Consider the following 144,179-nt stretch of genomic DNA (forward strand, 5'->3'; position numbering starts at 1 on the left):
ATAAATAAGTCAAGATTGGCAATCCTTAAAAGACTCACAATCTGGTACAGGAAATAAGGTAGCAACTAAGCAAGCAAACATGTTCAGGTAGTGACCAATGTTTTTGAAAAGACAAAACAGGATTATGAGATGGGCAGTGGCTGGGCACATGGAAGCTTTTACAGGTAAGGCCAGTAAGAAAGAGTTTCCCAAGAACGTGATGTCTTTCCTGAGACTCAAATAATGAGACAAAGGCAGATGAGTAAAGAGGTAGGAACATCCCTGATATGTCCAATAACTGCCCCCAAAGCCAGTGTGCCTAGAAAAGTGAGTGATTCAGTACATGATTGGAGAGAAGTTGGGATAAGCCAGACCAAGTGATGAAACCCCTACATGTCACGTATTGGTTGTAGCAAGACATGTTGGAACGGCATGGAGGCGGCCAAGCTGCGGTTAGACAGGAAAGATGGCAATATGTTGGCATAGCAGGTTCTCAGTTCAACAGCTATGCCAGCATCTTGCCTCCTCTCCGGTTCCAAGTCAGAGGAGCAGGTACCACACCTCTGGGTTGTTCTACTTTTCCATGATCTCTCCTTCGACCTGGGGGAGGGAAAACACACTCATTAGTTGAAAATAACAGTGCAGTCTTCCTTAGACTGTCCAACTTTGAAGGCAGTTATGCAGAGGGAGGTCATGGTTCATTCCCCTTTTAAATGTTCCTTGAATAGAAATGAATCCCAGAATATTAGCTGCTTGTGAGATGACAAGGCAATTCTGAACACCAAGTCATAAATGTTGACAGTGATGATGACAGTCATATTCACAGCCCATAGCACATAGTGACCTCAGTCCAGTATTTCCTGGAGTGCAATATTCTGTTGGTCAAGGTCAGCCATCTGGATGCTGTCACCCCACAGTGCGTGGTTACTTCATTGCGTCATGAGCTCTTAAATATGAAGCTTTTTGAGCCAACAATCCTCAGGGTGAAACATTTTTCACAAACACAGTGGAAAAAGTTCTGTGTTCAAAGATGTTCTCTACAATATTGGTCTTAATGGTGAAAGACTAGAAAGATTGTCAATGTCCACTAATATGACAGACACCTCCTAAATGAATTATGATATGTTTATAAAATAGTGTTTCCTGGTCCTTATAGATGATTAAGGCAGAATAATGAGATTATGTATGGTAATTTCTGTATAAAATGTATACATATATTGGAGAGTATGCTTATCATATTTTTCTTGAAGGGAATGGAAGTGATTATTTTTAAATAATGATTTATTATTTTAAAATAATTAGAATTACAAATTACTTTTGTTTTCTGCTTTAATGGATTTCTGTTAAGATATCATTTACAAGCAATACATAAGTGTGAGATAGATCTACAGTCTACAGAGATGAAACCTTTTACCCATTTGGATATTGCTAACATCAACTGTGTTTTCTAGAAACAAAGTTTTCAGCATTACACAGTCATACAGTGACACATGGGAAGTGCATGCATGTGTTTCTCCTGGTCAGTTAGGAGCTTGGGAAGGCTCTATTGCACAAGCCCCCTGACAGTCTTGCCCCAGGACCAGGTACCTAGTGAAAAAGATACTAATTAATATAAGAATAGTTAAAAGATGATACTAATTACTGTATGGATATTTATTAGATCTTCGTTTGTCCAGTACAGCACATGGTTGAAATAATGAATGCCAAAAAAAATACAGATCAGATAACAAAATACACCATAATATGAACATTTCGTGGAGTAAAGTTTCTCAAAAAAACAAAACAAAACAAAACAAAAAAACCAACCTCATTTTTTCTTCATTGTCCTAATCTCTCATGCTTGCAATTGAGAGGCAAACACAGGTTACATCATCTTAAGAAGGCGCATTTAAAAACACTCGCTGGCTGTGACCTTTTCAGATTCATTTTATAACATGAAAATTTCAGACTCATTTTAAAAAGAAGCATGAATGCTGGTGATTATTTGATTTACCAGAAACAATAATTATCTGAGAATTCACGGGCTAATGATGAGGCTCACTTAGGTTCTGGAAAGATAGAGTAATACAGTAATTCATAGCCTCCTTCCACTTCCCATTTCCCACCATATTTTAAAAGGAGTAGTGGCTTACTTTATGCCTCAATTTCTAGTTCAAGCCCCCGGAAGAAGACAGTTTGAACTGTCTTTTCTGTTGCTGTGACAAACTCACAGAACTCAAGGGAATAGCGTTTACTTTAGCTCTTAGTTCAAAGAGCAGTTCACTGTGGCAGGGAGGTCAGGGCCGAGGGGGCCTGAGGCAGCTGCTCATGTTCTGTCCATAATCAGAAGACTTCCGAGAATGCATACTGTTCCTCAGCTCTCCTCCTCTTATATGTGCAGGGAATTCTCCTCCCGGTGATTAAGATGGGTCTTCCCAGATCAATCAACAGAAACAAGATAATCCCCAGAGACATCACCCAGGTGACTGCATATTCTGTTAAGCTGGTAATTCATTGCAACCATTCCACTACTCCTCTGTAAGGAAGCTGTTACCATTGTTATACATTGCTTTTGTTTGTTTGTTTGAATATTTCTCCGATACCCAGGGGACCAAGGATTCCAAGTGTCTACTGGTAATATATACCCCTTATGACATAAACTTCGAGCATAACCATAATTATGTTACAACTAGAAAACAAAACAAAAAATGGATTATGAATACCTGATTATAAGCCCTTGGCAGTTACAGCTGAATTATGAAAAATGCTGGCAGTGAAATGCCCTGAAGATGTGTGGAACATTTATAATCTTCTTATCCTAAAAGAATTTTTTCTTTTGTGTCTCAAACTTCTTTTAGTGTAAATGTCAAAATAAAAATCAAACTAATTTTAACTTCGAAACTAGCAATCTGATTTCCTTTGTAGGCCATTGATTTGAAACTATCCTAGGAGCAATTCTAGCATGTCCTAGACACCTGGGAGCCAGGAGAGAGCCCACACAGGCTCTATCTTCTATGCAGAGATAAGGAAGGAGTCAGGTCAACCACAGTACCACGAAACTGGCATTGTGACACTCCCTGTCTCTTTCCAGACTGGGATACAATTTACTTCATGTGTCATATTGAAAATATTTTTCCTAAAGAAGGCTGGCATGGGGGTTACTGATGATTATGAATAAAGAGTAGAATGTACTATTTTTTAAGTATAGCATTATGGAAAACTTTGTGGTCCAATCAAGAACATAACTGTGGGGGGAAGTAACATTTACTAAATATGTTGGGATAGCTTTTGGGAACAGACAATTTAACAGGATGTGCTTAAAGCTACTCCCTAACTGATAGAAGCCAGATGTGTGTCTGCTTTGCATCTGGTGAGCTGCAAAAAGGAGTAAAATAGAAATGTACACATTTAATATACACATTGTATATACACATAGGCACACACACACAGACACACACATATCTATATATGTGTGTGAGTGTGTGTGTTACATTGAAAAAATATTATTTCTTAGATATGGGCAATGATAATAAGAAGGTCGCTGGAAGAGCTCAAAATCTACCAGAGAACCCACATAGTAATGTCATACATTGTGTAGTCACTGCTCATTTACATGTAAAATGTCCCAATGAGAGGAAAAACCACAAGGTGGCAGGGGTATGTTGACACCTGAGAGTGTGTGCTTGCACACACACACACACACACACACACACCCATGCATGCACTTGTGCAGGCACACAGCAGATAAAAATAAACACATAAAAACAACAAAAAGTTTTAAGTTGCTGTACTAGAGCACTCAGGCACAGGATTATTGAGGAAAAAAACTTGAAATGTGAGATCTTTTAGAAGTGTTTAAAAAAAAAGACAATTTATAGAAAAGAAAATGAAGTACTATCACTTAGGTTTCTCAAAGTGCCTTTTCAGTAGGAGGACTGTATGCTGTTGCTTGTATATGTACACAGACACACATAATTTTAATTTTTATAAAGTTCTTTCTATGGAAGAAAACTACTAAAAACAGAGTTGTTTAATTTAGGAATAGTTATGAGATTCAAGTGAATATTTGTAAAGCTGCTACAAGTGCTAATATACAGAGGAACTTCCCTAAACAAGTTTTATCCTCTGCCTGCCCTATGGAGCCCCGTCTTGTCTGCAGAATGACCACAGGCTCTTCCCTTAGCCCATCCAAAATTTGTTCTTCTCCCAGTACACATCTATAATACTCTCAGGTTTGTTTCCTCTCAGGGAGTCCCATTTGCCAGTGTTACACCTGCTACTCATCCTTCACTTCTTTCCTTTTTTTGTATAAGTTCTTTACAGAGGCGAGAAAGAAGAAATACATCTAGAATTACAAGAATTCAGGACAAAGCATAAATGATATACTTAATCCTTCAAAGTCTTAATTTTTAAGCAAATTCTATACAGAATTAGTTTTTGACCAGAAGAAAACATGGAAGACATTTTAATAGGAGGATCTCTAGTAAAGAAGGTCCAAAGTAAACAATTTTTTTGCTCAAATTCATATAAACTCAGTGGGAAATAGGGGAGGAAATGCAATTAGCTTTTTAAAGTGAACAGCATGAATGTTTCCCTTACATAATCCTCAGGAAAAGAGCAATGGCAGTATTAGCCCCTGTTTGCAGGAATTAGGATGGTGCTGACAGGGTCTATCTAGTGACCTCAAGAAGGTTAGCAATTCCATCATTTGAACACTTGCTGGACATCTGCTACACGTGAAACACTGCTTGGGTATCTATCTGGTCACGATGAGTTCCCAAGTGGGAGCTGGGTCAAGGTGAATCTTTAACACAGCACAGGCTGGATAGTCTGGCAACAATTTTCACAAAGAATAAGAACAAAGACAACATTATGATGGATCCCAGACCCTGTCCTGTGACTCTGCAGTAGTCATCCTGGCCTGGAGTGAGCTGGAGGACTTGTTTTTGGTTGACCTGTGACATGAAACATTACAATGGCACAAGTGTCATAATCAGCGTGTGATACAGCTCACAGGACAAGACTGCAATCTCCTCCCAGCCTGTAAGTGTACTGGCGATGTCATAATTAGTAAGTTAGCTAATTGATCTAAGCCTTGTGTCGCTGCTTACCAGCGACACATGATATCTACCTTCTAGGGTCATGGAAACACTCAAAAGAGATAGTATTATAATAACTAAACATGATGATGTATACACAAGTTTTCAACAACATCTGGCAAATGAAAGTTCTTTACTACAGCCTAACATACAGCCCTTTATCATTTTCTACTCTTTTGGATAAATAAATATTAACAAATAAGTGATGATTGTGGACTGAGTATTTGTGTCCTCCGTTACATCAAAATTGAAATCCTTCCTAACTCTGGTGTGGCAGCACTTAAAAAGATGGGGCTCCTAAGATAACTATATTTAAAGAAATTAAGATCGTGATTCAACAGGATTTGTGACCTGGTAAGAAGTATTTGTGCTCTCCCTCCCACCCCACCCCCAGATTGGAAGTAAGGGAAAGTCTGTGAAGACAGCAGGAAATGGCCGTTTGCAAGTGGGGAGAGCCATCAGAACCTGGGTCAGCTGGAGACTTGATGTTGGGATTCTAGACTTGAGAGCAGAGAGAAAGTAAGCAGTCTATGCCATTTTCCTAAATGGCAGTTCAAACAGACCAATGCCATGATGACAGTGATCGGTTCCTTCTGAAAAGACCAAGGAGTGCTACATTACACCCTGGGTGTTTTCTGCGAGGCATTTTGGTGCCACTGATGAAGGCACATGGGCAACTTGGGCCCAATTGCCATTTTGTTCATGGAAGCTTTTGGTCTACTAAAATCTAGCACTGTCTAAGACTCCCAAAGTGCCCAGATAAGCTGATTCTAGATGGGGTTTCAAGAAGGAGTGAAACCTGGCCTCTCTCTGTAAGGGGGCTGCTGGAAGGAAAATCAAAGGGAACAAGCTCAAGTGACTTATGGTGAGTCACCATATGGACCAATCAGCACTCTGCAGGAGAGAACAGAAGTGCTTTTAGCCACAACAACTGCCATCCTTAGTGTCCGCACTATGCAGGCACTGCGCCATTATTCAATTATTTCCAAGCCTCCTAAAGCCCCGACAAGGTTAAGCAATATTTTATTCTCTTCATAAAACTGTACAGAGTTGCACGTGGTAGCTTACGCTTTTGGGAGACTGAAGCAGGAAGTCTGCTTTGAGTTCAAGCCCACACTGATGCACACACAGAGCAAGACCCTGTCTACAAAGCAGATGAACAACAAAAGCATGCTACTTCCCCCTCTGTCCTTCTCCTTACGTGTCCTTCATTAGTTGTATCTCCAGGGTCTCACACTGAGCTAAACTTTGAAAACTCTGATTCCCACCAAGGAAAGACAAACACTAATGCACGTGGGAGAGGAAGCTGGAATCTGAGTATATGTGTGTATTTAGATACTCACACCAAATCTCTCAGGTACTCTGGAAAAACTCAGAATACATAAATCATTTCCCCAGTAAATACTCAACACAAATAATGAAGAAACAAGGAAAACCAAAGAAAACCCGGACAACCAAAGCCATGAGCTCAACTTCAGAGAAGACATGTGTCAGTAAGAGGATCTGCCAGGGAGCCGAAGGGACGGACGGCCCTGTGGGCCATGATGGCAATACTGGAATGCCATCAGTACCCTCCAACACACATCTCTCCACCAGCATCTAGCAATGTTCTAAGCCCAGGAAGAAGTGCTTGTCCCTGCAGATGGCAAGGAAGCCTCTGTCTTCAACATGTGTTATTTGCAGTATTAGGTATATTACTACAAATTTGTTATTTATTGTTTTTAATCAGTGAGAAAAGCCATTCTTATACTCTTAGTTTTTGTTTTTATTTATTTCTTGTCTTTGGGGTTTTTTTTTTTTTTTAGTTTTAGTTTAGTTTAGTTTTGTTTGTTTGTTGCTGGTATTGAGAAGGACTGTTTCTTTCTGAAGCATTACATCTTGATTATGATGTCAGTCTAGTAAATGTTTGCTTGCTCTGGAAGGGCAGCATGGAAACAAAGCAATTTCATTTCCTGACAATGGCCACTAATAGATTTCATAAACATACTGCCTTCTTTACAACAGAAGCATGGGAAGAACATTTTTAATTAATTTACACTCATTTTCTCTTGTGGAGCTCCAATTGGGAATTTTGGCAAGAAGGATGAAGGGTGTCTTCGTTGGGTAATTTCAATTCAGGTTTAACATTCCAGAGGAAGATGCACAGGCCTGGGTATACTGCACTGCAATGCATTTATTAGGAAGTCACTGACACTGCAGCAAAGAATCAGTCAACTGTGCTGAGCAGAGAACATGGGATAAGGCCCCTTCCCAGTCCGCTGAGATGCCCAGCCTAGAACTAGCAATGCACAGGCTTTATAATAATGGAAAATAGAAAGTGCAATCAAAAGATGTATGGCTTACTACTTATTTAGACAGGCTATAAAAGTGTCTTTATATAATAAACTTAGGGACACTTATTATATGAGAGAAATGGGTACTTTTAGAAATGCCATTCTCTTGAAATTATATCTAGAAATACTATTAAAATTTACAGCCTAATTTAGAATAATTCACCTGAGCCACATTGGAAACATTAAAAATGATTACCCATGGTTAAAATATACATATTTCCCAATAAACATAAATATTATGAATATTTATTTTTGTGCCTCCAAAACACAGAGTAATCACTTAACGTGTACAGTAAGATGTCCATAGGTGAATCATGGGAAACATAACTCTGTACATCCAATCATGTATGCATACAAGTATTTGTGTCTCACTAGAGTTTTATTACTCAATTTATTTCTAATTTACAAAATATCTTAAGAACAACATAATTATAAGCAGCTTACCCAATTTCCAAATCACAAAACCAGAGTCTCTCTTCAAGATAGAGTGTGCTTTCATTTCCCCCAGATTTTACAATCTGGTAGAGCTGAGACTATCTGCCACTGCCTGGGATCAGAATTTCTCAGCCTTTGCTATTCACTAGAATCTCCGGGTGTTTAAACACTGCTTTATTCTGTGCACATACAGCACAGGGAACAATTCAGACTCTGTAGAAAGCACCAATATATTTACAAAAGTTCGGAGATCACATGTGTATTTGTGGTAGATTATCACAGGTAGTAGGATCTCAGATAGCTGGATGTTTAGATCACCACTAATTTATTATTAACTAGCTAATAAAATAAGTATAGAGTAGAGAAAACATGAGAAGCCTCCATAATCTGGGAACTACCAGGAGAAGGCTCCATCTACCAACATGGAAGACAGAGTCTATAATCACGGGACTGTACAACCTGGCATGACCTCATTACATCATCTAAGTGCCCAAGGTACACATCAGAAAATGAGCGGCACTACCCCAAACACAGAAGTTTTATTTTTGTGTTTTATGTTGGGTTTCTTCATGAAACTTCATTTCATGAAAGGATTCAGTGGCTATCTAGCTGAGTTACACAGTGGAGGATTCTTCAATGTCTCTATTGAGGTGGTTTTGGCACATGCATGAATATAGGCATTGGCTCACAGGTCCTATGGAGAAAGAACTAAGGATAATCAGGGTGATGCTTGTTGTCTGTGGTTATACCCCCACTCCTGTCACTGCTGACCTCTGTGGCCAGGGAGTGTTTATTCTAGGTGCCCCCACATCCGCAGTGGTTTTCTCTCTCTCTCTGCATCTCTCGGGTACTTCAAGCCCCTGTGGTTTCTGCCTCCACTCCTGCACCAGGCTACATTCGTTTCCAGTCAATTCAGGTTACCTGTCAAGTAAATATAATCAACTTATTTCCCAATTACAGCCTACATTTGCGTCTCCAAAATACATTTCTAGATACAAACTTTCATTGTGGAATAAAAAAGCTGAATGTGTGCCAACACTCTTCTAGGCTTACCCTCCAAATTAATGCTCTACCATGGAGGCTAGCCTAAAAAAACTGTAGAGGCAAGTCTCTGACTACTTGTTGGGACCAGCCAGGAGAATCTTTGGTAAAAGACTAGAGGGAGGAAGCTGGAGTATCCCAGTCCCTAAGCTTTCCCCTAGGGGGTCCAATGGCTGCTGCCTGTGGCTCTCAACTGCAAGTCTATCCACTTCTCAAAAGGGCCTTTCAGAGTGTGAGACTGGTGACAAGGCTTGAACTAACGTTTGCTTACTGAGACCAGACGACAAAAGTGAAACCCAAGGATCCCATAGGAGGGAGCCACCTCAGCACTCCTGGAATCACACTCTTCCTTTCCTTCGTTTACTACAGATTATTTCTCTACAGAGCTGTAATCTCTCTCTCTTTATTATATTATAGCAGTTTCCTGGCCACACAGAAGGAACTGAGAAGAGTTACTTATATAATTGATATTTATCTACTTCCACATTGCCACAGCGTTGAATATTAACTCACTCTTGGTATCAGTCCATGGTGTGGGAGGGGGTTGTAAGTGTTAGCAGAGAGAGGAGCAATCAGGAAAAAATGTGCCTCCTTAGGAGAACCTCCTGAAAAGGAAACCCGTCAATGAAATCAAGTTTCCGAAGTCCATGGAAATTATTTTAAATATTAAAAGCTATTCTGAACTTTTAACATATACTTATATTTTTGTTTTGAAAACATGTTTTAATGCTAACTATTTTAGGCCAATTATTACTTTTAGCTATTTCCCACGTTAAGTGTGGAAAAAGTAATGGTCCCAAGTCTAAAAGTACTTACTGTACAAATCAGGTCAAGGATCACCACAGTCTCAATAATGCAGGGACCAAATTAAACCCTGTCTATTTTACTTACCACTAAAGGATTTTATTTGGCCAGGCCAATATAGTCAGTTTTCTTCAGCATGAGCCAAATTATTTTCTTAGAAGCACATTACTTTACCCCACTTAGACTGTTCCTCTTTGAAGCCCAGGCATCTTATTAATACAGATATTTTAATAGTTCTATTTTAGCTCAATTATAGCTCAATTTTACACCACCTGCCTTCACTGAGATATTCACTACAAAAAGGCAAAGCTGGCTGGAGTTCCTTTAAAGTTTCAAAAAGTTAATTAATATTCAGCAAGCACTTTGAAGATAAAATGTAAGTGTCTATAATAATTATGTTTTTTTTTCTTCTCTTTGCTTCTCTTTGCTGGGCATTGAAGCCAAGGCCTTATGCATGCTGGGTAGGCTCTCGACCATTAAGTAATATCCCCAGATCTACTTTCTAAGGTAAAATAAAATCACAGGAGCTGCCATTCTATACTCTTTCATGACTACACTTTTGTTCTCACATCCATGGTTCAGTCACCTCAAAATCACAGGGCACCATACATATAAAAAACTAAATCTGTATTTTCTTACCAGTAAATGTAAGGTCAAGCCAAAGACCCGAGAAAGCCAAATGTACTCGAGACACTGTATTACCCCCCAGCCCACATGACTGTGGGGTCCTAATCACATATGTTCTGAGCATGGAGAGGATATGGCATCGCAAAGCAACAAAATGGAAACCTACCAGGTGTGGTTTGAAGTCTGACTTCTGAACCTCCAGGTCCTGTTATCCCAACCACACTTCCCAAAACTGTAAGTAAAGGAGGTAGACTGCATACCCTATCCCAGCTCCCTTTACTTGGTCAGCGCTCTCTGTGCTCCTCAAATGACAAGCTCCACTTACCGTCCAGGTCGGCTAACCAAGAACCATGATTCAGACTGGCGGTGGAAGCTGACAGTGACGTAAGTCAATTTAAACCTTTTGACACAGGTCTTACTCTACAGGCTTGTCTGGAACTCACTCTATAGCCAGGCTGGCTTTGAACTTACAGTAATCCTTCTGTCTCAGTAAGCGCTAGACTTATAGGGAAGAGCCACCACACCTGGATTTTTAAAGACTTTTTTTTTTTTTTTTTTTTGAGACGGTTTCTCTGTATAGCTTTGCGCCTTTCCTGGAACTCACTCTGTGGCCCAAGATGGCCTCGAACTCACAGAGATCTGCCTGGCTCTGCCTCCCGAGTGCTGGGATTAAAGGCGTGCGCCACCACTGCCCAGATTTAAAGACTTTTAAAAGATGGTATTTCAAAAGAAAAATTGCCAAAGGATCCAACAGTGGAAACTACACATAAGACTAGAGTTACTACATTCTAGTAAACTATAGCAATTTCCTTGCAGGAAAATTAAAATTGTGCTGAGGGGAAATAGCCATCCACTCTCCAGGACTTCTGTTTATGTATAAGCCTTTGAGCGGAGTGATGTTCCAGAGTTAGTTTGTTTTGTTTATTTATTCGTGCACTTATTTAATGTATCAAGTCACTATAAGTATTTCTAAATTATGACACTGTTTCCAAATATTTCTGAATGACTCTAAACAAACTTCTGCTTTATGGGAACTCTGTATGTATGTGAAGAGGGATATAAACTAACGATTATAAAATTAAAATATGGATCAACTCTGAAAAGTGCTTAATATGCTCTTTTTTCAGTATCAAATATCCAGCCAAGATTTGTGTACGTAAAGGTAAATAAACACATCCATCTTATTAGTATGAAAATTTACTATGTATGTACTAAATGGCAAAATTACGTGGTTTTAAAATAAGTTTCTCTGTAATTTATTATCAGCTAGTGTTATTTGAATACATATTTTACATATGTATAAATTTCTCAGGTGAAAAGGACTCATGAGTAATAAAAATAAAAGTAAATTGAGCACACTCTAGAAAATCACTTGGAGTCTTGGCTTTTGTGAGAAATGATGTTCAGTTAACTATATCCATGACAGTCTTTCAGCTTAGTATTTAAAAAAAAAAGCTTGCTATCACAGCAGACACTTAATTCTTCTAAGTTCCCCCAGCTTTGTTGATGTATCGAGACTGGAAGAGCCAGAGAACCAGGATGCCTGTTTTTAGACAGTGTCTTCTAGACAGGACAGGGATGCTGTACCCATGACATCTCAACAAGACCTGCATAATGACAACACGCCAAGATTTCACAGGGTCCCACCCCTAGATGGAGAACTACTGGTGGCTGTAGAGAGATGGAGAATCGTTCTTCACCAGGGAGAAGCTCCATGATAGGCCATCCAGTCACAAGTGGTCGGCCCTAGGCTCTTGTACATCTGAGCAGCTCTGAATGGATTCAGCAGGTCATGTATGTATGTATGTATGTATGTATGTATGTATGTATGTATGTATGTATATATATAACAATTACAGAAGAGGTCATGAATTTGAGAGGGAGTGTGGGGAAGGACACAGGAAGAGCTAGGGAGAGAAAGGGGTGGAGATGATGCAAATATAGTACTCATGCATGAAATTATGAAAAATTAAAGAAAATCCTTTAATTTTAAAGAGCAGCCAATATAGCTTTAAGACATTTCATAATTTCATTTGGATCTTTTAAAAATAATTTTGACTTTTTATGTTATTTACCTGTTTTCTTTGTATTTGGTGGTAGTCCCTAAAATTACAAATTTACTGTACAGAGACTCATTGAACTTCGAAATACACATCACATAGAGAAAATAGTAACAGCACAAAAGTAGCCAGAGTGGGCTAGGACAACAAAACATCAAAGAAAAAAATTTATTCCTTAAGGGCTCAGAATTGCAATATTTTGCCAATAAATATATAAAATTTCATATATATATATATACATATATTAAATATCAGCTTCTAAAATTCAGTAGCTCATAAAGGGCAAAGTATTCACTCTTAAATTTTAATTATTTAAATTACGCATTCCAAATTGGAAATTAATAGATTAAAGAATTCCAAAGTCAGGGAAAACATCAAAACAGCTGTTGCTATGTGACTCGGCCACCAACACCTTCCTTCTTCTTCAGCAGCATTCTCTTGGTGACTGAGGAGCAATATAAAATCTGTAACTCGAAGGTCTTCCTTAAGTACCCTGCATTTTAGACTCTTAACTGAGGAAGCAGAAAATTTTCATGTAAAAAGCATAGTGCCGCTATGGACTGCTGGACATGTTAATGTCATTCTCCAAAGAGCAGAAGAGAAAACACACACCAAAGCCACCAGTAGATAGAGGTATGACACAGGGTTAGCAACTGACATATAATGGAGTGGGACAAGTGTGGTCAGCTCTGGTTTGACCCTTCCCTTTAAGACAAGTGAACATTTTCTTTTTTCCCGAGGCAGGGTTTCTCTGTGTAGCTTTGCGCCTTTCCTAGCCTCGAACTCACAGAGATCCTCCTGCCTCTGCCTCCCGAGTGCTGGGATTAAAGGCATGTGCCACCACCACCTGGCTGAATAATTTTTTTAAGGGACCCCTTCTCCAAGGTGAATTTCTCCAAGACTTAAGAAACTGCATGCCGGAACAGGGACCTTCTTGGACAAAGGAAACACCGGTTTTTGTTCACATGCCAATGGCTTGCTATGCCTCACTTGTGGATTATTTCCTGAAAGTGGAGTCCTGCTTTAAGAAATTCTAGGAAACAATGAGAGTTTGCAGCCACTGATTTTGGGAGATGGAGACTGAGAATGCTGGGAAAGAACATCTATTTTGGGGTGGTACCCAGTTATTTGACCAGACTGGATAAGAGAACTGCTTTACTAAACTCAGAGAAGTAAAACCTAGTCACCACAAACACCCCTAATGTACAAGAAAGGCCAGATCTCCACTAAACGTGTGTGCATGGCACATCACAGTAGAGGGGCTGTGGTACAAATGGAGTGAGTGGTCAGCAGACCTGGGAGGGCACGCTCGGTGAACTCCTTCTCTTTGTGCCTCAAACCGAGAGCCACAAGTGCATGGCCAGGGTGTGGCAAACGAAATGACATTGCAGTTACAGTTTACTTGTTAAACTTTCATCTTGTCCATTGGTTTCCAAGGATGTGTATATGGAAACTGGTTTTGAAAAATGCAAATCTGACTGTGGTGGTTTGAATGAGAAATGTTTTCCAGAAGCTTATATATTTGAATATTCAGTCCCTAGTTTGTGAAACTGTTTGGGAGGGATTAGGAGGCGTGGCCTTAATGGAGGAAGTGTGTCACTGGGGCAGGCTTTGAGGTTTCAAAAGATGCAGTGACACCATTCCCAGTACCCTCTTTGCCTCCTGCTTGTGGATGAAGATGTAGCCCTCAGCTGTTCCTATCCCCATGCCTTCACTCCACCATTGTGGACTCTACCCTCTGAAATGGTAATCCCAATCAAATGCTTCATTTTCTAAGCTGCTTTGGACATGATGTTTTATCACAACTACAGAAAAGTAACTAAGACAGTGGCTTTCTCTAACTAGGTTAGCGTTCAGGGACAATTAAGCATCGGGCCATTCATGATGCAATGGATACATTACACATAAACTTTCTGTTTATCTTAGTTATCTAGATAATCACCCTGTGAAGTGTATTGCCACGTACATTTCACATGTGAGACAAGGATCTAAGAGTACAGTGTTCAGCCAAGGGCCAAAGAGCCTGGGAATGTAGAACCAGTTTTAGACCCAGTTCTGTTACAGGGCGGCCTTTCTTACCTAGTTTCTAAGCCTCCTATTCTCAGCCTGTAGTCTTCAAGGTTTCCAGACACTTTCCCTTTCCACGAGCACCTTTCTTATCCCCCTTGTAGGGTTTCACTTCTCTCTACAACTTCTGGAATAAAGAGAACCAACAACTGGGCCAATAGTAAAATGGCATTTGTGGTTCCTCATCCCTCCCAGTAGACATGTTCCTAGCTTATGATCCATGGCACTGCTTCTGCTTTCAGTGGTCAACTCTGATGCTGTCTCTATAAATTCCCACTGTGTGACGGGACAATCAGGCCTGGTGGCCGTAAATCAGAGCGCATCACTCTGGTGCCTAGGTGTCTAAATACATGACTATTTGTCTCCTCAAAGAACTTACTGAATTGCACATCCTCTACACAACTGTGTTCACAAAAGCAGACTTGAAGTGCTGAAGGAAGACAGCTAGGATAAACATTTGTTCAACCTTTCTATTAATAGGACTTAAACTATTAAATGTATGTGCAATTCCAAAAAACAAAGGGGTGGGGAGTGGTTACATTTTTCATGGGAGTCATTGTAAGAGAGGCATTCTACACTGTGACCTGGGACCTAGTGTGTACACGACTAAAACAATGTTTCACAAAGCAATAGCCACTATGAACAATTCACTTTAACATTTCTCTGTTTCCCCCTTTCAATTCTTGAATAACACTCAGTGCCACCCATAAAGCTGATTCCATAATATCCTAATGGCTCAGACCCTCATGCTGAAAGGCTTCAGCAGAGGACTATCAAATCCTGTGCCGTCTCTGCCTTTATCTCTTTCCCACAGCAGATAGCATTACTGCATCCCAAAATTCTTTCTGAGTTCAGCCAAATGAGTATTCCAAGCAGCAAGTATCACTTGGACAGAGCTTGTACAAAGACATCACATGGCCACTAATAACTAAGGAGCCAGGGAACAAGGACAGAATAGCTAACTTCTGTTGTTTGCCCTCTCTATATCTCCAGGGTTTGCAGTGTCCAGCATATAGCAGGCTTTCAAGGGTCTGCTAAAAGTGGAACCAGAGGGTGCTTTTGGCTCCAGATCCTCTGTCCCTATGTGACCCTACTGACTTTAAATGTAAATCTTTCAACATTCAGTGATCTTGAGCACTGCATATTCCCCCTGCTCTCCATGCCATGCCTTCTAATAGTTATCTTTACAAAGCTACTTGATGGTATCTATTTCTCTCCAAAATAGCTGGTCTAGACCTAAAGATCATGAAGATAAAGTCATCAGATAAGCTGGGCCAGGAAGGAAAAGGGGAAACTTACAGGCAAGGACCTGAGCTGGATACTGAAGCACATTCTCTCATTTCAACTCTTCAATCAAGTGATCAGTTTCACATCATTACCTCATTTTACTCGTGGGGAAACAAACCCCTAGGGGGGAAAAAGACACCGGTCATATGGTTAGCGTGTTTGGCAAGGCTAGGATTTAAATCAATCAATCTCAATCCCTGGCCCCGCCACCACCACCTCTGCCTTCTCTCTGTCTCTCACCCCTCCAGCTGCTCCTGAACATAGAATCTAAGATTACAAAGAAACAATGACCCAAAGCCTCAAACTAGTTTCACTTGTGTGAATTTAACAGGTTATCACACTGAATAAACAAAACTCAATATCTTAGTAATAAACTTCATCCTATAACTTTCCTTTTTCTTCACCAAATCTTTGTGAGTTATTCATTGCTGGGTATGTTTTTCTTGGCAGCTGCTAGTCTTGGCTGAGACATAAATTCTTACTGTGAAGCAATTCAGCTATATTAAGTTCTCTATTACACAGAGAAAATTAGGATTGCCTGTGTGTTTGTGTGTGTATGATGGGTCAAGTCCAAGGGGAAGTATATAAAAAAAAAAAAAGTGAACTGGGGATGTGTACACAGGGCAATTAAAAGAAGTTAAAAGCGGAATAAAGAATTGTAGCCTTTGGCTCTCCTTAGAAACAATATGAAGAAAAGGCTGCAGAATTGAGCAGTATGGGTCAAGTTTAACTCATATCCACCCCACACAAGTGCATTCTGCCTAGTGTAGATGCGGGGTCTGCAGTGTGTAATTTGCCCAGTCATGACCATGAGTCATGGTAAATGTCACTAAGAAGGTCTTTCAAGAGAGTGTATTTCTGTTACAAGTTGACAACAGTAATTCTCAACCAGGAGCAATTCAAGTATTTTTGGTTGACATAGCTGAGTGAAGGACAGGAACGGTGCCAGACATGTACAATACATGGAGGTCCTTCCCTTCTTACAACAAATTCCATGGCCCGAATGTGATGCGTACCAAGGTGGCGAGCCTGTGCTGTGGAGTTTTCCCTCTCGTGAACATAGTGCCTGCTTGGATGGATGGGTGGTTGTGAGCCCTGGTCTGCTTTATGTGAAGTGTTTAGAAAACCCTTTGGTGTTATAACTAATAAATGAAAAGCTCTTACATCTGCGTCTCCATCACATAAGCGCTGAACATTGCAGAGATGTATTTTTTGCTATGACCTACTTATTAGGTGGACTGGAGGGGGGCACTCTGTGGCCAAATGAAATTTGAAACTGGTGGGCAAAAACAAACAAACAAACAAACAAACAAACAAATATAACACAGAAATTATCAAAATATTTATCTGTATTTTATGTTTATTAGTGTTTGCCTGCACATCCCATGAGTACCCAGTGCCCACAAAGGCCAGAAGACAGCATCAGATCCCCTTTTTTACACTGGAGGTAAAAAAAAGATGGTTATGAGCACCTATGTGGGTGCAGGGAACTAAACTCAGGTCCCTGCAAGGGCATCAAGTGCTTCTAAATGCTGAATTTCAATTAAAATCTTTAATAAGTAAAATATATTGTATTCAGTTTTTACAAGGGACCAGTAACCCCTATGTAGAACTTTGTAGAAAACACTCCAAAGAAAAGCTGATAAGTTAAAAAAGTAAAATTACAAGGTTATAGACCCTTGAGTCTACCATACCCTTTCAGGATCTTTGGAAAATAGCTTACGTTCCTTTACCTCGATAATCATTAACCCAAAGAGAATCTGGGCCCCTCCATTTTTGAAAGTTTCTGTGTGTGTGTGTGTGTGTGTGTGTGTGTGTGTGTGTGTGTGTGTGTGTGATGCACATGTATGTGCAGGTGCATGTGTCCATGACCACATATGCGCAGGGCAAAGGAGTATGTTAAGTATCTTCCTCTATTATTCTAATATTTTTTAAAGACAGGGTTTCCCATTAAACATATAACCAGCCTTTAGACTAGCCTGGCTGGCCAGAATCCTACCCAGATTCTCTCCCCCACCCCGTCCCCAACACTGGGGTTACAGGCATGCACAGCCATGCTAGGCTTCTTAAGTGGGTGCCAATGATTTGAACGCATGTCCTCCTGCTTTCATATTAAGTGTGCTTGCTGAAGCAGCCATCTCCTTAGCCGCAGAAAAAGTCTTTGGTGCACATGATTGTTGGATGTTACTAAAACTTTAAACACATGCTTTCTCAGTGGCAATGACATTGTGATCAGATGAAATGAATAACCACGTCAAATTCCCAGGATAACCATTCCTCTAAATGTCTACTATTGAGGAACCTCAAATAACCAACACTGGAAATTGAGATGAAGACCATGTAGAACTTCAATGCTTGTTCATGTGCTGTGCTTTTGTAAGTGAATCTCAATTCTTTAAAGCACAAAGGAGAACTAGAAGAGAAGACTCAAACGATTCTCTGGCATAACCTTCTCAACTGTCTCTTGTTAGGTGCCAAGTAAAGTTAGCAGAGAGCATGGCACAAGAGTGAGAACCAAAGGAACCAAGACAGTTAAGGGCGCACGAGCACACACGTATTGGGCATCAGTAAGTGCTCTGAGGAGGACTCAGCAAAATCCCAGTGGGTAGAGCAGTCTCAGTCACTGTCATTTTTATGGTAGAAATGCATTATGGCAAATACATGAAATTTAAAAGTAAAATGCAAACATCTGCCTTTTTGTTTTTATGTGTTTCCAGATGATCTCTTTGATGGCCCTTGCTCCGGCATTGTCTAGGTGTCCAGCAGGTATTCAGAGAGGCTGTATGTATCGATTACCACTCACTATGATCATCACCCCTGGAAGTAGGCTGGCAGAGTTTCACCTGCATCTTCCAGGACAGACAGAAACGGCACTTTCCTGGACTACAGAATGGAAGACTGTGCTTTGCATCACACAAGGCACTGTTTTCATCATAGTATAACACTAAGGGATTTTATTTATTTATTTTTAAATTTTATTTTGAGACAAGGTCTCACTATGCAGCCCATGTGGGCCTTGAAATTATGATCATCTTGCCTCTGCCTCCCAAGTGCTAAGATTACATGGCTGGCTTTTTTTTTTTTTTTTTTTAATGTAGGTCCTGGGGTTTGAACTCAGGTCCTCACGCTTAAAAAGCAAGCACTTTCTACTGAGCAATCTCCCAAGTCTCTATATGTGATTCTTTATTAATAGATTAAAAACAGGTCTAATAGTAGTTCTAATGATTACCATAATGTCAAAGATATGCCATACATAAATCATTTCAAATATCAGGAACAACTATAATGTGCTATTAAAGTATCCCAGTCCATCCAAGATAAAGTTACAGTTATGGTAAAACTGACTACAGTACTGATAAATGCTAAATTTCAATTCCAGATTAGTAAAAGTCAACACAATTTTTATAGTTTTACCAACCTCATACCACCTTGAATTCTATCCACAGAATGCCCCATAATCTATGGACTTTGAATCCAGATGATTTCATGAAGGCTCGGGAACTTTGAACAATTGAAAAGAATAAAAATACAGATTCATAATCTTGTCTAATTTCTTTTCATTGGAACCAAACTCTGCATGTATATGGTTTTTGCATATAAAGAGCTCTTTTGGTATTCTCTGTGAGGAAAACATTAATCTGATTTCACAAACAATGAAGGTGAGGCAGGGAGTTTTAAGTCTTTCCCACATTAACACACATGAGAGCTAAGTGCTGAGCTGGGACTGGAATCCAAGGGTAAGTCTGATGTCTGTATGTACAGTCCCTACCTTCTGCTTGGAACCTCTGAGGGGTGGTGTGGAGCAACATTAGGCATATGCTAAGACTGCTCCATCCCCAGCAACCTTCTTAAGTCCATTGCTGCTCACACCAAGCGGTCCTCATAGCTAATGAACAGAATTTGCTGACTTCCTTGTTCATTCTCATGCATGACTGTGCATAACCTACTGTCAGTTTGTAGAATGCCACGTATTCTGGGAACTCCATTTCTGATAATAGTATTGTCTATTCAAGTATTTTCTTTCAGAGCTATAAACTACTATGTAGCCCCTAATTTCCATAGGCAAACACAGAAAGAAATAATGGCTTCCCATTTGCAAACCACTTTAAAATAGTCTTTTGTGTTTGGTTTGGTTGTCCTTGGGATGATGAGGCATTGCTTTCCTGAAATATATCCATTACCATTCAGTGAGTATCAAGGAGGTACTCAAACAAAAAACTCTAAAGCTCTAAGTATTTTTGCTGTCTAAAGGTCACTTATACATTATGAGACTTACAGTTCATGTTTTTATTTTTTAATTTAAATTCTCTAATCTTTTCTTTAGCTTTTGTTTTGACCTCGAATTTATTTTAATCTCTCCCTCCATGCAAATATGATCAATATTCATATATATTAAAGTTTTCCTCTGCACTGTAATCACTATTTTATTTATCCTGAAGCTCTGTCTACCCTTTAGTCAGAAGTTTCTGTTGTTTTATTAAGTCCCCCACACTGAGTTTCAGACACAACACAACACTAGCCTTGAAAGGGGTCTTTGCATGTGTACAAGGTCTTAAACCACCACAAAATACAAACTAACTAGTATAACCATTGTTCTGTCTCAGCTAGTTACCAGTGGGAAGAAAAGACAAGAACCTTAAGTCCAACTATTGCAGGACCTGAAAGTTGTGTGTGTGTGTGTGTGTGTGTGTGTGTGTGTGTATGTGTGTATGTGTGTGTTTATGTGTGTGTGTATGTGTATGTGTGTGTATGTGTGTGTATGTGTGTGTGTATGTGTGTGTATGTGTGTGTGTATGTGTATATATGTGTATGTATATGTGTGTGTATGTGTATATGTGTGTATGTGTACGTGTGTGTGTGTATGTGTGTATGTGTATATGTGTGTATGTGTGTGTGTGTGTATGTGTGTGTGTATATGTGTGTGTGTGTGTGTGTGTGTGTGTGTGTGTGTGTGTGTGTGTGTATGTGTGTTGACACACATATGCCATGAGGACAGTTTGTGGAAGTCAGTTCTCTCCTTCCCTATGTGAGTTCTGGGCTAGCATTGAGAACAGTAGGTTTGGCAGCAGCAGGCACCTTTACATACTGAGGCATCTCACCAGACCTGCTATTACACTATGACCCACATACACATTAGAACTTTCAGAGTCAAAGAAAGTTGTCCTTTTAGTCATTTGTTCAGGGGGAAATTTTTCCATATGTTTTTCATGGAATAATCTCCAGAGAAAATTATAGTCCATCTAAAACAGTAGACTTGGTTCCCTTCACCTTTTTTTTTTTTTTTTTTTGGTCATAAAAACAATTTCCTATGGCTATCTCCTGCATTTTGATAGATGTGGACGTGAGCTTGAACCAATTCTTATAGTCAAGGAAGAAAAGAATATGCACACTGAGATATAATGATTCTCAAACCATTTTTAAAAAAGTTTCACAAATAATCCGCTTAAATATCACGATATACAGCAAATCTAAAACAGATACGAGATAGGAAACACACAGGTTAAAAAGATGAGGCTGCGCCATTTAGGAGACTTCTGGCATCTTTAATCTTGCCGGGCCAGTTTTCTAGTCAGTAAAACAGTCATGGCAGTTAAATCATGAGTGCTGTGGAGATGGTCTCCCACAGCACAGACAAGCACAGCGCACAGAAAACCACCCCCAGATGCTTTGTACTGCTCTGGCATCTAAGGCAGGTGAGACACATATTTTATTTGATGCCGACAGAAAGTTTTGGATGAAGTTGATTCCCTGGCCAGTCAAGAAGGCAATTCTGTGTAAGCGTTAGTTAATATTTGGAGATAGGTTCTGAATTACAAGTGAATAATAATGACATACTGTATTTACATTTTCATATTTCCAGCATGAATTATTTTTAGTTTAGCTAATTAGTGTTGAAGCCTGTCATCTTAACAGTTATTTCTAAATACACAGTTTTCTTATCACTTCTAATTTAGAAAATTTTGCAAAAATTCTACTAACACTTGTGCTTGATAAAATGGATTCTTCAAAACAAAGACTGGCTTTTAAACAAATGTGTTTTTTTACCGAGACTTGATTTTCCAGTTTTATTTATTGTTTTGATCAAGTGTTTAAACGAAACAGGAAATTCTGGACATCAGCTTTGAACAATCAAATACATTCATTTTTAAAGGAAAGTGGATCTTTCAAACTCATCCTTTGGTATTATTTCAGATATATGGTTGTTTCTTCAGAACGTGAAGACACACAAACAGGAAAAGTTACATGAAAGATTTAGTTCTTTAAAAATTAATCCAATTGGTCTTTATTTTACATTTTTTCTCATTTTATTTTCATGTATTTCTATTTTTTTATCAAAATATTTTCAGTTACTGCTGGCTGGAAATGATAAATTGCTGAAAGAAAACATTTTGGAACTAATTTGACTTAATATTTAATAAGATCAAGAGGACTTAAGTAAAATTTTCCTTTTATATAAAACTACAAATTTGTCTCCAGAAGTTAAAATGTTATAAAATTTTAACTACTTAATTATTAGAACCAATTAGAAGCTAGTCATCATACACCAATCTAGGTATAATTTAACTTTGGAATACAATCCAAACTTTTTCTTCACATACACATGTTGCGCCTAAAACATTACCCTAGTCCCAACTCCAAAGACAAAAAATAACAACAGAGCTAATGGCTTTAATCTGTCACAGGGAGCTTGGTATAGAGTGTTGTTTCACAATTATTGGCCAGGTTGAAAACTGGGATTGACTTCTTTTTCTTTGTTAAGTTCCACACTCTATCCATAAAGAAAGGAAAACCATTTTGAGTTACAGCACAGGACAGGATGGGAACACCAGGCAATAGAATGACCAGCAGGAATGTGAAAGTTCTGGTCTCAGGCTGCAGGAATTAAAAGGCTCCCCTCACAGTGTAGACCGGAAGAGCCCAGACTTCAATCCACCCACTACTACTAGGTCTTACTTTTAATCTGGCTTTGTTTTATTTCAGTTCTGGGGATTGGAACCAGGGCTTTGTGGTGCAAAGCAAGTTCACTGTTTTTATTTAAGACCCACAAAAAAATTAAGTTAATGGAGTTGAGATAATCACTAAATGGCCAGGCTTAAGTCAGGAAAAAGTTAACAAAATCCAAAGGTGATTCAATAGTGACTTTATGAAAGGGAGTGTGCACTATAATTTAACAATCCCAGATTTTGTTAGGTAGGAGATCTCATTAGTTCGATTTTTGGGCTATTAGTCCCTTGCCTGCACTAAAACCCTAGATTCTAAACGGTTTTCAACATGGATGTATAACAATATTGGTCTTAACTAGATATTGCATGTCACATTTAAATTAGAAAACAAAGTCACTCAGCCCACAAGTTCTGGAGCATGACTTTCAGGCCTGAACTCTCTAAGTTACTCAATACACGTTCAATTTACTAACAAGGCCAACGTCTATATGAAATTGGCAGAGATGATTAAAGATATCAATTATTAGGTTAGACTGGCTTTTAGACAGTGGGGATTTTCCCCCTTTACTGCCCAGTTCAGAATGAGAATTACTTCAAAAGAACATCAACTTAAAACATAATGAAGAGAATCCACTATAGAATTACCTCAATAGAAGAAAAATTATACCAATTTGAAAACTAAAATTTACGACTTTATTATAATTTTCCCATCTTCCAAATTGTATAATATGAAGCAAATCCCCCCCCCTCTTACACACATGCGCGCACACACACACAGGAACTACAATTCAAACTATAAACAATTCAAAATAAGTGAAAAAACTAAATGTATTCTTGAGCCACAGACTCCTACACACTACCCACCCTGGGGGACTTATAATTAAATCATACTGTCTTGATTTTTTTTCCCAATTAGTTTGAAAGCACTTTGAATAAGGCTACTGCCTATACACAAATGGCACTAATTTTCCCATTTGGGTCTAAGTCTTTAAACTACAGTTGTTATGCCCAGGGCAAGGAAGTGAAGCTGAGTTGGACAGGGCTAAGAGACTCCATGGGCTTGATTTGCTATAGATCGTTAAGTCCGCTGTGCAGATGGCAGCATGGATTCCTGTCTCCACCGTCTGCTCTCCGAATCAGTAGAGCCATGGGGTTAAACTCTAAGACTTGTGGATCTGAAATCATGCCGACACAGCCTGGCGGAAGAAAGAGGATCAACGTGCACTGCTTGTTTTACTAATTTTCCCCAGGGTCTCCAGCACTTGACTGATCTGTCAGAGGCAGTGCAAGTACAGAAACGTAAAGTGAGTGAAAAATACTCTTACTAAGAGCATTGACAGTCCATATAAACTGTATTTCCCCTGCTAAAAGCTTATTTTTAAATTACCAGAGCTATTGTTTTGCTCAAAAGAGTGGTGCTATTTGTGATACTGAAATAATGGTGTCTCAAAAGAGTATTTCTCTTAAGACGGAAATCACTTGGTTAATTCTGTGTAATGTGTAAGTTGGCCTCAAGTGCTTAGTCGCTAGGAAGGGCTACAGAAAACACAAAAGAGAGCATATTTGATAAAGCAGCCATCCAGGTTTCAAGGATTTTGGATGAGCTCCCCCACTCCCGCCCAGGATCTGATGTCATGCATGCAAGAACTATTGGCTAAAGTGTTGATTATAATAAAACAGAAAATGCTAGAGAATCTACAAGTAAATCTTGACCTGAAACTCCACCTTTCAACCTCCTTACTGCTGAAGCCAACACACATTTTCCCCATAGCCATGCCTAGATTTAGCCCTCTCACCTCAAACCTCCTCCTGATTTTTTTTTTATTTTATTTTTTTATAACTTCCTAGGGTCTCCCTCAGAGAAAAACATGGAATGAAAGCATGTTAGGGTGCTTACACGTACAAATTAAATAACTGATCTTTCTACACAGTGCCATTGTTTAAAAGCCCCCAATAGAAATGTAGCTCACAATTCAAAGATCAGATTTCACCATTTCTTCCTGAAGCTGAATCCACTCTAGATTCAACAAAAGCTTCCCGCCCCCCCCCCCTGCATTACAGAATTATGTTGTAACAAAATTTCTCTCTCATTAAAACTTTTAAAACCTTTGGGGCTTACTTTTAAGCAAAGTCGTTAAATACACAAAGAAGATGTTAAAGATTTATTTTTAGTTCTTTCTTATTTAAAATACATTAAGATGTTAAAGATTTATTTATTATTTATTAAGTCCTTTCTTATTTATGATTAGAGAATTATCTATCCTAAAATGTCTTCAAATTCTATATTATCTTTTAATACTATACTGTATTCCAAATTTTAATAATCAGGGACTACATTTTAGTCTTTTTACAGTTTAGAGCCCCTCAATGTTCAGATGCTAAAAACACTTAGACACAAGTCATGAAGAGAGATTGTGACAAGTATGGAAATTTAATGGTGTCTAATCCAAGATGTCAATATCTCCAGCAAAACACATCCCACGGAAACCTATCACTGAAGAAAAGTACCACTAGAGTAAATCAATTAATACTCTGTAATTACCCTAAATAGTTAACAACTGTCTTTAACTAGTTTCAATTCTGAGGCAAATTAAGAAAGCTAATTTCAAACGGAAGGAAAAATGATACACAGGAAAACTGTTTTTTTTCTTTCCTTTTTCCCCCACTTCCACTTTTTATAAAGATGTGCAAATATTAAACATTTCATAGCTTTCTTCTTATAATAACCTATTCTTATAATTAACCTATTTAACAACCCAACTCCACGCTGTCAGTCAAGTATTTTGTCGCTACTTCGTACTCTTCAGAACCTATAAAACTTCACCCAGAGTCTACTAGATACTTTTCAAGTTTCTTGCTTTCTCTCACATCTACCATGAAGCCAATAGCTACATATATAAGAAAGACCTAATATGATGTAAAGAAAAAATTCCCATAAAGCCCACCCCCCAACATCTATTTAACACAAACCAAAAGAGACTCTGTACAAGGTACAAAGGAAAAAAGAGGCTAACTATATTACTTCTTTGGCGGGGGACGACTAAACGCTATCATTTTGATCCTTTTTGATGATAAAATTAAGATAAAGGCCTTGTCTAAGGAATTACCTCTGGAGACACTGAAAAACAGCCACAATTAACAGTGGAAAACAACTTTAAAAGTTAGCATCCACTCCAACCAAACACTAACTCACTACACCTAAAGTTGAGCGTCACTTTTCAATCACTTAAAACAAAAATCACGTCAACCAAAACTTTCTCAAAACAAATTATAAAATTGGGCCTTGTCGAAACTTCTGCCCACCAAGCATTTTAATCCACAGGTAATAAACTCAACACGATAATCTTGGCTTTTTTTTTCTCCTTCCCTAATTCCACTTCAAAGGTGCTGAAAGGCCGGATTCGGATTCCAAAAGATGTCCCCAGGCAGGAAGGTGTCTGGCCTGAGCCACAGACATTTGCGCCGCCGACACTGGGTGCAGGTTCTGAGCCTTCATTCCTAGCCCAATTGCCTTCAGGGCAGGGACAAAGCTGTCCCCAGAGAAGCTTCTTAGGAGGCTACTTGTGCCTGTCTAGCTGCCTCCTGCGCTGCCACTGCCTAAGGGAACCCTGCAACAGCTGTCCCTAGGGAACGGGCTTTCCAGGTGGGGTCGCCGAGCGAAGAGGCAGGGGCTTGCGACCATCCCCACCGCACGCACTGCAAGCAAACCAATCGTCCTGGTCTGGGTTTTCCTCGCGCGCCTGATGTCTGTTCCCTCTCCTGGGGCAGCCCGGGAAGTTTCCAAGCACCGCGAGTTTGGAGTGGTGCGTGGGCCGCGCGGGGACTCCCCAGCGGAGAGCCCGAGCGGCCACCGCGCTCCGGTTCCCTGCGCGCTCGAGGATCGCGCGCGGCCCGGGCGTGTGGCCGAGCGCGAGCGGCTGTGCGGGATCGCGCTCCGCTCCCCACGCGCCCTGCGGAGCCACTTCGTCCCTGGTGCCCCGGGTGCTCGCCGCGCGCCCATCCCCACGCCCGCTTACCTGCTGCGGCCTCCCCGGGCCCCGCGCGCGCGGCTCCGTCCCGCGTTGTGCGCAGGTCGAAGGCGCAGCGGGCTGTGCCACCTCCGCTCGCCCACACCTGCCGCGCGGCCCGACGCCCCGCCCCGGTCCCGCCCCGAGGGGGCACCGGGCCGCGCCTCCGCCAGGGCTAGCATTAGCGCAGCTCCCCAGCGCCACGGCACGGCGAGGGACGCGACGGCCACCGCCCGTGCTGCAGCCAACACGCCGCCACCTGCGGGAGCCAGGGCGCTCCGGATGTGCTGGCGGCTCTGCTGGCAGGGTCCTCTGAAACACTGTTGGGTGGCGACCCTCCCGGGGAGGGGGTGGGGAGAGGGGACGGTGCCTAAATGGCCTTCAAGCCTGAGAGGAGTTCTCCCATCTCCAGTATTTCGGAACCTGGCTGCCTAGAGGCCTTCCTGGACGCTTTTATCCAGGTACCCACCCACACCCAGTATCTTGCTCTTTTAGAGCAGCTTGGGCGCTCTGAATCTCTCTACTGGCTTTCTCTTTGGATGAGTGTTCCCTTTGCACTACCATGGTTTTTGGTTTTGTTTTGTTTTTTGTTTTCCCATGATTTTTACTGCCCAAGAGATTCATGTTTCATACAATAGCATACAAGCAGAGATGTGTGCTTCCCTACCCTTTTCCAACTGAATTTCAATGACCTTCAATGAAGGCAGAGGCTAAGTTGCCCATCTTGATATTTTCCAAGTAAATACAAATTATATACACAGCAACGAGTTTTTTGTCTATGGTCTCTGAAAGCACAGCATGAGGCCTTTTATCCTGATGTAAGAGGGTGGAAATAGTCTTTGTGCAACTAAATGCAATTACATTTTACCAAAGGAGCCAAGACACCCAAGAAAAATTCTACAGGTGGGATGCAGAAAGGAGGTGAGCAACAGTCATAGAGACGTTTTATTAATTGTGTGATAACATCTCACTGTAAAAATTATTTATTCAACCCAGGTGAAAATTATTCACCAGATGTTCACTAATGGAACGGTACTCATTGCTTAGCCAACTATAGAAAAGGCAAGTCAAGTAGGGTTGGTTTATTACACAAATTGCACTAACATGGGCATATATTTGAGCCCAAGACTTATGTGTGAGACTGAAGTTTAATTTTTCCTTATAAAGCAGGTGCATAAAATGTTTCTACACTCTCTCTTATGCTGAAGGTATGTATCAGGAGGTCAGTGGCACTCAATGGTTATGGTTAATAGTGTCCAATACACAATAGTATGAATCATTACACTTCACTTAAGATGGTTGTGAAGTTTTGAAGAACAGAAAACTCTTTCTTTCTTTCTTTTTTCTTTCTTTTTCTTTTTTCTTTTTTTTTAATGGAGCTGAGGACTGAACCCAGGGCCTTGCGCTTGCTAGGCAAGCACCCTACTACTGAGCTAAATCCCCAACCCTGAACAGAAAACTCTTAAGCTATCTTGACTACCTTGATCAAGAAATAAGAATCAACAATTAAACATGTTGCCACAATTAAAATAGTCCTGAAATTTTTTGAAAGAAAATTAGCTTTCAAGTTTGTAGTCATTGGGCAGAGGAAAAATCAAATACTCCCAAATCGTGAAGAGCATGCCTTGAAATGTGAACTCAGCAAAGCGTTTGTTTTGGGGGAGAAACACATAGTTAAATCTATTCACAGAACACCCAAAAGCATTCTTTGAAGTGCAAAAGTATTACTCTAAATTTATTTATTGAATCATAATAGCACCAAATGCAGGTACCCATTTTAACACAGTTCTTTTGGTGAAATAGGGGAGAATCCTCTTATATGAATTCCCCCAGGGACGACTGTCAGAATCCAGCAGAACACTCAATAGATGAGTAAATGCAAGGACTTTTTTTTTTTTTAAAGATTTTAGGCAGAAGCCTAAAATAATATTATAGGTAAGATTTTCTAATCACTTATCCAAAATTATGTATCATGATACTTTGCGTAGAAAATGGTCAAAGCAGAGATAGAACATCTCAAATAATAAATACCAACATTAAAAAAATCCCATAATTTGTCTTTCAGACTTTGATCCAGGTAAACAAGTTGTTTGTCCCCAAACAAATACAAATGATGGCATCATAATTTTGAACCCCGAAATGTTGCACAAAGTGTAGGAAAGAGGCCTCATCTCATCCATTAAAGTTCCTTTGAGCTTCTGAGTGGAACTTGCCAGATGATTTCAGTGTTGGTCATTCACCCAACCAAATGGTAATGTTGCCAGTTTCTTAGATGTCAAACATGAATTTTAAGAAATATTTCTCTTTAGTGAAAAAAAACTAAAAGACATCATAATAGATATCTATGGATAGTGTTAACTAGGTGGTGGTGTGTGACTAACTGAAAGTATTTTCAAATGTCTTAGCGTTAAAGATGAGATTGAAGCAAATGAAATCATATAACAGTGATGAATAAAACACCGAAATCTCAAAAAAAAAAAAAAAAAAAAACAACCACAAAAACCCAACAACCGTGGTTCCTTGTTTGTCCTTATAAGACCTACAAAATTGTCAGACACTTAAAGGAATTATCTTCCAGTATTAGATAAAAAAAGAAGGGGTATGTTTTGGGTCATGTGTGCCATGAAAATGAAAAACCCTAATGGAGACAATGTCATGCCTTTCACATTAAATATCATAGGTAAATAGAAACATGCTGAGGGTGTTATCTGACATTATGTCTTTTATTCCATACTGGGTTTTAGAATGTTACTTTACACAATTAGTGTTACTTTCTCTAAACAGTAACTCAAAATCACATTTTTGTTTCATCTAATTTCCATACAGAAGAATAGTAAAGAAAGAAAGAAATTATTGAAATCAACTGAGTGAGGAAGAAAAAGAACCATATCCAATTTTGTTCCTTAAGTGAATTTGTTATAGAAACATGTTCAAAAAGTGTTTGTTTCATTCCATTAAAAATGAAGTGGGTAAGGAAGGGGTCTTGCCTCATGCCCTAAGCTTGATTCCTTACATCCGCATCGGGGAAGAAGAGACCAAGTTCTACAAGTTGTACTTTGACCTTCATGTGCGTGTCATGGCACACACACACACACACACACACACACACACACACACACACACACCTCACAGGCCAAGTCAATAAACAATATAATAATAATTTTAAAAACTGAAATGACATCTTTGGATTACCTGTAGATGTGCAAAATGTATTAAATGCTAAATTGGTTTCCAAACTTTTTCAGCATTGCTCACTCAGCTCCAATTTTAGAAACTGCCATGAAATTTCTCTTTATTGAAAACATAATGAACAACACAAGCTGCTAACATGTAGAAACCTCTGAATCTTTCTCACAAACACATCTTTCTGATCCATGGTCTTATTCATCTTTGAGTCATCCATATTTTGGGGTCCACAAAGGATAACAGTGAGAAGGAAGTAGTTCTCAACTCCAAACACACAAGGAAGCCAAGAGTAGGTCTACACAGGCTCAACATCAATTATTAACTGGGCTGTGGCAGTGTAATTTTCGGTACTAACTCTGATCTAACTATCATCTCTTGAAAGCAATATTGTAATACCTTTAGCCAGGCTCTGGGCTGCAGATGCGAGTCATCCATATTCATTACTTGTAATCCACTTCACAACTTATAGACTTCAAATGTTAAGTATTACAAAAGCAGAGGAACATTGAAATAAACTGTAATAAACTGAAGATCATTTCCAAGAAAAAAGTCATTCTTCTTACCCAAAACCTGGTAATGGCTTCCAGTCTGTTAGATTTAGGTTTAGGCGAGTGGTGGAGTGGTGACATGGAGTGGCATATGGATATATATATATATATGAGAGAGAAAATGGGAGGGGCTGCTGGGAGGGGCTTCGTGCAATAGATGTATAGAATTGGCTCCACAGCTAGAGACTTCCTGCTCACTAGGAGTGTGCCACAGACCAGCAGCATTGGCATCACCTGGGAATTTGCCTGAAATGCCTGCTGAGCCAGAATCAGTCTTTCAAGAAGATGCTCAGTCTGAGAGCACATTTGGTTGAGAAGTGCTGACTGTGGAGATCAGAGAATTGAGATAAATGTTGCCTGTCTGGTGTTTTGGCTGCTGGTATCTCTAACTGGAAAAACAGAGAAATTCTCATGCCATTAAAAATCCTGTTTTGTTTTGTTTTTAAATTGAGATCCTCAAATACAGTAAAAAGTTTCTCAAGGTAAGGATTTTAGAAGAGTCTTCTGAAAGCGGATCATTAGGACCACAGGCTAGATAGAGATAGTTGATGGGAGGATGCATGGGATCTTTGCTCCTTGTTCTGGACAGTTTTCTATTTTGCTTCAAGTTCTTCAGAATCACATGAAAAACTCTGGGTTGATTTTCTTTTCAGGTTTTAGAGACCGAGAAGACCAACTGAATGTATAGTGTGACTCTGAATGCTTCCTATCCTAAAAAGGAACACAGTGCCAGCTTCTCAAATGCTCTGTTGCTAGCTGTTGAAGAGCCCTGTATCTCCTCCCTTTAACTCTCCATCAACTCCACCCTCAGACCACCGCTTCCCTTATTTATTTCCAATCAAAACCCTGCCTGTTTAAATAGAGCTTTTGCTCGGGTTATTTGCAGCATGACATTTAGAACCACCCCCAAATTCAAATGAACAAAAATATTTTCTGTCAAGAATGTTTTTCTTAAGAACTAGAAATACGGAATGATCTAGCTAAACCCACAAAAAGTTGGGATGCCCAACTCTTAATGTATGCACGAGAACATAGTAAGCCAAGACAAAAGCAAAGAATACCTGGGCTTCTTCCAATACTGTAAGGGAAGTCATTCAAGATTTCTAAATATCACCCTGAATTCGACTCACCCATTTCTTATTGTAAAGAAATGGGTCAGGTGCTTAAAGAATGTAGTTATTTGCAAAACGAAAAATACAGAATCGATACATTGTGCTTTGAACCATTTTAAACAGGATAATGGTCAGCTGCTTCCATTGTGAAAAAAAAGTCCTAGAAATCTTGTTTGAAGGAATTAATGCTTTTGCATTTATAAACTAAACCAGGAATATACCAATGAGGCTTAGGCACCTTCTTATACAGGCATTATAGGGTATAAGGGAAAATACAATCAGGCCTCATAATGAGCAGATGTCATGGATTAATTCCCAAGATCCTTGTCCCTTGGTTTGTTAAGCAGGAAAAAAAATGGTGAAAATACTAAAATTCTGACATTCTAATCATTGCAATAATTAAACAAAATGCTGTGTATGAATTGAATTGTTTAGCAGAGTTTAAATCACATTATTGAAGGAGAGAGAGAGAGAGAGAGAGAGAGAGAGAGAGAGAGAGAGAGAGAAAGAGGAGACTCTAAAATGGTGTTGATGTTGTACCGTATGGAGCACATCAAAGCCTTCAGATGTCTTTGAGCTGTTGGTTTTAAGGCTAAAAAGCCAGCAACATTTGGAACCACATCAAGGATTCCATTCCATTCCCACTCCCCATCCAGTGAATGACTAGTTAAAAGGCCACGCCAATATGCATGTTGGATACAAGAAAAAACAAGTTCATAGCCAAAGAAACCTGGCACATTCCTTAAATCCTTGTCCAGCCATGGAAAGAGAGCAAGAACCTAAGCAGATGTCCAATTAAGACACAAATTTATGTGTGTGCCTCCCCCCACCCGCCCCAAGTTTTTTTTTTTTTTTTTTTGTGTGTGTGTGTGTGTGTGTGTGTTAAAGAAATGCCAGATTATCTTTCTTTATGGCCACTATCCACACACATTCCAAGGAATGATCTAAAATGGAAGCTGGTTGTCTTTAGGGATGATGAGAGGCAGGAGGCATTCTTTTTACTTCAATGTGCTAGGGGGGGACAGCGGGTGCTTCCAGCACTCAGGAGGCAGAGGCAGCTGAATTTCTGTGCATTCAAGGCCAACCTGGTCTACATAAAGAGTTACAGGTCAACTAGGGATCCATAGTGAGGCCCTGCCTCAAACAAACAAACAAACCAAACCAACCAACAAACAAACACATGGGGTCTTTTTCTCAATGCGGTCTGTTTAATCTGTCTCTCTTACCTGACACACACATTGATGTATTCTTGAAGCTGGACTTTTCCCCAAGTGGTCCTCACCGGCTTCTGGATCTCTGCTCCGTTGTTTGTTCTGTCTCCTGTTATCTTACATTTGCAAAACAGACCAAACCAACTCTTCCAGCTGCTGTCCCTGTCTTCCTGCTCACCTTTCACTGAGAAGCACTCCTCCTTACTGTGTGCTTTGCCACATGAGTTTGTCCCGTTTTCAATAAGTTCAGAAGTAAATCCTGTCCAGCACTTCAATTTTCAAACTTGATATTTTATATAGGTGTTCTGTGAAGATGAAGAGAAAGACAGAGGTTCAAGATTTATCTTGTGTGTTTCTAAGGTATTTAATATTGTATGAGTCCCTAGGTTTTTTTTTTTTTTTTTCATATCCTAACAAGCATTAGAGTCCATGCCTTTCCCTATTGGATGCTCTCCCACATTTTCTTCTGTTTAGTAATGGATAGTTCCCAAAACTCAGTCATAATAAAAACAAAAGGAATTCACATACTAGATAGTTGTTTTTGTTTTGTTTTGTTTAATGAAAGATTTTTTTTTTTCTAAATTAGAAGGAGTAACTGTGAAGTATTCAGCTCTGAATGGATCATTTATGTCACACCTCCCCCATGCATGGTCCAGGGAACATTGTGGAGGAGGGGCTGAAGAAGAGTCAGAGGTTGGGGAGGGCAGTTATGAGACTGTCTCCTGGAGATGGTGTTGCTATTGCATGCATGAACTCCCAGCACCTATGGGTACCTGCACAAGGCCTGCAGAAGATCAAGCCAGTCTGCTTAAGATCAAGTCAGTCCAAATATCTGCATGGATTGGAGAGAGGTTCATAAAGCCCCATCGCTAGCTAAGTATTTTTGGCAGGAAGGATACTGGGGGAGGGAGAGTCAGTTTTCTTCAGGGAAGTGGCCCCTGGTAGGTTGCTCTTGCTCCAGCATGTGGCCTATACCCATGCACATATGGACAGCACTGGAGGGATCCAGTTGGGCTATGGCAAGAGGACATGAGGTTGTGAGGGGAAATGAGAGGGGGGTGTCCAGGAGGAGTTGTGATGGGGTTGATATGATCAAAATGCATCATATAATTTCATAACATTGTCAAAAATGTGTACTTTTTTTTTAAAAAAGGAAGATCTATTTCTATCATCTAAAATACACTTCGAAACCATGAGGATAGTGGATTCTATCTTCATGGCAGCTATGAAGAGAAAAACCTCAATACTTCTAGGTGGAATTCAAGATCTATTCATATATAACCTCAGGAAAATGCTATATATTTATATCAAAATCCCTGTTGTTGTGGAGAATTCAAAGCTAAAGTAGTAGCCTGGGTACCTACCGAGATGATAGCCAGTGGCAAAGCAGATATTGGAATCCTGGTCATTCAATGCTCAGAGGACTCCAAGTGAAGGAATTACTGATAAATGGACTTTGCCAACAAATTCTTGACTTTTACCTAAAAATGTTTACAGTAAATACTCAGATCTATTTTATATCACTGTTATCTAAATAAATCACCCTGGGAAAAACTGAGGTGCAATACAATGTTAGTAATTTACTGTACAACTGTTACAAGTCACCATTTACCTGAGGCAAGTTTTAAAGTTGAAATGGGCCCTGATACATACAAGAGTCAAAGCTTATTTAAAATTTAATTCATTATATATTGTATATATAATAACAGTGAACTTTGATTATCTTATGTGAATTGAAAGCAACTTAAGCCTTTTCAACACCAACAATATAATACACAAATTCCCCCCCCCCCCCCCCCCCCCCCCCCCCCCGGTTTGCCTGCTCTAGTTTTCTCTTAGCAAGCAGCGCTAAGTCTACAGAGATTTTAGAGTGGATATTGTTAGCTGTTGGTGGGCTATCTTAGAGCAGGCTTAGACTCATGTCACAGATGATTATTTTATTAGATGTAGGAATACACATGTCCTACAAAAATAGAAGGTATACACTTTTTGAGGAATAAAAAAGATAAAGATAAAACTATTTGTGAGCTGAGCCAGCATAGAGTTAGTGCTTAGTATAAAAGATAAACCTAAGGAGATAATTGATGATCTTGCTTTTGGATGTTGTTGTTATTAAAGTAATAGAGCTTAGACATAATCTATGACTCTCAGAATCCATGAAACCTGAGAAAGAATGACAACAAAAAAGGTATTTTTAGATAAAATGAAGAATGATACACAAACAAGATAAAAGTTGTAAACCTTTCAGTTTTTGGAGAGTTATTCATTTATATTAACCATCAGTCTGTTCCTATAAATGCTAAATGCCATAGAAATATAATTCTGATAATTGACTATTTTGGTACCACAGGAGGTCATAAAAATGTATTAGTAAGTTATAGCTGACAGAATGCTACAATATGGAGACACTTTCCTAAAATAATCAAGTAAAACAGATTTATCAAGGTTTTTTAAACAGAGATAGAGAATTTTTTTATTTTATTTATTTATTTATTTATCTATTTATCTATTTATTTATTTATTTATTTTTGTGGAGCTGAGGATTGAACCCAGGGCCTTGCGCTTGCTAGGCAAGTGCTCTACCACAGAGCTAAATCCCCAATTGAGAATATTTTTCTTTATACATTTGTATAAAGAACTTCTGTATAAAAGAGAAAATACTTCAGCAGGTGCATCCTGGAAACAGCGGCAGGTTGGATTTAGTTGGATCCATGTATTTAATGAGCTATAATGGAATCTAGAAGTTTTGGGAGAGGGCATTCCTAGCTTTTCAAGCAACAGAGAACCACGTAGAGAGCCAAAGTTCCAGGGTGATAGTTATCTATTTGCTTGTCACATTTCTTTCTGTAAGCTCCCAAATTTGCTGTACACAAACACTATTTTGTATAAACACTCATCATGTTTTCAAACTAATTAAAGTAGAAAATTGGATATAAATTGATAAAGTGTGTGTATATATATATATATATATATATATATATATATATATATATATGTATATACATACATTGGAGCTGAGGATTGAACCCAGGGCCTTGCACTTGCTAGGCAAGTGCTTTACCACTGAGCTAAATCCCCAACCCCGAGTATATATATTTTTTGAAGGAATGTTTTTTCTGCCTTGATCCTTGTTAAATTTGTGAAGAGGAGAAAAAAGTACAGGTTCTGAAATGAAAATAGCTCTATATTCTCACCATTTTATTTAAGTGCATTTGAGCAACCAAAATCTAATTGTTGGAACATTAATACTAGTGATTTTTGGCCCTTTTTCTACATGTTGTAATTCATATGTTAAAGATTTGCTCAAACCAGATTGAGTTACTGATTTTGTACTAGCCAACAAACTCTGCTAAATGCATTCTTACTAAGAGATCTCTTTCTCTGTCACTTAAGAAAAGTAGGGTGTGCTGAACTAATATGACATCATTCTTTTTCTCCACTGGTATACAAATCTGGTTTTTAAGTGCTTTCTTGGAAATGTGTTCTCCTTACACTGCCTTGTCAGTGCTTATTTTCAACAAAATCTTTTAAGGTGCATTTACAGTGCAAGGTCATTGTTAAAGACTTCTAATTAGAGAATGGCATAAAATGGAGACGGGACAGCCCAGCTTTCTTAAGACCAAACCCTTGCCAAATGGAATTTCCTCTGTGTAGAACTCAGTGTCATTTGAGTTTATTTCCTTGTATATTTAAGGATTTTAGAAATTACCCTAAGCCCTAGCAGTTCTAGTGATATTTTTCCATTTCCTTTTCTGCTGTCCAACATAATGCACAAATGTAATTAACTAGAACTTCCTTTTTGTACTGTGTGCACGTTCCTCCTTGCTATTGCTGTTGGAGAAAGAAATTCTTGCTGATATAAAATGAAGAAATGAGGAAATTGACTGTTTTTGCAATGACAGGTGACAAAATGGAACAGAATCCCATAGAGATAGAAAGATGGAACTTAGAGGGATGTATTTAAATTTCAATATATGTTGTTCAGGATTTTATCTTTACTGCCAACAGTGGAGCTTCCCTTTTCCCCATCAAGAAAATCGGAAACAAAGTATATTTTTCTTTAGAAAAATCAGAAGTAAAAAGCTAAAGCAAGAATGGTGCTACTACCATCAACAAGTGGTCGACTATCCCCTGGAAGGGAAGGGGACCTTGAGAGGGAGTGGGGAATGGGAGAGGAGCAGACTTTCTTCAGAACCGTCCATAGGCAAAGGCAAAAGAGAAGATAACTGAATGGAATACCAGACAAGGAGAGTGGAGGAAAGTGTCACCAAAATGATACCCATATAGACACATGGCATAAGAGTAATTCACTTGTGATTGCTTACCCGCTAGACGCCCAATACATATTCTGAGTATAGATGTATAAAATAATACCCTTCAATCACTTTGCATCTGGTCAGTGGACTTAACTAGTCAGGGCACTTAGTTAGGTAAACAGCGATGCACAGTGTTCTTTGTTTAGCATTGCAGTCTGGAATTTAAGTCAGAAAATTCAAATAGAGAGAACTGCAAGCAGACTGGTGACTTGAGAGCGGGCTAGCTCTCCGGTCCCTGCTGCCAATTCTCCCATACATTGGCCACTGGGACCCTTATAATACCCAGATAGATGAAGAGTGACTAGAATAACTTAGATTTGAAAGGGCAATTTCTAAAGGTGAAAAAAATCAGTATAGCCCGTCGGATAGTAAATTTGCTCTCTATTCTAAAATTCTCAATATGTCTTTTAGAGCATTAGAAAACAACAACAACAAAAATGTGCTATTGTACAAAACTCCACTATATTTGATTCTCTTATTGTCTGTAATAGAATCAGAAAAGTGAATCTTGGGAATCATGTCATTGAAATTTTTGACTTCACACGTGAGTCAGCAAAGCCCCATCAGATGCAGGAACGCGAGCTGAGTCACACAGCCAGTGACTGAGCAGCTGCATGTCGGCAAACTGGCTTCTTAAGTACACTTTGCTCTTTCTAGTTGCAGTGTTTTTCAACTTAAAATTATATGCCTTCCATGTAAATAACCTACAAATTTGTAAATTTTAGGTTACGTTATAGCAAAAAGGTGCTCAAGTTGGAACCAAACACTGTAAAACTGGAATCTTGTTCAGTTCAGCTACTGACTGAGGAGAGGAACATGACACACCTATTTATTCATTTGTCACATGGTGTTGAACACCTGCCCTGACTCTCTGCCTTTTACCTCAGGTACAGAAGACAAGTAGCAAGCAAAAATCTTTCATTCTTCGTAAGTGTAATTGAAAATTAGCAGATGCTGGAACTGGTCAGTCAGCCTGGTGGTTGAGAACACTTTCGCTTTTGCTGAAGACACAAGTTCAGTCCCCAACACCCAAATGGTGGCTGAAAACCATCCCTAATTCTACTTTCAGACGTCCTCTTCTGAACTCTGAGGGCACTAGGTATATATGCACATACATGGAGGTAAAACATTTATGCACATAAAATAAAGTAAATTTTAAAAATTTAAGAAAATAAGCATATTTAGTATGTCAAGTGTGATGCATCTAAGTAGAAAAATAAAGCTGAATGAGGAATCAGAATGACAGAAAGTTTTATAAAGGGTATTATTAAATGTCTCTCTGAGAATACTAGCTATTTGATACAGGGGACAGTAGAGCTTTATGTATCAGGCTTCAACTCTTTCAGATTTTACCGTAAAAACTGACCAATGAGCCTTGGCTTTGTTTTCACTCACTGAGGTAAGTCCGGTGACATCCCCATGTAGTTGATGCAGCTGATGAGAAAGTTGAAGAAAAACTTACTCAAAGCCATGAGCTTTGAAGGACACAAACTTAAGACAGTCAGGTCTAAGCCCAGTGTCCTCAAACCAACATATTCTACTTGAGACAAGTTTTCAGGTTACACTCATTTAAAAGAAATTAAGAATTGCTATATATTTGGGACAGAATTTATACCACTAGATCCAGACAGACCATATTTGGAGATTTTAGCCCTTCTGTTAACACTGTGTGTCTGTTGGGGTTGGCTGCTGTTCCCTGTGCCTCCTCCTTGCCTCACACTGAGGCCAGTTTGTTTGTATATGCTTTTTTTTTTCCAATGGAACTTACGTTGGAACTCTGATAAACCCCCTTTCTACTTTTGAGGTTGGTCTCTGAATTGTGCTTTTTGCCTTTGTCTGCAAAAGGAATTCATGAGACAAGGTATCTCTGTACAATATGTCAGTGTGCTTCACAGTTCCCATTCAAGTATAAAAGGAATGCCCAGGAAAGGCAGATGGAGTCAATTTTCTGCATGGGAAAATGGACTGTAACAATCATATACCTCTAGTGATGGCTTCTAGAGATGGAGGATACCAGTCACATCTAAAAAGCCTCAGTCATTTAGTTCCAGGGAACTGTTTTTGAACCTGCACAACAGGCTTGACTGCTCTGTTCTCTTCATGGAGCTTCATTTTAAATTGCCTTCGATACTGCATTTGTTCAAAGTGTGGACCGCAGTTCACTGTGGCAAAGAGCTTTCATAATAGAACCACCCAAAAAAGGCTCAGAAATGAGCCTTGAAAGAAAAGAGAAAGAATGGATTCTTACAGCTATATTCTGCAGAATTGGAAGTTGTATCTATAAGAAGAAATCTCCCTCTGGGCATGGAATCAGTTCTGATTCAGAATTATTCTACTTTGGTCAGGTAGCCTACCACACTGAGTTTGGTTTCCTTAAAAAGTGTCCAGAATTATTTTATGATAGCTATAAAAAAAAGCATGCACTAAATAGAACTGTTTAAAACTGTTGAGTAAATATGCAGTTCAGTGTACTTCCTCTAGTGGTAATAACTCATATAGGTGCTGTGACAGACACTGCTATAAAGTAAAAATCAATCAGGTAAAGGGTCACCCACAAGCTAGTGTCTAGGTGGGATGTGAGGGAAGCTGGAAGATTGAAGCCAGGATCCATAATGTTCTGAGCTCCCTAGGTAGAGATATTATCTTATTCATTTCCATATTTCAAATGTGGATCATAGCGCATATTATATAATAGTTTGTTTTTATGGGCATCTGAATAGCTTGCTTCTGCTGAGACTCAGTAGGAAATCTGATAGTTAAAGGAGATTATCCAGCTTCAAAGTAAGTGGTCCTACACTGATGAATGGAGAAAGAGATAAAACTAGAAAATAGGCTAGACAAGGTAGGAGAGCTGAGTGAGCAACACAGCAGTGATTGAGAGCCGGAGGACCTTGGCTTGGGTATGGCCAAAAAGATTCCTCTCCTACAGACATTAGAGGCAGCTGCTGTGTTATAGGTGCCCATGCTGAGTGGCCTCACAGTGCTCAAAATGCTGTGATTATTGGGTTGGTTGCTCATTTTCACTAGCCCTTAAAATAACGTGTATTTACAACAACTTCCCACAGAACTAGTTCCATCACAACATAATAGAGAGCTTGGCAAAAAGAGTTGCATGAAGTAAATACTGTCTGACTATCACCTAATTCATGATTCTCATGAGTCCTGTGTCCTGATTAGCTACAGGACCAGTCTTTAACCTGGATCCAGTTTCTGTTAGAATATGATGATGGTGAAGGTGATAATGAACAGGATCAGGAGAAAACAGCTAAAACCTACCGAGCACTTACTATGTGCCTAGTACTATGCACATATTTGCTAATTTTGATACCATCACACTTTCCTAATTTTTAAAGTAACAGAGTGTACAGTTTACGGTGTGTACTATCTATGAGCAGTATTGTCCTTGCTGGGCACATTTTTGTCCACCATGAGCAAAGAAGGAAAAGGTTACTGTGTTTGTGGTTACGTATGGTAATTGTGCAATGCTAAACTATGTCTGTGTGGTGAACAAATGCATATTCTCCTCTGATTCTTGCAGACTTGAAGCAAGCAACTCACCTGCTCTTAACCTTTACTGGCAAGAAGACTCTAATTGCATCTGCATCCAAACTGTTGCTGGAATTCAGAAGATACACATCCAAATTACTCCATTCACTGTCTGAGCCAGTGAGCAACCTGTAAATATAAAGTGTTCTGGACAGTAATCACACTCAGAAATCTGCGTCCTTTCTTACAGGCAGTCCCCATGCTGCAGTTAGAAAGTCTGTGATTAACAAGATGAAGTTACCGAGTACACGCCCTCTTCATCTTCTGCACTCTAACAGAGACATTCGGTTCTTTGTCTCAAAGCAAAATGAAAGTTGTTTTCCTTTCCACCACTGTATTAGTTCCCTTGATTAGAGAGTAAGAAAGCCATTGGTCAATTTCTGAAGTGTGAATAAGCAAACACACATGCACACACACACACACACACACCACAGAGAGAGGAGAGAGAGCTGGGTTTGTTGAACAGACATTGTCCATTCCAGAACGATGACACAACTTTGAGTTAAGAATAGCAAAGAGAGAGAAAGTGGTCACACACGGAAAGAGCTCACCACAGTCTTGCTAGTAAACTCCCATATTCTGGATTCAGGGCAGGGTCTTCTCAAAGCTGATGACTGTCATCTCAGAGATGTGCCTTTAAGTGAATTGGAAAAAAGCCCTGAAGAGAAAGCTTGCCTTTAGTGTCCCCCACCCCCCACCTTTGTCCTCGGTGATTGTAGGCACAGGGCTATCATCTCCCCATCTCTCAGTCTCCTTTCCCGGGTGAAGTTGCTTTGTTTTGGTGTCTCTGGGAGGCTTGCCAACTTTGGCCTCAAAGGTCCAAAAATGATGAGATAGAGAGTTCCGAGACTGTGTTACACTGGCTCTTCTTCTCCAAGCTTTTCTTTGCTGATATCCCTGCCTAGTTTGACATCTTCTTTCTCTTGGGTAGAGCCTCTTCAGCCAGAGATATTGAAGTCATATAATCAGACAGTTGGCAAAATACCAAGAGTACTCAAACCCAATTTCCAACGTAGGAATCTCTCACAGCAACTTCAGCTTACTGTTATATGCACATTCTTCACAGGAGAGAATTCCTTAGCGCATTAGGTGCTCATTTCATTTAGTTTATAGAAAGTTCTTCCTCATGATCTTAGATCTTATACTTTTAGCTAATGAAGGTATGTCACATAATTATGTGGTAAGTATATTCCTTTCTCTCCTCCATGACTTCTCTGTTTCAGACTTAGAACACCTTTCTTTCTGAATATTATGGAGAAATTAAAGTGTGGAAGTGGACAATGATTATAAAAATTTACAAACTGATAAGCTTTACTTGGTTCATTCATTCCTTCACAAACTAGATTATGCCACGAACCAAGGCTTTACAGTAAATTCTGGGAATATATGATAAGTATTGTCCTTATAGAGTTTATAACCCAGCAAGAAATACAAACATGAGAAAGATTATCCTATCGTGTCAACAGAATCAGTGGGCAGTGGGGAGCAACTTCACACACCAAAGAATTGTTAGACTCAGAGCAAGGGGTATGGAGTCTTCCAGGATGAATCAGTGTCTTGCTGGGCCCTGACCTTTGCTCTGACAAATAAGAAACCCGAGGAGAAACTTAAGCTGTGAGTCAAAAGGTTTCAGACACTTTGCCACCCTTGTCACACTTAACCATACTGCCTCAGATGGTAAGCACTGCCTCCAGGTAGGGCCCCCAGAGTCTGCCAGAGGCTGGGTCACCTCTGTATTTGCTCTGGACAATCGATGGTTACATCCTACTGACTCATTTGCTTGAATGGCCAGCTTCTCACTCTGAATTGTGTGATACAGACCTGTGGTCAGTGGAAAACAATCCTTGCTTTGCTTCAGCATTTTGATCCTAGTTAGCTACACAGAGTTTAGCTACAAAAGACCCCCAGGTCAAACTTAGACATCTAGAAATGATTTGTTTTCCTCCTCCATTTCTCCATCATATATAGCCTGTCCGACCAGAGACTTTGGATTACAGTGGGGTTTGCCTCTCCTCAATTCTATACTTTTTCTAAATGTGAACTTGGAAACAGTTTAAAATAAGTTAAAATAATGACTCAGACTGAGAAAACTGTAACTTACATCATTTGCAAGGCTCCTCCCCTGTGGTTGGGAGCCACTGTCATGCGCCTTTATAGCCCAAGTTGAAGCTTATTGTCATTAGGTCATAAGAATCTATCTTCAGACGTCATCAGATGATCTTTTTTATGAGCTCTTGCTTTGGGGTGTTAAGGTTCTCTGGTATTTAACTTCATAAAATGACTGCCAGGCAGGCATGATGACAGATGCCAATAATCCTGTCACTTAGGAAGTAGAGGCAACGGAATAAGGACTGGAAGACCAGCCTCGACTCCATGAGACCCTGTCTCAAATAAGATTCCTGAACTTAACTCTTAAAAAAAAAAAAGAAGAAAACTAACTAAATCCTTAACAGTGTGATTATAAATAAGTCAAGAAGAGTCCTATTTCTCTGATAAAACTATGAACTTTAAAGTGTGTTTGCAGGTATGAGTTGGGGCCTGCAAAGACTGACTCTGAGACTTGCTTCAATATTTCTCTGTGTGTGTGTGTGTGTGTGTGTGTGTGTGCGTGCAGAGCTCTGGAAAGGAATCTAGTAAGATTCATATAATTTATTCCTTTCTGGGGTGTGGTAACTTCTCAGTCATTATTAAAAATGTTAACTTGACATTTATTACAATTTTTGTTTAAATTCCAATCTCTAATGAATTCTCCTTAGTGAAACCTTTGAGACCAAACAAGTCTGAAGCTATTTGCTCCTCTGTAAATGGGAGAATGTTTCTATCTTGCAGTATTCTGTTCAGACTAACTGTCCTAGAGAATACTGAAAACCAAGCTAGCTACAGCTCACAGGAGACCCTTATAACACTGAATTCTGTTCAGTTTTACCATCTCATCTCAGACCAAAAGAGAAAGACTTTTTCTAAAGTATGTGTGCATTTAAATGTGGTTATTCTGTGTTGACATGAGTCCCTACAGTGTGCCAGGATATTAAAATATGTAATGGATGAATTTCACATGTTATGCACCTTTCAGTAAGTCTTTTTGGAAACCAACATGTGTCTGGTATTGTGAACGGCACTGGTCACACAGAATAAAACTCTCTTTGTGCACTGACAAAACACAATGAAACTTCGTGAGTAAACCCTCTGGAGACTATTTCATTACATTTTACCAGTAGGTCTAATTCTTACTGCTGCACTGGTCAAACATTAACGCTCCAGAAGCAGAGACCTAAGAATGCGCTATGTGGCAAAGTGAGTCAGAGAAAATAATATGCTTATGGAGCCAACTGAGAGCAGAGACGAGGGTCCGAATAATGTCATGGCTCCATTAACAACAGTTTCCATGTTGCTCTACATGTGATGACATGATCCGAACAAGATAGTTCCAGTAACACAAACCAGCCATTTTTTTTCCTTGAAAGAATTGCTTATTTACCTCAAGTCATGCAGATTATTGATTACTTTGCTTTCTGTGGAATGCTAACATTCCTTGAAGCAACCCTGCTTCCAACAGCAAGATCAATTCTCATGGGTATGTTCTGACGATCTTATAATTCAGATATTTCTCTTACATTTATTTTCCACCTTCAAGATATATGTTCTAAAGACTGAGAAATTTGATTTTAGAGAATCATGGTGAAGGAGGCAATCATCTCCTGACTACTAGAATAGGAGCTTCTATTCTATGATTGACACAATTCCAAATTACTAATCGTGAACACCACTGGACCTTCTTAAAATAATCATTAGCTTCCTACCACTTGGCAAAATCCTAATTTGAAGAGCACTTCTAGAGAGACAGTCATCACTTATCTCAACTGACATGTTTCTGATCTTTTACCAGGATTCCCGGAATAATCAAATTTTCAATTATTTCTGCTCATTAGTTCCCAAACCAGACCTGATGCAGGCAAATCCCATAATTCCTTTGGACACATTTTCTTCCTGAAGAACTATGGAAACATCTGTAATCTGGAGTACACAAGGGACATTTCTACACTATGATCAAATAGTCTTCTTAAGTGATCTATAGAAGATTATATAAGCACCATGGCCTGCATTCTCAAGGTTCCCTATCTTCTTGTTCATTTTCATACATGACTTTCTGGGAGCTGTTTTCAGAGCCTGATAAGTAGATCACTGGTAAATTCACCTTTCCAGTTCTAAGATATGTCTATGTAGGAAACCAAACAGAGCAGAAAAATTAAACAAAGAAGAAAAGCAAGGGTCAGGAAAAGAAACACAGCAGAAGGGTTGGGAGAAAGAAAAAAAAAACTGAATAAAGGTAAAGAAAGGGGAAATTCTAGGTCAGCTCAAGTGTGTTTTAATTAATTCACTCATTTTCTGAGTCTCCTGAAAGGTATCCCATCTTTGCACCAACACGTAGATTTGGTCTCAAGTCAAGGTGTGGGAAGTTTTCAAAGAAACCTGGGAAGTGACAGCAGACTGTTGTAGCTTCTGATCACAGTAATGTGACACACTTTAACACTGGATCATTGTTAGTTTAGCAGTAGAAGCCAAGGCAAACACTCACAGAAATGATACGGCCAGCAGCCTGATTAAATCTAAGGTAACAACCACACCTGAGTCTGCACCTCCAGCCAGATCCATTTCCACCATCATTTCCTATATTCTCCTGTTCCCACCACTCTGTGCTCCCGACATACAGTACAGTACATATTTCCAGAGGAATACACAGCTCACTTAACCTCTCAGTGTATAAACAGAGTTGTGTGGGAAAGTCAGAAGTCAACTTGGGCTTCTGTCTGGAGTGAGGAAAAATCCAAACCATCCAGAGAATGTAACATGAAATCTGAACCTGATCTTAACATGTTGTAAGGTACCGTGTACTTTCACCTTGTATATATTTGCTTACTGCAGTTTCTAAGCACCTTTCATGTTGACCTTGTTCCCCTAGTCTTCTCATTGGGACCCAGATAGAAAGGAATGCCAATGATTTCTCCCTTAAATAGACAGCTTCACTCTCCTTCCCTGAACATTTAAAATTAAGGCACTGACAGAGCATCCATGTAAAGTGAACAGCAAGAGTTGCCAAGTGCTGGAGGAACTAATCTCTCCCAAATTAAACCATCTACAGTTTCCCTGACCTTGTAGAGGATTTTTTTTCCCTGCTCTGGGAACCTCTCACAGCGCTCAGAGCATTGTCTTTTGTGTTCTGGCTTTGCTTTACCTTTAGAAGAGAACCAGAGAACACCATTAAGCTAGTGAAGAGTCTCAGTTATTCTTACAACATTACTTTACTCCCTGTAGCTCACCAACTAGCCCAGGAATTCATTTTACTGATTTATTTGGAGTGAGTGAGAGGCAGTGTGGAGAAAAAGGCTGGGGACCGTGGGAAAAGATTGCCTTTATAATGTTCTCATCATGCCATCATGAAAGCTTTACTTGAACACCGCTACTGCTGAATTACAAAAACAGCCTTCTGGGAATAGAGCTTTGTAACAACTTGCCAGAGAGCAGAAAAACTGCACGAGAATTACTCCAGAACATATGCATTTGTACATTTTTTTCTTTGCTACCGTTATTGTGGCTTGTAATACACTTTCACATTCACTAGTTCTTACTGTTACCGTGTGTTAGACTGAATTTCCAGTTGGACGTACAGGGAAACCTTCCAATCCTAACCACCCACAGCCTATCAGAAGACAATGTAAAATTAGATGTGTCCTCACAGACTTACTGCACACTAGTCTGGCTGTGCTCTTGTTTCCATGTCAGGTTCCTGGATGTGGTGTCTGTTCACGTGTATGTGTGCAGGGGAGACACAGGTGTGTGTGTGTGTGGGGGGTCAGTTACTGCTGTATTTCAAGGAGTTTCAACTACACATGAGAAATAAAAATAATCTCATTTTAATTAGGAGTAAGGGTAGACCAGTTACTGACTGTCCACTGTTAGTTCACTTTGAAAAATTGGAATCTAACACCCCTGAACTATGGACTTAAGAATAAAACACACCACTATCCATGACTGTGAATGAAACTACGAACATGGTGACAATATGTCCATCAGGAGGAACTCTTCTGTGTCACTTCTCATTCACTTTGGAAGAAGCTCCATTTGATTTTAGGTTAGCCACAGACTTTTTTATTCAGCCAGGCTGCTCTACTTTCCCTATTCCTATAATGTGCCTTGGAGCCTCAAACAGGAAAACAGAGTCTAGAAATATGAGAAAAAGTGAAAATCTCATACAAGAGCAAATACACTCAAAAGAAACATTTGAACCCAAATGTGTGCACACACGCCTGGATCCAGACTGCGAGAGTTCAAATACTGACTATGCCACATGACTTTGAGAAAGGTGATTAAACTTCAGCTTTCTTGTCTGAGGAATGGCCACATTAATAACCTCTGTTTCACTGAGCTGTCTGAGTGTGAAGTGAGTGCATGCACATGAGATGCTTCAGACTGATGGCTGTGCAGAGGCATTCGACTGGCTTTGGGGAGATGTTGAATTAGTGGCCAGAAATTACTGGGTTTTATAATTGTCTAGTTCACTCATATATTAATTGCCTAGAAGTCTCAGGTTAGCCCAGTTTAAGAACTTGGTTCCTATTATTACAGAAAACAATTTACGGAGTGTTGGCCTAGGAAACATTTCACTGTATATGAGTAGTTGGAGTTTGCACACTGTTGCTATCCTAGATCCTGTCATCTACTTCCTTGCCCAGTCTGTTCTTCCATAGTTCTTGCAAATCTGTTTCTTGATTTTTAAGGTGGAGTTTTAACAACATATATTGATTAGCTATTCAGCAGTTGTGGCCTCCTTTCTACCTTCTCTGATTGCCAACATTAGGATTTCTGGCAAGTTCTCTCCCTTGTATTCTGTTCTCTATAACTCCAACCTTTCTATATGCTCTCTATCTGCCTCTCTCCACCTTTCCTTCCTCCATGTCCTCCAGTTCCTTCCTCTGGCCTGGTGATGGAAATAGACCTAGTGACAGGGACATGAGGAGAGGCACTCCAGTTCCAAGAGCTGCAGAATGTAGTGGTGAATCTCCTCTATTAATTCTAGAAAGCATTGTATAGAGACAGCTAATTACACCTAAAATTTATGACCCAAAGGGGATTTGTATGAAGGTAACATTTTCCTTGAGGTTAAAACTATTTTCATTATTCTAATTTCTTACAGCAACAAGTTAGGTGGCTGGTGATATTTTTTTTAAATATATTACCTTCAAAGGAGACAGAAGTTTCCGAGATGTTCCTAAATTTATTCTTTGATATTAGTTTTTCATATTTACTCATGGCATTCTTTTAGAAGTCTATGCCATCGGAAGATTTAAGAGATACATTATTAAATTATTCTCCAACTTTTTACTGTTGAGTCAGCTTTTCACTCCAACTTTTTTCTTTTAGACATCTACATGCCTGCATTCAAGCTTCATGTTACCACTAACCTCAAGCCAGAGGCTAGAGAGAATAATGGAGCTTTCTTCACTGATCAAGGCTGAGTAATGCAGTAGTTCACCTTCCCTGGGGCTCTTTGCATGTTGTATCCCCACCATCTCTGGTCTGTTCTGGAACTGGTCCAGCCCTAGCCTCCTGACTGCATGACCTGAATGCACTTCTGCCAGAACCTAAGACTTCTGTCTGCATTGTTAACACTGAGTTCTTCCTTCCCTAACACAGTTGTGTGCCAAGTGTCTGTACTATGCTGGAGCTTGACTTCATGATACAAATGAAAGACTTGATCTCTGCCCTCCAGGAGCTGCACAACTAACCAAGAAATCAGAAGACAAATGGTGACAATGTAGAGTCACTTTATAACCGAGGATCAATTGGGTGCCCAGAAGAACTGTCCTACACAGCCCTGTGATTGGCAGGATACTTCGAGCCTTTGGGGCTCTCTAATAGAAGTACCTTTTTTGTGGTCGAGAGTCTAGGCCAGCAGCATATTCCCTCCTAATAGCAGCATGATTTGGATTGTTCCTTTACTGTTTACTGAATGTAAAAAAATCTTTCAAATTCTTCCATTTACCATCAGTGGGGAACAATTTTCCCTTCCTTAGCAATCCCATAAGACTCAACATGCCTGTGATACTTACTGAAGCTTAACTTGCCTCATAGCTATTTAAATGAGTTATCTTTCTTCTCTCAAAGTTAGAAAGTCCCAGAGAGCATAATCTCTGTTCCCCTCAGTGTCTTGAATATAACTGATGCTTAATAGACATTTTGAAAATAAATCAACAAAAGAAACACTTTCTGATGAAAGGTCCTGGGTGTGCAATATCAGCATCTACCTGCTATGACTCATTTCCTGTTGGTTTTAGATTCTACTACCAGAGTGATTCTAGCAGATACCAGAAGTTCTTATCCATGCATAATATGTAAAAGAGAAACATTATAGATTCTGATTATTTGCCTTTATTTTTAGTAAATGTACCATTCTCAGAAAACCTGTGGTTTATAGTTTTACAGCTTGCGGGAGAAGACATAATAAAAATGCCGGGGAAGATGTCTGCAAAACTACTTAGTCAGCATGTGTAACCTTGACCTTGAAGACCAAGTAAAACAAGTGAAAATTATGAATATACAATATTTAGTGGATTTCTACAGGAGTGCTTCTTAGTAACTTTAAACAATGAAAGGGGCATAAAGTGGATATTTACATAGAATTGTGCCTCATGGTAGCCTGTCCAGTTGCTTTCAAGAAGACTGCTTTGCACCTGTAGGCTCTGGTGACTCTGTCATTATTACCCCCATTTTACTGATCACAAGCCGGGGTTTGGGGAGCCAAAATAACTTGGGCAACATCCCTTGTTGAATGTGTAAAGGACCTATGATACAAATCCACTACTATCTAACCCCAAATCCTGTCCTCTATACTGCTTATGCATCAGAAATGTCTTTGGGATGATGGGCCACACTAGTAGCAGCTCATGAACTGTGGACTGGTAGCTGTGGAGCCCCCATGGGACTTGACTAGGCCCTCTGGATAGGGAAGACGGTTGTTTGGCTACAACTATTTGGGGGGGCACCCAGTCAGGGGGACTGGGATCTATCCCTGGTCTATGGGCAGGCTTCTGGAATCCAGTGCCTGTGGTGTGACACCTTATACAGCGTTGGTGCAGTGGGAAGGGGCTTGGACCTGCCTAGGCTCAATGTGACGGCCTCTGCTGACTTCCCATGGGAGACCTCGACTTGGGGGATGTGGGGATGTGGGGTGGCTTGGGAAGGAGGGATGAAGGGGTGGGAGGAGGGAGGAGGGGGGTCTGTGGATAGCATGTGGAGTGAATAGAAAATTTCTTAATAAAGAAACATGAAAAAGCTGGGCAGTGGTGGCACACACCTTTAATCCCAGCACTTGGGAGGCAGAGGCAGACGGATCTCTGTGAGTTCGAGGCCAGCCTGGGCTACAGAGTGAGTTCCAGGAAAGGCGCAAAGCTACACAGGGAAACCCTGTCTCAAAAAACCAAACCAACCAACCAACCAACCAAACAAACAAACAAACAAAAAAGAAGTAAGAAATGTCTCTGGGCTCCCCAAAGTAGATGCTGCGGACATCTCATTGTAATATATTTTAATGTATTATAAGTAAAATTAATAGTCTATTCACTCTCAAGAGGTAGTCCTTTAGTGGCTACATCATTGTTTGAAGCTTTTATGCATCATGATTTGCAGGTTTAAAGTGGAGGCTCATAATTGAGCTAAATGGCCTTGGAATGTAAGGTAAAAGGTTCGCCTGACAACCTGGGGAATCCACAGAATGAATTACCATCCCATCTGAAAACATTAGAGTTAGGGTTTGGCAAGCTTCTGAAAGGAGCCTGCCCACCTAGTGATGCCCACCCTTCTCATAAGGGGCTGAGTCAATGGGATGGGAGGAGGAATTCAGATGGCTTACTTAGTAACTTACCTTTTCGAGCATTCAGTTCTTTCTTAAAATAATAATACCTTGTTATTACTTCTTTGATAATTTCATACAATGTATTTTGATCGTATTCACACCTCCTCCTCCACCTCATTCTTGACAGACGCACCCCTCCTCCCCAATCCCCTCTCCTCTTCTTCTTTTCCTTTTTGAAGGGACCCTCCAAGTCCAGTCTGTGCTGCGTGGGTGCAGAGCCATCCACTAGAGCATGGTTGAGCTACCACATCCTTAAAGAAAGCTGACTCTCTTTTCCTGAGATGTATCAACCACCTATAGCTCCTCTGCTAGAGATGGAGGCCTGTGATCTCCACCCCCATCCTGGAATGTTGGCTTGATTACGTGCAAGTCTTACGCAAACAGTCATAGCTGCTGTGAGTTCATGAGTGCAGTGGTTCAGTTACACACAGAAGACACATAGGTCCTCTGATCTCAGACTCACACAGGCTTTCTGCTCTCTCTTCCATGATGATCCCGAAGCCTTGGAGGTGGGGAGAATGGTGACATAGACACACATCTGTAGCTGAATACTTCCAGACAGTTGTTCTCTGCATGTTGGTCAGTGGTGTGTTTATTCATTAATTACTTTCCACTGAACACAGAAACTTCTCTGATGAGGTGTGAGAGCTGCATTAATCTATGAGAACACAGATACAGATTTATAGGGCAGTTTGCTATTGTGTCTGTTTAGCAGAATAATCGAAGTAGGTTTAAGGGACTATTGGTAGGGAGACAGGAGAAACATCTTAAGGGTGGGGGTGATAGTGGAACACAGATGATATGAAGTGGGAGAGGAGAATAATGAGGAGGTTTAGGTGGAGAAAGGGATAGGTGCATAGGGCAGATGAAGGGCAGGGGAAGAAATAACTGACACTAAGGTTGTTTAAAAAATTATATGGACATTTTCTTTTGAGACATTGGCTCACTGTGTGGTCTTGGCTGGCCTGGAACTCGCTCTGTAGACCAGGCTAGTCATGAACTTACATGTTCATATAAAATTGGAGTCACCACATATAGGGGAGATTACTCCTCCCAGAAGCTATGTTGCCAAATAAAAAGCCTAGTGACAAGTGTGTGATACCTCCTCTTAAGTTTTAGTCAGGGGTGACCCTGAGACCCCCAAATAAATACAGGATATTGATACTGTTTTTAGTTGGCCACCAGAACTTGACAGTAAAATCCTACAGGTGAAGAAACCACATTTATTGGCCACAGAACATGGAGAAATCAAGTTGGTATTGACTAGGGTATTTCTTGTCCAGTTGTAAATCTTATGAACTACAATAATGACCAGTGTGGACAGATTAGGCCATGGATGCAATTAGCAGCATGAATGTTACAGGAGTAACCAACCACTTTATAACCAGAATTAAGGCCTACTACATAGGAATAAATGTCTGTCTGGTACAGTAAATCTTATGGAGAATCCTATGATTGGGGAGTTCATAGACCCCTGGGGTGAACATTCAGTTATTTTAGTTATGAAGTGAGTAAAATGATAGCATCTTCTTCAAGTAGATGTAAAATGGCACGACACATATAATGTGCTTATCGAAATGCCTGAGTAAATATGACTTACTTTAACTATCCTTAAATATAAATAGTCATTAATTCAACATTGAATCAGTAAATATTTATTATTACTGAAACTGTCAGGTAATATGAATACAATAAATACAACAGTGACCAACAAATATAAGACTGTTGATCAATGAAAATGCAAATAACATGAGATTAATTGCAATGCTACATTTACTGAGTGAACAATATCAGTAGGTGCTTGTCCTGTCAATCACACAAGTTAGAATTTTTAACACCAATCATGAATGAAGAAACAGCCTCAAAAATAACAATTTACTTAGCCAAAGCCGGAGAGCTATTAACTAAAGGATCTAGGATTGACTCTTGTGTTATTGGTTCTGGGGCCAATGCTTTTTCACCACACCCTAGACATTCTTTTAAGTGTTTAACACAGGAATTCTCTCCTATTATTTCATATGGTGATATATTGTATAACTTAATAAACTTGCCTGAGAATCAGATGACAGAGCTGGCTGCTAGATTAGACATAGAGGTCAGGCAGTGGTGGCACACACCTTTAATCCTATCACTCAGGAGGCAGAGATTCGTCTGGATCTATGAGTTCAAGGCCACACTGGGCTACATGGGATTGATCCAGTATAGTAGAGAAACAGAGCCAGGCAGTGGTGGCACACACCTTTAATCCTAGGAAGTAATATGGCAGGGCAGAGAAAGGTATATAAGGCATGTGTGCTTCCCAAGCAAAGGCATGAGATCTCAAGTGCTGAGATTAAAGGTGTGTGCCACCACTGCCTGACCTCTATGTCTAATCTAGTGAGTGGCTCTGTCCTCTGATCCTCAGACAAGTTTATTAGGGTACACAATACATCACTACAATTTCATGTATTTTCAGAATGATAGTTTTAGAGCATAATGATGATTGGAAAAAGTAGTGGTAAGTAACCTGATGCAAGTAATGCTAAAATAAGAACATACCTGCTACCACACTCCCTTCAATTCATTCATTAATTTCTTCAACAGATGATTATGAAATTTCCATGTTTACTCTATATCCAAAGGATATAATAGGTATAGTTATTACAGATGTAGATGGGTATAGTATATAGTCTATAGTATAGAGAAAATGAAAAGAATTTATATGCAGGTTGTTTGGGGACAGGCTTCAGTGCTTGCTGCACAGCATGGGGGGTAAATCTGGACCCCCGGCACCCATGTCAGAAGTACAACTCCATCCTAGTCCCATGTTCAATAAGAGACCCCCGCTGGCTCCCACACACATGGATGTATGAACTTCACCCAACCTAAATTTGAAAAACTCTTGTGCTCATCTTTCTCCTTCTTCCTTGGTGGGCATGGCTTTCTTCTTGGATGTATCATTGGGATCACAGCAGGAAACAGACTTCCTCTCAGACTTGTGAAGTAGTTTTAAAGTAGGTTATTTGCATTGTAACAAGCTGGTTAGAGAATCTAACACATGACATAAGGAAGCCCTTCCACGCCTCTGTCTGTAGCTTTATTAGAGATGAACGTGAATGAGGGCAGTGCAGGAGGGACATTTCCCTGTGCAGATGTCAAATCAGTGGGGAAGCTGGAAGCACACTACTAAAATGAGCAAACATGGGTGTTCCACACAGTAGTTCCTACACAGTCTGTCTCTACATCTTTTATTATTACTTCCCTTTCCTGCACAGGTAAGAACACAGAGGCTGAAGGGCGTTGTTACTGTTTGTCTTTCTTTAATTCCTAATGATTTTCTCAGTGTAGTCTCTGCTCACTTCCTCCACGTGCTCAGTCCTTACTAGCAATCCCACTTCTGCCCTTCCCAAGAACGCCACACCTCGTGTTCAGGAATCTTTCTTGAAGTCTTCTGGTTTGGGTATTTGACTTTTTTGACTCTATTGAGCTGGGTACATTTTCATCTCATTTCAAATTAACTTAGCAACACCCACACTCATGAATAACAAAAACTTAAATGTATCAAAGCATATCACTGAAGTTCTTCTGGATAAAACACAAGTCTCTATACAATTCTCACCTGCATCCTTCCTTATTTTTTCTGGACTGATCAAAGCAAAGAGCGACTTATGTTGCTTCAGCTGGAAGAGACTTTTCCTAATTTCCTCTTAATGACACCCTGTTCCCATTTCCTCCCTGCAAGAGCGTGGTGGCTGTTTCTGGAAACTTCATGGTATCCTTGCTGGTTCACTCACTCTGCCTTTGCCTGGCTAGCACTGCAGTTCTTCCTGGCTTCGTCACATCATTCCGTCCCAGCCTTTGTTGGCTTCCTTTATTCTGCTAAAGCACCAATGAATTCACTTTATTCTTTAGTAACTGGTCATTTTGACCTGTCATCTCTTGTGGAACCAACTTGTGGGAAAACAACCTCTTGACTCTTGGCTATTTCTGATGCTCCATTAAACACACAACAGTGTGTTGAGCTTTCATGCCTCTCAAAGGAATCTGAGAGGGCTGAGTGAGCTGGGAAGAGGCTGTCTCCATTCTTTCTGTTTAGATCTACCCTGGTTACTACATGTGGGCAGGAGTTCCTTCTTCTAGATTACCTTCAACTGGAGTGCATCTTCTCTGGTGTCCGCATTTCCCTCACACTGTCAATATTGATATTTTTTTGTTTCCTTAAGCCAATATCTAAGTATAATTTGTCTCCATAAATGTTTACTTCTTTGAGAGCATATATTTGTTGAGACTTTTGCTGAAAGAATGAAAACTTTTCTAAGGAAAAGACACATAATTTTTCATCATTTAAAGAGATTCCAGAAGCTTCTTAAATATTGTAAGGATACCACAGTGCACACTATCACCTGGGTCCAGAGCTCATGTCTGTATTATTCATTGCTGCTTTCCCACAGCCAGAGAGTGACTGCCTCCGGTGTTGTCAGAATCAATTCTTCAGTTAAATAAACTAGTATCTCCTGTTCTTACCATTCTCCCGAATTCTAACATACTTTGCCAGAGCACATTTCAGTGCCACATCATAATCTTGAACTCAACATACCCAGGCTAAAATCATTATTTTTCACTTGCTCACTTTTACTGGTTTTGTTCTGAAAAAAAAAATTCTCTTCAATTTTTTTTCAAAATATCTTTATCATATTTGTTTCTCTTCTCAACTACTCTGTGATGTTCCTTGCCTCTCCAGTCTTCCTTTTTCTCAAAAACAAGAAACAAAATAAAACCCAGTGAGACAGAAATATCAAAGCAAAACACAAAAACACTGGGTCTGTTTGTGTTGGCTGATTACTCTGGGGTGTGGGTTGATATTTCCAGTATCACTCTATTAGAGAAAACAGATTTTCACAATCTCAGCAGGTATCAATTGCAAATAGATTCTTGGGTGGGGCTGGGACTTTATATCCACTTCCCCTTCTCCGTGCTGGGATTTTATCTGGTTTGAACCTGTGCAGGTCTTGTGTATGCTGTCACAGACTCTGTGAGTTCATATGGATATCAACCCTGTTGTGGTTCCTGGTTGTCACGGAGTGGTTCCTATTCTACCTTTACTGTATTTCATTCTCTCTCTTCTCTACAGCTTTTATCCTCACTTAGTCTTTCAAAGCCTGCAATTCTGTCTCCACAAAGTACTCACTTTCCTAGTCTTTCTCACCACCTGAAGAAGAAGATATTTTTGCTCAAAAATCAATCCTTCATTCTTAGCATAGGTTTTAGGGAGCCATGTGTAATGCCCTACCCTCAAGTACCTAGTTGATTGAAACTTTGGTTGAAGCTGAATGAATCTGAATGAATTCAGGGAGAAGAGATGCTTCAGTCTGTAAAATGCCTGCCATGAAAGCTTGTGAACCTGAATTCAGATCCCCAGAATCCAGGTTAAAAGTCTGGCACATTGGCATACATGCCTGTAACACCAGTGCTTGTGGAATGGTAAGGGAGAGATGCTCATTGGCCAGCCAACCTCGTTGAGTTAATGAGTTTGTTTTAGTGAGACATCCTATCTCAAAAATGTAAAGAGGAAAGAAAACTAGTATCTACCTCTGGTCTTCATATGTGTACATCCATATGCTCATATAGCCACACCTACACATATGTGAACAAAACAACACACACAGACACACAAACACACAGACACACAGACACATAGACACACACACACACACACACACACACAGAGAGAGAGAGAGAGAGAGAGAGAGAGAGAGAGAGAGAGAGAGAGAGAATTAATTCCAATTTACTTACAATAATTTATTTATTGAATGTAGGATATACAAAAGCTGCAGAGCTCTGAGACATCACCTTCAACCATTTGTGGTGGTTTGAACATGAATGCACCTGACCATGAGCTCATATATTTAAGTACTTGGTCACTAATTGGTGGGGCAATTAGGATAGATCAGGAAGCATAGCCTTCTTGGAAGAAATATGTCACTGGGAGTGGACTTTGAGGTTTCAAAAGCTCACACCAGACCCAGTTTCTCTCTCTGACTGTGTGTCTGATGTAAGATCTTAGCTACTGTTCCAGCACCATGCCTGTCTTCATGCTGCCATGCTTCCCACCATGATGGTCATGGACTCATTTTCTGAAACTATAATCAAGCTCCCAATTAAATGCTTTTTTTAAAAAAAAATAAGCTGCCTTGGTCATGATGTCTCTTCACAGCAATAGAACAATAACTAAGACACCATTGGTCACTGGAAAAGAGAGAAAAGAGCAACATGTCATTGAGGAAGATACTATAGTCAGCTACTGAGATTCCAAAGTAAGTATCTCTGACTCTCCAGACTTTCCACCTCTAGGTTTCTTTCTATTGGAGAAGTCTGGCTGTATTCTTTCTGTTTGGTGTTGCACAATGCTCTTTCCTCTCAATTTTGTTGCTCTTGTGAAATACAGCTAATGTAAACTTTCCCATGTTTTGAAGTGCAAAGACCAGTGGTACCAAACACATTCATAATGTACAGTCATTAGTGCAAATCCATCCTCATACCTCTTTTCATCTTGGAAAACTGAAACTCTAGAATCTTTAAATAATATCTCCTCTTATTCCCTGACAACCAATATTCTAAGTATCTCATATAATCAGAGTATATAGTATTTGTCTTTCTTGTGACTGTCTTATTTCCCTTAGCAAATGTCCTATGATTCATTCACACTGTATTCAATGACAAAATTTCCTTTCTGTTTAAGCTTGAAAAATATTCCATTATGTACATTCACCACATCTGCCTACCCAATCACCAGTGAACACTTGAACTGATTTTATCTACTGTGAACAATTCTGCCAAGACTGTGGGTATATGAATATCTCTTTAAGATCTTTATCGTTTTACCTCTTTGGGTTTTCTCTTATACCAAGAAGTGGAGTCATTGACTCTCACAGTAATTCTGTTTGGTTCCCTGAAGAACTACAATGCTGTTTTACATAATGCTGTACCAATTTACTTGTCAACAGTGCTCAAATGATTCCTGTATTATTTTCTGCCTTTCTTAGTGGTGACCATCATCATGATCACTAAGAGATAGTCTCTCACTATAGTCCTAATTTTCATTTCTAATAATTAGTAATGTTGGACATCTTTTCCTATACTTATCATCTATTTGCATATCTTTGGGGAAATGTCTACTTGAGCCTTTTCCTTTGTTTTTAATCTGATACTTTGTTGTTGAGTTTTAGAACTACTCTTTGCATTGTTGCTATTGGTCCCTTAGATGTACAATTTGCAAATATTTCCTTCTATTTGTGGTTGCTTTTCTACCCTGTTGATGATTGTCTTTTGCTGTACATAATTATGATGTAGTGTTCTGCCCAATCTCCTTCTCTTTTTCTTTATTTTCCTCTTCCTTTGCTGACGTACACAAGAAATCATTGCCACATTTAGTGTTGAAGGGCTTTTGTGCTGTAGTTTTAACATCTTATATTTGGGTGTTTGATCCATTCTGAGTTTATTTCCATATTACAACCTCACTCTTGTGTGTGGATAGCCAGTTTCCCTGTGCTGTTTGTTGAAAAGATTGTGTTTTCCCTACTGAGAGATCTTGGCATCCTTGCAGAACTTCATTCTATTCTCTTGCTTTCAGTCTATTGTTCTGTTTTTATACCACCAGCACACTGTTTGATCCTTTCTGCTGTATTTTTCTTTTTCAAAATTGTTTTCGTTTTTCAGCATTTGATATTTTTAAAGTTTTTGTAACCTTAAAAATTACTTTCCTGATTTATTTGCTTTCCTTGTTTCCTTATGGGGCCCTGTGTTGAAATGCTTTTGATCTTAACTCAATTTCAGCTATGATAACAGACACTATATTCTATTTTTAGGAGTTGAGAGACAGACACATTATATATGTAAGCTATTGACAGAACTTCTGAACTCACACACATGAGATTGTAAACAAAGAGTGAACATGTGAGATTTAGGAGAGGTAGGACCAGGTAAAAGGGTACCCTATCCATGAAAGGAACCTTCAGGGATCCGTACAATGCTGATGTAGGAAACAATAATAAAAAGAGAAAGGGTACTGTAATGTCGAGAGCATACAGGTTAGATTTGTCTAAAACACAAACTTTGTGCTCCAGAACTCTAATAACCACTGATAACCAATTTGTTCAGATTTTTCTCCTCTCTGCCAGCTTAACAAATTTTGGTCATCCAAACAGTACCCCAAGATATGAAGACATCATTTTTACTAATGAGTTGTCATCCACCATCTGACCAGGAAGTATTTATGGGAAATACATAAAGTTTAGTACTCTTGTCAATCTGTTATTGAAGTAGTCTTTTGTCAGAAGGTGATGACATAGTCACACCTCTTGGCAATACTGAGACTATTTGGCCTTCTAACTGACTCCAGAGTTCCCTTGCTAATAAATGAAGGAAGAACAAATACCAAGGACAACTGCCAATTGGGTCCACGGTTCTCTTACTAATTCAATCGACTCTGAAAACTCCTGGGCAATGATTCTTAACTAAAGAATAACTATCATTCCACCTGCCTGAACAAAATATTTCAATGATCTCCATTTACCTACTGAATAGCATTCAAACTTAACCTCTTAAAAACTCTGTTTATAGTTTACTAAAGAAATATAGTGTAAATTTAATTGTTGGCCCATTCTTACCCATATTGTCACCTCTGAGCAATGCTGCCTCAACATCTTTACAGTTAATAAACTGTATTAAAATCTTGCAAAAGGGTACTGAAAATTGTACTTATAAGCTCACACAGTATTCAACATAAAGCACATGATATGTGTATTACATTCTCGCTTTGTAACTAGTAAGGGGTGGGAGGTAATTCTGCTGTGCAAACATGACTTATGAGCTCCAGGCTCATGGATTAACTTTCAATAAGAAAGTTCTTGAGTCCATAAATTAATTTCAAATAATTAAATGAGTTCTAACAATTATATCCCAAGGGTTTCAGATGTCTATATTTAATTGTGCATGGTATGTGAATTTGGAAGAAAAAATGATTAATGTCTTTTTAGAACAATATCCTTCTTTGTAGGACAGTTTGACAGTCCCCTTTCCACTTTGTCTTCTCTACTTTAATTTTTGAATCAAGATATTTCTTTGAACCTGGGGCTTGCTGCTATTTAAGGTAGACCAGCTGGCTGGCAAGTCCCTGGATCCATCTGTCTCTGCACCCACCACTGGGGCAATAGGCACATGCCTGGCTTTTAAATGGACACTAGAGATCTAGACCCAGGTCTTTCTTCATGCTTCCACAATAAGTACTTTACCCACTGATCCCTCTCCCCAGTCCCCAGTGATGGTCTTCATGCTTGAATACTGGTTGTGGATGGTGATAGGCTGATAGTGACTATGTTGTCTTCAACATGTGACTTCTGAGGTCACCTGGGATCCTAATATCTAGTTGGAAGGAAAGAAAGAATACAAATAAAGAAGGCACACCTCTTTTTTAATGACTATGGTCTAGAAATGACTACTTGCAATGCTCTATTTAAACAGAAATGCTGGGACATGCAGTGCCTTGCCATGCATCCTCTTTACATCAACAACCCTAAACCAAAGAAAGGGCACAAATTACTGTAAATAAGTCTTCTTTTTCCTATATGAGCACTTCATGAATAATGATTACATGTCTTGGTACAGTAATAGTCAATGAATGGATGGAGAAGGGGCTTACTCACCTTCAGTGTTCTGTTTCTTTCCCCACAGAAATGGTTCTGGTGCACCTTTTATTTTCAGTAGCCCCTATTTCCTACTTCACTTTTATATTGGGAATAAATGCAAATCATTTGTTGGGTTGAGTTTTCTGAACTCAAAAGTCCTCACTATAAAGTGGGAAAGATCATGTGGGTTTAATTGGTGCAGATGTGTACTCAACCTTGGGGTAACACACTGCTACACATGTGTTTTGACAAAGATGGTTTAATACTCATCAGTCTCTTTCCCACCTCTAAACAAATATAAGCATTTAGCTAGCACAAGACAAGTACAAAATACATGATTTTAGGGCATTTTGTTTTTTAAGGATTTGATCCCACCAAACTGCATGTGCTAAGTCTTACTTAATGTTGATACACGCATTTTCCTGTATCCCTTTTCACATTCACTCTGTAATTGGTCTATGTTTTACACTTTCATGTTCTAGCAACTAGCCTAACCTGTTTTGTTTTGACTTTACTCTTTCTATTGATCTCCTGAGGCCAGTTCCTGGTCTAATAGTGTCTCTGCTAGCAGAACCTCAGGTGGCTCTCTGAAATTCCTTTCATCTGCTTTATTTCAAATGATGTCATGTTCTTTTCTGACCAGTTGTCCTCTTGATTTAACTCAGACCCTGTAATTCTTTTTCTTTCTCTTAGGCAGAGATGCTGGAACATGCAGTTCCATGCCATTCATGAAGTCTCAGGCTTCGGCCAGCTCCCCCCCATCTCTGAATTCCTTGGTTATTTTCTCTTTTTAAATAGAGGGTTTCATACATGCATATAATATGTTTTGATCAAATCTATCCTCTAGTCTTTCCCTTTCAATTATTCCTCTACCAGCACTTTTTCCTCTGGAGAGCATGGACAATTCTGGCCATCTTCTGGGCTTGGGGGGCACTAAAATCTCTTAGCAACTTTACCTCAAACCTGCTTGCAATGAGATTGACAGCTTCCATCTGGAGCCACAAATAGAATGAGCAGAAAATGAGGTCAATGCAGGTAAAAATGTGCATATCAGACTTTTGCTGTTTCTGGGCAGCTATGTTTTATTTAACAAAACTTGGAAACATGAAAAGAACAGCCATGGTAAAACAAACTTCTGACCATGAAGCCTCAGAGGTCAAGGTGCCAGCACCAGTTGCCATAACCACCTCAGGCTTCAGCTAGACCATGACTATCTCTAGTAACATGTTCAGAAATGATTTCTCCAATCTTCCTTTCTTTTCAGAGAGTTCCCTGATAACCTTCTGATACCTGCCTTTTCTGTCTGTGTGAGCCTAAACCTTTTCACTTCTAACCAAGATACTAACACACTTTTTCTTATTCAGTTCATGATTTCTTATGATGTAACAAAAGGCTATTGACTTCTAGCTACATCACTGGCTTTATGTCCTGGCCCTTCTATTTTAGGGCAAGAGGTTTAGTTTTTGTGGGCCTTCTCATAAATAATATTAGTCTTTTCTAATTCTATGGTCTGATGAATATTCTTTAAAACCCTTTTTCTGTTATTTGCATAAGAATTCTTAGAAAATAGGCCCTTTTATGAGCTATGTTTACAGATTTAGTAATAAACAATCCCACCTCTCCCTCTCACAACTGTATTTTTTTAAATATAGTCTTGCTATGTAGCCCAGGCTGGTGTCAGACTTGAGATCCCCCTACTTCAGCCTCCTGAGTGCTAGGATTACAGGACAATATAGTTGGCCCTCTGTGTTCACAGGTTCTACCTATGTGCACATTCAAACAATCATGAATCAAAAATGCATGAACTGTTCAATATACACTAGACATGTGCAGAATTTCTGAATTTTCATTCTTCTCTAAATAATACAGTTGTTTTGACAGTTTTATAGTGTATTAAGTAACCTATAGATGATTTAAAGTATGCAGAGGGTATGTATGAGTTGTGGGCAAATACTGCAGAATTTTACACAGGAGATTTGAGCGTCTGTGACTTTTAGTGTTTTCAGAAGGCACACCCTGGAACTAGTTTTTCATGGACATCAATGTGTTCTCTTTTCCCAAGGCCTTCCATGAGCCTTGGCTTTCCTCCCCAATATTGTGCATGTCTGATGACTATTTGCATCTTGCTTTTGTTCTATGCCTTAGAGTTCTAACCGTGATAAATATCCTTCTAAGAAAATCACTCCCAAGTCTGGAGTCACCAGTAGAAAAGAATCTCTTGGCCTTAAAGAATCATGCAATCTTCTTTTTTGTGTTCTGCTCCCAGTGGCAAATATTCCCACACATCAGAAAGTCACAGAATATAGCAAGGTTCAAATGAGATCACTCAAATGAAAAGTAAGATTGACTGAGAAAATACTGTCTGATAATTATTGCCCAATAATGAGTCTCCAAAAAATTTAACTACTAATGTTACCCTTGCCAAGTAAAATGCACACTGGCCTTGGGTAGCTATATACTATTGGGATGCTGGGAAATAAGCCACCGTGGAAAATATGACTGACCTGGGATTGCCATATTGTAAGGAATTCCAAGCTAACCACATAAGTTATATGGAGAGAAGAGTAGTGAGAAGGAGAGGAGAGGAGGAGGAGAGGGGAGAGGAGAGGAGAGGGGAGGAGAGGGGAGAGGAGAAGAGAGGAGAGGAGGAGGAGAGGGGAGAGGGGAGGAGAGGAGGAGGAGAGGAGAGGGGAGGGGAGAGGAGAGGAGAGGAGAGGAGAGGGGAGGGGAGGAGACGGGAGAGGAGAGGAGAGGGGAGGAGAGGAAATTAGAGGAGAGAAAAGGAATGAAAAGGAGAGGAGAGGAAACCCATGTTTTCCTAATATCCAAACAAAAGAGCCAGATGTGCTCATTTAGCCCCAGCAGACACATAAAAGAAGAACTGAGAAACCCAATTGGAAGTGTAAGCCAAGGCCCTGACTGAGTCCATCTCTATCTCCAGTTGAGTTGCTACATACCATGGAGACAGACATGAGATATTTTCTTTCTGCTCTGCCTGAATATTGATCCCATACCCATGAACACAATAAAACAGATATTGCTTTTTAGTGTTAAAATTCAAGAAGATGTGTTTAGCTATTAGTAACAGTAACTGAATGTTTTCATCAGATGAATGGATGGAACCTGAATTAGTCACTTCTCTGTTGCTGTGCTAAAATATTATAACTTAAGGCAATTTCTAGAAGGAAGGATGGAATCCATTTTCCTGGGGAAAGCATAGCACCAGGTGGCAGGACAAGGAAGATGGTCACATTTCATCTACACACAAGTAGAATAAGAACAAGATGTGGACCAATGGTATAATCTATCAAAGCCCATCCACAGTGACATACTTCCTCCAGCAAGGCTGCACCCCCTAAAGCTACCCTAAACTCTCCAAATGGGGACCAAGTGTTCAAATACATGAGCTTTTGGGGGACATTTCTCATTCAAACCACCACAAAACCTTTACTTGAAAGAGTGTGTTTGTGACAGTTCATAGTAACGTATAGGGCTTCACTTTCCAATGTCAACTTACATACAACAGAACATGCCTAGCAGCTATGTAGCTGCTGCATTGCCTCATCTGCTGAGGATGTTGCTAATAAATCACAGGCATCACTCTCCTGAAAGTGAACTTCACCTCTTGTCATTGGAGTTGTCTGGGAAACAAGTGCTGTGTGTACAAGTGATGGAGCCTCATAACCACTCTGCTGTGACATTCCCCTTCTCTTCTTCTTTAAAAGGCCTGAATCAAATGTGTGTATAGAGTGAGTGTGGTAGTTTATGCCTGTAATCCCAGCACTAGGATGTCTACACTAGGAGGTTATGGTGGAGGATCTACCCTGGGCAATTTTGCAAATTTCAGGCTAGAGTAAGCTACAGAGTAAGACCTGTATCTTAATTACTTTTTATTGTTGTGAAAAGACACATGACCATGACAATTTATAAAAGGAAACATTTAATTGGAAGCTTGCTTACAGCTTTAAAGGGTGAGTCCATGAAGATCATGGTGGGGAGCATGGTAGCAGTCAGGCAGGCAGGCAGGCACAGTGCTGAAGCAGTAGTGGAGACCATACATTTTATTGGAGGGAGGGAGGGAGGGAGAGAGGGAGGGAGGGAGGGAGAGAGAGAGGGGAGAAAGGAGAAAGAGAGAAGAGAAAGGAGGAAGAGAGAGACTGGCCTGGCATGGGCTTTTGAGACTTAAAAGCCCATCCCCAGTGACACACCTCCTTCAAGAAGATCACTCTTCCTAATCCTTCCTAACTGGGAGCCTAGTATTCAAATATATGAGCCTATGGAGGTCATTCTTATCCAAACCACCACACCTTGTTTCAAATAAAAAGTAAATAAAAATAAATAGTACCATGTATCTGATATTAGACTGGAATATTTTAGGCATAATTTACTTGAAAAGATGTATTAAATCAAAACTTCTTTCACGGTATCTGAATAAGTTGTGTTCATTTAATGAAAGAAAAAAAGCAGATCTTAAAAATGTATGAAATAAGACATTAGACTAACAAAAACCCCAATACCAGGCACAAGAACTTTTCCTTCAAGTGGTTGGTCAGTGCAGTCCCGGTGATTCCCCAAACAATACTGCTTCTGCTATTGCACTCGGTTGCCTTTCAGAGGCTGATGGTACACCTCTGTTGCTGAAGACACCTCACACTAGAGATTTTTATTATCTGAGGTGGATCTAACCTGAGAGGCTTCTTTCTGTGGTCTAACTCCCATAGTACCAAATCACTATGCAAACTGTAGAAAGAGAGGGAAGCAGGTCATAGCCCTCCCCAGCGAAGACAACTATGAACCGCAATGACCAGCATGACAAGATCATCTGTTAAGAGTGGTGCTCACACATCGGCAGTAAACAACAGCTATCTACTTGGACTTAAGGACCGCAGAACAGGAAGGAAATCATATGTCACACCAGAAACAGAGCCAGCTTCCCTAGGCTAGTAAGGTCATGGGGCTCCACAAAGAATCTACCACTATCACTTTGCTAGATAGAACAATTCCTTAACTACATTCTAAATCTTATACCTACATGTAAGTGTAGCTATTTATTATCTTTTATCAAAGAAGCTTCTCTCTACAGCAAATGGAGAACATCAGAAAAAAACCACAACTGGACACAATACAGAGATAGGTGGGTTGTGGAGAGCCCAGCCCCTGTGAATACATCTATATTATAGTTACTGCATATCTAGCTCTGGGAATATCAAGGAAGAGGGGGAAGAAAATTTTAAGAGCCACAATACCAGGAAATCTGCTATGAGACAGTGTCTATTAGAAATGGCTACATAAGAGCTGAACGATAATACTGTTGTCAGACATGCTAATTCAGCAAAGGAAAAAAATCTCACAGGGTCCCACATATATCCAAAAATTATAAGCTAAGAGATAGAGAATTAGCCTCTTGTAGGCAGGAGCCCCCCAGTCAACTATCCAAAACAAAGTGGTCAGCTCTGAAACCGTAAATATATATACACAAACAATATATTTGTGCACACACACATGCAACATATATATGTATGTATGTATACACACACAGACACACACACACACACACACACACACACATATATAATGACATTGGAGGGACTGGAGGAAGAAAAGGGAAGGGAGATGACATAATTACATTTTGATTAAAATATATTTTAAACATCAATGAGACAATGTAGAACTGCAGATAATTTAAACGTTCTGTTCAGTGTCCCCAGCTCCGGTCACAATAAGAAATGCATGAATCTTTTGTAATTAATAAAAACATAAAATGTAACCAGAAATACTTCACATATCAAAAATATGTGACAGTGGGTATAGAATAGTAACCAGCAGTTATGCATCTAGAGGGCATGGCCTTGATCATGTCATCATAACTGCTTGTTACTATGGTGAAATGCCTAAGGCAGGCCACTTTACTGGAAATTCAAAGTCTGAGATTTTTATGGCCTCATTGGTTCAGATTCTGATTGCAGCTATTCCGGCAGAGTCCTAAAGCAGCATAGAGTAGCAGATGTCAAGAGAAGTGATGTGGGAGGTGGGGGGTTAGGGCCAGGGAGGATGGAGTCTCTCTCTTGTTTATAACGCCTCCAAGACTGAATCTTGTAAACATTAGTCTAACAACCTTATCCAGTCCTAATCACTTTCAAAGGCTTCCCCTCCAAACACCAGCAGATTCTGTTTCTACCTTCTTAACACTGTAAACAAACTCAGGTTTTAGAGATTAACCATGAGCTACCATTGGGAAAACCATTGGCTACATACCAAAGATACAGGTTGTTTTCTGTGTAATTCCTGTTCTGGGACTTACAAGGTGTTATGAAGTCAAGATATTAATGAACTAAACTGTATTTAATCACAGGGGGAAATGATACCCAAATTAACAGGATTTTGGAATCTCTTGAAACCATTTTAAATGCACCACTGTGCCAGTGGACATCCTAGAAATCGGCTTCAATAGCAGTACTGACTGAGGAGCCAAGTTTTGAGAACTGGAAAGGCAATAAAAGGAGATTCCGCGATGTTACGAAGGTAAGAAATGCAAGAAGGAGGGGTCACTAACCAGCAAGGCTTGGGGAATAGGAGACAGGCTGAAGTTTTTAGAAGTTGGCAGCCGTGAAGGACACCATCCACAGAGAAAGAATTGCCTACTGTGGCCTGGCAGCACTGGAATTCGGGCCTTTGAGGTGGGGGGAGGAGCGTGCTGGTCCTGGCTCCCCTTTGCCGGCTGCTGGCCTGGGGAGGAGGGAGAGGAAATTGTGTGCTGAAAGCAGCTATGCTCGCAACCAGCCGCTGATACGTGTAGAAGCATTTTGAGAGAAGCAGCGAATGTACCAGGAGAAAATCCCTGCTTTGTCTTTCAGAATTTCCGTCCGTCTCTCTGGCTCCGGTGAACAGAGCTGAGGGAAGACACTGGAGCATTAAAGTAGATTTGTTTTTTTTAAAGTGTCTGTCTGCCACAACGGCCTGTTTCTGGTCACGTGTCTTTGAGTGCCCATGACAAAGCACTATGCCCAACAACTGTACTCTGGAAATATGCTGCTGACGTCCAAGGATGTATCGTCTTACTTGTATTGAAAATCACTTTGGGGGCATGCAGATGTCGTTCAGTGGTTAGAACACTTGCTTCAAATGCACAAGGCCTTGGGTTCCATCTCCAGCACCACAAAATAAAATAAAAATAAGTCACAATTCTGATACTTACAATGTAAACAAGCCCTCACACAATTCCTGGAAGTTTCTAGATCTGGCCCAGACTAAAATCATGGGAGTAAGTTTTTTCTTACTAAGAAAAGATCAGAATTTTTCCATTCTTGGCTTTTTTTAAATGCTTTTTATTTTCTTCTACTCTGGAAAATTGTAACTAATTTAGAGGCTTCCATGGTAACCTTAGTAAATTAACCTTCAGTGATGTCTCATCGGTTTAGAGTAGAGTTCTTCAGTATCCTCTAATTTGAGCATTGCCATCACGAATATATTGAGAGGTTGTCAAGGCGGCTCAGCAGGAAAAGGCACTTGTAGGCAAGCCTGGTCACCTGAGTTCAACAGAACCTGGAGACAAGAGAGCTGACTTCACCAGGTTGTCATCTAAACACACACACACCTGTAATAAATACATTTGAAGCATGTATTTTTCACATTGCCCTTCAGCCTGTTTGTGGGAATCTTACAAGAAACTGTTCCCCACTTCCACTGCCACGATGTAACTCTTCTAATCCATGGATCTGTTTTCTTCTTGGGGATATGAACTATTTTACTGGGTACATTTTCTTCACTTGGGTGCCAACAAGCATTCTTGTGAGGTACAATAACACACACTCCTGTTTCTGTCCGTTCTCTGTCCCTGCTTTGTGCCCTTTTCATGTTTTCCTAATGGTACTTTATCACATTTTTATATGCCCACCACAATGTCCCTGCATCTGCGAGGGGTAAGGCAGTACACTGCAGAGGGAACACGGAAGCAGACGAAGGAGTCCACAGACATCCCGGAGAAAGATAGATGGCAAGAGCAGCTGATGCAATTTCAGATAATAGGCTGAGTAAAATAATAAAAATGTGGGTTTTTTTTTAATGTGTTTTAAGATTGGTGAAAAGTTTACATTCAAATTGGTACTACTACACAAAATACAATATGAAGTAAAAGCTGTCCACGTATGAAATTTACATAATTTAAATACCATTGTTTACCTTTTGTGATTTCTATTTTCTATACACACCTTATTACTTATATATCACACATTATAGATTATTTTTAGGGAATTATTTCAAAGAAATTTCTTCAAAAATGAAATAAAAGCTAAAGTACCCTTTACTGTCCAGAATCTAATTTTTTCTTCTTTCAAGAGATATTCCTTTTCTTACACTAACTTGAAAGCCGTTTTCTGGTAGAACATTGGCTCTTGGTTTAGGTAGATGACTGACAAGTGAAATGAACATTGACAAAGGTGAGATCAAGACAATGAATGACAGAGGTGAAGGTTTTCCCGTCTTGCTCAAGCAGCCATCTCCCTGGCCTACACCTCCCCACCCCGGCTCCTGGAAACAGAGCCACAGAAGACCCTCTGCAGACTTTGGCTCAGGAACTAGGATTCCTAGCTTCCTTTCCCCAAGATATGCTAAGAAACCTGGACACATCAACAGCATTTCAGATGAATCCTGAGTGGGCAAGCAATTCTATGAGATCTTGCCATTGGGTCTGTTCATGTCACTGGGCCTCAAATTTCAAGGCAAACAATACATTCCATGGCAGACAGTTTCAAAAGATTTCATTAGCTGAAGATGAGACCGGCTCAAACCAGGACTCTGAAGGCTATATATAATTGTCCTTAGTAGCAACAGTCTGTTACCTGGGGGAGGAAACAAACTGTAACACATCCTTTGTGAATCCAATTGGATGTCCAAAACGGGCTTGAAGAATATCGGCATCCTGTGAGCAGCTCATTGTTTTCAATACTGTAGACTAAAGTCAACAGCTAGAGTTTGGGCTGAAGAAACTAGTTACCATAAGAGGGATTAGCTTCCTGGCAATGCCCCAGGACATTTGAAATCACATTAGTGTAGTCCTCAAACTAACTTTGGCCTTTTACAGAACACCACACAATAACTCCTAGCTGTTCTCTGTCCCTTTGATGTCAATGCTTGCTACCTCATCTGAGAGATGTGCCTCGCTGGAATAGCACTGCTTGTCTCTGTGCTTCCTGGTGAGATAGGAAGTGAGTCCAGAATAGACAAGATAGGGTCATTATAAATACAGCTCCTAGAGGGCTAACCACCTGAGTATCAACATGTTTGGTTTGGTTTTTTGTTTTGTTTTGTTTTGTTTTTTTGGTTTTTCGAGACAGGGTTTCTCTGTGTAGCTTTATGCCTTTCCTGGACCACTTTGTAGACCAGGCTGGCCTCGAACTCACAAAGATCCGTCTGCCTCTGCCTCCTAAGTGCTGGTTTTAAAGGTGTGTGCCACTCCGCCCGGCATATCAACATGTTTAAATGCCCAATACCTGCCAGAGCATTTTCTTATCATCAACGGGAACATTTCAGATACAAATGAGCTCAATTGTGACAAGTTCATCTATAAATTAGTGCTATTGATAGCAAACTTACCTAAACACTCAACATTCACCTTTCAAATTGTATGCAGAACACTAGCCAGAATCCCCTCTAATTCTGATACCATCCCCCTACAGCAACTTTTGCTGCATTTAATCCCAGTGTTGTAATTAGCTCAGGCTATTGTCACTTCTACCAGATACAGAGTTCTGAAGAATATGGATTCTCTTTGCATTTTCATATGCATATTACCTCGTATTAGTGTTTAATAAATGTCAATTAACTGGAGTAAACATTCTGTTTAAGATGAAGCCCAGCACACTCAGGGTTAGAAATGTTTTAGTAACTCCTTTCTCCTTTGATTTGTTTATGAGAATCTCTAAATACAGAGAAACTTAAAATGGAGATTAAAAACACCAAGTTGAACCAACAAACATTGCAGTGGGTTGTGTTGCAAGGCAGAGAAATTAAACAAATTACCTAAATGTGCAGCTTTAACCAATGGCAGATGCAGAGCTGAGATCAACTTGAGTCTCCTCCATTCAGCATTGTCAAATGACTGGTAATAAATCATCGTCTTAAATCCAGAAAGCCCTTTCTATGTTGCTGTTTCTGTTGGTTGCCTATAGCAACTAAGGCTTCAGTGGGATTTCATCTCATTTGTGGGAACCCACAGTACTCACACCCTAATCTCCCCTCCATTGCTCTCCCAAAAACCATCTCTGAGATGTTCCAGAAAGAAAATATAAACTATCTTTGAGGTTCCCCTTTCTGGTTTTCCATTTGGACATTCATTTTCTCTTTGTCAAAGTCAATTAATAACAAAATGTAAACCAACTTTAAATCATCTCTTTTTTGGATAATTATTGCATCAAATTAGAGTCTACCCAATACTTTAAAATACTGAAACAAAACTATTAAAATACAATTGTGCTATGTCTTATAAGTGGAGTGTTTGTCTGAAAATGGCTTATCATTCTTACAAGCTAAAGACACATGCTATTTAAAGGGCCGTGTTGAATAATTAGGATCTGAATTTTCATACAAAAGTGACAAAATACTTCTGTTTCTATAGCATGATTTAGAGTTTCCATGTAGAAAATTTTAAGACATTAAAATAGAAAATCTGTTTTTAAAAAATATACACGAACTACAACGTTTAAATAGAATTAGCTTATGACACAATAATCAATCTGTATTCATCATTTCAAACATTGTTCTTGTAGCTTTGCTTCTATCAATTCAGTTAATTCTTAAGTTACCTGATAAAGTAGACATCAATGCTCCATTTCTTTTATACAACAGCACAAACTAGCACCCTTCCCACCTTCTGAGTGACAGCCATGTACTATATACGAAACAGAAGCACTTTATATGCTCACTGCTGTTAATCTTCAGTGTGTCCTGAAAGATTAGAATCAACCTGCAGTAAACCAGCTGATGACCCACAGGGAGAAACTGCTCATAGCCATAGAGTTGTGAAGTGGTGGAGCTGATAGGCAAAGTCTCTTCCCTCACTCCAAGTCCAGGCTCTATCCACAGGACTCAACCCCTCTCTGACAATGGGCAGAGACCTGTCCTTCACCAGTGCCTACAAACCATGGAATCACTGCATGCTGACCTTACCACTGTCTGCAGCCTGAGAGTCACACATTGACTTCATTACCTATAGAGATGATGTTCACAACTTTGTTTGTTTGTTTGTTTTTTGAGACAGGGTTTCTCTGTGTAATTTTGGTTCCTGTCCTGGATCTTGCTCCCTAGACCAGCCTGGCCTCAAACTCACAGAGATGCACCTGGCTCTGTCACCCAAGTGGTGGGATTAAAGGCCTTCTCCATTGCTGCCCAGCCAATATTCACAATTTTTGACACTCAGAATTGCAGAGATACCAACCTATCAGCCCTACCTAAGACCACAGGCCAGAAAGTTAGTGTGACTCCAGCTTACCCCATTTTGCTGAACTCTGGTAGGATTGTGTCCCAAAGGTGAAACCTGTGGACCTGAGTGATAAAAATACTCATGAGTGTCAGAATGATGCCTCTTTCCCAGCATCATGGAAGAGTTTTAGAATTTTAAATAGTGATGCAAGAGCTTGCTTTGGGTAGGTACCAAGGGAAAGCAGCCCATGACAAAAACTTCAAATAAATAAAATATTTTAAAAATTGCTTAAATATCACAGTGAAAGTAGAGGTCTGAGTTAAAAGATGATGAAAAGTCAAAACAGCAAAGTCTGGAACATCAAGAGAGACAAATGAGTGAGTTTGTAGCTGGATATGACGTAACTAAGCCAAACAGACAAGAGTTGGGTCTCTGGGCCAGTGACAGCAGGTTGGCTGTCCCCTCTACCCGAATCCCTTGCGGGACATCGGTATGGGTCTATTGTCCTTTCAAATACTCTTGCTTCTAATGTAGCAAAGTGTAACAGATTAAACTATAAGTAAGCATGGCTTCTAGCAAGCAGTTTCCTCCTACATCAGGGAGGGATGTCTCATGGAAAAAGAGTTAACTAAGAACAAATACAGGCCCTTCTGGCTGCTGTGAGAACGAAGAGAGCTGAGTATAACAAACGGCCAGTGACTAATGGCACACAGGGTCAGGACCTAACAAAGCACGGGATAGATGGACAGACAGGGTGTGGGTGTGGGTGGGCAGTGCATGAACTGTTCAGGATCACCTCCATGGTCAGGCCCAGAGGCATGCACAGAGCCTGCATGCCCTCCATCAGCTCATAATAGCTCAGAAGTAAGCAATCCCATAGCAACCACATCAGCCTTTGTTCAGTCCCTGACACTTCCCATTAAAACCCAGACAAGAAAGTCCAATGACTTTTCCTCACCTGAAAATCCTCCCCCGTCTCAAACACGTATTCTACTTTCCCTTAATTCTCACTTTTGCTGAGTTCCCTATTTTCCTGTAATTCTCTTTTAATAAAACTTGTTTCTGCCTTACATACTCCCATAATAGTCCATGTTATCAATCTTCATTTGTGTGAGACAGCAGACTCTGAGCTACTGCCCCAGGTTGAGTTTTGGTGACTGCACGTACCGAGCACAGCAGGTCATGCACAACTGGGCTGTGAATGGCCCTGTTATACTCAAAAAGTATGGAAATAGTGATCAAAGCAAATGCATAACCACAGGTAGATTTTACCAAAGACACGAAATCCTGGCAACACAAGCCAATTGCAGGAAACGACAAGGAGTCTAATGGAAAGGGGCTTCTTTTCTATAATAAAGCTGCTTTCCAATCATGGCCCCTTATCATGTGACACTGACAAGTTTCTCTGTGCCTCCCCCTATTGGCACTCGACTTACAGGCTTCTAGAGCTGAGGTAATCAAAACACATAAATGAAAGAATAAATAAGTGAAAAATCTACTCATACACCTTGCTATTTGGGACTATTCTGCAGCCATTTCTTCTGAACTGAAGCATTCCCTCTTGGAGGATGGAGGGAAGCTCATAAAAGCTAATGACAAGGTTCAGAATACAAGGAAATTTACAAGACTCACAAGGCCCTCTTTGGGATTGTAAAATCGGTAAACATTTGACAGGAGGACTCTCTCCCTCTCCCACAGAGCTGACCTCACATTGGGCACGAAGTTCAAGGGATGCAAGTGGCTTTCCTGAGCTGTCATTCACCCGGGAGTGGGCCTTTGATGATGTGGCTGCCTTTGAGTCACCCAGCCTCCTGTAATTCCAAAAGACTGACGGACTTACCTAGATAGACTTGGGTAGAAATGGCTTCGGCCTGTCACCTGTGCTCTGTCTGAGGGAATAGACGTTTGTTCACATCTTCCCAGGAAAAGTCACACCACAGACATATGCTAGATGTTGGATAAAAGAGGCTTTTAATGAGAGCTTGCTTAGACACACACGTTTAACCTGAGAAACTTTTGAATAACTTTTTACAATAGCTTTAAGCTGCCAGATCTATCCATTTCTCGACAACGAAATGTCTACATTCTGAATATTTCCATTTGGAAAACCTGTATTCTTTGATCTAGTAATTTTATGATTAGTGTCAACTCTTGGCTAGCTATCTTAATGGAAGGCACAAAAGAGATGGACGATACAAAACAATAATTACTGCTGAAGAATTTTGCTATCTGAACTTTTTTAAGTTTTCTTTTTGAAGTTGTTCCCTTACAGATTAATCTTTACCTCAATTCACTAAATATTTAGTGGATGCACATCCTAGTTTGAGTGCTGTACCACACAAGGAATGCAGAAATTAATGGCAGAATCTCTAGCACTGAGTGAGTTATTGTTACTTTTCTTCAAATTATTTTAAATGCTTTTGAATAGTTTCTCTGTGGATAAGATAAGATTTTTCATCCTGGGTTGGGGATTTAGCTCAGTGGTAGAGCGTTTGCCTAGCAAGCGCAAGGCCCTGGGTTCGATCCTCAGCTCCACCAAAAAAAAAAAAAAAAAAGATTTTTTTACCCTATGGTTTCTCTGAGGTGTTTGTCAGGCTTAAATACATTTCCTCATATAGTCACAGGTTTTTTAATTAAAACAAAATGTTCCTGATTTAGTCTATAATATTAAACTTAGAAGGTTACGATTATAATAACTCTGCCTTCCAAACTGCCTTTCTTTATTTTTATCTTTTAAAAAATGGCAAACACATACATTATGTTCCAAGTGTCCTGTTGATGCATGTAGATATAAAGTGATGGCTATGAAGAGGCTGAGAAAAAACATCAGCTCATTGAACAAATACAACTATGTGTCATACACTAAATCAAGTCCCAGTGCTGCAAAAAATTCAAGACAGACCAACAGCTTTGGGAAACTTATAGCCAAGTAAAACTAAAAGCATAATATGAGGTGGTCTTTACTAGAGAGAAAAGAGCACATAGTTCCCTATGGTCCAAGGGGAAGCAAGGAATTCTATGTTGGGAAGGGCTAATGTAAGTTTAGGCCAAGGCTAGTCTTGAACTTCTGGTAAATTGTTAGTGCCACAATTAAGAGTGAGGTAATCAGGACAGGGGATGTAAATGCTCTAGTCCTGTACTGTGTTGTCAGATACAGATCACGGTGACTCCATTAGATGATATCCCTTAGCAGCATGGTAGCTGCCTTAACCTTCAACAGTCTATGGTTTGCACTCAATCTAACAATGCTTTCTCACAATGCTTAAGTTTTGCATGTCTGTAGTCAAAGGTTGAGGTCAGTGTCAGGAGCGGCCATTCTGGAGGGTTTAGGGGAAGACCAGACACTAGGAAGACACAGAACTGGAAAGATGTGTAGGAGTTCAGCCACAAGCAGTGGCCAGTGTATGAATAGGAGAGGCCTGTTTTCATGCGGGATGCGGAACCAGGACCAGTCAATGGAGCCCAGTGGGACCACAGCAGTTGAAAGAAAGCTCCTGCAGTTTGTCTCTTCCAGAAATATTAGCAGTCTTCCTCACAAACAAAGTGGGGTGAATTCCTGAAGGACAGGCAGGAATTGGCCAAGGAACGGACTCTTAGAAGGGCCTGGAGGTCTAGACAATTGTGTAACGTGTGGCTGGAGCAGAGGCTGGCCAGCAAAGCAAGGCTAACAGCAGGGACCTGGAGGGAGTTCAGAGGCCACCAGAGGTTCTTAGGTCAGAAGAACATATGATTAGTTCTGTACCTTAGATACAGGAAGGCTCTCCATGGGGGAGCTGTTAGGAAGTTATAAAAACAGTTCTTGGGAAATGGAAGGCTAGAGACAACAGGACAGAGAGGGAAGGCTAGGCTACTGAGAAATTTCAGGGTGTAGAGAAATACAAAACAAAACAAAACAACAAAACACATCAAAATCTTTCTTTGGGGCCAACAAGATGGCTCAACTGGAAAAGGTGCTTGCTGCTAAGTCTGTCAACCTTGAGTTGAATCCTCAAGCCTTGTATGGTGTAAGGAGGAAAACTAATCTTGCAAGGTGTCCCTGCATGCTGTGGTGTGGGAATCCCATGCACATAATAAAAACAAATCAGTGTAAAAACTATTTCCCTGCTTTTCTTTAGAAATAGCCAATTGCGGAGAAAATGCAAGGATAAAGAAATAAATTGCTTCTCTTTACACAGTTTCGTGTGTGTGTGTGTGTGTGTGTGTGTGTGTGTGTGTGTGTGTGTGTGTGAAGAATTTAACTAGATTGAAGAGTAAATTAGAAGTACTCTGATGGCAAGAAGTATGAAAGCACATAATATCACAGATTTAACACAAAGGAACGCTTAAAAGCTTTAATGGTTTAATGATATCTGTTGGGATGTTTCTGATTAAATTATTTTCTAAGAAACAACATTGATTTTCAATGAGTCCATAAGGAGAAATACATTTTATGAGAGAAAACCAGCATTTTGTATCTCCTATCATCTCGTACACATACTAGTACATTTATTACTCTACTGACAGATAAACAAAATGACTTTTTTTTTTTGTTTTTTAAAGAAGGCTGGAGAAATGACTCAAACAGTGAAGCGCTTGTGGTGGGAGCCTGAAAAAAAGGATCCTGTCCGAAAGCAAGGCTAACACGGAGATGCAGCGACAGGAGGATCCCTGAGGCTGGCTGGCCATTCTCTTCAACGAAGTCAGTGAGCAGCTCTAGGTTAAGTGTGAGACATAAGGGAGAGCAATTGAAGAAAGACTCCAATGTTGACCTCTGGCATTCACATGCATGCACATATATCTGCACACACACACACACACACACACACACACACACACACACACACACACACATGGGTGAATTCTAGCTCTCATAACCTGGATTTTATTTTCAATTTATTCTCTCTCTTTTTCAAATTTATATGGATGTTTTTTCTGCATGTATGTCTGGGTACCAAGTACCTGGTACCCTTGGGGGTCAGAAGAGGGTGTGCCCTGAAATTGGAGTTGCAGGTGGTTGTGAACCATCATGTGGGTTCGAGGACTCAATCCCAGGTCCTCTGGAAGAGCAGTCATCATTCATAATCACTGAGCCATCTATCCAGCCCACTCCCCTGTACCCTTGAGACAGGATTACATTATATAGCCTTTGCTGGCCTGGAGCTCACTACATAGAGCAAGGTGTCCTCAAACTCTGAGATCTACCTGCCTCTGCCCCCTTGCTGTTAAGCTTAAAAGCGTGTGCTATGACAGTCTGGCTCATAAACTAAAATTTAAATCCTAATCTGTAGCTACCTTTTTCCTACAAGAGCGACATGTGATCCAACGTCTTCCATTTGAAGCACAATTCACACTGTCTGCTGAGGAATCTCTAATTCCAGAGTGTGTCCCTGGCCACATGAAAATCATTTCCTTGGTTCTTCTTTCCCCACTTCTAGCCCACTTCTCATTGTTTCATTTTCCACAAGGTTCTGTTAGAACAAGGAATGCTCCAGTGTGTTTCTTCCTTTCCAACAGTACTTATTTACATAATCAAGGGTGGACTTCTCTGCCCCACCCCCTGTGTAGGCATCACAGCAGCCCTAAGGCCTCTCCGGTTGGCACTGATTAATTATCTGTACAACAGCACCAAGGGAGACATGCTTGCTCCACACTCATTCTAAACCTATCGAGGAAGGATGTGGATGACATCAAGGGAGGATTTTACAAGACTCTGTCTAGACTGCCAAAACAATCTGTGGTGGAGAAAATTGCGTAAATATGGGCTACCAGGAAACAGGCATTTTCCTTCTCCCCTCCTTGTGGTCTTTTTTTGGTGTGGGACACAGTGCAGCCAGGGCTGGCAATTCTGTAAATTATACTCTTTGAATCATGTAATAATAACTCAGGGACCAGAATGATTTAATGCCATGTGGTAAGTCAGTGTAGAGATCATTTCAGACCAAATAAATAAAGAGAAGCTGCAAGTGACTTTGAGCTCATTTTAATTTCCAAATTTCTTAGTTCTATCTGAAGTTTTATGGGTACTCTATAGACTCTTCAAATAATAACAGATGGGCAAATTATGATCCATTTTTTCTGCTTTAGTTGAAGAACAGGGCCAGAACTAACCCATGGACATTGTCTTAGCTGGGGTTTCTATCGCTGTGATAAAACACTGTGACTAAGAACTTGGGGAGGAAAGGGTTTATTTCAGCTTATAGCTTATACTCCATTATGCAGGGAAGTCAGGGCAGGAACTCAAGATAAGACTTGATGCAGAGGACATAGAGGAGTGCTACTGACTGCCTTGCTCCTCCTGAGTAGCCCAGTTTGTTTTCTTATATAACTCCAAGACCACTTACCCAGAGTTGGCATCACCCATCCAGAAGGGGCTGGCCCTCCTCACACCAATCATTTATCAAGAAAATGTCCCCATAGGCTTGTCTTCAGGCCAATCTGATAGAGAAAATAATCCTCTAATAGTCCCTCTTCTGAGATATGTCTAGGTTTGTGCCAAGATAGAAATCAACCAGCACAGACATGTGTGAGACCCTCTCTCTCTGCACTCTTAACTACTTTGGGGTTTGGCAGAGCCTTTTACAGTTAAAGTAGGGGAAAGGGTGTAAATGGTTCCCTTGCACCAAACAAGGCACTCCCTCCAAAAAAACAGAAAGACCTACTCTCTTAAGGTGATCACCTGCTTATTCCAATGCCCCCTGACCACAACACAGCTAATTTAGTAAGTTTTCATCATTGAGTTCTCATTCTCTCTCCTCTCTCTCCCTCTTCCCCCTCTCCCCATGTACCTGGAACAATTTTTAAAAATAGGAAATGGGTGTACTCTTTGAGGAACTAAGTCTATGTGAACCCATCTAGTATTTGCCTTGGTTTAAACAGAGCATGGGACACAAGGCTGCAGTTACACAGAATTTCATGTCCTACTGGGTGCTGCTTGTTTTGGGGCCACCCTTCTGCTTTTGGCACTTCCTCTGATGATCATCATGCTGCTTCAGTTCACCCAGATCTGTTCTGTTTCATCTCATTGGGAGCCCAGACCACACAGGGTCTTGCTGAAGGTTGCTAAACATTCACACTCATAATCTGGTGGGCTAATTATGTTGTGTAGTATGTCTAAAAGCTTAGTGAACTAGGACTGCAATGAGTTTGTACTTCTCCATCTTCTGACATCTGGGGCCTGGTAGGTGTCTCCTCTCCTGGAACATCTTAGAACATTACAGTCAGGTGGCAGTTCAGCTCCAGGTGGCGTGTGATGCTTCTCCACAGACTTCTCTCCTGTTGTCTCATCTTCCAGGGCCTTTCTGGGTGACTTCTCTCTGAGTAGCCTGGAATCCTTTTGTGGTAACTCATGGCTCCAGTAGGAAGGAAGACAAAGCTTTCAGGACCAACCTAGATTCACGAAAAGGGAAGGTTTGCTTTGGTTTTGGATTGGAGCCATATTTAAAGAGTAACTCCTGGGATAAGAGAGGGCAATGGGGAGAACAAGAGGAAGAGGAGGGAATGCACAAAGATTTTCAGAAGGTACACCTTCAAGGACCAGATCTGCACTATTAGGTATTTAAGGTAACATGCCTGCCTTGTAAAAGCAATGATCTGAAATTCCCCATTAGCTCAAATTGCAATAGATAGGAACATATTTCATTGACTGAAGTCAGCCCATTGCAGTCACCACCATATTTCTCCCTCTATTCTAATTCCTGAATTCTCTATGTCTTGCAGGGAGTTGGCATAGACTAGCTCTCCACATCATATAGCACAATCCCTTCCACACTATGCAAAAAGCTGGAAAATTTGTGAGTTGGATAGGAAATAGAAGCTAGGTAAGGAGGAGCCATACTAATGTATACAAAGGCTTAGAAGTAGAAAAAAGTGAATTGTGAATTGGTATGTATGGTAGTTTGAATAAAAATGCCCCCCATAAATTCATATATTTGAATGCTTGGTTAGTGGGGAGTGGTACTATTTGAAAGGATTAAGAGGTGTAGCTTTGTTGGAGGAGGCTTGACCTTGTTAGAAGAAGTGTGTCACTGGAGGTGGACTTCAGGGTTTCAAAGCTCAAGCCAGTCCCAGTGTCTCTCTCTTCCTGTTCCCTGCCAATCTAAATGTAGAACTCTCAGCTTCTCCAGCACCATGTCTGCCTGCATGTTGCCATGCTTCCCACCATGACAATAATGGACTAAACCTCTGAAATGTAAGGCAACCCCAATTAAATTCTTTTCATTATAAGAATTGCTGTGGTCATGGTGTCTCTTTCCAGCAATAGAATATTGACTAAGACAGTATGAATGTACATTGGGGATAAAAAGAAATTTTACATCAGAAATCCAAGATTCCAGTCAAAATCTTGTCCTTTAACAACTCACTGGAACTTATGCATGATCTTCCACTCTCCTCAACTGGACAAATGGGGATTTGCTAACTTGCAGGCCATTGTGTGAAAAAATGAGAGGAGAAAGAAGATACATGCATCTGTCTACCAAACATAAGTTCAAGAGTTTTGCATGTTAAAAATCATGGGTATATCACTGGAGGAGATAAACTAGAAAAGCAGTTTGGAATGGGTTATAGGATGAATAGAATAGAAGAAGAAACAAGTGGAGTAAAACTGGAAGATGTTCAAAGTCACAAAGACTACACAGATGACCCAGTTATGAAACTGCTCAGTTGAGAGACATATATCACATTGCACCACAGTTCAATGTATAACCTGGTATGGGAGCCAGCATACATCATTTAGGAAGCATTTATTAGCCAGTTGTATATGCAATGCCTCTACAGTTGTGTATAAAGCAGAGATGCTCTATGAAAAGCAGAAATTATTCTATTAAAGACTCATGCCATTTGTAATTTAGAATGATCACCAGACTTGCACCGATTTAAAACTTATACTAATGATATAGTTGACATGCATAAGACCTCATCAAAAACAAGTGAGTCACAGAGAAAATTGTTTCCCATAGAGCAGTTAACTCATTGTTGCTGACTCAGATCAGTTCACTGTAACTTTAAACAAACATAATGAGGACATGCAGTGGGGGAACAAAAGAGAAAAAGCTTTTTCCACTGCCATTAGTGTGAAAGGTGTGATGGGTGTGTCTGTATAGAACTCTAAGGAGAGATGACATGAGTTTTCACATTCATGTGGATGGAGTATGAAGTTGCTGGAAGGTATGCCTGCATTCCCAAATGAGATTTTTCTTGCTTCCTTGGTGAAACACAAAACACTTCATTCACTAATAAAGAATGACTCACAATGTAGAGATTGCATTGAAACAACAGGCTCCAAGAGGCTCTGGATAGTCTGCAGAAGGACCAGCACAGATCCAGGACTGCACACTCATCATGAGCATCTTGCCTGTAGCCAACTTCAGAGGATTAAAGATGGTACAGCTAGCAACTATGCTGCACTTGGGAAAGTAGACTAGTTGGACAGTGGGGTGATCCTGTCTCTGCTGCATTGTACTCAAACTGATATGGAGGCTGATATCGCTGAAAAAATTCCAGTATCAAGATGACTCAAGTTGATGTCAAAGGCCTGCTGGGAGTTTTGTTTAGAGGCTGGTCCTTTATCTATCATCCTCTATGTTTATAAACCTAAAACTCATCTTCAACAGAAGAGAGGAAATAAGGACCTAAATAATCACAAAGATCAGGATTTGTGGGGTATATGACGGATTGCTTCTTGGGGAAAGAGAGATGCCTAGGAAAATCTGAGTAAGGAATACTGAATTTAAATTTAATGCAAACCTAATTTTGACTATTAATAGAGTCCTCAAATATGTTGTTTTGGATTCAAAGAACAGATAAAAGAGCTTGCAAAATAATACTTTAAAAGCCCACTCAACTTTATTTACATAATTAAAGTCCTGTAATGGAAATAGATTCAACTGTGCTCTTTATACAAGAGTTTATTTACTGTTACCTCCTACATCGTTTTTTCAGTTATTAACTAAAAATCAAAGAGGAGCTCTTGAAAGGAAAAAGGAATGTAGTTATTTGGAGACATGACTTTTTTCACCTCTAAGCATAGATTATAATAAAATTAAATTAAATTGGGGAAAAATAAGAAGATTGATACAATGGGTGTTGGAAGAAGAGGGAGAAAGCTCCTACCTCCAGTGGCTTATCCTGACCTCCACTAATTAGCCTGAGCTCAGTGGATTCTGGGATGTGGCCATATGGGCAAACAGCACTCTGTTTCCATAGAAGCATAACTGCCTAGTTTTCCATATCAGCGACTTCTGTTAGTGGAGTTCAAGCTTAATATAGGAAGTTATCCTTAATGCCAGTAGGTTTAATTCTAAAACCAATTTTATTGGCACTCTTCAGCTATGAATGGCATTTAATTAGTATTTTCTTTAAAAAAAAAATCATTGGATTTCTTCATAGTACATGGTTCCATGGCCCATTAAGGATATCTTCATACAAGTATATGCTGAGCATTGAGCCTGTCTCCCACTTCCTCAAGTCTCTCTTTCTCTGCCATTGTCCCTGTTGCCAATTGACTCTGTTTCCTGAGACAATTTACTTCTACTTTCTGGTTATAGTAAATGAATAATTTTGTGTATCTATATTAAATCTAGGAACCACAAATCAGCAAACACATGCATTTGTCTTTCTGAGACTGACTTGTCACTTTGTTGAAAGTATTTATTAAACCTGGGTTTTCTAGTAGAATAGGACAGTATTTTATGCACAGAATCATATCTTCTATAAACAAGGGTACCTTGATTTCTTTCTTTCCTATGTGTACCCCTTTTATTTCTGTCTCCTGTCTTAGTGCTCTATAATGCTACTAAGTACTATATTGAGTAAAAGTGGAAAGCATAAACACCCTGTCTTCTTCCTGATTTTAGTGGAACCTCATTGAGTTTTTCTTCAGTTAGTACGATGTTTTCTATATATAGTCCTTATTATGTTAAGATATATTCTTTCTATTTCTAATCTCTTCAGGATTTACACCCTGTAAAAATGTTGGATTTTGTCAAAAGGCTTTTCTGCATCTATTCAGATGATCACAGAATTTCTACCTTTGTCTGTTTATGTGATGCATTGTATTCATTGACCTTTCCTGTATTTCTAGAATGAAATCCACTTGATCATGGGTAATGATATTTTTAGAGTATTCTTGAATTCAGAGGGTTCCAAGGGATGTAAACTCAGGTATGGTTAAATAAAAACCACCATACTGTGAGTCAGTTTACTTAGTTCCACTCTGCTTCTCAATAGGTCCTGGGGCATTTTACAATAACATGTGAAAGTCAACACAAACTTATGCTGAGAATCTTAAAGCAAGGACAGAGTTCTTAATTCACTGTATCCATGTCTCATGCTCATTTTCCAAAGAAAGAATTTAAGTAATACACACTTTCCCTAACAAAATAGTAACAAGACACATTAATGGCTATCTTTGTTTTCCATAATCTTTTCTTAGGCAAGACAATCCTATAGTTACATATAACTATTTTTCTTATGCAGAGAAGTCCTATAGTCCATGGACAAGACTTACTTTTATCTGTTGAAGACCTTAGGGAAGGCCTCTGGCCGTTTAGATTCAACTTCATCCTTCTAAACACATCTACTTGCCCCCAGGATTTCCTATTTTAGTTGACTACTTTGTTACAATCAAACCTCACACACCAAACTCAATTGTCTAAAGAACTGGAAAATTTGGAATGACTTCATTTCCATTCATCCTTCTTCCCTCCCTTCCTCTGTCCCTCCCTCCCTTTTTTCCTTCACTCCTTTCTTCTCTTTTGGCACTAAGCTATTCTCTTATGTTGTTTACAATGATTTAGAAATTCCAAAGTATCATAAGATTGATTCATTAAAGGATTCCACATAAAATTTTATTTTTTGCCAAATGTAATACTTCCACTATAATTGGATATTATCCTACGAGGAAGTCTTCTGCATCAATGTGGAAAGTTTGAATTATTCACGTGCTCCTAAGCTTAAAGTCAATATGATTCATTTATGGCTGGATCAAAGTAGAATTTGGTGACCAAAATGTGCAAACTGAAATGTTGACAGGAATTTTTAAGCAACTGCTCTATATCAGAGGAGCTCATTTTATAATCATTTCTCTTAGAGAAATGTTTAAATATTTTTTCTATTCTCTACAGTGAACTAACTCAACTAGCTCTTATACAGAGGAAATTCTCTGGGCCCCAATCAATGGGAAATATTTACAAATGAATGTTATGGATTTGTGTGTGTGTGTGTGTGTGTGTGTGTGTGTGTGAGACACACACACACTGATTCAGTACATTATTCCAATATTTCCTTTTTAATCATATTTGTAATTATCTATTTCAACAAATTGCTTGAAGGAAAGTATCATTTATTCTATATGTTTTCACTACAATGTGCTAATATATATATATATGTGTGTGTGTGTGTGTGTGTGTGTGTGTGTGTGTGTGTGTGTTTAATAAATGTTTCTCAAATGAAACCGAATCAAATTCCTCTCTAGTCATTTTCAACTGAGATGTTTCTCAAGTGTTGTAATCTCTAATTCTTTGCTAGGCATGAGACACTCATTGATTTAGTCACCATAGGAGAGGTTGCTGATGAGGGTGTAATGTTCACATTTATTTTTGTGATGCCTATAAGGCTGCTGGTGTAGGTAAGACTCTTGGCTTGGGTTGGATTAAATAAGCCAAGCTGTTTGTACATGCTAATGTAGCAGAGGCTCACATTTGCACTTTCAGCAATTGCAACATGATTACTAATTATAAAGACCCCAGGAGTAGGGGCCTTTTGTAAGCTGCAAGCTCTTACTCACCTAAGCTTTTCTTTAAAGAATGAACCTTTTTTTAGCAAAGCAACAGTATTTGTTTTAAAGGATTAGCAGCAATTGCAAACCAAGCAATAATTCTGAAATTTTAATTATTGTGTATAATCTGTGTTAAAATGACTAAAGCCTAACAGTTGATTCAAATGTTTGCTTTGTAGACATGAAAAAGGCTGGCTGACGCAAACACATTTTGAACTTACTGTGGAAGCAGCAACTTGCTAGGCTATAGGCCGGCAAGAGTCCCATTTGGCTTGCTTTCAGGAGCTGTGGAACACCAGCATACTCCCCCAGTTCCCTGGTAGCAGATTAGCACCTCCTGCCCTGTCCATAAAAACCCAGCAGGACTTTTCTCTGGATACTACCTTGCTTCCTTTTATTGGCTTTTCAAAGGTTCTGTCTTTAACCTCACCTACTCTTATAAAGGACGAGGCAGACTGCTTGGCTTCAGTGCAAATATAAGGGCTGAGACAGTTGAGCAAACTTAGACTCTATAAAGGAAAGTCCATGGAGGAAGAGAGAAGTGGAAAGAGATTTAAGATATGCCTAAGAGGAGACACTACCGGAAGTGCTGTCATAGAGGTCAGATACCACCCCAGAGGTACATACAAGAAGATAAATTTGATTAGCTATCTACCTCAAGAGTTCCAACCTAAATGAGCAAAATCTAGAATTTCTTTGAGTTTCTTGAACTATCTTGTATATTGAAGAGGTGAGTTTTTATTTGCGCTCATTAAAACAGCCCCGTCTATCTAATTTAACTGGATTGCCGAGCTGTCATCATTTTTCAGCATAATAAGAAATTGGAGAATTAGCTGCTTTCTTGACTTCCAACCAAGGATGTTCACTTCAGAAAGTTCCACCCAGCAGACTTTCCTGTTCTGGTCTCTTTTTCACAAGTTTCTGTTGCCCACTCTATTCTTTCAGTTGACTTTTCCTCTCAATGTCTTTTCAAATTTCAAAGAGGCATGTGTTGGGTCACAGTCAGGTTTGGGCAATAGTCGTAGGGCAGGAAGGTGTGGTTAGGGTGGAGGTGGAAGGAGAGCATTCTGGCTGTTTTCTTTTCTCATCTCAGGTCTTGGTAAAATGCAGGCTGTGTATGTGTGGGTGTTTTTCTATGATGTGCAAGTACGCACAACTCTATTTTCTCAAGTGAGTAATTATGAGTGTACATATCTTGGAATAATCCATGAATTTATGTAAACTACACAGGAAACTGTACACTCATAGGAAATTTTACGTGGTGCTCAGCTTTTCCAATAATGCAACCAACTGGTATCAATCAAACTAGTTAGCAAAAAGAAGTGGAAATGACCATGTTTTCTATTTCTCTTATTTTTAGTGGAAATAAGCAAGCAGTTTATTTGAAAAAAAAAATCACTCTCTTGAATAAATGCCTTTCATAAGCCCAGGACAAATATAATTCAGTATTGTTTGAGTTATAACAACAGAATGCACTGTTATTAATTTTCCAACAGACAGGAAATGATTTAGTGGTTCACAAGGAATTTCTGAGACAGTATGTGCAGAAATCTTTATAGAAAAAATGTTTTAGGTATTGCTTATGATTTGAGGAAGGGGGCAGGAATAGGGATTTGGAACTGATCAAAGAATGTTGTAGTGGAGTGAGACTTCAGGAAGCCTCTGGAACTTTCTTCTACCTAACTGTAAATGAATACCTGTTAATTAGCCTTTCACCATCCTTTGTCCTTCCCTCCTCTCACCAGCCTCTGATAACTACCATTTCACTCTCAATATTTAAGAGACTGACTTCTTTCATACTCTGCTATTAGTGTGGTCATGCAGATACTTGGCTCTTTGTACCTGACTCATTTTATTTAACATAATGACCTCTGGTTCCACTGATGTTGTTGCAAATGGTAAGATTTCATTCTTTGCTGGGTGGTAGTGGTGCAGGCCTTTAATCCTAGCAGTGAGGAGAAAAGGCTAACCTCATCTACAGAGCTAGTTCCAGGATGGTTGCACAGAGAAACCTTGTCTTTAAAAAGAGAGAGAGAGAGAGAGAGAGAGAGAGAGAGAGAGAGAGAGAGAGAGCCAAGCAGTGGTGGCGCATGACTTTAATCCCAGCACGGGAGGCAGAGCCTGGCGGATCTCTGTGAGTTCAAGGCCAGCCTGGGCTACCAAGTGAGTTCCAGGAAAGGCACAAAGCTACACAGGGAAACCCTGTCTCGAGAAACAAAACAAAAACAAAAACAAAGAAAAAAGAAAAAAAAGATTTCATTTTTTTATAAACCACAAATCATATTAATTTATGTACATTCACCATGTTTCCTTCATCCATGCATCTGTCAATGGACACTTAAACTGTTTCCCTTTCTTGGCCGTTGTGAATAGTGCCATAGTCATGGGGTGTGGCTGTCTCTTCAGCATGATTTGCTTGCCTTTTATACACACCCGATAGCGGGGTTGCTGCAACAGCTCTACTTCCAACCTTTTTTAGGAGCTCCCATAATATTTTCCTCAGCACTTGTACATTCTACGTTCTCACCAGGAAGACACATTGCCCTTTAAAAAGTGCAGAGAGCACTGTAGCCAGGAGCTCAGTGCCCACAGCTCCTATCATTTTACTTCAGGGGAACACAGACCCAGTGGCCTGGATGCCTTCCAAGCTCCCCACATTTTGGTGCCAACAAATCACTGAAGAACAAGGAGATTAGACAAAGAAATCCATCATGTCCCTACCACCAATACCCCATCCCAGTCACATGACCTTCAGGAAAATTCCTAAGCTCTTTATGAATCCTTTCTTACCTAATAATAAGACTGGGAGAGTCATCTGGGAAGAGTTGTGAACGCTGAGACTGTTTTCTCTCTAGCCCTAGTGGGCTCAACCCAGCCGCCTCAACTCAACCTGCTGTCTACACCCCCGATATGCCACATGGCTGTCCAGATAGGGGAGGAACGTTCATCTAAGGTTCCAGGACAAAGCCCCCATCCTGGTGTCTGGCTCTGTTGCGTCTAATCTGCCTGTGTGAAAAGAGATGTGTGTTCTTAGCCTCACTAGGCTGTTAGCCTGGGGCATGATCATTTTTGAGTCTGGGTGTAAGCTTTCATTAGGAATTCAAAACTCATACCCTCCACCTTTTCTGCCCTCATGTATGATTTCTGAATTTCAATTTCTTCACCCATAAAGATGCCAATTATATTATCTACTTTCTCTCAGTCCCTACAGTTATTGTATAAAACAAGATGACAGGTCTCTTCATATCACAAGCAGTTCTTATTTATACTCAGAACAGTTAGATGCTCAGTGTTTGGCAAAAATTAGTTGCTAAACAGAAGACTATTTAAGTCAATTTAAGTTTGAAATTTATGTCAACTTTTACATCCCTGACTCTATCTCTTGCCTCATCTAGTCTGTGAGATGGAAGGAATTGATACACCCAATCTTCTTAACCAAGATTCTGGGAAGAGTCTTGGTGCTCCTGCTCCAGGCTATGAAACAAGCCTGATGATTCCATTTGGAATGATCTTCTCCTAAATGTCAACAGAGTTCACACATTCTGCTCTTTCGAGCACTCACCCAAGTTGTCTTCATATTAAAGCTTCTGAAACCCATCTAGGCAAAACTTCAAACCCCATTCCTGCCTACAGCCTACTCTCCTATAGCCTGTCTTATTTTTCTCTTTATCAATTACTATATCTTACCTCCTTAGATAACCTGGTTTTTGTTGAGGCAAAACACAACTTTCACCTTAAAGGAAAAAGAGATCTTTATTCTTGAGCCAAATATGAGTTGACCATGCCCCAGGAATGTAGATTCAGGTTTCCTGAAATAGTCTGTTCCAGTATTGAAATGGTTTCATGAAATTGTTTGGTTACAGATCAGAAGAAACTCATACATAATCTAAGGTGGTTTTAAAATACGTTGGTGGAAACATTGGGTAGGCAGGTTAGAGCCAAGGGGAGAACTGCTTGCTATGGGTTTCAGAGGCTGTCTGGGGTATTCTCAACTTCTGAACTGGTAAGAAGCTAAAGGTCTGTTAAGTCAACAAATTCCAAAAGGTTGTATCTAACAGCCATTGACATGTTAGGTCAAAGAGTTAAATACCTGTTACACAGCAATGAAAACTTGCTAAAGAAAGTAAAGACAGAACAAGATAGTTTGTCTCTGAGTCTGCAATGTGTTAACTCTTCACAGCTAATTTCTAACCAGTCAGTCAGAGTTAGAGGCTTTAGCATAGGTGTGGCTTCTCCTTAGAACTTCAATTCAAGTTTTATATTTTACGACACTCCTTTCCTAATTCCCCTACCAACATTGCAGAGTATAAATAATATAAACATCATGAAATCATGGAAAATCTTAAACATTTTGTTTGCAGATACATCTTAGAAGGTTGCCTAGTGAATTGAACAAAGAAACGAATGCATGGGGTTTATTCGCAGATCTTTCGCAGCAGGATAACATCAGAGAAGATTTCAGGTTCTGCTCCTGTCAGCTCTGTTCTCCTCCGGGGCCCTGAACCCCTGTGCCTATGTTACCTTCAGTTCTACCTACTCATGCTTATATTGTCTACAGTGAATGGGGCATTTTCAAATGAATTTTTTTTTTTTTATAACTTGGTGAGTCTTTGTTGCCATGGTTGGTGTTGTTTGATTTCCATTTAGATGCTACCATTAGCAACTAGAAATAACACCTAGGAATTCAAGAAACTCTTAGATCCCCTGCATTAAAGTTACTGAGCCATAGAAAAGCATCAAGATAAACTTCCCTCCATTTCTCTACTGCATCATTAGACTATCATTTTTGCTAAGAAACACACACACACACACACACACACACAGAGAGAGAGAGAGAGAGAGAGAGAGAGAGAGAGAGAGAGAGAGAGAGAATGAATGAATGGATGGATGGATGGATGGATGGATGGATGGATGGATGTAGGGGCATTATTGAGATCTACCCACTGTGGGCAGTACCATTCCCTAAGCTGAGGAACTTGGGCTGATTAAAATGGAGAAAGCAAGCGAAGCACTATGATGCACACATTCATTGACCTCATCTTCTGACAGTCAATGTAATATGGCCAGCTGCTTCAAGCTCCTGACGCCTTGCCTTCCCTGCCATGAGAGACTGTCACTTGAAACCATGAGCTAAAATAAAACCTTTCTACCTGAGAAATAATGAGGAGAAAGAAAAGAAGAAGAGAAGGAGAAAGACAAAAGGATGAAATCATTTTAAACTTCAAAGCATTAATGCCAGGGGGTGGAATCTAAGGTCCAAAGGCCTAGAGCAGGAATTAGATTCTTTAGGATATCTTTTCTTTTTCTTTTTGTAATATAGAATTTGTACTTTATATAAAAATAATTTGGATTTTCTGTGAATCAATAGCAACTAATTTTCTTCCATGTCCTCAAAATTCTAAATTCATTCATGTATATCTTCCTGTAAGTATGGACTGAGAAGTATTTTAGGAAATACTTAACTTCATATTAATAATCATGGGCTCTATATGGCTTCTGGGTCTTTCTGAGGCTCTGTTAAACTGAAAGCTCTAGGAGAGCAGATGTATGCCAAGTTGCTCAACACCTACAATTCCTGGCACACAGCAGGCACTGAATAAGTACTGTTGAGTGAGTGAGTGAGTGAGTGAGTGAGTGAGTGAGTGTCTAGGATGGAGGACTCGTGAGAATTTGTATCGTCAATAGTTCCCTTGATGGAATTGGTGAGAGATCCTCCAATGTGACCACAGTGGAGAAACCAAATTTGTACTTTCAGGTCATTTACCACTGTGTAAATACTGACATCACCACCATCATAGAATTCACTGTCCAACAACTGTAAAGTTTGTGGACTTTTCAAACATCCTCATTGCTAAACTCTTAGAAACATCAACTTGATAAGCTACTATAAAGCAGTTGACTATGTAAATAGTACACCTGTCAAGAGATAGGAAATCTCCACCTCATAGACATCTGTCCCCTTAAACCTTTTCACACTATTGACTTCCTCTTTCCCCGATGAAGGAAATCACACCATGATTTCTTAGGTGTTCTAGTCTGTGCTTTTCTTTACTGTTTTCTCATCTAAATGGAGTCCCCTAAACAAAATAATTGGGTTTTATTTCTGAATAAATAAAACCATACAGCTTTCATTATTTTTCTGTCAGCTTCTTTCAACTTGTATTTGAGTGACTCATCCATGTTCTTGCAAATGTCTGCAGTTTGCCTTTCTTGCTGTTTATATGTCATTGTATAAAGAGGTTAATGTGGGTGGCTTTGGACTATAAATGCAAGTGTTGTCTACAAGGCTGTGATATGAGAGAGTATATCTAGCAAATGGGTTGCACTTACCAATGGACAATTTAATAAATATCTGTAAAGTATAGGTATCTGCTATTCAAGCCTCCAGGTGTGTTGAGTTAGGAAAATGCTGTCTTTTTCTTAGATTTAAAGTTCAGCAAGTATGTGGAGCCTAAGGGTGGTGAGTTTGGGAATCCGAATTTGATAATGAATGCCTCCATTTACTGTGTGTTCTCTGGTTTCCAGTTTATTGTCCTTGAGCCTTGGTTTACTTATGAGGTGGGGGAGTTTATTAATACTTCTTACCATCATGTAGCACTCTTAAAAGATACATATGAGAGTCATTTGGATACTACTGGGCTCCTCACACACAGCGCATCCCTCTATGGACTTCTAATAGCTTTATATAAAATTAATTCATTTCATTTCCTCTCCTTTGACTCAGAGATCACAAAGGTAATGTGGGCAAAACAATGCTATCAATGAGTAATATGATGTAAGACCTAGTTTTCTGTGATCAAACGGAGTCTATTCTATTCTTTCATTTATTTAAGACAATAAAATAACCCTGGGAAAGAAGGTGGAAGGATGCTGGATTTCAATGTTTTTACTTTTATAACTAGCAGTGACTTATTACATAAATAAAATTGTTTATTTTTCTAGTTGTTTCTTCTGAAACAAGAAAGTCTAGTCTGGCAGAGTCATTCTAAACTAAAGCTTTTTGCTAATTTATTTTCAAAAGCCATATAGTTAGATCCAGAGGAATATATTTGTGAGGAAATAAATCTGAAATAAAAGATAAAACAGCAAAATGTCATTATCATATCATAATTAATCATTATATAACATAATAGTTAAAATAAGAATTTTGACATTTACTAGTCAGTCACCTTTGTATAATAACACAGGGCACTCAAGTTTGTGTGCATTGAGATAATAGTCTTTGTTATCTATCTAAATTAAAAAGTCAAAGCAAACAGAGAAAAGTGGTTAGGAAGAATTGGGGAGATAGTCTCAGCAGCAACCAGTGTGATCCTACATCTCCTTTCTCTCACTTTCAATTTTCTATTGTCTAAGAGCCTGGCTCTGCCCTCCTCATGTACCAGACATGAGCCCCATGTATTACTGAACTCCTGAAAAATAACTAGCTTGAAGTGAAATGTGCTCTCCATTCAAAATATACACTAGGCTCCAACAATTTACAAAAAACAATTAGTAGAACATGCCTCAATATTTCCTATTGTTTATATGCCCAACTTATACCATTTATGTATATTGAGTTAAACAAAGTATATTATTAAAATGAAATGCATGTTTATTATAAATTTCTAAAATGCGGCTCCTACATAGGCTGGCCTTGGATACTGGAGAACACTGAGAGCAGAGGGGAATTTGCCAAGCACTGAGGTGAATTTTCACCATAGGTGAGGTGGTGCAGATTCCAACAAATAAAACTGAGATACCAAAAGTAAATATGTGTTGTTTATATAGCTGATTTTTGGATTGATATTGGTAATGTTATACATCCATAGTTTTATTTCATCTTCAGTACAACCAAAAGGATATGGCATCCATCTTTTAAAAGTACTTTAAAGCTGAAAATTATAAAAGTTAGTGGACTGAATCAAATCACACAGTCAAAGACATGACTGAGCTGGGAAGTCTTCTTCCAACTCCATCTTTTCAACCCCATGGACCACTCTTTCCCAGACTATAATGTCTTCAATAAAATGGCTACAAGATCAATGCTTTTGGCATATTTGTTATGTCCTTTCTTCTTCAAGCAATAAGGAAAATCTAAACTGTCACCCATGATGCCTTTCCCAAGATGATTTGATGACTGTCCCTAACTCTGAAAGAAAGCATGTGAAGACTCAAATTCTGTGTTCAAAGACATGTCTAAGAGCTCTCAGGCTTGATTTTAGAGAATAAAACAGTAGCCTACATGCAGCAATATGTCACTTTTCTCTTTCTTCATTGTGGAAATTATATGAAACATTTATTTGAAATACTGGACAGTAACAGAGCTAGGTAATCCAACTCCCCTGCAACAAATAAGCCAGCCCTCAGCACAGGGTAAGGGCTCTGTCAAATAAGACCTAGCAAGAGTGCTGCTGCCCTGCCAAGTACCTCCCATCTTACCCAAGTCATACAGAGATGCCAGTATCCACCACTGAGATAAATCATTCTTAAAAATAAAAAAAAATTCAAGACAGATCAAAGTGCTTCAGGAACTGCGTATCTAACTCAAACTCCATCAGCTTCTGGGAGTTCACTTGCTTCCCACTAGGAAATTTTTTCTTCACGGGACAACAGTAAATCATCCAAATTCATCTTCCTTGCACAGTAATTCAAGGAAAACCTAAAAGGGTCACTAAAGAAAAGTGTAGGAATTAACACTCTTTAAATTTGTTTTAAGTATTTTAAGGTGAAAAGATATTCAAAGTTTGTCATTCATAGTAGGAAAACATGGTCTGAATGGACACTACCTAGTGGCAAACTGTTGTAAAACCGCATTTGGTGCCGAAGGCAGGGATTGTCTTCAAAACGTGCCAGCTTTCCCAGCAACCATGTCAGTGGTACCCTGGTTTGTTTCGTTGCAACATCCATGCGGTGATTTAAGTTGCATTTGCTTTAGCAAGGGCTTTGTCCCATAAGCATTATGCTTGACCTCCAAATTTGGCTGACAAATAACTCATGAGATTTATGACCTTTGGGTTGTTCTGATATTTTGACATAGTTGCTGGTTTCTGGACTACATCCTGGAAGGCCATCATAACTTCCAGATCTTTCACAGCTGCAAGAACCTCTGGATGACTGAGAGTTCCAAGGAGTCCAGGCAGTCCTGCAATTTCAGGCTTGTCCCAGCCCCCTCACTCCAAGCATCCCCCTGGAAGGATATCTAGAAAAAAGCCACACTGAACTTCTGACTGCAGCGGGGTTTTTTCCTTTCTTTTTTCCTGCTCTACTCAACCTTCCTTAGACCCTCTCTGCTCTTTCATCTCTAGTTCTTTCTGCTGTCGTTCACACTTGCCCAGTCCTCAGCAGTTTTCTGAGCCCTTTGTTGAAGCCTCTCAGTCTTGCCTTAGCATCCTTCTATAATCCAGTTTACAGGCATGGGCAAGATCACAGGCTACTTCTTCCCAGTGGCCCAGAGGCTGTGCTTTCCCTCACTGTGAAGGCTGAGCTACAGCAGGATACATTTCAATGGTTCTGTCACTATCCTGAACAGCAGCATTTGGCTTCTGTAAATTCACAAAGACACTGGCTCTGATGGTCTAGAGATTTGCCAGGCAGGGATTTGGTGTGATGAACAAGTGTCTATGAACAACTCGGTGTCTTTCTGCAGTTCCCATCACTTAGGTCTTCAGTGGTGACTCCTTCCTTTCATTTGCTTGCTCTGTCTCTCCTAGGTTACCTCTACATTTTCATCTCTCCTCTCTTGAGAGGCGCTAGTGTTTGCTTCAATTACTCCTTCACTGTCAACCTCTAGATCGGTTTCCTCACTTGGTGGTTCCTTCATTTCTGTGTTTTTCCATCTTTTGTCTGTTTTTCCCCCCTTAATATTTTCCTCCATTTTAGCTTTCTGAATAGCAGTTTCTACTTTATTCCCTGTGCTCTCCACCTGCTCCCTCAGAAAACATGTTACTTCTGGGTACAGGACAGTCAAATCCTGTTTGTGTCTTCATCAGTGCTGGAAGTTCACTCACCTTGATGAGGTCATGATGAGGAAGTGGTGGCAATCAATGGCAGAGACAGCCATGGCACAATGCCATGCCCTGGTGCTGACTCTGCAAGACTTCATAGAAGGGGGTCAATATATCCGTCTTGTATTTGTGTAGTTCCTTAGTTTATAGTACACTTTCACAAAGGTTCTTTAACAAAATCTGGAGTCAGGGAAAGGTTGAATGACTTTCATGAGTTCTAATTCAAGTCTTATGAATCTTAAAGAAACCATCCCCCACATCATACCACTTATATTAGAAAATGATAAAGTAAAGGCAAAGATGTGGTTTAGGAATATATATATATATATATATATATATATATATATATATATATATATATATATAGAGAGAGAGAGAGAGAGAGAGAGAGAGAGAGAAAGAGAGAGAGACAGAGACAGAGAGAAAGAGAGAGAAACAGAGAGAGACAGAGAGGCAGAGACAGAGACAGAGAGAGACAGAGAATGACAGAGAGACAGAGAATGACAGAGAGACAGAGACAGAGAGTGAGACCCAAAGACATGTAGAGACAGAGACAAACACAGGGACAGAGACAAAGAGAGACACACAGAGGGAGAGATAGAGACAGAGACAGAGAGAGATTGTCATATTACACTGATAAAAAGAGGAGTCACCACAGAGAAGAACCAATGGAGTAGAGAGAGATCTTTGGAGGCAGAGTGCACAGGTCTTGGTGTATGACAATTGTAATGGTTAGTGGATGTGCCAACTTGCCTAGGACATGGAGTCCCCTGATATTTGGTTAACATTATTTCTGAGTGTGTCTGTTAGAATACTTTGAATGAAATTAGCATTTGAATGGGTAGACAGAATGAAGCAGATTGTCCTCCCAAATGTGAGTAGGCCTTATCCAATCTATTGAAGAAATAAATAGAACAAAAAGGTGGAAGAAGAGAAAATTCCCCATCTGTTTAACTGCTGGAACTGTCTCCTATACTCACACTAGTGCTTACCTCAGTCAGTTCACGTGGTTCTCAAGCCTTTGGACTGAGGGTGGAACTATATCATATTTCCTGGGTAACTAGCTTGCTGATTGCAAATAGGGATTTTTTTCGGTCTCTGTGCATATACGTGTATGTACATGTTCCCTATATGAAATCATATATCACCTATCTTATTGGTTCTGCTTCTCTGGAGACAGCTGGCTAAGGCAATGTTGGAAGAAGGGTGAGAGAGGAGGCAATGATGTAACACCAAGTTTTTGCTTCAGAACCTAACATGCTATGTTGGGTGGGTGGGCTCATCATTGTCAATACTGAAAAACAGAAAACAGCTTCCCATTTTGCAGATGGTGGTAGTTTTCCATTTCTCTCCTCTTCTTAGCAAGCACAAATTCATCAAAACTGGAGTTTTCTAGACTCACAGACACATGTATGTTATTCTTTCCCCAAGTGGGCCTGGCTTTGCTGTGTAGCTTTCTTTACTATGATTCACGAATACATTGATGCTTACATTTCTGTATAAACAGCATACGAGCTATCCAAAGCATTGGAGAAAGAAAAATATAACACTATAAATTCTATAACATAAGAACTAGGTATTAAAAAATATATTGTGGGGTGGGGGATTTAGCTCAGTGGTAGAGCGCTTGCCTAGCAAGCACAAGGCCCTGGGTTTGGTCCTCAGCTCTGGCAATATATATATTTTAAGAAGGACCTGGAGAGATGGTTCAGTGGCTAAGAGCATTTCCTCCTCTTGTAGGGAACCCAGGTTTGGTTTCCAGCATCCACACCAGGCAGCTCACAGCTGTATGTAACTCCAGGTCCAAGGACTCCAACAGCATATATGTGACACACACAGAGACAAATCCACATGCACACAAATTAAAAACAAAATAAGACCTTTTAAAATTAAAGTAGGAGTTTAACAGAAGACTCATAATTTGTAAAAGTAGCCATGTAGCAAGTTGGAGAAAAAAGACTGTAGATGAACAGTCTTATTAAATAAAAAACACAGAGCTAATTGCAGAGTTAAAAACCCAAGAGGTCAGAGCAATAGCTGAGAGCTGAGACTTAAAACTGCCTTTCTTACCCTTAACTGCCACTGCTGTCCTTCCCCTCAGCAAAGAGGCCTATTTCCTGTGTGTCTACCTTTTTATTGACTTCCTATTCTGCCTTTTCATTGGTTGTAAACCCAACCACATGACCTCCTCGTCACTGCCTGTCTATACAGACCTCCAGGTCTTCTAAGGTTGGTATTGAGATTTGGATCTGAGGGAAAGTGGCTTCCTATGGTGCAGGACGCTCCTTCAGCTGGCCACTTTCTAGGAAGCTCTTTGTGGAGTTACCCTTTCTCTTCAGAAATAGTCTCCTTTCATATTATCTTCCCTTCAATGAGTTCTGTGTTTAATCAGGACTACCAAGAAGGGAAGAGAAAAGTGAGATAGTCAAACTGCTTCTCAGCTGAAAATTGCCAGGAAGAAAATTGCCAGTGGAAATCATACAAAATGTTCAAGCATGCCAAGGGCTCCGTAGTATTTTTTACCATAGGCACCATGCCGTATTCATTAGCTCACCCTGCCTTAATGCTGGATGGCAGCATGTAGTCAGTGCAAGTGGGAATACAAAAGCTAAATAAATGCAGACCTAGTTGAAGAACTGTGTTTTACTTTAACATTCTCCAGTGTCTACTAGGAGCTGCATTTCTCAGAATCTAGTAATGCCATGCAAAATGGAAAGAAGGAGCTGTAAGTTTTTAACAACTGTGAAACTGGACTTCCAGCAAAATCTTATACTGAAGTCCAGTAATACAAATCCAATGCAACTTGTGAGGGAGACCCCTATTCAACCTCTCTCTCTCACAGGGAGTGTAAAATAGCCTGACTTCTTCTAGGTACAAGCAGCTCATGATATGAGGTCTGTATATGGATGTGACACACAGACATACACACACATACACAGAGACAGACACACTTGCATACATGCATATACACACACACAAATAAGTGGGAGAGAATGAAATAAATTAAGAATCATCTGGAGCTAAGAACAAAAGAACGTAAATAAGTCCATGAAGGAAAGTGAGTACTGACCAAAAGATTTGAAACACAGGAAGGTGGGGACTAACCTAAGTTACAACACTGGGCAAATCACATAGTCCTAGTGTCTTACCCACATACAGCCAAGCTAGGAAGTCTTACAAAAATCAATCTGAAACTTCCATGGATTTTGCAAGTTGATTATCTTCAAATCATTTTCTATTAAATAAACTACTATTAGAAATATTTGTTCCATAGCAGTTCACAGACTACATATCTGAGCCTCTTTTCTTTCCAGTCATTGTTAAATGTTACTCATAAACGGCTGACTGCTATAATAATCATAAACATGACAAATTCTCCTTCCACACAAAACCCAGTGACAGCAGGAGAAGCTGGTAGAAAGCTGACCTCACTGATGCCTACAGAACATTTACAGCCAACAACTGCAGAACACAAACTCTACACATGTCCAATGGAACATTGACCAAAGTCAATCACATTCCAAGTCAAGAATTCTCAACAAATTTGCATGATTAGAATCATTTACAGTATTTTCTTTCACCACCATGAAAATCCTCTAGGAAAAAAATTATAAAGACAAGATAAATCTCCAAGTACTTGTGTGATACAATAAGGAATATGTGTGGTCTTTTTCCTTGGCTCCTGGTTTCTGATGCACAGGTTCAAAAACACGTATCACCTACCAAATGGGCCCACACACATGTAGATATACTCAGCACATTAAAAAAAAAAAACTAAAATTAAAAAACAAGTCATGATGTTGGGGGTGGGGAAGATTGGATCCAGGAGGAGTCAGGGTGAATATGAGCAAAATGCACTGTATACATGTATGAAATTCTCAAAGAATTAATAACAACATTTTATTTGAAAAACCCTTGTCATCTCCTCATAGACTGTTCATATTGTAGCACTTTTAATAACTGTGCCATCAGCATACCTAGGTTTATGGCAGTGAGATGGCTCCTGTGGAACCCTTGCATGATGTGGAGAAAGGGGGATTCTTGCTTTAGGAAACTCAAGCTCTAGATGACAGACTCAGAGTTACTAGCCCTTGGTGCAATCTCCAGGAAAAATATTGCTCAACTATGTAGCTTATATTTATTCAACTATATCCACATAATGAATGAATATAGCAAAAACTGCCCTAGCAAAAATTGCTCACTGAAGTCAAGAAAGAGCCCTGGTTGGGGAAAACATAGGTTTTCTGTGGGAATATTTATCCTGACGCCATGGAATAGAGACAACTGTGTTAACTTTGCTTCTACAGAGTCTCACTGGGTAAACAAACACACTTACTTAGTAAGGGCAGACCCCATTCCAGCAGTAGAGGGCCAACACAAAATAAACTCAATGGTATTTGTAGAGGTGCTTTTGTCTCATAATGGTTTTTGTCTAGACATTTTTTTTTAATCTTACAGGTCTTTTTCGCTTATATGCATTGTGTTTCCCGGTTGCATGTTTTTGTGGGATTCTGTCTGTGAATTTGTGTCTGTAATCTGTGTGTGTGTGGCTTGTGATTCTTTGGTTCTTTTTTTTTTTTTTCCTGTTTGTTTTTCTGTCTTCTTCTGATTTGTTTGGTTTTATTTCATCTTATTATTTTAGGTACTTTTTGTTTTCTAATCAGGGAGAGTAAGCAAGGGTGTGTATTTTGGTGGGTGGGGAAGTGTGGAGGATCTGGGAGGAGCTCCAGTAGGGGAACCATAATCAGAAGCTATTGTATGAAAATCTATTTTCAATTAAACAAAGAAGAAGAAAATAAAAATAAAAGCACCAAAAAAGATAACATTGAAAAATATCATAAATTCAGATAAAATTAAATATAGCCAACAAAAGAATTCAAATTAAAAAGGAGTAAAAACCCAGGAGATTTAAGAAAATAACAGATGAGTCAGTCATGGTGATGCACCCCTTCAGTTCCAGTGCTTGAGAGACTGAGGCAGGAGGATCACAAGTTTGACCCCCATAGGGGCCATGTAATGATACCCTTCCTTAAAAAAAATAAATAAATAGCCTTTAAAAATCAAAATAAAAGATTCCTTGGAGTGAATATATGCCCATAAACTTGAAAACTCATAAAATTTCAAATATATGACCATAAATTTGAAAAAAAGCTTCCTGAGGGAGAAAACGTATATCCTTTTATCAAAATTAAATTGAATTCATATTTTAAAATCTTGTCATGAAGGAAACGCCAGGTCAAGGTGGCTTTAGAGTTAGTTTTTATAAACATTCAAGATTCTGATAATTGTGATTATTTTTCAAAGAATCATAAAATGAGAATGAGCCAACTCACAGAAGAATTTAATTACTAAACCAAAGAGCCCAATGTGAGAAAGTATAGTTAGAGGTCAAGCTCACTCCTGAATAGAGATTCTTTTTAAATGTAAAACAAATCCAGCATATGGAATGAATGGTTATTTCATGGTTTATACTATAAGTGCAAAGTTATTTTAACATTGGACTATGAGATGATGGGAAAGGATTAGGTAAGTTGCCCATTAAACTCACTCTTTTATAATCAAGGTCAAGGTTTAAAATAGATCCCACATGCACTAAATCAGGGGCAGAGTAATAATTTCTGTATGGCATCACTGAATATCCTGGAGGGACCAGGACTTCTTAGCTATTATAACATCTTTATACTTACCTGGTTTAAGGGATTACAATGTCATCTGCTTTCACACCTCATACTTAAAAGAATTTTCCTCACCCAAATCCCAGTGTGTATCATCCATTGTTACAGATAATCTTGATTTCCAGGGACCATATCCAGGTACCTCCTATTATAACTATTAATCTGTAGGCACACTGTTTGCATTTTTCATGATAGTCAGCCAACACCTGCACTGAGGAGATGGTACATTTAATGCTCCAGGGGAAGCAGAAAGGGAGGAGTTTCAGAAAAGGAAGCCCTTCAAGGGCATAAAGCATTGACCTCAGAATCCTGTGCCATTGATCACCATGGTACTGGCATTTCCAACAGGTCACATCTTTAGTTAAACTGAAATGCCATCCAATCATAACCTAAGTTTCTATAGAACCAATTGTTATGATTTTACACGGTTAGGGCATTTATCTTTGAACTGTAATGTCTTTCAAACTGTGTGAGGGTTGGCATTATTTTTGTTGTTTGGGCTTCAGTTATGGAGGTCCAACTCCCAGGATTGCAAATTCTAGGAGGCACATTCTAGTGAGATCAATGAAACAGGACCTCATTAAGAAGCTCAGGATAGCCCCCTCCTGCCTCAGGCTCCCCAGTGTAAGATTATAGGTGAGTTCTTATATTTGATTCTTTAAACATTAGTAAGTGAGGAAACTCCCAAAAGCCTGTTGGGCAATGTTCAAGGTGGCACTTCCACACTAAAATATTGTGTCTCACATACACTCTGTGATGAGAACCTTGTCTCAAATTTTTAAATCCAGCTGTTTATATCTGTACTACTCATGAGGTGTCTTCATAACTGAACTAACTCCTCTTACTGTGCCTAATTATTTCCTAGGCTGACATTACAGCCTCCTTAAAGTCTTCAGTATTAGTTAGGTTTTCTAGAGTAGCAGATCCAGTAAGAGGTGTGTGTGTGTGTGCATGTGCACGTGCGTGTGTGTGTGAGAGAGAGAGACAGAGAGACAGAGAGACAGACAGAGACAGACAGACAGAGATAGAGAGACAGAAACAGAGAGAGATGTGTGTAGACATCAAAGGTCAACCTTTGGAAGTCACACCTCAGAAACCATATTTTTGTCCAGGGTCTCTCACTGACCTGAGGCTCAGCAAATCTGCTAGACTGGCTGGCCACTGAGCCCCAGAGATTCTCCTGTATCCACTTCCCTAGCACTGAGATTACAAATATATGACATTGGGTTCAACTTTTTTACATTGGTTCTGGGGATGAAACTTGGGTCCTTGTGTTTCAGTGGTGAGCACACTGTTGATGTACTAGCTTCCCAGTTAGGGATCTTCTTCCAGATACAGCTTCACAAATTCACCCATAAACAATGCTTTACCAGTTATCTGAACACTTGTGAGCTCAGCAAGTCTCACACAGTCCTAACATTCCACACACACAAATCTATAATTTGAACAATCACATTTAATGCTTTTGTGATGCCAAACACTTCTCAAGAATTTAAACTGATACAGAAAAATTTTAGTTTATAGGAAAGAAAACTAAGCTTATTGAAAAATAACCACAATGTTCACCTAAGATTATCCTAACTAATTCTAATGGGTAGTGTGCATGATACTTACAAAAATCATCTTTTCCTATGCCTACTCTAGGTCCCTGGATGTACTTGAAAATGATGTTTCCCATGTATCCTGCACCAAGCTATGTAACACTGAGTAGCATGCTAGGCTGTTGCCAAGTCTTTTCTTAACTGTTTCCTCAATGGGACAAGAAGTTCTTGATATTGATTCTAGAATCATTATGGGTCCATAATACCAAGTCTGAAATCAACCCTGGCTTACCATTGATGCTCCACTAACATCTATTTCCTGTGGAATGGGCATGAGACAGAAAATGAATGGGGAGGAAACAATATTACACTATTGACAAATAACTTAAGAATAAAGAGATGAGAAAATCATATTCTTTGCCAGTCAGGATATTCAGTTCTTGTTGCTATTTCCATATTATAAAAAGAATACATCATATTCTTTGCCAGTCATGAGTTTTAGTTCTTGTTGCTATTTCCACATTATAAAAAGAATAAAGGTTTCTCAACGTGACAAATGTTTAATAAATCCTAGTGACTGATAGTTGAGGAATTTATGTGAAGTCTTTTGACAGCCTGTGTCTACTCTTTAGGCTAACATCATCAAACATTCACATGGGCTGTAACAACCTTTAAGCCTGTGGTTCTGAGTTTTAAGGAACCCCCCTAGGTTTAATATAAGGACTTTATAATATGTGAAATAGCACAATGGGTAGCTTTTTTTTTTATCTGTTAAGCTATAACCACCACTTCCTGTGGAATTCTAACTTTTTAAATCAACTTTTTTAATCTGAGAGGAGAATTTTCAACAGTTTTATTCCCATAGTCTAGAATGAAGCCACATCCAAGTTTTTTCCAAGTAATGGCCTCAAGAAACATTCACTAAGACTTACTCTTATGAGACCTTATATAGTCATAAAAAACCAGCTGAAAAAAACACACATAACTTGAGCAAATGCTAAGGAAAACCCACTTAGTGACTTTGGGCATGCAAATACCTCAGAATTATTTTCTATTAGTTAAAAACAAGGTTGATAAAATGTTGCAGCTATCAAGATGCTGTCCATTCAAAGGCCATGTTTAAAAGCCTAGTGATTTTCTTCCTACAGTGTCATTCTTTGACTTCTTATAGAGCTCCTTCTATTTCATCAACAAGGCATTGTTGTAGGGATTTCCTACAAGAACATTTTTTTCAGCTCATATCACAGAATGGGCTGTCATGATGTTGTTATAATGATCCTATGGTATATCACGGAAAAAATAAAAATTTACTAGGATTTAAACTTATCCTTACTGCAATGTGACTATTTTTTGTCACATCTACGTACATTTACTATTTGTCCCCCTTACAACTACAGCAAATGACAGTTAACACCATTTCAACACAGATGGTTATTGGTTATGCTCATTCATAAGCAAGGTACTGGAGAAGGTTGGTGTATTTATTTATTACCAAGACCAGCGGTTCTGAGGCTTGGTTGTACATTAGCGTTGTACTGGGGTGTGGAGTCAGCAACAGTGCTACTCTGTGAGTTCTTTTCCTTTCTACTCTGACTCCAGATGTAGGAATAGTCACGGTGTGATAGAAAATACAAATTTAAGAGTCATCAAAACTGACAGGTTGCTCTTACCTGGGAAGTCTATATGCTTCCTCAGTGAATGTAACCACAATATAAGGTTGATGCTCATTTGCTGAAGGGATTTTCGAGGATTTCAGTGGTCGCGGTAGTTGACGCCTCAGCAGCATTCCATGCTTAGATGATTAAATCTAGGACAGTGGCTTTCAAGCTTGGCCATATGTAAGAATTATCTCAGAAACTTTTTGAACTTTGAATGCCCTGGCCACACCCCAGGACAATTAAATCACAAATTTGGATGTTCAGTGTAGATAGTCACAGGTAAAAAGAAAAATTTCCTAGATAATGCTAATGTACAACCAAGCCTCAGAACCACTGGTCTTGGAAACAAACAAACAAACAAACCCTTCCAGTAACTCGAATGAATGAGCACATGATCCAATTCTTGCCAAAAGTGATGTGGGGTGGGGGTGGGGCAGGAGACAAGCAATGTGAAGGCTGTAGGAAAGCTTAGGAATGACTTCATTCCACCAAAGACACACAAGAGACAAGGGGACTTTTAAAAGTTCAAGGCTGAAAACACCCCAAAGAGACAGAGCTGCTTCATAAGAAAAATGGAACCAAGGTGGAAACAAGCTCTCCACCCTGCCATGATCTTGTTTCAGCAAACAGACTTTCAGATTTCCTGTTATTGACTGAAGCAAATGAAAGTGCTTTTCTGTGAATGAGCAGTGCTGATTTTGTTCCTGGCTGCTGCAACTTAGCTCGATGGTTCCTCAGCCTGGCTATCTGCTAAAGTGAGACATATCCAGAGAACCTTAAAAAACATAACAGTTCTTGAACCTCACCTTAGACACACTGAATCAGTATTTCTAGAAACAGAGTGTAAGAATGTGCATTTATACAAAGGTCACCAGAGGAGTTTTAGCTGTCAGTCTATACATGATGTTTTAAGTAACTACTTTTCAATAAAGAGAAAAGGAATGGAAAATCAAGCCATGACATCATGCAATGCAAGATGGAAAGAACTTCACACAACATTTAGTACATCTTTACTACCTTACTCACATAGAAATTGAAGCCTAAAGAAGTAAAATGACGTGTTTGTTTGACACCAATAAAAAATGTATACCTACATTCACATTTGGGCCCCTGGGAACGGGATGTCCCCTTTCATTTTGTGTCACCGGCTTAAGAAACTGACTGATGATTTGTGGATCCTATGTTTTAGATGAACTGTATTGAAATTTTCTAGGCTACATCCTAAGATATATCCATCTATTGTTTGGTTGATATGAAGCTGACTGTTTTGTGTCCTGCTTATCTTCAAAGATCTTATGAATTATTTCCACTGGAATTTCCTGCCCTTTTCTCTGCTTAGGCTGGATGTCATTGGAAACCAGTGGTCTGGAGGTGGGAAGTGTACTTGGCAATAGTTCAATCTCTGCTGTCTGTTCTGTCTGATTTGCCTGGCCTAATATGCTCTTAAATTTTCCACTGGATGTTTTCCTTCCTTGGGATTCCTTAGCATTCTACCAGGACGATTTTAGATAATGGAGCCACATGAACCTGTGTTTAGCTCAACAGTTCTTTTCCCACATTCTGTGTGCAGAATGCTCATTTACACTATATCCCCAGTGAGGTAATTTCCCCACTACCAAGCCCAAACACTAGAGAAAAGCACGTTTTCATTTCCCCTTTCATTTTGAAAGGGAATGGAAGATCAAATACCCTCATCAGTTAGTTCCAGTCTATATACAGTTGAACCATGCGTGGCTACTATGTGGAAAAGTTCAGCATGCTGGAAAGTGCTGACATCTTCTCCACATTCACTACTGAATTTGACATTGATTACCTCTGTGACTATTGCTCTTCAGTCAGCCTTGTTCTTTATGGATTTCTACCAACTGAGAATCTGAATAGTGAATGTATTGCCTTGCAGTTAGTTACTGGGAGGCAGTACACTGGGAAGATTCATACTCCTCTATGTCTGTTGGATTAAACAATGCTTGCAAATAATTTCAAACTGTCAGTGTTATCAGGTTATTTTTATCAGGTTTCTACCCCCATGCAGACCTCATCAAGGGCATTTGAGCTAGTAGAACATAGATAGACTCCAAAATTTCAAGGAAAACAAGCCAGGAAAGGAAACTTGTCCATTGCTGTCAACACATGGAAATCTTATGAAAGGAAAGGTGAGAGGTTAAAGTGAGAACAGAGGAAGATGATGGGGTGCCTAAGAATTCAAGAGATGTGAGGGAAGTTCAAGTTGAGAGTAATGTCTCTGCACTGAAAACAGCTTAACATTCATCACAGTGAGGGAGGTAAGTCTAAACTGGTGTCTCCTAAAATATGTTCTTCAGAACAAAAATTACAGAAGGTCTCAAATAAAGTCACATGAAAATGAAGTGATGAAGGAAAAGATGTGAGTATTATCATTTGCTTTCTGTTGCTGTGATAAACACTATCACCAAAACTCAGGGAAGAGAGGGCTTATTTCAGCTTTGGGGTGATTGATAGTCCACCATCCCCCTAAGAAAGGAGCTTGCAGCAGGAACCACAGAGGACAGCTAATTGCTGGCTTCCTCAGCTAACTTCCTTGTAGAGTCCAGGCCTGCCCAAGGATGGCACTGAGTACGGGGGCTGGGTCCCCATACATTAATTAACCACCATGGAAATACCCCCACAGCCATGGCCACAGGCCAGTCTGATGGAGTCAATTCCTTAACTGAGATGTCCTCTGCTCAGATGTGTCTAGGCTTAAGTCAAGTTGACTAAACGAAACCAGCACAGTGGGCAAGTAGTGCTGGACAAACTAGATTAAATCGGGCTCATCTTGGTTGTCACTGGATTGGATTGAAAGGCTAGAAAATTAACAAGTGAGGATGTCTGTCAGATTATCTCTAGAAAAGAGTGTCACATGGGTCAGAGAATTCATTGCAGGACACTTGTCCTGAGTATGTGTGGTACTGCCCAATGGGTGAGGGCCCAGAAGAAACAGCGGAATAATGAGGAAGCCTGCCCCCAAACAAACTTCATTCTTTGTGTGTGTGTGTGTTGGGGGGGTTGGTTGGTTTTGTTTTGTTTTGTTTTTTTGTTTGTTTGTTTGTTGTCTTGTTTGATGATCACCTACAGATAAGAGACTCCAGCTTTTTCAGTATCTGAATGTGAACTCACCATGGCAACTCTCTGGGAGCTTCCACATGATCAGCTACAAACAGGGCTGAATAGCATCTTTGGTCCAACTTATTCTGACGCTTCCAAATGCTTAGACTGAGAAGATAGTTGTTTTTGAACTCTCCAGATGTCAAACAGCCATGGTTGGAATCTCTACCCTTTGACCGTGTAAGCCAGTTTTGAATGCCCTCCAACCAAGCATGTGTTCTATTGATTCTGTTCCTCTAGGGAGCCCTCATGAACACAAGGTCTCCTTCAAGCCTTCAGGGTTCTACTACACTGTGTCTACTGCCAGGGTGAAGTTTTTCCAAGCATTTCACTGTGTGATTGTCCTTTATCAAGGCTTTTCACTACAGCAAACAGGAGGCAAAAAAGCTCCACACTGTGAAGTGAAATGGAGTAGATGTCTGAAAGCAGGAGAAAAGTGCAGAGCCTACTGTCCAGGACTGCCCAGTGCAACTAGACTTCTAGATAAGCAATTTCATAAGGTCAGTCCCTCAGCCTTAGCACTCAGGTACATCAAAAGCATACAGCTGCTTCATGGGGGGTCCTCAATATTCATTTCTGGAAATGTATTCCTTAGCTACAGAAATGGCCACTATGAATTCTTTTTATAATCTACATAGCTTATTTGATTTCATTCTTCTTTAAATGTCTGTTTCTGTTTAAACTCATATGCACACACCTACACTACCTGACACCTCCACACAATGATTCATCTTTCCACTCTGTATCCAACAACTGAGCTCATGTTGTTACTGTTGTTGATGTCACGAATTCATGAGCCAACTCTCTCACAAAGAACTGGCCCCCGACCATGAATGAGGAACTGCATAACAGGACCAAAATGAGGCTCCTGTGTAGATGGAGTTTTCCTGCCTGGCCCACAGTCAGGACAAATCTCTCTTACCCGCCAGGCCCATTGATGCTCAGAACCAACCAAGTAAACACACAGAAACTTACATTGTTTACAAACTGTATGGCTGTGGCAGGCTTCTTGTTATCTACTTCTTCTATCTTAAATTAACCCATTTCTATTAATATATACTGGCTTACCAGTGTCTTTACTTGTTGCTTGTCATGGTGGCGGCTGGCAGTGTCTCTCCTCTCGCCTTCCTCTTCCCAGAATTCTCTTCTGTGCTTGTCCCACCTATACTTCCTGCCTGGCTACTGGCCAATCAGCATTTTATTTATACAGAGTGATATCCACAGCACTCCTGTTTCTCATTCCAGCTTTCTCTTCAAGCGTTAAAACCATAAGTGGCGTGTATTGAGTCTTGCACTATATAAGGCATTTTTTGCATAATCTCTTCCCTTTAGAATAGCTGTCGGAAGCAGCATTATTATCTACATTTTATAGGTAAGGAAATCAAGTGGGAGAGTTAAAATGACTGGCCAACATCATGTAATTGACTCCCAATAAGACTATACCTTAACAGAAATCAAGGAAAGAGAACATCAATGACCCCGATGAGAATAATTAAAAAGAACAGTAATAGTTACACCTGACAATGGATTCATTGTAAGTATCTAAAAAGTCCAAGGTAGCCCCTATGTTGTAGAATATTAACTTTATTATGTGTTACATTTTTTTATACTGTGGAACATTTATTTAATGATGCAAATATGTGCTGTGTTCTTTTGACTTGCATTTTTTTAGCTCTGTGAAGCTGTGTTACTTTGCCTGTCTAAAACTGAACAGCCAATAGCAAGGCAGGAGAAAGGATAGGCAGGGCTGGCAGGCAGAGACAATGAAAAGGAGGAGAAGTCTGGGGGGGAAAAGAAAGATCAAGGATGGAGGAGGACTTCAGAGGCCAGCTACCTTGCTACACAGCCAGACATGGAGTAAGAAGGAAAGAAAAGCTATACAAGAATAGAGAAAAAGATAAAAGCCCTGAGGCCAGAGATAGATGGGATAATTTAACCTGAGAAAAGCTGGATGGAAATAAGCCAAACTAAGGCCAGGCATCCATAAGTAAGAATAAGCCTCCATGGACTTATTTGGGAGCTGGGTGGTGGGCCCCCAAAACAGTAAAGAACCAAAAGAGCAAAATAGCAGAAAAAACCCAACAACTGCATTTTGGCATACTAGCATGGGCTAAATTTCCAAGAAGGTCCTGAGAAAGCTGAAAAAAGGTAAAGAAAAGAAAAAGGACACAGATCCTTTAAGAGGTACTGCTGTTCTGCCAGTAGCACTAAATAAAAACAGCAAGCTAAGTAAAAACTGCTTGTGGCAATGCAGGTACTGCCTTCCTACAGCTAAGAAGGTTGAATTCAGTTTCAGTCATGAACCTCAGACTGGGCTGTGTGAGCTTTAGACTTGATTTTCCTGACCCAAGAAGCAGGTGGAGCCAGTCTAGAGCCATACAGAGGACCCAGGGTAGCTTAAGAGTTTAAAGTTTGCTTGTGTAGTCAAAACAGACTAGAGATATGCAGTAAAAGAGGTGTACATGGAAAAAACTCTAAACAGGTTGCAGTGTGTTTTACAATGTGTATAGGCTTAAGAAAGAACATGGGTATAGATAGATGTAGAGAGAAATAAATACTTTAACAATAAAATAAAGTCATTAAAGAAATAGTAAAAAGAAAAAAGAAAAAGCCATGTAAAGATGGGAAATACGTGGGGAGTCTGGATGCTGCATGTTATTGTGTTGATTTTGAATTTTTCACTTGCTGATGGACAAGAGACAGCTGCTGGCAGACATGGGCTTGTGAACAGGACTGCAAAATTGAACCAACCCAGATTCTTTAGAGCTATATTAACTTTAACAAAGAAGTCAAAAAATATTTGTCAAATGGAAATCAAAAATGCTTTGAAGTTTTGTTCGCACAGGAGATGAGAGGCTGTGGATTCCTTCAGGAATGATATTAATCGAGTTTGATTGGGGAGACCGCCTAAATTTTGACAGGTGATATCTATCAACAAGTGTAATAGCTGATATTCCCAGGACTTTGCCAATATTTCAAATTTTCTCAGGGACCCTAAAGATACTCATCCACAGACAGCAGGAAGAATTTTGGAGAACAGGATGCTAACATTACCAAGAGGGGTGTGTGAGGCTTTTGGTTATTTGGTGGGTTATATATGTTATAATTTAGGGGAATATAGGAATATAGGATAAAAAGACAACTATTAACCTCAGATATTTTGCATTGGCATGAATTTTGGTATATTGATACAAATTTAAAGTTAATTTTATTATACTGAATTTATTTTTCTATCCTTGTTTGGGGTATCATGCTCATGCACTTCATTTAAAAATGCAATGTATAAATAAGAAATGAGGTTAGTGGTTAATCTATTGTAACCAAACTTGTAGTCACATTAGTTATGTTTTCTACATTAAATAGGTTTATTTTAGATAAATGGTCCTCAAACACTTCAAAGACCTACAGAATATGGCATTTAAAATGTTTTGTTAAGATTTTTCAAAAATCACAATAAGACACATCTATTCCTAGCAGCACCAATTTACTTCATAAAAAGATGATGGGTATCAAAGAAACTCCATAGGAGTTTGCTTTTACTGTGGCAAGGTTAGCCATATGGGCAAGAAACTGCTTTTGCCTTGAAAGCTTGACAATATGCTGTATAAACTGGATTTGCAGGACCCACAGGAAAGTGACTGCTAAACTTTGCCCAAACAAGGTGGGATGGTCTTTCAGTGTTCAGGCTTCACAGAACAGTCTGCAAGACATTATGCATGACACAGAGGAAAGCCACTGAATAACTTTGCAAGTCAGGAAAGTCCTTCAAATTTCCTGTTTCACCAAAAAGTTTGCCAGCTATTCTGGGACTATAGGCTGAATATGGTGCCCCAATGTTGCAAGGGAACTTTGGGTGACTTTCCAGGCAGCCAAATGTCTCCAGTGTTAGATAATATTATATCCTTCTGGGTCTTTGATGAAGTTGAAGACTAGATAGTTATAGTCACAGTTTTCATTAGTTATGATAGAAAGCAAATTAGGTCTAAAACTTTGGATTCACTAAGATAGGATAGATAATGCTAACTCTGAACATGCTAACTTTGAATAGACAGAATATTATAAACGTAATTCTTGATAACTGTTTTTGTTGTGTATAGGTTTACTACGTTAAAGTTAAAACCTTTCTTATTTAGACAAAAAAGGGGAAATGTTGTAGAATATTGTTTTAAGATGTGTTACATTTGTTTATGCTGTGGAATATTTGTTAAATGATGCAAAGATGTGTTGCATTCTTTTATCTTGCATTTGTTTAACTCTGAGAAGCTGTGCTACTTTGCCTGTTTAAAACACTTGATGCTCTAATAAAGAGCTGAATGACCAATAGCAAGGTGGGAGAGAGGATAGGCAGGGCTGGCAGGCAGAGACAATAAAAAGGAGGAGAAATCTGGAAAGAAAAAAAGAAGGAGCAAGGAAAGGAGGAGGAGAGGAGGACATCAGGGGCCAACCATCCAGCTACACAGCAAGCAAGCCACAGAGTAAGACATAAAAAGAGGTGTACAGAAACAGAAAAAGAGGAAAGCCCAGAGGCATAAGGTAGACAGGATAATTTAAATTAAGAAAAGCTGGCTAGAGAAATAAGCCAAACTAAGGCTGGGCATTCATAAGTAAGAATAAGCTTCCATGTGTGATTTATTTGGGAGTTGGGTGACAGACCCCCCCAAAAGAGTAAATATAAGCAATACCACCTCTATTTCTCTCCTCCTCCCCTCTTAAAATATCCATATATCCCCTATTTTATTCAATTACCCAAATCTCCTATAAAAAAATAATCAAATCCAATATATGCACATATTAGGATGGATAGGTGAAAAGGTCCTAACAACTTTGTAAGCAAAACCTTGGAGCTACAAGTTGTTAAACAAACCATGGATAAAACCCCCAAATACAAAATTAATGCATTAATGGTGTTTATGTCTTTATTACCCTGTGATTATGTCATTCCTATTATTGTTTTTCTTTTCATGCTAGCCTATAAAATGTTGCTGCCTCAACCTGTTTTAAACATCTACATTCGTAGGATTAGGACTACTGATGTGTTGCCAGTTTCCATGAAAGAAAAGCTAAAAGCCCATTTACTTGATAGCTAAAATCCTTCATTAATTTGCTTTCTGGCATTCCTGGCTGTACTCTTTTTGGTGGCTTTATTCTGTATTTTAGATAACAGCATGCCCTTTTGTGATTAAAAAGTGTGTTTTGAAACTAGTCATAGAATTGATTTTACACTTCATTAATATAACTTACACAATGTAGATGAAACACAGAGCCAATTGCAGAGTTAAAAGCCATAGCTGAGAGCTGAAAACCTTACCCTTCACTGCTGCTCTGTCTTTCCTCTCCACCAGAGACCTACTTCCTGTGTCCTATCTTTTTTTATAGACTTTCTGTTCTGCCTTCTCATTGGTTGTAAACCCAGCCACATGACCTCCTTGTCACTGCCTGTCTGTACAGACCTCCAGGTCTTCTATGGTTGGTATTGAGATTAAAGGTGTGTGTTGCCATGCTGGCTGTATCCTTGAACACACAGAGATCCGCCTAGCTCTGCCTCCCAAGTGCTGGGATTAAAGGTGTGCACCACCACTGCCCAGCTTCTGCTGTGGCTTGCTCTGACCCCAAGGCAACTTTATTAATATACAAATAAAATCACATTTCAGTACAAATAAAATATCACCACAACACAAGTTTGCATTTACCCCAAGAATGGATTCATTGCCCTGTGTACAATGCTTCTGTATCATCTCTTCTTTTTGAAATGACATTTTAGTTACTCATTCAAATAAAAATGTCCATGCTATTTATCCCCTTTCTGTAGGATTCTTCATCCAAGGGGTGTTTTGTTGTTGTTGTTGTTGTTGTTGTTGTTGTTGTTGTTGTTTTAAAGCATCCCAAATGCTGCCAGAATATGCATGGAAGCAAAGCTAAGTCCAGATTCCATGATGTTAAAGTTAATGGGTTGTTGTTGTTTTCTTTCCCATAGCAGGATTGATTACAGGCTCCCTTAGAAGAGTAAGATTTTTACATGATCAGTTTGTAAAAGTCTATTTTCTAGCCATTTTTTAGAAATTAGTCTTGTACATAAGGAGAGGTGCCTTATATATGCACAGATAGGGGCCTTCCTCAGAAAAGCCTGAGACTGCTTGGTACTCATAGACCTGACAGGAACAGCAGCCCAGACACATGAACTCTGCCTTGGGTTTCAGAACAGAATTCTTTTGTAACAAAGAATAAATAAATAAATATGTCCCTTGCAGTGTCAATTAAAAAGCTTAGCACTGAAAAGAATATATCCTGTATGAAAGAGTGTGGGTTTGTACCTGGTAGCACAGAGTGGGTTGTAAAATGTATTCATTTGCATTTCCTTTTGTAAAACAATGGGCTCATCTTTTTAAATATTTGTTTCATTTAAAAGTGTGTATTGTGTGCATATCTGTGGGGGGAGTATTTGCATTCGAGAGGCCAGTTTGCATGTGTTGGGTCCCCTGCAGGTATAGCTACAGGTGGTGACCTGATATGGATGCTGGGAACAAACTCAGGTCCTCTGGAAAAGCAGTGTGCACTCTCATCTGTTGGCCATCTCTCCAGCCTCCCAAACAGTATACCTCTGTTAAGATATTTTAGAGTAAGTGAATCTCTATAGCTTATATGTAATACAAATTGTGTGTGTGAGGAAACCACTGGGTTTTTATTTAAGCTAACAAATGATTAAGCTTGTTCAGAATTATTTTTAAGAATAACACAAAAAATTAAATTAATAGGCATTTCTTGTTGAAGTTGACCCCCAGGTTTATCTATTCTGCTATGGACAACTTCCAGACCATTCTGGCTTTGACCTTGTTATATAGTACTTTCCAGTCAAAGCAGCATTATAATAGAACATCCCAGGCTGCTCTTTGACCTAGACATTTCAATCAGCTTTCCTATGCTCTGCTCTCCATTCCCTCCCTGCAGTTCTTCTTTTAATTATATAATGAAGTGATGCTGGAGAAACAGGGGCCCTGCCTTCCCCAGCTAGTGCTGGCTGACCACACTGAGGTCACAGGGTCTAGACTTCATCTGCCATTTTGTCCTGATTGCCAGGGTTTCCAACGATTTCCCTCTTTTCCTCCCTATTTCATTTACTCTCCAGAAACTAATATCTATAAGTTTACATATGAAATGTCTGCCCAAAGTCCCTCATGTTAAAATTGGGACTGTGGCACTGTTGGGAAAGAATGGAACCTTTAGGAGGTGGAGCATAGTTGGACAAACCCTGTTCTCCACTCCCAACCCCCTCTGTTTCCATCTGCTTTAAGATAAACATGCCTCTTCCACTATGTACCTCACCATGATAGAGTGGGCTGTCATGGGCCAAAGAGACCATGGATGAAAAAAAACAAAACAAAACACCTTTTTCCTTACTAATTTTACTGTCTCAAGCTTTTTTTTCTTTTCTTTTTTTTTTTTTTTTTCATAGTGATGGAAGTTGACTAGCATACTAACTGCTCTGGAGATCTAGAAGTCCCTGTTGTTATCTCCCAGTCCTCATCAGAGCCCACAAGTCTGAGACTCACATTTCTGCTCTTCCATGTTTCCATCTTGCCAAAGCCCAGGTGAGTTCTCCCTAATGCTCCCAGGCACTTTCCCTGCCAGCCAACATTGTTTACTCTCTCACCTCACAATGTGTTATAACTTGGAACTTGAACCACATTCTGCAAGTCCTCATTCAAATGAAACACAATGGACAAAAGCCTGCCCTTGTTCTTCTGCTGTCTCTGGAAGGCCTTCCCTAAACACTTGGTAACAAGATGAACTTTAGCTACAAATAACCAATGCTGACACAGAATGTGACAAAATTGATGCACAGTGATTACACATAATTATAAAATCCCGTGTGATGTTTCAATGCCTTCACAACTTGGGGTGACTGGATTATGGTAACTTGGTTAGCCTTTACCTCAAACACTCAGAAAAAATTTGCTCTGGTAACATTAAAAGTTTCTCTACTTGAGCTTTTAAAGTATTCTGTAACTTATTGTCAGTCATAGATTGTGGTGGTATTGTGTTCCCCAAAATATTGTACACCCTAATAAATTTATCTGGGATCAGAGAACAGACAGCCACTAAGATACAAAGGCTAGAAAATGGTGGCACTCACACCTTTAATCCTAGCATTCCAGAGACAGAAATCCCTCTGGATCTCTGTGAGTTCAAGGCCACATTGGAAATAGCCAGGTGTGGTGACAAACACCTTTAATCCCAGGGAGTGATGGCAGAAAGCAGAAAGATATATAAGGTGTGGAGACCAGAAACTAGCAGCATTTGGCTGGTTAAAGCTTTGGACTGGTTAAGCTTTCAGGCTTCTAGCAGCAGTTCAGCTGAGACCCATTCTGGATGAGGACCCAGAGGCTTCCAGCCTGAGGAAACAGGGTCACCTGAGGAACTAGCAAGGTGAGGTAGCTGTGGCCTGTTCTGCTTCTCTGATCTTCCAGCGTTTACCCCAATACCTGGCTCAGGTTTGATTTTATTAATAAGAACTTTTAAGATTCCTGCTACAATAGATATTTTGCTGTGCTCCAGAGCATGAAAGACTATTTACTCTGCCCAGCCAGACCCCATCAATCATCTCTCTCCCCCCACACCCCACCATGTCCCAATGCTGTTGACCCCCTAGTTTTTATTATGTGAAATACACTTAAACAGGGGAGTAGTCATTACAACTTATATCAACATAGCAAAGATCAAATATGTTTTCTGTGCAAACATTAATTCTGAAAAATTACCAAGTGAAAACTATCTTTCTCAGGGCAAAATAAAAGTGAGACTTGAAATTTTTACATTAAATCTAGGATTGGTGTAAACACAATATTGCATTTCTGCTTCCTGACAACTCTTAAGTATACCACTCGGGAGCCTTTGATTTGTATTTTACCATAAAGCATCAGTGTCCTGTCAGAAATATATTCATGAATGCTGAAGAAATAGGAAAACAATCACTTGAGAGGGTATTTTAGCTGTTGTTGACCTCAGTGCTTTTTATTTTGCACATGCATACACCAGAAAAAAAAAAGTAAAAACCATGTCACTAAGTCATTTAAAATAAATATTCAAATGATAGGAAGATTAAATGCTAGTGTTTGTTAGTTTTTGTCAAACTGACATAAGCTGGAGTCCTTCGGAAAAATGGAACCTCAGCTAAGGAAATGCCTCCATAAAACTGGTCTGTAGGCAAGTCTGGGGGAGTGTTTTCTTGATTAATGATTGACATGGGAGAGTCCAGTTCATTGTGAGTGATTCCATCACTGGGCAAGTGATCCTAGGTGACATAAAGAAAAAATCTGAGCAAGCTGGAAGGAGCAAGCCAGTAAGCAGCACTCCTCCATAACCTCTACAATCCTGCCTCCAGATTCTTGCAGTGAGTTTCTGCCCTGACTTATCTTCATGATAGACTATGAATTGTAAGGTGAAATAAACCTTTTCTTCTCCAAACGGCATTTGCTCATGATGTTTTGTCACAGCAGTAGAGAGTAAACTAAGACAGTGCTATTTCTTAGAGGAGTTTCCTTGACTGCATAGAAACTGAATGCTGAAAGCCAACCTATGTGTAGGCTTCCTTTGCTTGTTACTTTCATATACTCACTGTAATCCACACTTTGGAAGTCAGTTGAGAAAATTTTCCTGGGTGGAATTCAGGTCATTCTGATTTATGAACAAGTGCCCAGTTTGTCAGGGTTGCGGGTCCCCAGTGTACCTGTCTGTAGAGAAATCCCAGACACTGCCTTGTTGATCATAGACATTGTACAGGAGGATTTTGTTGTTGTTGTTGTTGTTTTGGTTTGGTTTGGTTTGGTTTGGTTTTTGGTTCTTCAAGACAGGGTTTCTCTGTGTAGCTTTGCACTTTTCCTGGAACTCACTCTGTAGCCCAGGCTGGCCTCGAACTCACAGAGATCCACCTGCCTCTGCCTCCTGAGTGCTGGGAATAAAGGCATGCACTACCACTGTCTGCCTTGTTCAGGAGTTTTTAAAGCACACCATCTCTCTGGTAGTTGTAAGAGGAAAATTCACAGATTGGATTAAAGAAATCATTTCCAACAAAACATACATATTAAAAGCTGTAAGCTGCTTCTTCTGCCTACAAATAGTTGTTTTGTACTGGCTCTTGAAAGATACATGATATAGTTGTAGAAAATATACATTTTTTGCCTATGAAGAAATAAGAATATGGTGATGGAGAGATGGCTCTTATGGATGAGAGTAATTGCTACTTTTTCAGAGGACTGGGTTGGGTTCTCATCACCCATATGGCGATTTACAATCATCTATAACTTCAGTACTAGAGAATCTAATGCCCTTTTCTGGTCTCTATGGGTACTGCATTCATATGGTGTACTTAAATGCAAACAGAACATTCATGCTTATAATATAAAACTAAATAAATATTTTTAAAACAGATGATAATAAGTCCAATTGAATTCCTCAGATTTTAAATAATAATTATCATTTTTGAGTGCTCACTATACACCATGCTCAGCTCTTTAAATTTTTGTTTCCAATAAACTTCATAGTAGTTACATTTTGCATTAAATAAACTTAATCTCCATGTAACAAATGAAGAAACTGAGTATGGTAGAGTTATTTGTTATAAGACACATCATGGATGAGAAAAGGAGACTAAATTTCTTTACAAATTACTTTTATTAATTCTTTGAGAATTTCATACAGTGCATTTTGATCATGTTCACCTCCAAGTCCTCCCCTTAATTCCTAACATATCAGTTCCCATCTCCCTATTTTGTATCATTTTCTTTTTATTAATAACTCATCAACACCAAATTGTACTGTCTGTATACATCCGGTGTGGGGGCCATCCACTGAGTGTGGCCAACCTACCAGGAGCCACACTGATAAATAAAACCCCAGAAGCTATCAACTCTCCACAGCACCCCAGTTAAGAGTAGAAGCTCATAAACCATTTTCTACTTCTTGCTAGAATGTTCACTGGCTTGATATGCAGGCAACAGGCAGCCACAGCTGCTGTGAGTTAATGAATGCAGTGGTCCTGTCATGTCCAGAAGACACTGTTTCATTCTGGTTCTTCCTGACCTCTCTATCTTACAGTCTTTCCATCCCCTCTTCTGTGATGGCTCCTGAGCCTTTGAGACTTGATGTCAATGTCCCATTGTGGATGAGCACTGCACAATCACTTATTCTCTGCATTTCAACTAGTTGTGAATTTCTGCCTTGAGTATCATCCACTGCACAAAGACACTTCTCTGATGAAGTCTAAGAGAATTACACTAAACTATATGGGGAAGCACAGGTTTATAGGGCAGTTTGATATAAATAGTAGTTTCACACTTGGGGTCTGTAAGCTCCTCAACCATGTGTTCTTAACCAGACTTAGAGTACCAGGTATGTGTTTCCTCCTGTGGAGCAGGCCTTTAAGCCAATCAGAAAGTGGTTGGTTACCTCCAGAACATCTGTGCCACTAGTACAGCCATGGGCGTACATATCTAACCATGCCAGTCATTTAACATCTGTCTAGCCTTTAGGAATACACAAAAAGAGTTGCTGGCTCTTGACCTTCTTCCTTTCACCTTCCTATTGATTCCAGAAGTCAAATATGCCTCTAGTCATGTACACCAGCTGACACTGGCTTATGTACACAATCTTCTCAAGAAACACTTTTTTTCCTCAGTAAGGTCCTAACTGACATAAGTTCCAATGATTACAAGATGAGGTAAATTCAGGATTCTGTTGTCACCTGAGCTGATGCTGAGGGCGAAGAAAAGGTGGTTATTTAGATTTCTTTTGACACTATGTAGAAAGCATATATTTATAATTTTAGGGCCCCCTTTAGGCTATTGCCACGTCTAAGGCATGGTCTTCTTTATCTCTCCATTAGTAAAGCCCCCAGTGGTATTTTGAAAGAAAGTGGCCCTCAAAGGGAGTGGTGCTAGTAGGAGGTGTGGCTTTGTTGGAGAAAGTGTGTCACTGTGGAGGTGAGCTTGAGGTCTCATATATGCTCAAGCCATGCCCAGTGGGAAAGATCATTTCTGTTGCCTGCCTATCAAAATGTAGGACTCTCAGCTCCAGCACCATGTCTGCTTGGACACCACCATGTTGCACCATGTTAATAAGGGACTAAACCTTTGAAAATGTAAGCCACCCCAATTCAATGTTTTTCCTTTATAAGACTTGTTGTAGTCATGGTGTCTCTTCACAGCAATAAATACTCTATCTAAGACAACTTCCATAATATGAAACAAGAATAATTGTTGAGGATCTGAGTTGGGGTGAATCATGGAATAGAAAAAGCAAGTGGACTAGGCTTGTCCATTACACTTATGGTTCCCCTAGGCAAAATACAAATGAAAACTTCTGTTCCATGACCTGAGCCATTCTTTTCCCATTCATACTCAATCCTACACCATGGAGAGCCTTGAAATTGATATGTGGACTCTCCAGTTCATATATCCAATGCCTGCCTATATCTTGTGTACACAGATCTTTGCTATATTTTTTAACTTGTCTTGTGTCCAGTGGAATCAGGGTGTATCTTTGGTAGGAGGAGCAGAGAAAATGCTTCTTGCATCCACATGGGATCAATGTCTCAGACCGTGGTCTAGGGAAAAGATGCATAGGGTTGGGCTGAATCTGCCTTCCCTCAGTCTCTCAGGCCCATGAGAAAAACACCATAGGAACACACCTTCACAACCCTGTGAAATGTGGGCCCAAAAAGTGGTCCTAAATCTTGCTATGACCTATTTTACAGAATGACAAAATGAAAACTTGGGCATGGATAATATGTGGATTGTTCAGGCAAAGGAAATGAGGAAAAAAGATGTGGAGTTTGAAGCCAAGAATTGTAGTGCGAGATTCAGGATTTCAGCACTGTGCAGGTTATCCCATTGTAGCTCTGTAGGAAATAATAGAAGGTTACACAAAATAAGGAGTTTGAAAGAAAGCCTTCAGGGAAGACAAGCTGCAAATCTCAGTAGCTCTTGGAGGAGCAGAATAGAGATGAGGGAGTAAGACAGCCGTGCTGTTTTGAGTTGAAGTGGAAAAATTCTTAAGCCAATTTCAAAAAAAAAAAAAAAGTCCTGACCTGAGAGACCTTTTTTTCTGTAGTTAAGGTCAATTCTTCCTTCAGCCAGAACCAAAAGGATCACATAAACTTTCTTACCTGCAGAACCCTGACCTCTAAAGCAAAGAATGGGGCTGATTAAATGATAGCAAGGCTTCAAGGGCTTCCGTCTGCCGTGCAGGGCTGTTAAAAGTGGCACTTGTTGTGTTGAAAGAAAACGGAGGTTTTTGTGAGAGCTGTAACCGGAGACATCCTCTTATCATAACAGGTCTTCATCCAAGTAGCTTTCCAGTCTGGACTGCATTGTGGGGAATCAGTATTTCTCTTTCAAAGACCAAAATGAACAAGGAATCCTTATGACTGCTATCTCTGGGTTACAATTATTCCATTTGAAGATTGACTTCATTTATTAGGCCCGTTAGCTTTACACATGGAGAACTGCACGTCAAAATATGAGGAATACTTAATGAGAGTTTTTCAGATTTCGTTTTTATGCCCTTTGTGCTGAAGTCTCTAAAGTGAAGAAGCTGAGAGTTCTTATCAGTACTGTACCTCAGGCTTTAGGTTAAGAAAATAATAATTTCACCAAAGCAGAGCAATCTACCAGTGAGTTCTTTTGATTACCCATATAGGTATAAACAATGGAAGAAAATGAAGTGTGATTTATTTTTAATTTAGTAAAGCACATAATAAAATTTGTAGGCTTAGCTCTGCTTGAGGGAATAGAACAGTTGTGTTAGGATAGTCACACTGTGACACAAATCTCTAGAACTTTTTAATCATGCAGAACGGAAACTCTGTACCCATTGAAAAGCTGCTTTCTACTTGCCCCCTATTCCCTGACAATTATTGCACTACTTAATGATGCTTTTAGTTTGACTACAAATCTCAAGTGGATGGGCCTTCTTTGTGGTTAGCTCATTTTCTTTGCTATGATGCCCCCTGATTCATCCATACTGTACAATGTGTAGCAAGATTCCCTTCTCTCTTAAAGCAAGTGTTATCTCACTGTCAGAGTACACCAGGATTTCTTCATCTGCTCACCCACTGGTGGTTATTTGGGTTGTTTCCATCTTTGGCCAATTATGACTAGCACAGCTGTTAAATGTGGATGTGCAAAAAACAGCTCTTGTGTGTCCATTGCCTTTTATGATGGGAAGGTCTGTATGCATCCAGAACTATGTTGAAAGTATTCAAACCTAATAAAGATTTATTTATAAACAAATTTATGTTCAACTTGAACTTCTTTTAAGTGGAAGCTCAACATTTTGCTTTTGACACATTAATAACAAATTGGTTTAGGTGAATGTGCTTATCAATAGCTATTTTGATTTAGTTTATAATCTATTTCACAGTGATTTTTCTCTGGATATCTGAAATGAAATCTCTCAGAAATCAAGTGGAATTTTCTCTCATCAGAGGGAAGGTAACTTCGACATATTCTCAGGATGTATTCCTAAAATAAAAAATGTAATTTCAAACAGGTAATATGCATACCTACATGTATATTTTTTCTGAATTCTAAACCCATGTTTCTTATTAAGTCTTTTAGTGCTGTTATTTTTGTACCATTATTGTTTTTTATCTCCATGTTCTATTATATTTCCTGTTAAAGATTAGCTTAATTTCATTGGGTTCTTTCTCTCTTAATGCTGTTGTTAATGTATTGTTATATTTCTGTATGTGAACACTTACCAGAAGTCAGGACTATGTCATTACTTGGCACATGTTTTTCTTTTAATTCTCACACAACTAGGAAAGATTGCTTCTCACAACTAGATAAAGTAAGACTCCAAGTTTAAGTCAAGTTCTCCAAGAACACAAAGCTAAAAGCCGGGATTTCATGATATTCACCAGCTGATGTTAGTTGCTTGCTATTTATTTTTAAAAATCGACCTATTAGAAACCATATTGTCGTTCTGTTTGACTCACCAGTACATTTGAGGTCCTGGCTTATTGTTCTAGTGAACATGAAGAAAAGTAACATGAGTTTTGAGCCCTCTGAAGGGGCTGTCCTTTCTCATCTAGCAGTCTATCCCCGTGTTGTTTATGCTGGATTGGAAAGCGCTGGTTTTCTCTAACATCTGTGTTAAGTGTTCAGAATAGAATAAGAATGTTACAAGAGTAAGGACAAAGTGCCAGGCTTACATTCAGGAAATAAAGGAAGGTCTGGACTTGTGAATTCAACCTACATTCTGCCTATAACACTCAGGAGGCATGCAGCAGGTCTCCAGGCTTCTATGTGAACTAGAATGGGACCTGAGCAGCTTCCTAGGCTTCCTCTAAATATTCCTCCTATGCCTTAAGTCCCAGCAGGAAAACAAGCTTTCTTCACCATCTTTCCGCCCATCTTCAGCACATCCTGATGGCTGGTTGGAAGCTCTCACAGAGAGCTAATCTTCCAGGCTTGCCTGCCCTCACAGTCCCTCTGCCCTTCTGTAAGCACAAAACTCACAGTTGAAACAAGTCATTTTTTCCTTGGGGAACTGAATCCAAACACTAGCTCATCTCTGTGAGCCTGTAATTAAATCTGGTGTGCAGGTCACTAGTGCCACTGGGTCAGGAGACAAACAAAAAGAGACGTGAAAGAAATGGCATTTGTTTCTTGGATGTCCCTGGTGTTTCTCTGAGAAGAAGGTCCTGGCAGCCACACAGTGGAGTCCCTGTGACCGGAATACTCGTGCTTCTCAGTATCTGCCAATTGGCTCCAAAGTAGTTCTTACAGATCAAGGGCTATCTGGCTCACTCAGCCCTTGAAACTGAAGCCCTTTGCTGGTGGTCTGTGGCTGCCCCAAGAGATATTTTCCTACCTCACCACCTCAGTTTCTAACCAGAAAAGCTGCTCATCCTTAACTGTGCACCAAAATCAACTGAGTGGACCAAAGAAAAACCTCTGATTCTATCCTAAGGATCTTGATTTAGTCAGGCTAGCCCAGGACCTAAGAATGCTATTCATTTTCCTAATTGACAAAACTTATATATACATATATATAATGTAGTATACATATATATATATATATACATATATAGTACTATATGTGTTTTACAACACACACACACACACACACACACACACACATATATATATATATATATATATATATATATATATATATATATATATTTTTTTTTTAAAATATACCTATTAGAAAACATATTGTAGTTCTGTTTGACTCAGCAGTACATTTGAGGTCCTGGCTTATTGTTCTAGTGAACATGAAGAAAAGTAACATGAGTTTTGAGCCCTCTGAAGGGGCTGTCCTTTCTCATCTAGCAGTCTATCCCCGTGTTGTTTATGCTGGATTGGAAAGCGCTGGTTTTCTCTAACATCTGTGTTAAGTGTTCAGAATAGAATAAGAATGTTACAAGAATAAGGACAAAGTGCTCAGGAGCTTGGTTCTGTTGTCTCTGTAGATTTCCCCTTCATGATCTACACACACACACACACACACACACACACACACACACACACACACCCTTGCTTGTAGAATCCCTCTTCTCTCTCTTCAACTGGATTCCTGGAGCTCGGCCTGGTGGAGGCGGGGAAGAACAAGCAAAATGAGAATAAAATCAGTGGGAGAAAAATCTCTCTGAAGGAGTTAAAGAAAACCTCTGTTGTAAAAGTTTGTTTTTCAGGTTGGGGATTTAGCTCAGTGGTAGAGCACTTGCCTAGCAAGCGCAAGGCCCTGGGTTTGATCCTCAGCTCAAATAAATAAATAAATAAATAAATAAATAAATAAATAAATAAATAAAAGTTTGTTTTTCACTGACTGGCTAAGGCAAACACAAGCCCTGAGGAAAGTTGCTATCAGGAATTGCCCACCCACCTCAAAGTGCACTAACGAGGCAGGTGCAGTTCTGATTTGGGGCCAGTGTCAAATGAAGGAGAGACACCTCAGAAATCTTCTGATGTCCTGTAACTGAAAACTTAAAATGCTTGGTTCAAATCTCTTATTGCAAAAGCAAAAAACTTCTAAAGCAAGTCCAGTAAAAGAGAACTGGAGGTTGACTCCCAGACCCAAAAACAACTATGGGAAATGAAGTCCATAAGCTAGCTCTTAACAGTGAGCTGAAGAGAAATGCATTCTGGGAAATGTAGTTTTTCAGCTAAAGATAAAGATACTGTCCAAAAACTTTTCAGCTCAGAATGAAGTTTCTTCTCAAAGCAATGCTAGAAAGCTTAATCTTGCCTCTTGAGAACTCAGATCAGAACTAAACTATAAGAGCAAGCAAATGAGCCACTTTAAAATCCTTAAAACAAGGGAAAGCAGTTTATACACTGAACGTTGTCTTAGCTATGCAGAAACTTAGTGAAACTAAAAAGTTCTTTGCCTTGAACGAACGGCCTGCAATGAGTGATTCCTCTGCAAATCTAATAAAGGAGACAAAGAAAACAGGCATTCAAAAAAGAAATGACTGGTTTATAAATGGGAAAAAAACTTCAGAAGATCTAGCTGTCTTATAAGAGTTGCTTCACCTGAAAGTTCCTTGTAAGAAATTGATGCTAAATATCACAGCTGCTAATATCAGGAGTTAAAGCTAATGAAGTGAAAATACTAAATCCTGAAAATGCTTTTTCTCAGAGTAAGCTAATGGATATGTTTCATGAAAGAACATCTATGTTCTGAGTCCTTTGAATAGTAACAGTTTTGGTGAAAATATTGGAACTAACAACAATCAAGTCAAAATATTTCAACAAATTCAAGACATTATTCCACAAAAGAAAGCTGCCATGCTTTGTGGGCCATATTAGAGCTCACTCTAATCTTCCTGGTCCTTTAGTTGAGGGTAATGCAATGGCTGATAAGTTAACAAAAATAGTAGCATTATCCCAAGTGGAAATAGCTCATCAGTCACATGGTCTTCACCGTCAAAATAGCAAAAACTTAAGAAAGCCATTCAATCTTACCAAAGAAGAAGCAGCTTGCCAAATAGTTAGATGGTGTGGGATATGTCAAAAATATTTTCCTGTCTGTCACTTAGGGGTAAACCCTCGAGGTCTTCTTCCTAATCATCTATGGCAAATGGATGTTACTCATATTGCAGAATTTGGCAAATTAAAATATGTACATGTGACCATTGACACTTATTCAGGATTTTTAATGGCTAGTGCACAACCTGGGGAAGCTTCAAAACATGTACTTATGAACTGCTTGAAGTGTTTTTCGTATATGGGTATACCAAAAATTAAAACTGATAATGGTTCTGGCTATAGTGGTAAGGCATTTCAACAATTTTGTACCCAATGGGAAATCGTACATAAAACAGGTATTCCTTATAATCCTCAGGGACAAGGTATTGTGGAAAGGGCTCAGAGCAGTCTTAAAATACAACTTCAAAAAATAAAAATAGAAAAGGAAGAAATTTACCCTCAATCACCACATAATTCATTAAATCATGCTCTTTCTGTTATGAACTTTTTGAGTATGGATGTCCGTGAGCAGTCTGCCGCAGATAGATTTTGGCACAGTGGCATCCAAGTGATTTTTGCTCAAATGAAATGGAAAGATCCCCATTCGAGATTATGGAAGGGTCCCGATTCTGTGTTAATATGGGATTGAAGACATGTTTGTGTTTTTTCATAAGAGGAGAATGAAGCTCAGTGGTTACCGGAGCGTTTGTTAAGGAGCGTAGAACTATGGAAGGTCAGCTCCAATGACATTCCTATAAAGGAACCAGAATGAAAGTGATTAGTGTTTCTGAGGTTTGTCACTGGTTAATGCAAACAGTGTTTGGAGCTGTGCCGCTTTTGGCTTTACTAGCACCTTTAGAAAAATACTTTATATCACCTAATAGCTGTGCAGTATTTTGCGAAGAGCTTTATAGCAGCTAAATACAGTAATTTCACCCTCAGCGTGAAGTGAAGTTTTTCAGTAGAACAAACCAAAAGTACTGCTGCAGTAGAAAAGTTTGTCTGAATTGAAGCACTTAGGGGAGCTATTATGAATTTGGGTGAAGGGACAGCCTCTAGTTAAAAACCATTTACTGCTGACAGTGCATCTCTGCCAATTCTGGAACCGCTGAGAAAACTCACAACCTTGGGATGTGGCTTCGTCCTGAGAATGTTACAGTTTCCTAGCAACAAGTATCACAACTCTATAACAACAACACTCACTAAATCCCAGTGTTGTATAGCAAAGCTGACTATAAACTCTAAACTTTAGAAATGATGTATGTACTTCCCGTCTAGTTAATAGAAACTTTCCAATAGAGATAGTGATAATAATTAAGAGTAAGAAGTAGAAAAAGATGAAAATAAGAGATATGAGTTTGTAGAGATTATTCTGTTTTGTTAGATCTGTGTTAAGAAATCGTTAGGTGTTTGCTAAGTTAAGATGTAGGCTAATGGTAGCCCTATATAAGTTTGTAAAATAGATTTATAGAGTTCCTTTAAGAATATAAGCTTGCAAGAAGAATCTAAGGTAGTCTTAAGACATGTAGTAATAAGCTTGTAAGAAGTAAAGATGCTAGTTGTACATGAAGTCTAAATAAGAAATAAGAAGATGGAATAAATATAAGAAGTATATAAGTAATAAGAAATATATTTCTGGGCTGGAGAGGTGGCTCAGAGGTTAAGAGCACTGAATGCTCTTCCAGAGGTCCTGAGTTCAATTCCCAGCAACCACATGGTGGCTCATAACCATCTGTAATGAGATCTGGTGCCCTCTTCTGTATACATAATAAATAAATAAATAAATAAATAAATAAATAAATAAATAAATAAATCTTTAAAGTACTTAAAAATATATATTTCCTAAAGTAGTTCTATAGTTTCCTTAAAGAGTATAAATAAGTAGATGTTAATGTTATGTGAGTTTGTAAAAATGTGTAAATGTTGAGTGTGAGTTTATGCTTAAGCACATGTTCTATGTGAGTTTATCTAAAAGTGAAAATATTGAGTGTGAATCTTTGCTTAATGTATATGGTGAAAGAACCTAGGACATAGAAGGTAGTGTTCTAGTAGACTGCAAAGCAGGCAGTCTGAATGGTTTCAAAAGCTCCAGAAGCAGCTAAGAAGCTAAGAATGGCGGGCGCCAGAACAAGCACAACAAGGCATCTGCAGTTGAGATCCATGGAAAATCAACACAACACAGAAAAACCTGAGCTAACATCAAAAATGGTGCGGTTTAGAATACTACTGTAACTAAAAAGATCTCTGTGAGAACACAAGTTGCAGAGATGCTTGTTTGAACTAAAATTGTTAACTGCAAAGTTTTGGTTGTAAAACGTCTTTTCATATTTGGAAGTGAAAACCCGATATCAGAATTATTTTTTTTTAACTTTTCAAACTTAAAATAATGAGATAAAACTACAAAAAGATTTTGGTTATGGATTTCTTCATATTTGGAAGGCTAGTACCAGAATTCATCATTTGAATTTTGGGACTTAAGAAATGAAATGAACAATAGTGATTTCATTGCAATGAGACAATTTTAGTTTACTTATAGTAATGACCTAGAAACTGTTTGCTGGAATTGTGTTAAAAATGGAACTGTTTAAATGAAAAAAATTGTTTCTACCTAGAGTCAAGATGAAGTTTTGTGTATGCATATATGTAGATGTAACTGTCTTGTTAAATAAGAAACACAGCCAATTGCAGAGTTAAAAGCCACGAGGTCAGAGCAAGAGCTGAAAACCTTACCCTTCACTGCTTCTGCTGTCTTTCCTCTCTGCCAGAGACCTACTTTTGTGTGTCCTGTCTTTTATATAGACTCTGTTCTGCTTTCTCATTGGTTGTAAACCCAGCCACATGACCTCCTCATCACTGCCTGTCTGTACAGACCTCCAGGTCTTCTATGGTTGATATTGAGATTAAAGGTGAGTGTCTCCATGCTGGCTGTGTCCTTGAACACACAGAGATCCGCCTAGCTCTGCCTCCCAAGTGCTAGGATTAAAGGCGTGCACCACCACCGCCCAGCTTCTGCTATGGCTTGCTCTGACACCAAGGCAACTTTATTAATATACAAATAAAATCACATTTTACAAATATGGTATCACCACACACATATGCTTTATTAACTGGTGATTCATGAATTGTTTTATGGAACTGATTGTGTAAAAATGGAATTACTTATGGAACTGGTTTTTTGTTACAAATGGAACTGTTTAAATGGAAAAGTTTGGGTTTTCTAACTAGGCTTGAGACTTTTGCTTAAAAAGGTATCAAGAAAAGGAAGAATTAATATTCCTTAGTCCATTTAATTTAAAGAATATTTTCTTGTTTGAGTGGATTAATGTCATGTTTTGTTAGTAAGAAATGCAAATGGGGTATATTAAGAAACTACTTTTAAAGTGTAAAGAGTTTAATTAAGAAACTGCTTTCAGTGTTAATGGTTAAATTAAGAATATTGCTTTTCAATACGGGTTTATAGGAATTGTATAAGTTTGGTTTTTTTTCTAACCAGGTTTGAGATTTTGTTTAAAAAATTATAAAGAAAAGGAGGAGTTATGGATAAATTAAGGTTGAATTATGTTTGCAGAAATTATGTTTAGCCTATTGATATTAATGCACCCTGGTTTTGTGGAGTTAAGGAAATATTTAAGTTTGATGTGAATACATCAGAAGTTTTTCCTATGTTCCATTAGCAAGAAATTCAAATGATTCTATTAACAGTTAAAGCTGTAAGACTGAGAAAATTGTTAACTATATATAGCACCATTTATGTTAATTCAAATGGTTCTGCAAAGAGTTTGTTTTGAGTTGTAAGACTGGGAGAATCGTGACTATGTATAGCAATATTTGTTAACCTGTTCATGGTAATGGTGAAGCTAAGGGATTCTTTAAGTTTGCAATTGTATTAAATTTTTGGTTTAGAAAGGGCTTGAGTCAGCTAAGACTGCTGTAGTCACCTTGGAACTAATCCAAAAGAGAAGTGCCATCTTTATCATCCTCTACTTCCATACTGGGAGGTATAACCGCTATGGAGATTGCTGTAAGCTATTAATAATGAGTTATTTTGTATATATATTAAGAAAGGGGGACTTGTGGGAGCCCATTTTCTGGTTCCTCATGGCTTTATCCAGCAGGTCCTCATAGGGGATGATTAAGGCCACAGGCCTGAGTGCAGGTGTCTGAAATGGTCTGCAGTTGGCTGTGCTGGGAGAGGAGGTCTTTTGCTCCACCCCCTTGGCATCTCTATAAATATCCTGGGGCAGAGACAGTTGGGGCCATTGGAATAGGTTCTAGGCCCTCTCGAGGCTATTGTTTATTTTCTGTTTATCTTCACACTATAAACCCTTCTATCTAATATTTCCTGCTGCTCACACTCAGAAAACTCTGGGGAGCTGTGGGGTTGGTGGGTAAACGCCCCACAACTAGGGAAGAAGCTTCCTGGTCAGTACCAGCTTGATTTCTCTATGTACTATGACCAAAGGAAGGTCAGATTTTCTTCATTTCTTGTTTGTTGTGACTGATGCTGTAATGAACATGGAAATTCAGATGGCTCTTTAATTTATTGACCTAAATTTCTTTGGCTATAGACCCAGAACTAGGAGTACCAGATCATATGACAACTCTATTTTTAACCCGTTTTTTAAAATTTTATGTATTTGTTTGTTTGGTTGGTTTTTTGAGACAGGATTTCTCCGTGTAGCCCTGGCTATCCTGGAACTCACTCTGTAGACCAGGCTGGTCCCAAACTCAGAAATCCAATTGCCTCTGCCTCCCAAGTGCAGAGATTAAAGGCATGTGCCACCACACACAGCTGGTTTGTTGGTTTGTTTGAGAAGTGTCCATATTCTTCTGTGTAGGGGCTGCACTAAGAATTCACATGTCTAACAAATTCCCATGTCTTCAGATGTGCTGGTCAAAGAAGAACCATAGGTAATTGGGGGGCAATAGCTGCTGTCTTTGCAACATTGGATTTCATTAAACAAGTTAACTGTGGATTTCATGTCAACACATATGTTTACCACACCTGCACTATTCTTATCCCAACTGCTTATTGTTCATTTCTATTTTCTTCTTCATTCATACAACTTTCATGGGAAAGGGAATGCACGAGCTGCAATAACTAAAAACTAGTGGATTTTCCTTCTTGTCCTACTAAATCATTAGACTTGAAACTAGCTACTTCAAATTTTATTTTATTGTAAGATATAAAGAACAAGCAAGACCCCACCAAAACAGATCTTTGAATAATAATGTCCCAGTACAATAAACTACTGGAACCGAGGTCACGGATGAGCGGCTCCTGCAATGGCATGAGAGTCGAATGAAGTTCTTGTGTCTGACAAGCAGTGTGCACGGCTGTCTCCCACTTGTGCCCCAGACCAGGTGCCTGGAGTGTGGTCTCACTGTACTTCCGGTTGGGCTTCTCTCTGTTCTCTTCCGGCAGGAAGAAAAACAGAAAGTAAAAGGGATGTGGTTTGTGTGGGCATTCCTTATCTCATAGTTCAGACTCGTGTGTTATAGTATGGTGCAGGAAAGAAGGAGAATGTGAGTCAGATACCCTGACAATATATTTACTGCTACTGAAAGAGTGGTATGTTTTGATCCACCTTGTTCTGACTAATCCTAACCTACCATCAAATGTCCATGGTACAGAACTCTGTGTATAGATTTATTTATAACTATTTTTAGCATATCAGTAAAGTTTTCTACCATTTATACATGATTAAGCAAGGAGGTTTTAAAGCTAAATAATAATGCTAAAGGCATTATTTCTTTACCAGCCCATCTGTCTCTCTCCCAAAGACTATTTAATAAAATGTAAGTGAGCAGAAGCCTTTTATTAGGTAACATAAAACCTTCTTTTTATAAGACATTAAAAATATTGTCTTTTAAACAGTTTCTTTTTATTAGTAATGCATTTCTTGTCATGTGCCACAGTTTCATGCACACAGAAAAATACCTAGACTCTTTTTAAGTTACCACTTTGACTCTTTTAATCACTGTTACCTTGGTAGATAATTTGTTATATATTGACTTTATATTGAACTCTTTAAAAAATGAAAGCCTCAAGACCCAGTGATAATTATGAAGGGATCCATCTTCTGTCATGCAGCACTAATAAGCTCTATCTTTCCCAAGCAATCCACTCTAAAAATGAGACAGAGAAAACCCGTATGATTGAAGAAGCCAGATAAGATATCTTGTTACCATTTACCTATCTATTAACATCTGTCAATCAGCTCTCCTTCTGGGAGTGGATAAGATAAAGGGAAGAGAGAAAGGGGAAAAGAGGAGAGAAAGAAGGAGAAATTTGGAAGGCAGTTGATACTTTAGAAAAGATAGAATAAATGACAAAACATTTGAATAATTTTGCTATTAACAACAAAGTTCCTTGTTTTTAATTTTCAAAGTCTAAAGTGCTAGTCGGAATTGAATTAATTATTGTTATGCCCAATTATTTCATTGAATAAACTGAAGTTTTTGTACTAAAGATTTACTGGCTAAAAATGAAGTTTAGAATTCCGTTTTTCATGAATGGGATAAGTATTTATTGTAAAAGCGTTTGTTTTCCCTCAGTTGTGGTCAACTTTCCTGAAGGAAATCAAGAAAAAAAAACAAAAAACAAAAAAAACCCACAACTCTGTCTTCAACATTTCAACCTGGAAAAGCAACAGGTTTGAGTATAGAAACATAAATAATCATGGCATTAAGCAAAATGGGGCAAGAAATGGCAAGAAGCAGCCAGTGGGGTCAAAGAGACTCAGCTACTGTTACTCAAATCCTAGCAGGAGAGGGCTTTGGAGAGTAGGAGCAGAGTGAGCAATAGTGCAGATGGGTTGGAAGGAAAAAACTCAGAATATAATAGACCTTTGTAGTTGGCAAACATGAGTGAGAATTGACCAGAAGTAGAGCTAATTCATAAAATAGTCTGAGTGGTTTGGACTCATCAGAGTGAGCAGATGGGGAAATGCAGGACACTGTCCCAAACATTAGACATGGAAAGATCTAATCCCAATTGTTTAAGATAAGGATTTGAAGGAAATATAAGCTACAAGAGAACTGAAAATGTCTGTAGGCAAAAGGAGGAAGCAGAAGAGGAAAGCAAAAGTGTAATTACTAGAGAAAAGCAACTGGATTTGTGAACTTGAAGAAATAATGCAAGGTGCAAGAAGACTTCCCCTTGCCAGATATTGGAAGGATGAGGGAGGAAGTGAGTAGAAAGAAAGGAAACCATGGATCCAAAGAGATTGGGTATGGAAAAAATTGAGACCAGAGGGACTTGTAAAACTGGGGTTTCTAAGCAGTGTTAGAGTTGAGGAAATCTCTAACACTGAGTTCCTACGGAGAAACTTGTCATCCACAACCCTACTGGGCCTTAGTGAAAATGTGATGGAGTCAATGAGCAATGAGCATGAACTTGTAACGCCCCAAGACTTGGTTTCTGGGGATAGAGAATCCAATGCTGAGGTCATGGCTGTGTTGTCTCACTGATAGAAAGTGGTCATTTGGGATCAGATGTCAACAAAGGTACCATGAGAGTAGTGGGTTCACAGACCTTTGAAGTGTTTAAAGAGAAAGTAACAATGAAAATAAACTTAGTTAATATGAGGTAGCTTCCTATTGAAAGACAAAAATCTTTCAATAAACTGTTCCCAGTGATCCAATTGGGTCTATCTCAGCTTGAGCCCCCTGTGAACTTAGAAGTTTCATATATATATATATAATTTTCCCTTATTCCCTTAACTGGGACAAATCAAAGAGGCTGTGGCTTTGCATAAAGGCACCTGATTTATTGACAAAATTTCTATGTGAGCTGGGGTGAGGGATTTAAAGTCCAGTGGCTGAAGCTTCCTGGAGGATGTAACAGCAAATTGTGACAGAAGCAACTCAGAGTAGTCCATTCTGCGCAGACTCCCAAGAGGATTCCTGTCTGGATGGACTTTACCTTGGAAAGGCAGAACAACAAAGAACCAGGTGTCTTCCGTGCGATATGCAATAATGATTTCCATTAAATCCACTGTGGGAGTTCTAGATAGTTGTATCCATTTCAGGAAGGAAATCACTCGGGCTCAGCAAGTTTAAGGAACTTGTCCAAGTTTTCATGGCCACTAATCAGAATTCACACCTGATTCTTTGATACCAAGATTCCTGTCTTTGCAGACACACACCCTCTGGCTCCTGGAGCTTCGTTCAGTGTGTTCATCTGGAAAAGGAATGCAGCTACTATACAGTCTCTGATGTCTGCTTGTTCTCCAACTTCACACTCTTGATTTTTACATAGATATAGACATAATAACCATGGGAATACTCAGTATGACTTACTTTCTAATGCATTGTCCTAATTTAACACCATCTTCTTTTTTCTCTTTTTGTTTGCTTTTTCTTTCTTCTTTTTATTTATTCTTTGTGTCTTTCACATCATGCATCTCAATGCCATTCATTTCCCATCACTTCCTATCAGTCCATTGCCCTTGCAACCTCACCCCCCGAAATAAAATAAAATAAAATTTAAGAAATAAAAAGAGGGAAAAAAATCTCATCATGGAAGCTGTAGTGTGACATAGTGAGTCACACAGTAAACCCTTTTATCCATATATCTCTATGTGCAAGTATTCACTGCAAAGAGTCATTGGACTGATTGAGGCCTCTGGTTTCTGCTACACTATTGAAGCTGGGCCCTCAGTGGGACTCCTCTCTCTCAGATATCCTGTTGTCCTGTGTCATGGAGGTTCTGCAGCTTTGGGTCTGCAGGACCTGCCCCTTCACATGCTTCACAAGCTCCAGCAGAACATAGATGGGGTGGATGTTGGGGTAGGCCAACACATAACCCTGGTTCTGGGCCTGGGTAGTCGCAGAGTCATCACCATCAGGGTGAACTCTCCTGCATTTTCCTTGCTAGTTTACCCCTTGCAGTGATAAGCAAGGGGCTGGTCTGGTCTCTTGCTTTCACATCCTCATAGTTGGCTCTCCCACACCTACATTTTCAGGGCTAGCTCTACTGTGTTGCCCATGTGATGATGTAGAGGCCACTCTCCCAACTGCTCTCAGGCGTTGAGGGGCAGGAGAAGGGGGGCATATCTCCCCCGCCCATGCTGCCATTGGGCAGATAAGGGATGGGGCCAGATCTCTCATGCTTGTGTTCTTGGGACTGGCTCACCTGTGCTCCCATCAACAGGGTTAGCTCTGTGGTGCTGCCCAGATGAAATGCAGGCCCTGTTTTCCTAAGTGTTGGAGCTAGGGAAGGGGAGGGTCAGCTATAGGAGCAAGGGAAGAGGGCATCTTTCCCTTGCCCCCACCACCACACTGCAGATGATGGAGGTGGTACTAGCTATGCCCCTCTCACACCCTCAGGGCTGGATCACCTGTACCCATATCTACAAAGTCAACTCTACTGCCCAGGCAAGACACAGGGCTCATTCTCCTGAGCACTGCAGCTGGTGAGGGGTTGGTCAGGTCCCCCACCTGCTGCAGGTATCAAGAGGCAATGGGAGGAGGGCATCTTTCCCTCACCCATGACACCACATGGCAGACAAGAGGGGCATAATCTGCTCTCCCATTCTCACACTCTCAGGGCCATCTTAGCCATGCCCCTGAAAACAGGGTCAGCCCAGGTGAGGTGTAGGACCCACCCTCTCTCTTAAGTGCTCTAGCTGGTGAGGGGCAGGACCAACTTTGTATAGCCCTATTCTCTCAGCCTTTAGTAGCATCAGGGGCCTCAGACATAAACACAGACAATGGCTGCATCATGGCCATGATCCTAGGCATGGGGCCCTTCAGCAGCCCAGGCCCAGACATCGCCATGGCCTTGGGTGGCAATGAAGCCACCCACCTCAGCCTGCTCCTCACCACTTCCAATTCTTAAGGTATACCTCTATCCACACGAAATCTCTCTCTCTCTCTCTCTCTCTCTCTCTCTCTCTCTCTCTCTCTCTCTCTCTCCCATAATACACTGTATATTTGCTCACCATAATAGTGCCCCATCTGCCCAGCACCACAAGTTGCGAGTGTGCTGGGTTTTCTTCTTGAAGCCCGGGGAAGTTCCGCGTGTGGGTCTCTTGGCCCCACTCAGTTCATCATCAACACCATTCTAAATGTGTAAGAACATGTCTAAGATTAATGTTATAGGAAGATACTTCCTCAGAGTATGTAAAATATATGAATTACACAAAATTTAGTATGAGCACTGAGAATTTATTCCATCCACACTTTAAAAACAGATGTCATTAGAAGTTAAATTAAAATTATACAATGCAATAAAAAGCATATGAATTACTGATACCTTTGTTTAAAACATCAACCAGCTTCCATTTTGACATGTTTCTTTTCACTGATTGACAGAATCAACCAGTGAAACAGGATTGTGAACACAGAACAAAAGATGAAGGAAGGGGTTGGGGATTTAGCTCAGTGGTAGAGCACTTGCCTAGCAAGTGCAAGGTCCTGGGTTCACTCCTCAACTCAAAAAAAAAAAAAAAAAAAAAAAAAAAAAGATGAAGGAATAAACTAGTTAGATCCTTCATCTCCAGTGATGGGTGACCATGAACAATAACATCCCAAGAAAATTCCATACTCTAAATACAACATTAGACATAAAATAACTAGCCAGACTTGGAAGGCAAACTGTCCTTAAGAAAATCCCTATATGGACACCTTACTATCATAATAACACTTATTTTCATTCATACTTCTAATATACAAAAAAGATAATTATAATGTCTTGTCTACATATAGAGTCAAAGAAAAGGAGAGTGTGGACTTGTATTTTGAAGAAAGCAAGAAACAAAACGGGATGGAAGAAAGGAAGGGAGGAAAAAAATCAACTTCTGCCAGCCTCGGAATTCAGTTTTCAGGGCATTTCTATTTTCTATTTAAATTACAAAACGAATATTGTCTTTTCAACATGTTACTTGTTTAGTAAAATTCTCATAATGAATTACTTTTTATCTCTTATTTTGTAAATGATGGCATGTCTGATTCCATTATTTGTGGATCTGTCTATTAATAGTTTGTACAATCAATGTATCTGACAGAAAATTCATAATGCTATCCCCCCAACTGTTTCATGAAAGTATTCTCATACAGTGTCCCCAGAAAAATAATTTCAGTTATTAAATTAGAAATAGAACAAGGCCAGTACCATGTAGTTGGTAATAATTAGCCAAAATTTTGCTTGACACCTGACATGAAACATTAGAATTTAAAGATGAAATGTTTTCTTCTTTTCCTTGCTATCAGGAGGCTAAGTATAACTTGTCACTGATATTTAAAGTGTTTAGGTAAATTATTTACATCTTTAAAACCTCCAAATGATTCAGCTAACTCTCAATCATCCCCAAAGACAGCATTCCACTGTGAAGTATAAGAGCTTAATTTGTTCAGTTTTCCTACCCCACAGCATGCCAAGCCATGGGTTGAAGACCAGACTTGCCTAAACCCGCAGAAGGAAAGACGTCCCACATGCTGCACAAGGAGCAGGGAGTTTTTGTTCTAGCTGGCTATTGGAGGTTGGGGGGGGGGGGGGGGGGGGGGGGTGTTAGTCATGTGTCCAGGTCTCTGAACTTTCTTACTTACCTGGAACTAGAATTTTTTGGTCTCAGAATATTAGTGCACAGCTATGATCTGACTTGGTTCTGGCAAGTGTGTGAATGCCGAGAAGCCAATATTCTGTGACTTATTTGGGAAACACAGTTCTGTAGATCTGTGTGAAAAATTAGCAGAGCATTTAATAACATCCTCTGTATTTCCTATTTCTTTATTTTATCTCAAGTTATTTATCTTTTAATAGAAAAAAATCAGGTCAAGTTGGTCATAAACTGTGCAAGCAAATTTAAATCCCTGAATATTGGGAGAATATTCATAAGTGAGTAATAGTTATGACTTATTCTTTCTTTCATGCCTACTTGCTTAGTCACTTGTGATTAAGCCTTAATCAACTTGGAACAGAGTTACTGTAAATATAGATAAATACACCAAATTATATACTGAATGAAACATCAACTGCTGCATGATTTTATCACAAAGGCAAGGTACAACTCATCTCTTTTCTTCTAAGCAAATGACCTGAATACCATGAGGTATCCACTCTCATCTAAAATTTATCATCCTAGTCATCCATCATTTCTATCAAGTTTTATTCTTTGATAAAAATCTCATGATTTTGCCCTTCAAAATGGGTAGGAACAAACCTTGGAATATTTCATCTTTATGACACTACTGAAAATATTGAATTCAGTTTTAGTGCTTTTATTCATTTAGATAAGAAATATAAACCAAACAATAGGATTCTTGGATTTTATAGTATCACTCCCCTGTGTGTGTGTATGTGTGTGTGTGTGTGTGTGTGTGTGTGTGTGTGTGTGCACGTGTGCGCACGTGCGTGTACTAGTGCACATAAAGAGATCAGAGGACAACTTGTGGAAACTGGTTTTCCTTCCACCATGGGTTCCTAGGCTCCAGCTCAGGTCATTGACTTTTGTGGTAAGTGATCTACAAGCTGAGCCTGCCTGTCTTTATGTTGTTGCTTTTTAATTGACTGTTTTTGAAAATGAGCTTCAGTTTTCAAAAGCAATTTACATTTGTGTATATTTTTCTAATTATTTAGAAGAGATTCTTGGATATCTAACTCCCCAAGCAACATAGTATTTATAATACACTCTTGCAGGTCTAGCACAGAAGTGGGTTTTTCTATATGGAAGAGATTCCCTACTATTTTTCATCTGATGGTTATGGTTTCCGTGGCTTCTCTGAAACATTCCAGGAGTGAAATGTGAGTCCCAGACAGAAGCGTTGTGATTATGGAGGGCAAGAAGATGTTATGAAGGAGGGCATTGACACTGAATTCCCTTCCAGATTGTCAGAGCAGGAGTTCTAAGTGGAAATATCTCCATATTGTTCGAAATTTCATGATTTTCTTTGTTTTGGTTGCCCCAAAGTGAAAATAAAATGCTGATGGGAAAGAAAAGGAAGATTAATCACTTTTGAATATAACCAAGACTTAATAGAACAGAATAAATTTTATATTTTATAATGTGCTAAAGCAGAAGCCAAAAATGATCTCTCCTCTACAATGAGGCTGATATGGTTTAATTGTATTAAAAAAAACATATTTGTAAGCAGTTTTACCACATTTTCACTTTTTTACAGTTCAATTACTTTTAAATATGTGGGCAAATTTACCTTTCTACTTTTAATTTTTTCTGCCAGCAATTTTAAAAAATAGAAGAGAAAATTAAACTCTGTGTCTTTCAATAACAAACTTTTGATGCTAAAAAACAATATTGCTAGAATAAATCATAGATAATTCACATTTACTTAGGATAAAACTTTCCTACACATTAGCAGAGTAAAGTGTTAGGTTTTGAATTCTCTCTCACTGAGGATAACTTCTAATACCAAGCCAAACTTCAAACTTTTAATAAAAATATGGTTATACATGATTTAAAACTGCAATTATGGGACTGGAAAGATGGCTCAGCAGTTAAGAGTATTGGGTGCTCTTCCAAAGGACCTGGGTTCAATTCCCAGCGAACCACATGACAGACAGTTCACAACTGTCTGTGACTCCAGTTCCAGGGGATCTGGCATCCTCACACAGATATCATGCAGGCAAAACCCCAATGTACAAAAAAAATAAAAATAAATGAATTCTTTAAAACTGCAGTTATTTTACATATGCCTGTACTTTTTAAGTTAATGTTGTTTTCATTCTAATTATTTCTAATTCGTTTGCCTTAAGCTTTTCTAAGAAATAACTACTTCACTTAATCTGGTAAATACAGAAGTTCTGCTCTATCATGGTATGGGAAGCTGGAGAAGATTCTTAACACTAGTGTAGCCTTTCCTGAACTACTCTGGACTCTGTGTAAAAAGCAAAGACGACAGGACATGCAGGTTCATGACTTGACTGCCGGCACTGCTGCAGAGATGCCGGCATCCCTGCAGACTGCAGTGTGCTCTGCACATACTACCGGATTTAGTTCTGGAAAAGTGACACCAGGCCTAAGTTTCCCCATGGAGAATTCTCCATCTAGAAAAAAGATTTCAGTCCTGAAAGTGACAGTCTTCAAACTTTCTGTACTCCTTGAATAATCTAATACTTTAATCAAGACATAAATATTATAAATTATGTTTTTCCAGTTTCAATTTATTAATTTTATAATTATTTCAAATCTTTTAATAACATTTTTATATACATGATAGCTTGAAGTACACAAGCCACTGTGGAATGTCTAAAATATAATTGAGAAGTTCACTAACTAGTTGTTTTCGTAGTGAGAGTATAGCATACTTTAATATTAATCTTGTTTGTTGGACTGGTTTTTGTTTTTATTTTTCAAGATAGGGTTTCTCTGTGTAACAGCCCTGGCTGTCCTGGAACTAACTTTGTAAGCCGGGCTGGCCTCGAACTCACAGAGTGCCACCACTGCCTGGCTTTTTATATTAATCTTTTTTAAATGAAATATTCCAGAATTTTAAATACTTGCTATGAAATTTAGATAAAGTGATTTGGTCCCTATCAATAATACTAAAAACAAATTGAGAAATGAGATCTTCATAGAAACTGGAATTTTATATCTTCCTCTTATATTTTTAGTTCATTTTCCTTTCTCACTAGATTATATGCTAGCTTGATATAAATTTATTCACATAATATTATTTTACCTTTGAATGATATGAGTTGGTGACTATATTTTTCTAAGCAAAAATATAATTAAGTTTAATTTTAAAATTTTCCAATAGTTTTTCAATGTTAAATTATTTATCATGTGGTGCATTAAAATTTTATTAGTAAATTGTTTATCAAATATATTATATTAATGGATTATGTTCAATATAATGACATAAATATGAAAAATGATAAATTAATAAATGAAAACCAACAATGAACATATTTCAAGGAGATGGATATGTCTGTGTGTTTTCTACCTATAGGTCTGTGTACGAATGTTATTTATTGCTAGAATAAGTTAAAGCTTAGCATTAATTCTATTCTTTTGTCTTTTTAAAATTTTTTAATGTTTTTGTCTTTTATTGAAAATAGATTCTTTTCACACATACTATATATACCCTGATTACAGTTTCCTCTCCTCTACTCCTCCCAGTTCCTCCCCACCTCTCTTCCCATCCAGATCCACTTCCTGTCTGTCTCACATTGGAAAGGGACAATGAAATATAAAGTATAGTAAGATAAAACAGTAACTATCACATCAAAGTTGGACAGGACAAGCCAACAGAAGAAAACAAGCCCAAGAGAAAGCCAAGAATCAAAGACCCATTGGATTGTACCCTCAGGAATCCCATAAAAGCACTCAACTGGAAGCCATAGTATATGTACACAGAGGACCTGGTAGAGACCTGTGCAGGTCCTGTACATGCTGCTGTCTCCATGAGTTCATATGAGCTCTGTTCATGTTGATTTAGAGGGACTTGTTCTGGTGTCCTTTATCCCCTCTGACTTTTACACTCTCTGCCTCTTTTTCCATGGGGTTCCCTGAGCTCTGAAGGGAGGGTTCTGATAGGGATACCCCATTTAAGGCTGCATGTTCCAAGTTCTCTCACTCTCTTCTATTGTCTGACTGCAGGTCTCTGTATTTGCTCCCATCTGCTGCAAGAGGAAGCTTTTTTGATGGTGATTGAGCAAGGCATTGATCTATGAGTATAGCAGCTAATTCTATTATTTAACATTTTAATTGAGATAAGTGTTAAAAAAAATCCCTTTGTAGATGCAAATAGAGGTATTTTATTATAGGTGTAACACAATCCTTGGATCTTTGTACAATTTTTGCATACCAAATTGCATGTTCACCTACCTTGCAAAAAATTAGTTTTGAAGATCTATCAACTGGAATTTGTTTAGTATACGTTCATTTGTGTGGAGACAAAAGAACTGACACAGATATAAAATTCTTTCACTTTCCACACACAGCAGCAGTCATACGATATTACCACTCATCCATACATTTAGTATCACTACTGATATGCTCACTCAGGAGGAAATCCTAACAAAATCCCAAGGGTGTGAAAAGAATGACTCTCTTCTTATGGCAGCAAAATAGCATCCTCAGTAGGAATGCTTTTCCCACAAAGCCCTCTCTTAGGGAATTTGTGGGAAATGCATGTCTCTACAACATTCTTAATACTCTACATGGCTTTGAGAGGTCTTTGTGAACTCCTGTATGAATACTTTGGTTGGGGACCATTGTCTTGAAGCATCTGTGGTCCACTCGACACTTAAGAATAATTAAAGAACACCTGAATAGAAAGATGGGCCATTTTTGTTGCTTTACAACTGATAGTCTTTCTATAATATTTTATTAAGTGAATGTTTCTTATAATTTTACTAAATAGGTGCCCAATAGTGGGAGAGGCTTGGATTTAAGAGTCTAAAAGGCTGGTTTCAATCATTAGCTTTTTTTCTAGCTGGCTATCTGCCTGTAGAAAACTTGATATACTTTAATGCACCTCAGTTTCCTCATTTAAAGACTAGACAAGAATAGCATTTCCTAAAGTTAAATTACATGATTTGACTAGGTACATGTACACACTTGGTTTATTATCAGGAAAAATAATCAGCGCACTGAATCCATAGCCATGAATATCTAAAGTGAATAATTTGGCGTTTATTTCAAAGAGAATTCATTTAAAAATCAAATAACTAGATATGTATTATAAAAAATTAGTAAAGGTGAGAAATACTAGAATTATAATTATAGGCAGTGTCCAGTATTATATTATTTTATGAAAATCATTTAGAAAAAATTAAAAAATGGTGAGGGAGGGGAAAAGGGACCCTAAGAAGAACATATATTTCTACACAGTCTCATAAAACGCCATAGTCATGAATGGCGACTATTAACCAGCATAAGAAACTCCAAAAGGCAAGTTCAGGCATATCACCCAACTGAGCACTCATGGATAGACGTTTTCAAGACAGAAGACCAATTACGCAAGTCAGACTTCCTGAACCTTCTTTTGTGAGCTAAAAACCTTCTCTCTGTCCACACAGCCAAGGGTGTGGAAATCTGATGTAATTACCCAGGCAGGGCTGGCAAATAAAACTGACCACAAAATGTGGAAGACTAAGCTATACACCTACGTCAGCTACCTTCCCTAGTCAGACTGTTCAGGCAACCTGTTAACCCATTCCATTCCTCGCCTGTGCTGACACAGCCAATCCCAGTGCTGAACTTTTAATTAAGATAGCTTACCGGTAAATAAATGGAATTTTCCATATCAGTAAAAAATAAAATAAAATAAAAATCATCTTTTGAAAAGAGATCCATTACTCAAAGTTTTAAAAAAACAGATTAAATTAGTATTAGCTTCATTTATCTTTTGTTTATCCAATTTCCTTGAAATTTTAGTAAAATAGTAGGCATAAGATGTAAGTTTTCACTGACATAAAAAGCCTAATCTCTCTCTCTCTCTCTCTCTCTCTCTCTCTCTCTCTCTCTCTCTCTCTCTCTTACACACACACACACACACACACACACACACACACACACAGACCCACAAATACTAACAAGACTATCAAAACAGTACAAAAAGAAATGTAATGAGTTCTTGCTATAAAGTAGGCTAATTCACCAATGTTTTTTTCTCCTATTCTAATTTTAAAAATCACTGCATTTGCTACCGTCCTAAATATTTCTTGGATTTCAAATACCTTTTCTCTAAATAACCATAGAAACTCTTTGCTGTTTTACAAATTGCTATTGTATTGTTTTCTCTAATACAACCTTGTGGCATAAGGACTCCTGAAGAAAAATCTTATAATTTCTCTAAATATTTTCTCTTTCTGGAAAAGTTCAAAATGTTAAAACAAATAACTAGAGGCTGCCATTACATTAGTGCTGAGGAGTTTGTATGTGCAGTGCCATGATCCATGCTGCTTTACTTTATAGATCATCTGGGGTTCACTGAGGTTATTCTTGGAATCCTGCAATCATGGACTGGGTGTTGAAGCTGTATTGATCTTTTACTGAAGGATTTTCTTCTGTTTCACATCATCTTCCTACTAATGGTTCCCATTTCATATTTTCTGGATGAACCAGTACTCAAGCATGCTCTTTCCAAATGGGCTTTGATAGCAGATGGCAGGTCAAATCCCTCAGGAAGCGAAGATCAAATGAAATGGTTGGAAGTTTTCCAGTTAACTATGAGTAATCATGAGGTAATCTGGATAATATATAAACCCATTCACATCACCTCTCCTTCAAATTCCCATTATTAATCAGCATGGCAAGCCATTTAAAAAAAAAAAAAAAAGGAATACCAGGCTGTTTGGAAGGAAAGGCCGAGCAAGAAGCGTGTTGCTCTAACATGAGCAGACCGTTCTGCTGTCAGTGCAGTCCTAGAGGGCTCCAGCTTCAGCATTTATTATTTGAGAACATCCCAAAGTTTCCTGAGCCACTAGTGATGGATAGCTCTATATTCTTCTAAATAGCCATGCAAAGTGAACACTTACATGCAAAGTATCTGAGGATTGTGCTGCCAAGAGTAAACAGATTGCCATTCTGAATGTGAATGTGGCTGTGTGCTGCAAGCACTTTGCATGCTGGTCTGTAAAACCCTACAAATAGTCAAGGGCTGTACCAGAAGATAAGGGCAGCAAGGCTGTGCTCAAAGCCAGGGGAAAGGAAGGTGCTTGTGGCCTAGAGGAAGTTAGATAATGCTAATACAGCACACTTGGAAAGCTTTTTCATACTACTGCATCTGCTCTGCTGCATCTCTGGGCAGCAGAGGATAGCATATTTTATTCTCTTTTTTCCAAAATGGGAGATAATCTTTATTTAGAACATTATTTGTATTGTCTTACTTAGAGCTTATATGAAGCTTAAGAAATCTTCACCATTAACCCTATTTTAATGACCAAATCGAAGATTGGAGTAATCAAGTTTGAACAGTCACATTGCTGGTAAGAGATTCCAGAACAGTCCATCTGACTCCAGGTTCCTTTAGCACCAAGCTACATTTAGTTCATTAAAACTTGAGTTGCCCAGGTTTCTAATCTCAGTCCTAGCTCTACTAAGTCCAAACCCTTTATTTTCCACATCTACACTTCATCTAATATTAAATCTGGTGATGGATTTTTATCAAAATAAATATAGATTCTTTTTTTCTAAGAAACACTAAAGTGGAATTATTTCTCTACAGTGGTTTCTATCCGGGGGAAAAAAGCATATTTCTCAGGCATAAATTCTTTCTGAGCATCCACCACCTACCCCATATTGTGTTAGCACTTGTGAGCTCCCTAAAAGCTGATAGCTTGTAGAATTCCCAACAGCAATGTATTTCTCCAAAACCAACAAAAGTAGACACAACCTTTCAGGGTTACTCATAACCTCTTTGTGTTTACTTTTAAGAGGTGTGCAGACACAAAATTATTCCGTTTCCTTTTGTGCTCTTGAAGGAGAGACAATATGAGACCAGCTTCCTGACATTGAATCATATGACTTGAACCAGAGGTCAGGTAAAGCAGTGGTCACCTTCAGGTTCCAACCTGCAAAACAGCCCACCTCAGGAAGACTCATCATTCAGGGAGGTGAGCGTGCCAGACACCACAAACCCAGACTTGCTGCTGGAGGCCCCTCGAGCCAAACAGCCGCACAGCCAGTAAAGGGTGGTGGGAGGTAGGAAGCAAGCTCCGGGCTGGCAAGGGGGCCCAGTGAGTCACTTCTTTGATGTGGAGTGCTTATTACAAACAGAGCAAAGGTGAGCAAGCATTTCCTCCCCTTAACTACTGTGACTACTGGGGCAACAGGACTTTGGTGTAGGAAACTGAGTCACGGGCTAGGAAGGCTTCAGAGTTACAGGCGAGGAAAATGCTTGTTAATAGTCTATCCTCAATTTTACTAAGATGTATCTTGTCCGTCTGGTAAAATTGCAGCCTGCCGTGTGAGGATAAACCAGTTTTCTAT

The 144,179-nt window shown here is 39.3% G+C and overlaps 1 non-coding gene and 1 pseudogene across 1 annotated transcript; one reads left to right on the forward strand and one right to left on the reverse strand.

Moving 5' to 3' along the window:
- Positions 1–37,573: 37,573 nt before the first annotated feature.
- Positions 37,574–96,844, reverse strand: LOC118577920 (annotated as a pseudogene).
- On the forward strand, positions 74,032–74,107 carry Trnaa-agc. The gene has a single exon. It is a non-coding gene; the product is annotated as a tRNA-Ala (tRNA).
- Positions 96,845–144,179: the final 47,335 nt, after the last annotated feature.

This window comes from Onychomys torridus, chromosome 2 (genome assembly GCF_903995425.1).
Source record: "Onychomys torridus chromosome 2, mOncTor1.1, whole genome shotgun sequence".
In the NCBI taxonomy this organism is placed as follows: domain Eukaryota; kingdom Metazoa; phylum Chordata; class Mammalia; order Rodentia; family Cricetidae; genus Onychomys; species Onychomys torridus.